Source organism: Thermobia domestica, chromosome 18 (genome assembly GCF_964235325.1).
Source record: "Thermobia domestica chromosome 18, izTheDome1.hap1.1, whole genome shotgun sequence".
Lineage (NCBI taxonomy): Eukaryota > Metazoa > Arthropoda > Insecta > Zygentoma > Lepismatidae > Thermobia > Thermobia domestica.
In genome coordinates this window covers 123233235-123377413 of record NC_137471.1, presented here as the reverse complement: position 1 = coordinate 123377413, position 144179 = coordinate 123233235, and the positions used below count along the sequence as shown (strand labels likewise).

The 144179-nt window shown below is 36.3% G+C and overlaps 2 protein-coding genes across 7 annotated transcripts; both read left to right on the top strand.

Annotated features, from left to right (window-relative positions):
• The first annotated feature begins 61406 nt into the window (after positions 1-61406).
• Positions 61407-114291, top strand: LOC145676086 (small integral membrane protein 13). 6 transcript variants are annotated; one of them, XR_014129280.1, is made up of 4 exons: positions 61409-62044; positions 79232-79539; positions 96898-97044; positions 114064-114288. XR_014129280.1 is itself a non-coding variant. In XM_081746962.1 (3 exons), exons 1-3 carry the CDS (start codon positions 61972-61974, stop codon positions 114096-114098), a joined length of 171 nt encoding a protein of 56 aa, XP_081603088.1. In that variant the 5' UTR covers positions 61407-61971; the 3' UTR covers positions 114099-114291. The 6 variants fall into 6 exon arrangements, 1 of the variants encoding a protein (XP_081603088.1); XR_014129281.1 differs by lacking the exon at positions 114064-114288 and adding an exon at positions 108015-108204; XM_081746962.1 differs by lacking the exon at positions 96898-97044 and having other exon boundaries at positions 61407-62044; positions 79232-79294; positions 114064-114291.
• A 2686-nt stretch (positions 114292-116977) lies between these two features.
• Positions 116978-117394, top strand: LOC145675230 (protein GVQW3-like). Its single transcript, XM_081745613.1, has one exon. The coding sequence runs from the start codon at positions 116978-116980 to the stop codon at positions 117392-117394; it is 417 nt and encodes a 138-aa protein (XP_081601739.1).
• Positions 117395-144179: the final 26785 nt, after the last annotated feature.

Here is a 144179-nt window from a genome sequence, read left to right as displayed (position 1 = left end):
TTTCCTTGGGCTTTACAGCACAAATAAAAATAAGCATAATAGCCACATACGGATGAACCAAGACTTTGCATTTGGCTATTATTATATTTATAGTACATACAATGGAGTTTTAAGAATGCAACATGGTGTGGTACATAAGGAGGAAGGCCATAGCTGTCAAAATATTCTCCAACACCGCGATTATCAATATAAATTGCAATCCAATGGCTTCCTAGTTTTGTAGATGGATCTGTATTTACAATGATTGCCAGAGGAAGAGAAATCCGTGAGGGCAACTCATCACTTGCAAATACCCCGGTAAAATGATTTCTGAATAATGGACTACTGTTTAAAGCACTAGCTAATTGTAATGTATTCAACATCGTGAATGAAAATGAGACATAACCTATACGTACCTTGTAATTTAAAAGTCCAGGATAATGTTGCGCTGGTGGTCGATCTCTAGGAGTGAGGAAAACTCTCCATACACAATACAGTTTGCAGGTGCTGCTAATTTCTCTTGGAAATGAACTTCCAATCGGATGGCTTCAAGTCGTTTTAAATTCCAATAGTGACAATCTCCAGCAGAAGAATCGGGAGTTAGGTCAAATACAAACAGTGTATATCCATTCTTGTAGTCGGCTCTTGAAATTGTATTTCCAGTATTGGTAAAATGTATGCCAGAGCCTGAGAACAATGTGTGGTACGATGAAATGTAGAGATTTTCTTCAAAGTTGGGTTGCAATGGTTTTGAAGGTACAGCTTTTCCATCCACGTACAATGTAAAGAAATTAATGTTTAGATGTTGAAATTCAAATGGATTGGTGGTAATAGTTCCATTGGATGCTTCATTCGATGTAAATCCTACAATAATACGATTTGGCAATGTTCCCATAAACAGGTTATCAATAGTTTTGGATTGTATATCCTTCGGGATGGTAAATGATTTCATTTGAACCCTTGTCAGAGGATACTTTGCCGGTGTAGATTGTAAAATTTTATTGTGTGCCAATTGACACTAGGGCTGATGCTGACTTTTTTCACCTGCAACGATGCATCTAGAATATTGATTTTTGCATTGACACCACTTTCACTGGCCATAAGACAAAAGTTTGGTTTTGCAGGAATAAGTTTCACACGTAATTCCACTCCATGAATTAAAAATTTATCTTGATTAAAAATGTCACAATGAAGATGTCCAATCATATCGAATTTCATACTTTGTTTTGTCAGTTCATAGCGTTGTTGAAATCCTTTGTTCTCACTTGTGGTTGCGTTCATATGACCAGCCGTATCTTGAAACCACATTGCTGTTTGTAAATGTGTATTTTTAGCTCCATCACTATAATTGAGCAGTTTTTCCAGGTACGAACGATATGGATGATTATGTGACGGAAATGAAATCAGTTTATTGTTCAAGTAGATTTGTACTTCACTAAACATAGCATTTAGAAAATCATTGACAGGTGCAATTGCTTTATCCGTTTCGGTGAAGGAGGAACCATCTGGTTTCACAATTTGTGCTTGGATGTATAATAAGGTTTGTGGCAAATCAATATATTCATCACTGCTACCACTCACTACAAATTCTATTGGTGAATTTTCAGCTATTGAACTAATTGGTTTGTAGCCAATAATACGATTGTCCAGAACACTGGTTTGCGTGGGTAACGTTGAAAAAATGTCCAATTCACTTTTTACACATTCACAGGATTGATGATGTAAGAAAGCCATCGTTGAATTAATCAAAAATATCTGGTGACGATGCCAATGATCTCTTCTTCTTCTTATGTGATAATTTACGTCTCTTCGTAGGATTGATGGTGTTGTTGATCGTTGGAAGGTCAACCTCAAACTGAGAGCAGTCATCCCATTTTCGTTTATGATATCCACTTCCCAGCATAGTTTTCAACTTATTTTTAGCTTTTTCTTGTAAATTTGTTTTTGCCTCTTGCATACGTTGATGAAACGATTCTTCCAGCGGTTGATTCGAGATCACAACATCATTAATCATATTGGCACCTGATTTTAATAATTCTTTTCCCACAGTTTTAGCGCCTTGCTTCACAAGTGGTAACATTGAACGAAATAAGCCACCAAGGAAACTTCCAATGCCATGTCCTGCTTGATAGGGACTTCCCACATAGACGTTGCCGATACCGGATAACGCTTGTTTTTGGTAGTATTGCAAATACGGATCAGTCATGACGACGACGACGGAAATGTAGTTTTGTACACACCGTTCCAAAGGTGAATGGCATACGATGACCTGTGCTATCCCTTATATCGATTTGTATTTGCTCAAAATTCATTTTTCCACCGGAACATAATGTGCAGGATTAAAGATTTGTACTGCATGACTTCCAAAAGTATGATTCACAGGATCCATGTTGGCAATTCGTAGCAAGGGTACCATTGTATCTCCAACAATGACAGATTCAATAATGTCACAGTAGACGTACATTTGTGATGGTAAGCCTAATCGTACATCCGGTGTATATTGTCCCTTTTCCATATCTTTTAAATCACTTTTCGGTTCAAATCCAAGCATTAAACAAACACTTGGTGAGAATTGTACAGAAGTATGGATTTCCTTTTTGGGATGTCTTATGAGGCATATATTATTAGTTGCGTCATGAGATATAAATAAATTGGTTTCTTTATGATGTATATTAATTGCATGAATAAGATCCCGTATATTGTTATAATAGCGTACAGGGATCGTTACAACCTTCCACGGTTCTTGATCACTACTACTTGATGATTTGTAATATATTTTATTTTCACTGTTAATGTTCAGCAAAGAATGTGGATAATGAATCTCTACAATTGCCACATCCCATTTCTGGCGAAACTCTACACGTCGTTGTAATTTCGTAATATATGAAGTCAATGTATTTTCTGGAAAATAATCCATGGAACTATTACAGGGAAGTGTAACGTAAAAATCTTGATCAGGTTCCATTCTTCTTCTTCTTCAATGAAGTTGCAGGGATCCACGAATTGAATGAGGAAGGATATCCTTTCCACTGGACGAGATACTCCTTTCTGCGACCTTTTGTTCTTGTACGTAATATGTTATCGATGAGGAACGTCGAAGGGAGCGGTACTGGTTGTAATTCTTCTCTGTAGAAAACACCATCGATGAGTTGATGATTTGAATCCTCTAGTCGATACACTGGTGGGTTTCTTGGTACAATGGCTTTTACTCTGAATATTTCCCAAGTCCAGTTCTCGAGGTAACCCTTGTCAAAGATACGTTTTGTTTTACTTATACGAACAGTATCACCAACAGATAAATCCGTATCTTGTTTTGAACGTTGTAGCTTTTTGTCGTATAAGTTATGCCACACCTCCAGTAAATTGTCCTGAGAAACGTTTGCAGGTGCCATTTTAATACTGGAATGCCGACTTTCATTGTATGCTTTTACAAGTAAAGGCAATACTTTGATGTAATTGTATGTTTGATATTTGGTAAAGTATTTCCACATACGATGTTTCAATGTCTGATTAAATCTTTCTGCGATGCTGGCTTTAATATCTGGATCCTTTGTTGTAACATGTTGCACGTTGTGTTTCCTGAGAAACTTTTGTACTGTCTTGTTGGTAAATTCAGTTCCTTGATCACTACGTAGCACAATTGGTTTCTTCTCCTGGAAAATCATTTCAAATGCATTCACTATATCCTCGGCACTTTTTGATTTTAGTGGTACAGCCCACCCGTACCGACTAAACACATCAATCACACTAAGAATATAGCGGTAATTGTCATTATAGTTTTGAAGTGATTGTAAATCATTTAAATCACATTCCCATTGATCATCAATATTGTTGACAAGATAAAAATCTCTTCGGAAACGACGACGTACAGGACGATGTAACGTGTAGGTAGGTTGTTTGTTTAACCAAAGTTTTATTTTGGCTAGAGGTATAGATTTTCCTGTGGCTTGCCATAATTTCTTTGCAGTAGAAAACGATGCAGGATGTGCTGGATTGTAATAAATGGATTTCAACTTTTTGTTCATGGTTTGTACGTTGACCATTGTGGAATGATACGTTTTCTTTTTGGTCGGACTTCTAAAACATCATCATCATCATCTTCTTCTTCTTCTTCTTCTCCGGAAGAAAATAATTCAGGTGCCGGTTTTGGTGGTGCAGATCCTTCAGATGCTGTTGTACTATTATGCTTGACAATATAGTTTAATCTCCGTGGATTACCAATCAATTCTTGAGGTGTGTTTGACGATGCAAGGTACTTGCAAAACAATTCCCAGCCTTGAGGATTAGAATGTTTCCTCGGTCGAGTCACATCACACATTAAATCTACAATATTGGATCCATGTAGTTTATTATCGTTGATGTACACTGTTCCTTTATGATCCCACGTAATTGCGTCATCTTGTTTTAAACGACGGAATAGTAGTTCGGCTTTCTTACGATACATTTGTGGGATTGCGGCTAAAATTTCTTGTTTCGTGCTATCGTCAACATTTGGGACGTCACCTTCAGGTTTCATTGATGTAATTGTGAGTGGTATTGGTTCTTCTTGTTTACGTATCACATAAAGATATTTCTGTAATATTCTATTGTACTGATTCCATTTTTCTTCATCACTTGGATACGATGTATTCAGTATAGATTGCATTTCACGATCGAGATTAGATTCTCGATTTTCACTCACACGGGATGATGATGCATGCATTCGTTGAAGCATTTCTGGTGGCACTAAAACCATCTTCTTGCTATGTTCCATGATGTTTATTGTTTAAACAAAATACTGGATAACACACTTCCTACAATAGGTGCAAGTAATGCAGGTAAGAATCCTCCTTGTTGTACGGCTAAATGTTTTTTCTTTTTATCCAATGATTTTGTATTGTCTACGAGATAGCGGAGCGTGTTTTTGTAACGCTTTAATCTTGACTTCTGCGCACTTGTCAGTGGAACATTGCCTTTTAAGACATTATAACAACATTCACAAATACTATGAATTAATGAAGCGTCTGCATTGGCAATAATAGCTTTACGCAATCTTGGTTTAGCTTTGTGCAGAGCACGTAGCAGATCAGCGTGTTTCACTGTAGGAGACATCGTGACAGACTAAGTCATTCTTTTCACATGCACAATAATTTAAACATGTTTTGTTGGTACGTAAACATAATGATGCAAATCGTCGGGAAAAATATTTGTACGAAATTGCATTTCATCGGGTGTATCTTGTTTAAGATCCATCAGTAAATAACCATGTGGATTTCTTGTTGCGTCTGCATAACTTTCTTGTAGAAACAGTGGATGTTCAGGCATGATTTGATAACTCATATGCTTGATTTGTGACTTGTCACGTGGATTTTTAAACAACACCAAATACGAACAATTTAAACTCATATTTCTATTTGCTTTACTTTGATGAAATACATTTTGTGTTATAAAAATAACACTAATATTTCGATGATGTGATCCTTTTGTGAACATATCAACAATATCACTATTCACTTCTCGCATATGGTCATCAATAATAATCAAATGTGGTCCATCTTGAGGCTGAAAATCTTTCATTCGTGGAATCCTTCGTGAAATTCTACTGGAACCGGCATTGTTGCATACACGTCTTGCCATTCTGCATAATACCAGAATATCTTACGAAATTTTGCATTGATCATGGTTGGGAGATGTGACAGTAATCGCTTCACAAAATACGTTTTTCCACACCCACTAGGCCCTGCGAGAATACAGGTAAATGGATGTTTCCACTGTGTATCCATGATGAACACTAACACCTTGTTTCAAAAATGATGCGTATTTAAAGCGAGTACAATTTTTTTTGTTTTAGTTTGTAAATTCTTGCACTCACTGACGTGAAAAGGAAAAACCGTTCATCTGTTTATCGAGTAGTTGAAAACCGTTTGTTTGTTAATCGAATAGTTGAAAACCGTTTATTTGTTAATCGAATAGTTACAAACCGGATAAAGTTTAACGGTTAACCGTGAAAGCTGATCACTGTTTGATTTAAATTCTATTTGAAAAATTTTTCGTTTCAAATATGTTTTGAAATTTTTGTTTCAAAAATTTTTTTTGAAAATTTTTGGTTTCAAATTTTTTTCAAATTTTTTGTTTGAAATTTTTGTTTGTAAATTTATTGTTTCAAAATTTTTTGTTTGAAAATTTTTCGTTTCAAATTTTTTTGTTGAAAATTTTACGTTTCAAAATTTTTGTTTCAAATTTTTTCGTTTCAAATTTTTGTTTTGAAAAATTTTTAGTTTCAAGATTTTTGTTTAAAAGTTTTCGTTTCAATTTTTGTTTTGATTTTTTTAGTTTAAAAAGTTAAAAAAAAGTTTTAAATGCCAAGAATCTTGTTCAAAGTTTCCACCTAATTCCTAGAGAACTTTGACCAGGGACTTCGTCGCGCATCAAAACCAAATCATCGATCACGTGACTGTACTACACCCGAAGGGTCCTACCAATTGAAAGGGGATACCCATCCATACCTTATCAAATAGGATAAATTGAGTCAGTAACCGAACACGTGATTGTACTTAAAATTTTGACAATAGGACCACCGAAACATATTGAGGTCCTGTACTATGCTTCAATTGGACAATTTCAGTGGACCCCCATTGCCAAAATTTAAGAAGGGTGCAACAATATACCCATGTCTTATGATAGGACATGGACTCCTGTAATCATAGAATCTCATCAAAGGGGATAAAATGGACCAAAAACCAAACACGTGGTACAATTTTGGCAATTTTGTAACCCCCATAAAAGGGAACGATGTGGACCATCCAAATTTATCATGATACATATTGAGGTCCTGTACTATAATACCAAATGTTTAAATTGGGCATTTTCCAAAAATGAAGGGGTGGGCCAAGGTACCCCTCCCGGGGTGCATCAATGTACCCATGTCTTATGATAGATAATGAACCCCTATACATGACCATATAACCATATAAGGTAATAGGACCTCATCAAAGGGGGGATAAAATGTACCAAATACCAAACACGTGGTACAACGTATTGCTTACGTTTATATTTTGGCAATTTTGTACCCCTAAAAGGGAATGAGGTGGACCACCCAAATTTATCATAATACATGTTATGGTCCAGTACTATAATACCAAATGTTGAAATTGGGCAATTTCCAAAATTTAAGGGGTGGGCCAAGGTACCCCTCCCGGGGTGCACAAATATACCCATATCTTATGAATGGGAATGGACCCCTATACATGACCATATAACTATATAGGATAATAACACCTCATCAAAGGGGATAAAATCGACCAAAAACCAAACACGTGGTATAACGTATTGCTTACGTTTATATTTTTGGCAATTTTGTACCCCTAAAAGGGAACGAGGTGGACCACCCAAATTTATTATAATACATATTAGGGTCCTATACTATAATACCCAATGTTTAAATTGGGGGTGGGCCATGGTACCCCTAGGTCATAGACCCCGGGCCAGGTCATTGACCTTTCACCCCGGTCATAAAAGAGAGTGAGGATGAGTCATTCGGGCGAACGGGGGCCACTACTACTTCTATGAACCATAAGGTAGAACCATATTAAAAATGGTGTTGATCAATTCAGTATTGTGTTTTTTGTGATGCGTGCACAGAAGTGACGTTGTAGCGCCAAAGTAAAATAATAAAAATCGTTCCAGGCCTGAACTTCATCTACGTTGAAAATTTGATCGAGATCGGTCGGGTGTTTCAAGAGTTATTAAGTTTTATTTATATAATATAAAACTCCCCTCCCCTCCTCCGCCCCTAGGATCTACCATCAAAGTGAAAGTCTAAAAATATGTCCCGAACCTCATACATGTTAAAAATTTGATTGAGATCGGTTGGGTGGTTCAAGAGTTATTAAGTCACAAACTTAGTCACTTTTGTTTTTATTTATATTGATTTTTGTTCATCTCCCCCTCCTCCTCCACCCCTACGTTTCTCCGTCAAAGTGAACTGACAGATAACATTCCAGGCTTGAATCTCATTTGTGTTTAAAATTTGATCGAGATTGGTCGTGTTTGGTTCAAGAGTTCTTAAGTTTTATTTATTATTTTATAACCCCCCTTCTTCCTTCCCCTAAGTTTTACCGTCAAAGTGAAATGATGAAAACACTCCCAGGTCCAAACCTCATCTATGTGGAAAATTTCATCGAGCTTGGTCGGGTGGTTCGAGAGATTAGGAGTCACAAACATAGTCACATTCAATTTTATAATATAGATTTATTGTTGTAGTATAATGTTATATCGCTCAATTCTCGATGTGCCGTATACCTAAGAAGGCTAAAAGTTATATTGATAAACAATTATTCAACGCATAAGCATCCGTCCATGAAATAAATCTTGCGGTCACATGCACTAAATTTTTTTGTCAATGTCATGAAAATGTTATTTCGATATTAAGTTTATGAGTACACATTAAAAATTTCCAACGGATGCTTGAGTCTCGGAGCCAAGGCTATACCCTGCAGTCGACACCTACGGTGTACGGAATTACCGATGTTCAATATTACATTTCTCTTTGGTTTTGGAAGAAGAACACCACTAATATACTTTGAAATGAAATGAAGTATCTAGTTTAACGCCCCATGATTATGCACCAAGGCTAAGGCATGATGAGAAATGACTGAAATGGTGGAATGAAGAAAGTAGGAGAAACGGAAAAGAGCCGAGAAAGTCCACGCACACGGTCTTTGTCTACCAAAACAGCTCACATGGCGCAAGATGACACCCGTGTGCCTTGAAAATAAGCAATATCTACAGAAAACGCGAACAACCAATTCAGAAAACGACACTGTAGCTATATGCTACAGGGGCAGATCGACTCACACGGATTGCATAAACTACTGGGACCACATTCACTCCTGCAGCATTTTTACTGAAGCCAAGAAATTCATCCCCTTCATTTTTACATTCTATAAAAAAATCAAGTAGTGCCGGTACTTGTGCAAGACTCTTGCGCAAGAGTCTTGGTCTTACATCGGGATTCCTGGTCTTGGTCTTGGTCTTGGTCTTGCATGCAAGACTCTTGCAAGAACTGCAAGACCAAAACTCTTGCGCTCATCACTACTTGAAAGGAGTGAAGACTTATGTATATGTATGTATGTAGATCGTTCGAGCTTATTGTAAGAATGTTCACCTCTGGTGATGGGAGTTCTTGGTTCGATCCCAGGTCACGCAAAGTGAGCTTTGTGATGGACAAACCGCGTGCTTGTGTTTTCTCGCGGTTCTCCCATTTCCTCCCACTTTCTTCATTCCACCATTTCATTCATTTCTCATTATCACCGTCTCCCTTGGCCTCGGTGCATAATCGTGGAACGTTAAACTAAATGTTTTTTTTTTCATTTTTTAGAACCAGATCTCTTGCCTATGATCTTCCACTTCTCTCGGAAATGAATGAATGAATAGGAAGATTAAAGGGACGTCAGCATTTAGGCTATATGTCCTCGTGACGATGAACATGGTTGCTCAGAACTGTAAGATTACCAAAGAACAGGCTAAAACGAATAGAGTTGAATGAACGAAAGCGCTGCTAAATGATAAGAAAGAAAAGCATAAGCAAAGGTAGAGAATAAAAAAATAATTAAGATCAAATATATAACAATAACAATATATTGAAAAACAATAAAAGGCGACAGAAATATAAAAATTTAGCAGCACTAAAATAGTAACAACAGACTAAAAGAGCTCGGAGAACTTGAGCAACCCCAGAATCACGAATGAACCCAAGTACCCGGTTAACTATATCACTGGCATCCTTCAAGGCACGGGTAAGATGAGAAATCAGTCCATAACGTTCTCTTAGATCTGATTATTCAGGACATTCAAGAAGAATGTGTTGAATACTCAGGGGGACAATCCACTCCTCACAATACGGACGCTCCGTACCACGCAGCAGATAACTATGCGTTAGATAAGATTGTCCGATACGCAAACGCGTTAGGAGCACTTCATCTCTACGACTGAGGCGTGAAGACGTTGGCCAATCCCTAGAATTGGCTTAACTACGTGTGAAGTTTATTGTCATTTTCCTGTCCTAAACTGCTTGCCAGTGAGTGCGCATCAAGCTGGAAAAATGGCGGCAAAGATCGGAGCTAAGAAGGCTATGCTCCAGTGCAACTTCGACTAAGGCGGCGTTCGTGGCAGCAGTGTCAGCACGTATGTTTCCCCGGATGCCGACATGACCCGGCACTCAGCAGACAACGACGACACTACCCTGTTGCTGTAATTGATGGTGACAAAGGCACCCAACAGAATCCTCATCCTTAGAACCGTCCGTAAAGAACATATTAAAATCGGGTTACTGTTCTAACAGTGCAGTAAACTCCTGCTGGTATATCTCTGAACCAGTGTGCTGTTTCGAATGTAAAGATAAACTTAAATCATGGCAAGGTAGACGTCTCTCGGAAATGAACTCAACGGAAAAATGAAATGAAATCGTTGAGTTTTACGTCCCACGGTTATGCCGGTTAGGCTAAAGGAGACGGTAATTATGAGAAATACATTCAATGGTGGAATTAAGAAAGTGGGAGGAAACGGGAGAACCCCGAGAAAACCCACGCACACGGTGTTTGTCCACCACAAAGTTCACTTGGCGAGAGCAGGGTTTGAATCTGGGACCCACGCACCAGAGGTGAACGCTCTACCACTGAGCCACCGCGGCCCCATGAACTCAACGGCACAATGACCCCAGCACAGTGACAAACTGACATACTCTGCCTCAACCCTCCATTGTTAGGAAAGTTATTTCCTCATTAGGAGCAATAACCGAAATCCACTTCGATTGCCACGTTGAATGCTAAATACTCCAGTTCATAGAACAATTTGGCCGATGAGATAGTGAATTTTATAGAATTTAGATAATTTTGATGACAACAGTTCTATGTTGACTTCATTTCCTACTGTTTACAATGAAAAAGGCATGAAATGACCAGTGGCGAAGCGTAATCCCACAAGTACGGTGGGCCTGATAAACTAATAACACAAATAACATTTAATATATCATAAAATGTTTAAAATTATAGTAAGAATTCTATTTTCCTGACTATAATTTATTACTATTGCTATTATATGATTATTATTATTCTATTATTAACTATTATATTTATTATTATTATTATTATTATTATTATTATTATTGAACAAATATTTACATGAGGAAAAAACATAATATGTCGCAATATGTATTAACCCTGCGTTACTCGCGCACGGTCTCAGATTCCGGGAGTAGGTTTTTCTTGTTATTACTTCGCTTTGAGTTGGCAACACTTGCAACCAGTCCGTATAGCTTCCGTTTCTACCCCTCCCTCCCCATCCGGCCTGTTTCGTTCAGTCTGAGGCGTGGCCTTGCGGTGGAAATGCGTGTTTTTGTCCAAACCCGATCTGTGATTCCGTGCGCGAGTTTTCCCATAACAAAAGTCCGGACTCTGATTCCGTGCGTGAGTAAACGTGTCTGTGCTTTGCGAACATTATGTTTTGAACTGTTATGTTAAAATATATTAATTCATAATCCAAATGAATCCTAATGAGCAGAATCGGATTCTTCGTCTACTAAGTGAAGTGCCGAGTGAACCTGATACAAAGGATGATTCGTCTAACTCAGGAGATGATGTCGTTGAAGAAAGTGAACATGATTCAAATACTGAGATATTAGCAGATGAAGCCGAAGCAACGAACATATCGCATCCTGGAATAGCACCTCAGCGGCCACAAAGACCCACACCGCCAGACCAGGAGACGGGGAAGGATCAATCAACTATATGGTATGTTCATCAAAATTCCAATCTCCATGTTAGAACGCAGCGACACAACATAGTCAACGATCTACCAGGTGTAAAAGGAATGGTTCGCAATGCAAAAACCCCAGTTGAAGCATGGATGCTTTTTTTTTTCTGTGGACATGGTGCAGTCTATCGTCAACAACACTAATGCTTGGATTGAAGCACATAAATCTAATTACAGTCGTGGGAGAGATGCTTGTTTGACAAATTTGGCAGAAATTAAAACCCTCTTGGCCTACTGTGCTTGAGTGGAGTTCTACGTTCGTCACATCAACATTTAGACAATCTATATGCAACGGATTGTACTGGTATAGAATTGTTTAGAACTGTTATGTCAAAAAAAAGATTTAGATTTCTACTTCAAGTGCTAAGGTTTGATGATCGGAACGCAAGACGAGAGCGAAAGGCTTATGACAACGTTGCGCCCATCAGAGATATTTTTCAGCAGTTCAATGACCTTTGTAAGGTCCATTATAGTATTAAGGAATATACAACAAAACGACGAAATGCTAGAGGCCTTTAGGGGAAGGTGTCCGTTCCGACGATATATTAAATCTAAGCCGGCGAAGTATGGTATTATGATTTTCGCCCTAACAGACGCTCGAGTTTGTTATGCATTAAATATGGAAATATACGCAGGAACTCAACCCCCAATTAAGTTTGCAGTGGATAACAGACCTCACCAAGTTGTACTCCGATTGATTTCACCGATATCTGGATCTGGTCGTAATATTACGATGGATAATTGGTTTATGTCGGTCCCCTTGGTAATAGAATTGAAAACTCATCATAACTTGACTGCAGTTGGTACGTTAAGGAAAAACAAACGAGAAATTCCAGAGGTATTCACACAAACAAGATCCAGGCCACTCCATAGCAGCCTTTTTGCGTTTTCCGAGCATGTAACTTTAGTATCGTATGTGCCTTAAAAGTACCGAAATGTGCTTCTTTTATCATCAGTGCACAATGATGACAAAATTGATGAAACATCAGGAGAGGCAATGAAGCCAGAGATACTCACCCTATATAATATCACAAAAGGTGGTGTCGACACTCTGAATAGTTTGAAAGGCACATATTCGGTAGCTAGAATGTCCCGAAGATGACCTTTAGTGATTTTCTTTTCTATGCTCAACATTAGTGGAATTAATAGTTTCATTGTCTACCAAGCAAACAACCAATCTGATTCAAATAGAAGGGATTTCCTGAAATCGCTCAGCAAAGAGGTGTGCACAGATCAGTTGCAAGTCCGAGCAGCGAAGACAAACCTTCCTCATAACCTGCAAATGAGTGTTCGGAGAGCCGCTGGAGTACCAGATCGTCACCAACCTTCAACTGTCGAAGGGAACCCTGGAAGATGTTCGTTTTGTTCATGGAAGCAGAACAGAAAAACTAGATTTACTTGTGCCAGATGCAAGAGATACATCTGTGGAGAGCACACTGGCCCAAAACTCTGCCAAGAATGCCTTATTGGCAACGTGGATCTTCATGAAGAATCAGATTCCGACTAAAAGTGTCCTTGTTTATAAGTTGACATTATGCCAACCAAACAGAATTCTTTACGTTCAAGTTTTCTAAGATGTGATTTTCAAAAGCAATGTTTGATAAATTTTTCCACTAAAAAAATCTTCTAGTTAGAGTTAGTTACAAGTTTTTAGTATTTTTTTTCATAAGTAGATCTACACCAGTTATTGCAGGCATGTAATCACCACTAGCATACTTGCTCTTTCATTTAATATTAAAGTTGCCAAAAATATCAATATTTGTTTTTCATTATCAGCCAATTTTAGCAATAGAAAGAAAACACGGTCTCTGAGTCCGTGCGCAGGCATTGGTGTAACATTTTGAGCGCGGGTAACGCAGGGTTAATGAAATATTCCCATTTAGCTCTACTACAAATATTTGAAGTGCAGTTCATATTTTCTTCTGTCTGGGATTTGCAGCGGGGTTGAGGGGAATTTCCTCTTCACTTCCTGTTTTCATTTCCTGCATATTTGAGAATGAAGGGAGATAAAAACGAAGTACATTTTTACAGTTAGCTGTGAAATTTCTTTGATAAGCCTTTGTTACTTGTATCTCCTACTTTAAAAAAGGTACAATACTGCATTTAATTAATGCATCACGTGATAATGACTTCATTAGAAATGTCAATGCTCAGAAGGAACTTCATTTGAATCAACACAAGATATTGAACATTGTATTGTATGCAGTGGCATATTTAACGGGGTGGCTTCCGGGGTTAAGCTTTCACCGAAATTTTATCGCAACTTCTTATTGTTTTATATGTATTACAGAATTTTCACATTTCCAGGAATACAGTTAGAAAAGTATCTCCAGAAAAAAAGCAAAGTCCCCGAAACAAAATCGTAAATACTCCACTGATTCTATGAAATGGAAAACTCACTAAAATTACACACAAATATTATTATTTTATTCTGTACGGTAGCTTTTGGTAAATTTATACATGTGTTTTATGTACCAGACTTACATTCTAGAAGCTATTATGAACCAGGCACCATGTAGGAAAAAAAAACAGCCACTATGAATTACTCCTGAGAGTATATACCTAAATTAACCCATTTGAACCCAAATTATTTTTTTATCGAATTGAATTTTGGTTCCCCTCAGATTGGTAGAAATAAAGGTAAATTACATATTTAAATACATTATGGTTCACGAAAATGTCATGGACCCCTAATTCGGTAATGTTCCATTTTTGGAACAACGGGCCTGAAAGGGTACAGGTTTCCGAAAGAAAATATTTCAATTTAGCCAGGTTAAAGTATTATTTCGTTAAAATTTTAGGATACAGATTTTACAATAATTAGCAATATTCATTAGATACAAAGTATACAAATATTGAAACATGTTAATATTATGCATATCCACATAATAACAGATTTTTTTCATTATAATTATTTTCCAATACATCACATTCTTACTACTGATGGAAGATAAAGAAACACTTCCTTGTTGTGTTACTTTGACACTGTCCACATCTTGATTGTCTTTCTGATTTTACAATGAAATGCCCTTCTTTGTCATTTCCCACTTCATTTATTGCTTCTTTGTTGACTGGTCGCAATATGTCTCCCAACAATTGCTGGTTGTTGGGATTACTTTTGTTATGCGACTTTGCAGAAGGCTGACTTTCATTACATGTACTAGTTTTCGGAGCTTCATCATCAAACAAACTCACCTATAAATTCATTTCTCAGCTGGCCGCTTTGCATTACTGTAAAAGAAGCTTCTCCCTTAACGGGCAACTAATTTTTAGATAGCCTCTCTATATCTGTTTTTCTTCTTCCGAGAACTCTTCATTTTCTGGTGGTGTAATGACAATATCTGCAGCAAGACTATCTTCTCCGTTAGCAAGTATATTGATAATTTCGTCAACAGTCAATCTGAAATAGAAAGGGAGGATTTACATTTCTGGGCATCTATGGCCATGTTAGCCCGTCACGTTTGACACTCGGCGAGAACACTCTCCAGGGAAAGGAAAGGAAGCAAGTGTTGGGGAAGGAAGGAAGCGGCCTGTGACATATATGTTAGGTACCACCCCGGCACTAGCTTGGTGTGAGCGAGGAAAACCCAGGAAAATCTCATTCAGGATGGCTGGTCTGAAAAGCTTCTTACATTTTTACGACCGAGAACCCGCACCGTGAATCGAACCCAGAACCGCTCGCACTCTATCTGAAATAAAACAGTATTTCTAGAAATAAATAAAATCCATATGAAGTTGTGAAATACACATTTAAAATATAAAACAACAAAATATTTATTTATTTACAAGCTACCAGATACAGCTCAAAGGCCATTTTACACTGGAGTGATCAACATAATGATAACATTGGGGAAAAAGTGAAAGGAAGGCGGCCACGGCCTGTAAAATTGTGTAGGCTCCTAATGATTCCCCTACAGTACCTATAAAATATAACTATATAATATGCCTTTATCTATGTCCAAAATTTACTGTTTTTATTTCACTGCAGTAAAGTGAAATCAATAATAAATGTTACAAAATGTAATCAGGCATTCCTAACAACTCCTACATATTGGTAAATAAATGTACGATCCAGTGAATGAGCGATCAAGACACCTGCAACTCTATTTGGCTGTCATGTTTCAACTGAAAAAGATCTGCTTCGTGGCTAATCGGTTAGCGTACACGCCTTTGGCATGGGAGACCGGGTTCGATCCCGGCGGAAGATCATGTGGTTCGGATTCCACTTTAATGAATAGGCCAATTCTCATATAGCCTCGCTGCTGAAAGGAACGTTAAATTCACAATCAACTCAACTCAACTGAAAAGCGTACTGCGTGGGTGTAACAATTAAATCAATTTTTGAGTATAAATTTCCCCTCCTGCATGGGACCAATAAATTCCGAATGTAAGCGCAAATTGCCCTCAAAAGCGGTACAAATAGCATCAAATAAAAATACGCTCATAAAATGTACGAAACAATTACTAATTCATGCAATAAAATTGCCATATTCCATAACTTTATGGATACATTTACGCCCGTTGTTCCAATAATGGAACAAACAAAACGCAAACTTCACGTACCCGTTCGAGCCCGCTGTTCCAATATTGGAACATTCAAAATTATAAAACGCTTTTGTTAATAACAATCATAATCAATTATTGCATTTCACATGCACTGAAAACTTGATACTTCTCCTACCCAAATAGTATTATATAGGTGGAAAATTCATAAACGAACATAAAATTCACTTACCTCCTTTGAGACGCCATAATTTGTTCTTATTCAACGCAACTAATGTGGACAGTACACATCGTTCCCGCCAATTCAAGACAAAGATACGCCATTCGCTAAACCATTGGTGTCAAATGAAGAGGTCCATACAAAAATTGTTACCTTTATTCACGTAATATGAAAAATAAAAGTAAAGTAAAAAATGTTCCAATTTTGGAACAACGGGTTCAAATGGGTTAAACAAGTTTTACTAATAGAAATACCAGGGGTGCCCACAAGGGGGGGCTATGACGCAAACTGCGTCATTGAAATATTTGGGGGGGGTTAAAAATCTATATAAATATGTTTGATGGGGGGGGTAAAATTAATCGAAAAGAAGATTTTTTCATGGAAGAACACCTACGGATAGACAATTGGGGGGGGGGGTGCGTCATGGACATAAGGGGGGGTGGGCACCACTGGAAATACAGAATTCTACACAGAAACTTTTTACTCTGTGTTAAGAAAATCATTTTATAACATATTAGCATTGAAAGATACCTTCAACGCTAGAACCAAACTCCCAGAGGTGAGCCTTCGCAGCTCCCTAACAGTGCGTGCAATTCCCTTAGCAGCATAACCCGTAAGCCTGTCTAGCGATCTGATGAGGGTCGGACGGAAGGGTTTTCAAGTGTTTGCAACCTACTATTTTGGTACTGAAACAAACGAAACGTTGAAGTATTGACTTTATTTTATACGAAACCAATGATAAAAAAAATATACCCTAGAAAACAGGGTAGGGGCCTCAGAGCCTCATAGTACGCTTCGCCACTGGAGATAACATAGAGAAAATCCCTAATTGGCTACTCTCTAACGTCACAATAAGAAGATGCTTTTAAATCTCGAAAGATGAACGAATACCAACCCAATGACAAAATATTAAGTAAATTTCGACCTAGCAGCGATTTGTAACTTCCAATTGAAACTCCAAACAAAGAGCAGTGGCGCAAATCTGTCTTCAACCTTCGGGGGGGGGGGGTTCCCATAATCTTTTTTTTTTTTTACGCGATGTTCAAAATATTTATCAAGTTGAAAAATAATGCAGTGGAGGATAAGGGGAGCAGAGTTGTCTTCAACATTGGGAGGCGGGTAGATTTGAGCCTTATTCTGGAGGGATATCAATTCCATCTCACTTTCATTTGTGGCAATCGGAAACAAAGCATCACATTTCTCATCAAAAATCACATTTCACATCGGATTATTTGGATGATGTTTTCCATGCTGTCTCCAAATATAATGTTTTCAATCTAAATTGAAAGTTTTTTTTTTTTTTTTTTTAATCGGATGAGTCGTTTGGGCTGTACATTCTTTATGGGTCCAATGCACAACATAAGTGAATGAAGTTTCTGTTTGAAATGGGGGCTGGCCATGAACACGTTAGCGTAAAAGGCAGTATCTTAATTCATTCATGTTGTGAGTCCAGGTAAATGGTGACGTTGCATTTTCGTTTAACATCAGGCGCATAAAGAGAGTACAGCCCAAACGGCTCATCCAATTTAAAAATTTATTTCACTTTAGATTGAAAACATATTTGGAGACGATTTTTCCTCTTACATTTTGTTATAACTCTGATAATAACAGTTACCCTATATCAAGGAACTTTTGAAACACTCTGTATATTATGAAATAGTGTTTCCATATGTGTTTTAATATTAAGAACTTAGGATAGGAAAAGGAACCTAATATATTCATTAGTAATTTTATGATCTTAGTTATGGAATATTTATTTATTTATAGATAGATTTATTAAGTTTCTTGTAATATTTGTTTTTTGCATGTTTAGAAACTAACTGGTATTATGATATATATATTTTTAAATAATTTCTAACGAACAATTGTTTTACACGTTTAAACAATACATGTATAAATGTTTCCAAGGTTAACACATTGCCAATATTAAAACAAATATTTTTTGAATTTTCACAGTGATGTTGACCTAATCAACTCAGTCATTTGATGCCTTTCTGAAACAATATAACTGAAGACTAGCGTATTGAGGATTATTTCAAGTTATGTCCGAAGACATTAAGAAATCATGTATCGGATAAAGTCATGTGTCCAGTTGACAAAATGGAGATCCGAAAGACAACTATCTGAAATATATGTTTCCTCCCCTCCCACATGCAATGGTGAAAAACTTTCAGAACAAACTTTTATCGCAAAATCAGCATCTGACAGCTTCCTGTGTTTACCAACTAAGAGGAATTTGGAGTTTCGGCAAACTTTTAAACGGGAGGCCGGCTGTGAACTGGAAAACAGTATGAAAGAAACACAACAACAGTTGTTGATTCACTCACATACTCTGAAGGTAGCCAAAGAAGAGGAAAATGTTTCCCAGAATCTAGCGTCAAAGCACAACATAACAGAACCTACTTACGAAAGCGAAATCAGTTCTGACATAAAAAGTTCTCTCTGCGAAGATGAAAAATCTAAGTCATCGGATACTTGTTTTGAAACAATGAATGAAGCACCAACTTGTAGGGATGCCAACAAAAGTTGTTTGAGTGCATCTAATTTATCCTCTACCCTTCGTTCCTGCACAGACGAAAAAAGTACGTTATTGAGTAATATTTTTACCAAAGCAACGCAAACAGAAGAACCTAAATTAAAAAACAGAAAGATCCAAAAAATACCAGACACAAACTCAAAGAACATTCAGAAGGGGAGGAGTTATGTAGATTATGATTATGATATTCATGTAAAAAAAAAAAAAGACAAAATATTCAAATTAAACCACAAACAAAGGATAAAAAGATCCAGAAAGGAAAAATAGGAAAACCTAAATCAACTGAAGTCGATATGAGTGATCTCTATGATGAGCCCATTGAAATAGAAGAGGAATTTAACTCACAGCGTAGAAGGAGTCCAATATTTTTAGTATCATAGAAAATTGAATTAAAATTAGAGAAGAAAGAAGAAAAGCTGAAGGAAGATCTAATGAAAATTATCGACAAGATGGATAGAAAATTCCAAAAACACAATTAAAATGAAGAACACTGTCTTTGTGTTAAGAAGTGAAGTCCTAAATATGTTTAGCAATGGAATTTATGAAATTAAAAGTTTAACAGCCCAGCTAGAAAAAAAAGGAATTCAAATTCGAATCTTGGAACTTATCGTAAAACAAAAACTACGGGATCCTCATATGGAACTTAAAAAATTACATCACTGCCCAGTTGGAAAACTTCAAAACTGACAATATTGAAAACTTTAGCAACCGTATGGACCGCATCTTGACGACGTGCTGGTGGTGCATCGTAAGTACAATCTCCGTCGCGGGGATTGTGCTAATTTTTGCATAATATTTTCGAGAAATGCTCCCTCTGTTAAAATAGAGGTTGAGCGCGGAATTGTTTCGTTTTGGACTACTACGCCCAATATTATTTCAGCTAAGAAATTTTTCCAGTGAAATCGTGTGAACTGTTAATTTGAGTAAGTGTTTGACAATGAACTCCAACTTACGGTCTCATGTGATATCTTATGTACATTAATTTTTGCTGGATAAACTTTTGGAATTAACTTCTTACAACAAGAAATATATGAATCAAAGAAGCTACAGAAAGTGTTAGAAGAAAGATGAAAATGAAATTGCATTTGAATTAGGACTAGCCACGACGACTTATTCAAATACTATCATTATGAATGGATTCAAATACATTTCAATGGATTTATTGTTTTCCTCTATCATTCTATTTTGGAGACGAGCAACAGAAATACTGTATTTGTGTTACGTCATTGGATTTCTTGCTTTTATCTGGAATATTCTATTTTGGAGACGAGCAACTAAAGTACTGCATTTATGTTACGTCAATGGATTTCTTGTTTTTACCTGGAACATTCTATTATGGAGACGAGCAACTGAAATACTGCATTTATGTTACGTCAATGGATTTCTTGTTTTTACCTGGAACATTCTATTATGGAGACGAGCAACTGAAATACTGCATTTATGTTACGTCAATGGATTTCTTGTTTTTACCTGGAACATTCTATTATGGAGACGAGCAACAGAAATACTGCATTTATGTTACGTCAATGGATTTCTTGTTTTTATCTAGAACACTCTATTTTGGAGACGAGCAACTGAAATACTGCATTTATGTTACGTCAATGGATTTCTTGTTTTTACCTGGAACATTCTATTTTGGAGACGAGCAACTGAAATACTGCATTTATGTTACGTCAATGGATTTCTTGTTTTTTATCTGAAACATTCTATTTTGGAGACGAGCAACTGAAATACTGCATTTATGTTACGTCAATGGATTTCTTGTTCTAATTTCATAAATTCCATTGCTAAACATATTTAGGACTTCACTTCTTAAGTCAACACAAAGACAGTGTTCTTCATTTTAATTGTGTTTTTGGAATTTTCTATCCATCTTGTCGATAATTTTCATTAGATCTTCCTTCAGCTTTTCTTCTTTCTTCTCTAATTTTAATTCAATTTTCTATGATACTAAAAATATTGGACTCCTTCTACGCTGTGAGTTAAATTCCTCTTCTATTTCAATCGGCTCATCATAGAGATCACTCATATCGACTTGAGTTGATTTGGGTTTTCCTATTTTTCCTTTCTGGATCTTTTTATCCTTTGTTTGTGGTTTAATTTGAATATTTTGTCTTTTTTTTTTACATGAATATCATAATCATAATCTACATAACTCCTCCCCTTCTGAATGTTCTTTGAGTTTGTGTCTGGTATTTTTTGGATCTTTCTGTTTTTTAATTTAGGTTCTTCTGTTTGCGTTGCTTTGGTAAAAATATTACTCAATAACGTACCTTTTTCGTCTGTGCAGGAACGAAGGGTAGAGGATAAATTAGATGCACTCAAACAACTTTTGTTGGCATCCCTACAAGTTGGTGCTTCATTCATTGTTTCAAAACAAGTATCCGATGACTTAGATTTTTCATCTTCGCAGAGAGAACTTTTTATGTCAGAACTGATTTCGCTTTCGTAAGTAGGTTCTGTTATGTTGTGCTTTGACGCTAGATTCTGGGAAACATTTTCCTCTTCTTTGGCTACCTTCAGAGTATGTGAGTGAATCAACAACTGTTGTTGTGTTTCTTTCATACTGTTTTCCAGTTCACAGCCGGCCTCCCGTTTAAAAGTTTGCCAAAACTCCAAATTCCTCTTAGTTGGTAAACACAGGAAGCTGTCAGATGCTGATTTTGCGATAAAAGTTTGTTCTGAAAGTTTTTCACCATTGCATGTGGGAGGGGAGGAAACATATATTTCAGATAGTTGTCTTTCGGATCTCCATTTTGTCAACTGGACACATGACTTTATCCGATACATGATTTCTTAATGTCTTCGGACACAACTTGAAATAATCCTCAATACGCTAGTCTTCAGTTATATTGTTTCAGAAAGGCATCAAATGTTCCAGATAAAAAACAAGAAATCCATTGACGTAAACTATATGCAGTATTTTAGTTGCTTGAGACGACTAATTGAAATATTGCTTTAACTTGAACACGTTCATTGGATCCCTTGTTCATTGCATAATTCGATATTCATGACGACTCATTGAAATATTGCGTTTATGGTTAGCAAGTTCACTTGAACTCTTGTCTTTATATAATTCTATTTTGAATTTCATAAGCTTGCCCAACATGTAAAAACATTATTTAATATACAATTTATTGTAAAACTGAAAATGAAAATATTTTACACTTTACTTTAAATACAGAAATAAATAAATATTAGCCCATGACTGATTTTTAAAATATACATATAATTTTAAATCAAATGTATTGTTAAGTTCGTCAACAATAGAATTCCCATAAATTCTTCATTTTATATTTAAGTATCTATATTAATATTTAAATTGTATTATTTTATGGCCAAATACTTAACAATAGTTGTGGAGCAATGGAAGATTTAGAACCATACAAATATTTCGAACCGATTGTTATGAAATTGTATTAATAAACGTACTCAACAAATTCAAGAGCAGTAGCCTGATAACTCTTGGCACGCGATTAATTGAAACTTCCCGTTTCTGCTTAAAAGAACTTTCAATGGTCTTAGCGTTCAATACAAGTTCAGATTTTTTTTTTAATGTAATATTTGGCGTAACTTCACACTTCTAATGGACGACTTAATTTGAAATTTTACTTTTAAAAAAAACTTGAATTCTTTCGTAATTTTTGAACATTATTAACAATAAAAGACCATAGTTTATTTATTTATGGGTGTTCTTTCATTTCATCTTATTTCATTTTTCACAATGCCTGTTTTACTTAATTTTTAAAGGATGTAACAACGCATCGCAGCCTCACCGAGCCTTGCAAAATTTATTAAACTAATAAACATATAAGTATGAAGTACTATTTTTATTTTGATAGGTCCGAAAGGGTTGGACGAACATAACTCTTTTCCTGATGCAGAAACGCACAAGAAGATTAGGAGAAATATGATAATCCTAGCGTAAGAAAATTGAAAATGCAAGATCAAAAGGATTTGTAAGCAGTGATAATTTAAATGGTGGTTTGAGGGAATTTTCCCGGGGTTTTTTTATATCGTGCTTAATATGGGTTGCTAGATTTATTGTAATACTGCTTACACACCCGCATATTGAAAGTCCCTTCAGGATAAATCTTCTGAAATCTCAATTCTTGTAAGTTGAATGTTTCAAATGCTCAGTGGACAGACGAGAGAAGTAATATGAATGTTTTTTGTACTGTACAATTGTTATCAATATGTTTGTTTAGCTTTGAAAACATATTGTATACAGGCTATTATATGATCGCATGGAAGAGAGTTTCATAAGAAAGTTAGACATAGCTAAAAATATGTGGAAAATATAAAACAATGAATTCAAGATTCCACTATTTTTAAGAGTTCCAAACTATGCTATGCATAAATTCGCAAATCTTATAAAATAGAATGCATATGTTCGTCCGTCGATTCATCCGTCAGTTAGTCTATCGACAGGTTAGAGAGCAAAACATGGTAAGATGTATCAAGAAGCGGCGTTTTGCAATCGATTCAGCGTCTCAACAAAAGGTTCCATTTCCTCCATTAATCCTCATTTGGGTAACTCTGTACTTTGGGCAAGGCAGTGATATTCTGTCACTGTTAATATTATTCGCAGGTTGTCACTAATTCTTTGCTGTTTCTTATTCACATAGATATTTTCTCACTAATGTCGTTGCCATTCCTATTGGTATTGGCGAGCGACCGTCAGCGAGTGAAGGCGGGTTAGAGCCCCGCAGGGCACGTTATTTTCTGTCTTTCGTGCTTGGGAACTGTAACTGTATTTGCGGGAACCGGTTCAGATGAATCGCTTATTGTCACTGCCTTGCCTAAAGTAAAGACTTGCCCTCATTTGAAACCGAAAGTGATTCGAATTATCAATTTTCCAGTTTCAATATTAATAGCCATTAAACAAAAATAGTAAGTGATTGCGAGTACATGATATCGATTTTAATATCGATTCAGCGTCCGAGAAATATGTTCTATTTATTATCTTTGCAATCAGTAGTTGTATAGTACTACTTCAAGCAGCGCCGAAACTTAGATTTATTTGTGGAGGGGCAAGCATTAATGTGCTATTTGGGCCCTCTAGAAACACTTGTTACTCTAATTCTTGAGCCCCATCTTTCCATCTTTCTCTTACTCTTTATGGACCCCCGGATTATATGGACCCTACCGCACAGCAAGGTGTGTGGGGCCGTTAGTTACTCCCCTGAGCCCGTTCCATACATAACAAGTTAATTAAGGGGACAATATTGACAAATCTCAAAGCTATACGACTAAATATTATTCCTAGCGCCTAATTAAGCCGGGATCTGAGGGGGGTTGAGCATGCATGGAAAGCCTAATGCAATTTTATTTTTGAATATTTTTATAGGCACTATAGTGATCGTGAAAACCGATGTCGTCGCCCCCCCCCCCCCAGCGTGGTCGACAACTTGGAGGAGGGGGGAAAGGGGTGGGGCATGAAAATCGTAGACCTTCATGTTGGCGGTCCTAGTATCCCTCCTAATTGTCACAGGGACATGAACCATACCTCGTTGGAAAGCATATGGAACGCAAATTCCGACGAAGTAACTTTTGTGCCCCCAGTGCCCAAAACGTAAAAGAAGATGAAGAAAATAAAAAGTAGGAAGAAAAACTAATTTTTATAAAATTTGTGGGACGCTGGCAACATTGTTGTTTGTCGTACGCAGGAAAAAAATAATCTCACAAGTACGCCATACATAGGCAACAATCATATAATAAAATAAAGGGCGTAGATACAATAGCAAGAGAGATAAAATTTCGGAACTTCCTACCTCCGATGGTCACTCTGTACATATTTTTCGATGGACTGTCGACACGTTGGAAGCCCTAGCTACGCCCTTAATTGTGACAGGGTCATGAACTATACCTCTTTCAAAAGCATAAGGAACACATATTTCAGGGAGGTAACTTTTGTGCTCACTCTGCGTGAGACAACCAACAGTGTTGCCAGAGTTCCACAAACTTAAAATTGTTTTTTCTTTCATTTTTAAATGTTCTTTTTCTTCTTCTTTTACCGGTTGGACATAGGGACACAAAAGTTACCTAGTTTGAATCTGTGTTCTATAAGCTTTCCAACGAGGTGTAGTTTAAGGTCCTGTAACTAATAGGGGCGTTGCTAGTTCTGCTAGACAACGCAACGTGAAGGTAGACGACAAATATACAAGGAGAGTAGAGAGTGGTACGAGCTTCAGAAATTTTATCCCCCTTGCTATTGAATCTACGTCGTTCATTGTTTTCATTTGACTGTTCCCAATGTCTGGCGTACATGTAAGATTTTTTCCTGCGTACGACAAATAGTGACCCCCAGTACCCAACCCTGTGTGTACATTTCTGTACAGATAGAATTTCACCAGATCTAATCGCGTACGAAGTCATTTTCTCGGTTTTCAGTTCGAGGAGAAGGTCAAAATTTATGCACTTTTAAGAGTTTTTTTAAAGAACGCTTCGAATATATGTAACCAACAATACATATTTGTTGTGCGGGCTTACATAACAAGATAATAAATATGTTATATATATAACAGACTCCCAAAAATCCCGCCTAATGTGGCCGAAGAGTACGTCGGATAACAAAAAGAGCCGGATAGGCCAGAGTTCTATAAGCTCATTAAGCATATCCCAAGAATAATTTACGAATACACTACTGTACGTACTGTAAAGTTATAATCAGGAACAGCGGCAAGCGTACTGCATTGAGGTACGTTAAACACTGATGAAACAATGAACAAGGAGCAGAACGCTGCTCTTTTCCTGTCACAATTTGTATTTTGTACACGACATATAGGAGGATAGTAACACACGCTAGAGGTCTGCACAGGCTCGGGCCGAGCCCGCGGGCTGAATTCGGGCCTACAAAGTATGTATCACTTCGGGCTCGGGCCGTAAATTTTTAAATATACAACCATATTTCTCGGGCTTTTTCGGGCCTAACTTTGTAAATATACTGTACAACAATAGTTATTGTACCGTTCTTTCTGGAGAACTTTTAAAGCACAACTGCAAAATCAAACTTCCAACTGTGTGAATAAAAATACAATTTTACGTTAATTATTAAGTTTCTGTAGTTTGGGCTAATTTGATTATCATATGTGCTCGGGCCTAAATGCTAAAACATGTTTCGAACACAGGTCGGGCCTTACATTATAAGTTCACGGGCCGGGCCGGGTGCGGGCTAAAAATTCCGGTCCGTGCAGACCTCTAGCACACGCCCGCTTTCAATGCCTTGACAATGAACGGAATTAAGCTAATACAAATTACTTTCCAGACCATTATGTCTATAGTTCATTTATCATATTAATTTGCATTGGTCGGATGTGATTTAATGTCTCTTTTCAGCATTAAGTCTATATGACCACATGACAAGTGGAATCTGTAGAGTTTTATTTGGTATCTGAACCACATGAACCCCCACCGGGAATCGAAGCGTGTCTGTTACTCAGAAAACTAAAGCGCTCACTATTTATCCAGAAGGAAGTTGACTAACGATACTCTTGTTCAAAGCAACTGGCTATCTACATTGAGAAAATTTGCAAAGTTAAATTAGCCAAAATTCGATTGTTAGTAAGCGAGTTGCTTTATCAATACCTAACACACCAAGCTTTCAGGTACTTGAACCGAATACTACTCAGTTAGTCAATCTTCGGACATTTAACCGCTTATATACTAACTCAGCCGAAGGGATTAGCTGATCGAGCACTTACAGATCATTAAGAAAAATAACAAAGAAAGTTCGAAACAGCGATCCACGGATCAAATAGGATAATGCCTTAATACGCTCAGCTAGCGAGACAGTTATCGTTATGCTTTGCGTAAAATGATGCCATTTCTTGCTTCTTTAACAAAGAATGTACTAATAATGGAAACACTTCGATCATTTCAACACAGCTAGAGGCCTCTCAAACGGACCAATTTGGCTGAATCTCGGTACGTAGTTGCCTTTCGTGTTACTTGAGAGCTTTTCACAGATTCGACCCAAAGCCCATCGTTTCAAAGGAGTTTAATTAACCCAGTGAATCTCTTAAAGTATTTTTGCCAATTTTCTCCGTAACTAGTAACCCAAAATTAGATTAAAAGAGCAAAGTATGGCTTAAGCCAGTACTGCTTGTTTACTGGTAACTTAGAGGATTTCTTCAAAGGGAATTTTTAACAGAAATTCGGCTACTAGCAACCAAGGGCGACCATGTTGTGGTTTCCAAAGAGGGGCAAGAAAAAGCGACATTTCAAATATACTTTCAAATTTTGCTGTAACGATTCTAAAAAATCTATTGGGTTTTCGATATTCCGAAGTACAATTTCCTCTAGGGGGAAGCGAGCGACCCATCTTGCCCCCCCCCTGATGGGCGCCCTTACTAGCAACTAAGGTTTCATTTAACCCTCATTTAGCAAGCGAACAATTTTCTCGGTGAATCTCGCCCTATACTCTAACCCATATTTGGAATTAAACATCTGTAGATTTTCTTTGGCCAATTAAGATCTTATTTAGAATCAAAGTATCAGGATTTCCTTTTAAAGGAAAATGGTTGGCCAAGATTTTTTTTGAAAAAGATTATACGTGCATTTATCATTCAATAATATTCGTCTCATGTGCAGTAGTATGCTAAATCACATGCACTTCATATTACCTAAGCGTGAATAGCCCGTTTACACGGTGAGTGTTAATTTAATTTGAATGTTGGTGCGTAATGTAAATGACACTAGAAGTATGCGCTTGTTACAATTAAACAACCAACGGCGTTAAATGTTTTGTTTCCTTTTACTTTTCAGTGGCCTCCAGACACAAGACGATAATTGAGCACAATATTTATCTCCTCAATGCACTGCCACTACACTTACTTCATTGTCTGTCGGAAGCGAAAAGTTTTATTTTTTTTTTTTTCTTATAATATATTGCATAGTGAGTTTCGTTTCTGTTATTTGTCAAAATTGGACTAGGTACTTCCCAATGTTGTTATAATTTGGTCTCCTGATGTTCATCACACATGCCAAGAATTCGTTCTGAAGTTGGTTTATATGCAGCATGACATTTCGACTATCTTGCTGCTTCAGAAAATGAAATTTAAAGCGATCTGCCAATTTGTTACAAGTAATTTCTGGGTTATTCATCAATACACCCTGGATCTGACATTTTTCCAAAGTCGAAAAAGCTACGATAGCTATCTGAACTAGAAAGCCTCGCTCAAAATCACCTGCGCCATTGTTATTTGCAAACTTGGATAGGTACTTTCCAATGTTATTGTAATTTGAGGGGTAAATTTGGACAAGGGCGTAACTAGCAATTCTTAAATTTTTCAGGAGAGCAGAAAAACAAACGCCCTTATCTAATTAATCAACGTATTCACACACTATTTTTGGAGACAGGCGTTCGCTACGGAACAGAGATATTACCTTAACACCACCTAGACACATGCAGACATGCTCAAATTTGCAGAAAATACGTATATCTCATTTTACCGGAAATAGGTCGATACGCCCTTATCCAAATTACCCCTTCATTTGATAATAGATTTCTTAAACTTAATCTATACCCTTAGCTGTTATATAAACTGCAGAGACTCAATCATCTATAAACATATAGTTAGGCCCAGGGACGTACGCAGGGGGTGGGTCCTGGGGGTCCGAACCCCTCCAAAATTTCGATTTTTGTGTAAATTTAGCCTAATTTTAGAGGCAATTTTAGGAATTTTAATATAAAATACCCTCATATTGAGTTTGGACCCCCCGAAATGAATTCCTGCGTACGCTACTGGTTAGGCCTAATACTAGGTTAAGGTACTCACTCGGTACTACTCATAGAATTAACTCCATTTTTACAGCTTTTATTTATTATATTATTTTGCATATAGAATAGACACCAATTCTATATCATAAATTTCAACTACTGTACTTGGGTATAATTCTTACAGCAAGACGAAGTTCCCTAAAGGTCATAGTGTATGTAAACTTCTAATTATGCAGCATGTGAATTACCAGTGATGGGAGAAAATTTTAATTAATTACTTGTAGGAATAAAAACATGAGTAGTATTATTAGTGTGAACGTGAAATAAAAGCAAGGATAGAAATAACAAAAGAAGCCTTTAGAAGGAAGAAAATACTATTTTGTTGGGACCTTGGGTAAAGAGTTGAGAAAAAGACTCATAAAGTGCTTCGTGTGGAGTATTGTGCTGTATGGGTCAGAAACATGGGCATTACACAAAAATTATAAACAACGACCGGAAGCTTTCGAAATGTAAGTGTGGAAAAGAATGGAGAGAATTAGCTGGGTCTAGCGGAAAACGAATCAGAGGGTGTTAGAAATAGTGAGGATAAAAAAAAATTTTTTAGATATTCTTAACAGGAGGAAGAGAAACTAGTTGAGCCATTGGCTAAGAAGGAACTGTATCTTGAGGAACATTTTACAGGGTATGGAGGCAGGAAAGAGAGGGAAGAGGCGAAGGAGACTCAGGGTGTCTACTAAAATTCCAAAATGAAGTTTCGTGACTTTTTCGTGACCTTTTCTTTACCAAATCATAAAATTTCCTAAGATTTTCAAGAGCGAATTAGGCCGAATTTTCATCCATGCGATACAAACGGACTTTGCTTGCGATTTGGTAGCGTCTAAAGCTGACCATAGACATTTTTGGTGTTGAATTCTGATGTTTTATAGAACAAAATTTTCCAATCTGTACTTACATTTGTACAATTAAAAAAAAATCGTGACCCAAAAGCTAAATTTCGTGACTTTGATGACCGTTTTCTGATTTCGTGACTTTTTCGTGACATTCGTGACTTTCGTGACCGATAGACACCCTGAGACTACATTTAATGGACGATAAGAAACAGAGAAATTGCATGCGAAAACAAAGACATTAGCGGAACACCGTGGAGCACGGAAGCTTTTCAGCTGCAGCAAGTGACCTGCCAATTATGGCAGAATACCTATGATGATGATGAGCAACTTTCAAATGTAACCAATCATGTTAAATGGACAATTATTACTCCAGATTCAGTATAAAATTATCAACAAACTTTTACACCAAACACTAATTCTTCTTAACAACGAAGTTATGTGTATGTATTTTGTAATCAATTTTACCAACCGATCGGTTTATATTCTGAAACTACAATAGAATTTCAAACTATAGAGGTACCATACAATCAGTTATGGTTCAAATAGGTCGGTATTAATTGTATATTTCCTGTATTAATGGTGTAATTCTTACAGCAAGACAAAGCTAATTAAAGGCAGAAGCAGATTTTGGGGTTGGCCAACGGGTAACTGCCCCAGACCCCGCGTTCTGAGCATGTTTTGCCCAATGTAGATCACAGTGTATGAACACTTCTAATTATGTAGCATGTAAGTTACCAGTGATAGGAGAAAATTATAATTAAATTATACTTGTAGACGTGAAAACCGATAGCTTCTAATTCAAGAAGCTTCCCATTTACTTCACGATTTTGACGTAAAATTAGTTGGAACCTAAAGGAATTCTTTGTTTTAGTCCCCCCCCCCCTTCAATTTTTGCATACCAGAGACATCCATGATCTCACAAACACGTCAAGTTAGGAACACGAAACTGTACTCTATATTAAAATTAAGGGGAAGCAGTAAAGTTTCATGTTCCTAACAGCATTTTTAAAAATTTCCATTTTAAGGGGTATTTCCTGTAAATAAAGATGAAAAGTAAGAACGTTTGATGGCTGACTCCTCGTAGACCACTGAACCGAATTTGATTATTTTTTATTCACTAATGGATCATGACCTAACATGTTTTTGTCTCATAATTGGCATAGAGATTAAGAAGTGGAGTGTGGGAAGGTGGTGACATGTAAAAGTAGTTGAAAGAGGCCATTATTAGTATCAAATCAATAGTTTTCGAGGTCAGATGAATAGTGACACTCTGGATGCTGTTTAACCAATATTCATCCTTCATTGTCATGGTGGGTAGGAAGTGGGTGATATGTAAAAATAATCGAGAATGCCCGATAGTAGTGTCTAATCCATAATTATCGCGGTCCCTATATTGATTGATGACTCTTCTCGCACACACAGAAAAAAATATTTATATTGTTTCAAGGTCGAGAAAATTCCGCAGTACATTTTCAAACCATTGTTTGCGCAAGCATTTAAGAAACGTATGAATATTTTTGAACTACATTTTAAATTGAATCATCTCAGAAATGTTACTGTGAACGCAAGTATATACAGATAACTGTTATATATAGATATATACAGAAAAGCTACATACAAATATATACAAATAACTGTTACATTAGTAATTCAAATTTTTAAAATAAATAAATAAAGAGTACAAATAAGTAAAGAATTATCCATTGTTAAGTCATGTAGGGTAGGTTTAAGACAGAGAACAAGATGACGGACTTCAAGATAACTGCAACGATGGTACTATGCAATATTAGATGCAGTTCTAAATCAATAACCCTTATCCAAGATTTGGTATCACTCCCTCTTAGCCGTTCCAAATTCACAAGATACCTTTGTCTAATTTTTGTACTGTAAATCCATTGAGAACTTGAGGTCGCCTGGACCACCGTTTAATGTTACTCAATTGAGCTAATTCTTCTCATGGGTTATTTTGGTCTGATATGGAATCACTTTCGGGATGAGACGCAATAAATTCGAAAGTTGAAAAATAAAGATCACCTTAACCACATGTGCTGAGATGTCCCTCTCACGGGAACACCAAAGACATCAATAATGAAGAGCACCGGTTTTGGCATTGCCCCTTTGAAAATAATTAAAATAATGAAATAAATAACAAAAAGTAGTGCCCTGAGCGTTGCCTCTATCGAAAATAATAATAATAAAAAAATGATCCGAATAAATAACAATGAGCAACGTCTTTCGCGTTACCCCTCGCGACTCCCAGGCTACATGACGTGCCCCTTCTTGTCTAAACCTGGTCTTAAACTTTATCGGGAACCACCAACCATCTCAGCGGCCCCGAAAACTATGGATTCGACATTAATATCAGTCGTTTTCGATTATTTTGTACGTACCTCCATTTCTACCCCATAAGAGCACTAGGGATTTCTTGCTTCAATGTGGGATTAAATGTCACTAGGAGTGTTACTAATCATCTCAGCGACCCCGAAAATTATGAATTCGACAATACATCGATTATTTTTACACTCATTTTTCATTTCAACCCCGCAGAAGGGGTCATGGTGACTCAGTGGTAGAGCGCTCATCTCTGGTGCTTAAAGTCCATGGTTGGATCCCCGGTCAAGTAAGTTTGTAGTATACAATATTATACAGTGAAACCTGTCTTTAGCGGAATCGAGCGGGACTTACAAAAATTTCCGTTAAAGTCAGGTTTCCGCTTAGTTTAGGTAGACCTTTCCTTTCTTAAAAAATACATGCTTATAAAGGGACATACTGAGAAAATATATTGCTGTACGTACATTGTTCGATTACAGTACTTCTTTCTTCTATGAATAAATACACACAAAAGAAACTAAAATGAATACAAAATATGATATGCACACGTTTTCTTTATTTTTCTAATAGCCAAGCAGGGTTTTCTGTGTACATTGCTGCTTGGCTGCTTGGCTGCTTGGCTGCTTGGCTGCTTGGCTGCTTGGCTGCTTGACTTTCTGCATACACTTTAGTCTGAGAAATTATACTAAGTGAATCAGAATAAATTTTTCGTAAGGCAAATTTTTGCAGTTCCTTGAAAGTTCTGAAAGAAACTTGATATGTATTTATTCTACACTCTTCTTGGAACTCGGTATCGTATTCCTCTATCTCGTTTACTTCTTTCCGACATTTCGTATGATTCTTGATTAAGTTGCGGAGATTAAAGACAATTTGTGGGGGTGAATATGAGTAGTGGTTGGGGAAGGTCAACACTGTCCAGAAATATTTAACAAAAGAACGAACATTTTATCGCAGACAGTGTAATATATATGTCTCACAAAATGTCAAAACATCTTCTAAACGCTGTAGTCCGGAACTCAGAATTTTCCGTTAAATGTTTATTTTTCTTTCCGTTGTGCGTGTAACACAGTTTCCGCTTAATGAAGGGAGTTTTACACGTTTTGTTCTCCAAAGTTCATGGGACCGTGAAATATTTCCGTTTAAGACAGTTTTCCGTTTAATAAAGGATCCCTTGAAGACAGGTTTTTCTGTATATATATTGTATTTTATTGCATTGAATTCACGTCTGCTGGCGAAGTATGCAGCTTAGGAGGCTAATTTATGCATGTACCACGGGTGGTACACGTGCCCCGCAAAAAGATATGTGTCCAACCAAGGTACATGCAGAAGGAGAGAGTTAAGATTGTCCCAAACGCAGATTTCTATAAAGGTAAGCATGAAAGTTCTGTCACTTTTTGTGGATATCTGTGTTCAATTGGCCCTCACACCGTGAGTTGAATGCGAATGGAGATAAGGCGAAGGACAGTTGTTGGTGTAGGTATATCGAACATACTACCTGCTTGTGGCAATTCAGTTACACCATGAACTTGCGTAAGGACAAAGTGAACATGGGACCTCGACAGAGCGTCATAAGGGCGTGTAGGTTATAAGAGTTCAAACTGGAGTCAAACGCCGCTGCAGCGGGACGGAAGATATACCAGGGTTTCAGTGAGGGTGTCGTGACTACGCGGACAGTGCAGCTGTGGTTTAAAAAGTGTACAGACGGTGGCGAAACACTCGAAGACGCACCACGTGCCGGAAGACCAACATATGTACAAAATACAGATCTTCATTCAGAAATGAAAGAGAACAGTGGCCAGACATGTGAGAAACTGACAAGGAAGGGACACGCAGTGGCTCCGCTGAGATCCGAACGAGACAATTGTGTTTGCATTTGATAGCATTTGCAACGTCATAACTAGATGAATCCCAAAGTTATACGTGCCACCGGGCGGAATATCGTGAGTCACAACATATTTTGTAATGTAAGAAAAAAAAAAAAAAAAAATACCTGGCAGAATAGTTTGAATCGAGTCATTTGTTCGGAAACGGTTGGGTAAGTGGAAAACCCGGCCAACACGTATCCCATCATTTTCAACGACAAACTTTTTGGGGTAAAAAACTTTGTCCCAGGGTCCCCCGCAGGGTCCCAGACGGGGTCCAACTCAAAATGTTTAAATCGAAAGGGGGTTAAGTGGCACATCATTTGAAAGATGTAAAATGAAAGAAAATGCAGCAAGCCTCGACTCTCTACAACAACCCTGTGCAAAATGGCAACTGGTCAAAGCGTAAACAAAAACTTAATTGAAAAGTCCATGGTCACCCCTATAAATCGGAAACGGTGAGACAAATGTGAAAACAGGAAAGGAAGTGTGGCATTATTTTCAAAGTACAACGATTTAAGTAAAAACATCTTGTCCTAGGGTCCCACATGGTGCCAGGTGGGGTCCAACTAAAACGTTTCAAATGGCAAGAGAGGTAGAACATCGTTTGAAAGCTCTTGTTAAGTGAAAGAAGATGGAGCACGTCTCGACTTTCTACGACAACCCTGTTCAAAATTGCGGTTGGTCAAAATGTAAACAAAAGCTTAATTGAAAAACTATGGCCACCTTGAATCCAAGATGGCCGCTTAAAACCTATATCGAAAGGATGAGCATACCAAACTGCTGAAGCTAGGAAAACAAATTTGGCATTATTGTTGATTAGTAAGTGACTAAAATAATGAAAATGTTCAAAGACGCGACATCTTGAGTTCAAACTGCCGCACTATGTATCGAACGGATATCCAGCTCACACCACTGGTGTTGGAGAAGCGAACGTTTATGGTTAGTAGCAGATATCCACAAAATATCAAAGAGTATAATCTGTAATCCAATATGGCTGCCAGCGTGAAAAATGAGTTTGTATATAAATATGTTATTTCTTGGAATACTGTGACCAAATCAACAAAGTTTGACGCAGCTGGATGTACTGAAATGACTTACACATGGTTGGTAGTACTCGCCAATCTTGCAATTTTATTTTATTTATTTATTGTATATTTGTATTGCTTGAAGTATTGCGATCAAACCAACGAATGGCTTACAAATGTAACCATCACGAATACGTTACAATAGAGCCTTCAACCTACTGGTGCAGCAAGTTCTTTCTGTATGAACTACATATGACAAAATTAGAAAAATACCCGAAGGTATTCAACTTTTGTTTAGCAGTATGAGTAGGAAGTCAGAGTTGTGTGTTCATCGCATATTCGTTATATTCAAGTAAAAATGTCGAGAGAACCGTGACGAACATGCATTAAGAAGAAAACATATCTGTGTTGTTACCAAATGAAATAATAGTTGAAGAGAACCTAAATTCAATTGTTCTTTAGTCTTCCTATTATTTCTAGATACGTTGAAGTGAATCGAAATTCAATTGTTCTTTAGTCTTCCTATTATTTCTAGATACGTTGAAGTGAATCGAAATTCAATTGTTCTTTAGTCTTCCTATTATTTCTAGATACGTAATAGAGAAAAATAGATTTAGATTTGTACTGTTATGAATGACATAGGTTTTAAGCGGCCATCTTGGATTCAAGGTGACCATAATTAAGCTTTCAATTAAGCTTTTGTTTACATTTTGACCAACCGCAATTTTGGACAGGGTTGTCGTAGAAAGTCAAAACTTGCTCCATCCACTTTCATTTAACAAGATCTTGCAAACGATGAGCTTCTTAACCTCTCTTGGCATTTGAAACTTTTTAGTTGGACCCCACCTGGGACACTGTGGGCACCCTGGGACAAGACGCTTTAACTTACATTGTTGTACTTTGAAAATAATGCCACACTTCCTTTCCTATTTTCATATTTGTCTCACCGTCTCCGATTTATAGGGGTGACCATGGACTTTTCAATTAAGTTTTTGTTTACATTTTGACCCTCCGCCACTTTGCACAGGGTTGTCGTAGAGAGTCGAGACTTGCTGCATTTTTTTTTTATTTTACAACAGCTTTCAAACGATGTGCTACTTAACCCCCTTGTCATTTAAAAAGTTTGAGTTGGACCCCGTCTGGGACCCTTCGAGTAACCTGGAGCAAACTTTTTTTTATCCGAAAAAGTGTGTCCTTGAAAATGATGGATACGTATTGTCCAAGTTTTCCATTTACCCAACCGTTTCTGAACAAATGACTCGGTTCAAACTATTCTGCCAGCTTTGTAGCTTTTATATTACAAAATATGTTGTAACTCACGACATTCCGCCCGGTGGCACATATAACTTTGGGATTCGTCTAGTTATAACATATCAAACGCAAACACAATTGTTTCGTTCGGATCTCAGTGGAGCCACTGCATGACCCTTCCTTGTGAGAAATAATATTCAGTGTAAGTAGAGAAACCAGTCGGCAGCACCTCCATCAACTTGGGAACACTACAAGTTGGGTCGATGGGTCCCACATGATTTGACTCCCGGCCAGAAGAGAACGCGAGCAGACACCTGTGATTCCTTGCTGTCTCGTCTGAGGAAGAAGCCATTTCTGGACAGGGTGTTGATATGTGATGAGAAGTGGGTTCTGTACGAAGCTCCACGACGCCGTCATCATTGGTTAGCATCCCATGAACCGGTTCCAAACCAGCACTGCACCAAAAAAGGGCCCTCCTGTGTATTTGGTGGACTGCTCGCGGGATCATGCATCAGGAACTGCTACCGGCTGGATAGACTATCAATGCAACTGTGTACTGTCAACAGTTGAGCCGTGTTCAAGAAAAACTCAAAACTCTGGAGCCAGCACTTCTGAATCGCCAAGTGGTCCTCCTGTTACAGGACAACGCTAAGACCCATGTGGCTAGGATGACGCGGGAGACAATTCTACGCCTTGGATGCGAAACACTATTGCATCCGCCATACTCCCCGGATTATCATCTGTTCCATTCATAGACCCGGGTTCGATTCCCGGCGGGAGCTCATGTGGTTCGGATTCCACGTTAATCAGTAGGTCCACGTCTCATATAGCCTCGCTGCTGAACGGGACGTAAAACTCAAAATCAATCAATCAATCTGTTCCATTCATTGGATAATCAACTTAGAGGACGCCAGTTCAAATCCCTAGTAGAGGTGCAAAATGCACTTTATACTTTCTTCGCTTCACGGCCCACCAAGTTCTACGCGTACCACGATGAAATCCTGAACGTTGGAAGAAGGTCGTCGATGCTGATGGAGACTATTTTTGATCTTTCAGGTACGTGTTAGGTGATATATCGATGTTCGAACTTCAAAAGTGATGGTAGAAACCGACAGAACTTTCTTGGTTACCTTTATAGTAGGAAAATTACCAAGTTGGTAGTACGGTATACATATATCAAGTAATTTTAGAGGATATCCATATTTTTTTAATTTTTAAAAAAAATCTCATTACTTATACGGCATAACACCAAAATGAAATGGAGATAAAAGGTCATTGAGAATGCAGAATAATCAACTTCGAATCCCACAGGACCAGTTGAAGTGTCCGTTCTAAGCACGAGAAGAACAATGTTTAGGGAAAATATTTTGAAATAAAAAAGTAGAATAAATAATGTCGGGCGTTGCCCCTGTGTGAAAAACCTCTTCTTCGCAGGAGGAGAATAGGCCTAAGTTTATAGAAAGTATTTGAACCCCTTCAATGATATGAATTAAAGTTAAAAATTTCCCCTATTGTGCAGGCAACCCATATTGTTTTCAGTTAGAGAGTGCTTCCTAACCTGCTAGGGGCTGCTGTTAAATATAACCTCTTACCTTCCCCAACCCAGAAAAAAATGAATCGACTTTAATGGGAACGGAAAAGAAAACTCCAACGGAATATAAATTTGCTCTTAAATATAATTTGTCAAACATTTTAAAAGGAAATTTGATTACGGTTTTGGTGTACTGTCCGTTATTTGTGCTAAAACAGCATAAATTATCTAGATACGATACATAGAGAAACAAGCTGCTATGGTATATAAGGGAGAAGTATGGACGTAAGTGACAACGTACTGTGTGAATGTGAATCCTAAGTAGGTTAGCGTACCGTTATGTATCCACGCATGTCTGCGGCTATCGCTTGGCTACTGGATATTTAAGGGAATGTGATGTTATTTCCCTTTCAACATAACTGAGATTCTTTCCGTTTATAATGAAGTGTTTAGATATATTTAGACTACGACTAACCTCTCTTCATATTTACTATGATTGATTTGTACTTAGGAAAGCACGGTGGCTCAGTGCTAGAGCGCTCGTCTCTTGTGTGAGAGATTTGTGGTTCGATCTCAACCTATATGAGTTTGTGGTAGACAACATTGTGGCCATTTATTTTTGAGAAGTTCTCCCACATTCTCATTTCATAAATTATTTCATATTCATACCCTTTCATTAATCATCTGTATGTTTAGACCAGGGTTTCTCAACCTTGGGGTCACGTATTAGAGAGGCTTTTATGGGGTCGCGAAGATAAATGTAATTAGAATCTAATACCGGAAAATATTTTGAAATATTATTTTTAATTTTGCTTTGATAGGCATATTTTATTATTTTTAAACATACTGTTAAGGACAACAAAAAATACTGTAGATCTACTAAACATTTTCAACAGGTGCAGAGTTGTTTAAAAAGCAAGTTAAATGAAAGAGGTACGATATGAAACTAATGAGAACTGCATATTGAAATACCGTAAAAATACAAAAGTAACGAAACCTGCATATTGAAATACAATTAGAATTGAAAACTAATGAGATACTACGTGTGTGTGTGAGCGAATAGTCTTTTTTCCAGCAAGCTGGCCACAACGAAGGTATATTTTTGGCGCGCAGTTTCATTTGTTTCCTAACAGGGACAAAAATTCATGAAAGAAATATAGTTATAATTTTTAGTCAAGTTGTTCTTTTGATAAAAATATAGTTGTATGTTGCTGGAATTATTATCATTATTATTATTATTATTATTATTATTATTATTATTATTATTATTATTATTATTATTATTATTATTATTATTATTATTATTATTATTATTATTATTATTAGAGAATTACTATTTTCTTATTTTTTCCGTAGGTTATTTTTAATCTACTAAGTTTTAATGTTGATTATGCTATACAAGCTTTATTTATTATTACATAGCTCTTATTTTTTTCTGTCGGTATCCCAAATAAAATTTCATATAACTGATGAAACCTTTTCTTAAAGTAAAGTTCAATGTTCAACTTAATTAAACTGTGCTTATTTCAAGTCATTATAAATGTATGTTGCTTATACTTAATAATGAAAGATCGTTGACAAATGTAACGTGAGTTACCGTAACGTGGGTTACCCGACTCTGTGCGTATTCCACTAAAATAAATAGTCATAAAATGTAAATAAAAATTTAATATTTTTGCCATAGTTAAATTATGTGTGTCCCTATCTTACATAGTAATTTCATGCACATAGCTATGCCAGCACAAAAGAAAATGTACTGAAAAATCACAGGTTCTGAATGTAGGGAAAAAATTTGTAACGTGAGTTACTATAGTATTTTCTTTTCTCCTAGGTTTGCTGTATCATATAAATTACGATATTTGGTAATTATCTGTATAAATATGACAGCTTCCTTTTTTTTTTTTTTTTAAAAAAAAAAAGCGGAGCTTTTAAGTTTATTTGTGGTTAGTATTCTTCAAAATATACGTCATTACGTAACGTGAGTTACCATGGACATGCCCAACAATATGAGGTAACTCAAAGTGGCGGCCTCTCGAAAATTAAAATACTCAATAACTTTTTAAACAACTGTCCAAGTTCTTTAAAACAAAAATTAGAAGTTACTTTATCTTTTTAATCATATGACCCAAAATTAAGGAAGTTATGAAGCTTAAACATTCATTTTGAAACAGCATGACGGATCGGATTCGATATTTGTACTATGAATAAGCTGAGGATGAATTAAAGCAAATTTGGTTTTAATTCATTCGCTTTTAGGGAAGTTACTGTATCCACTATATACAAGAAATGGATTCTACTATTATAGAAATAGATGGATATCGCGAGATCTCCGCAATACTAAAACTTCGACACAAGCTCGTTATTACAAACCAGAAATTATAAGGTCGGTGGCAAGAGGATGTGATAAAATAGGGTCGCGATGGGAATTAAGTTGAGAACCACTGCTTTAGGCTAAAGGGAGTTATTTCATTTTATTTTCATCTAAGCAGAATACCCGTTCTTCGCAGGAGAGAATACGTTTCATTTTGGATATAAAGGGCTAATTTGGATTTGAACGGTATCGGAAGTGTCATTGTTCGTCTCAACGACAACGAAAACTATGGATTCGTCACTAATACCAGTCATTTTCGATTGTTTGTATATCTCCCTCTCCCTGAAGTTGCACTGTCAAAGTGAAATGACAAAAATCATCCCATGTCCTAACCTCATCTTTGGTGAAAATTTGATCGAGATCGGTCGGGTGGTTTAAGGATTATTGTCACAAACATAGTCACTTTCATTTTTATTTATATAGATTTGTATTTTGTCTGTATCGGTTTAAAGCAATCGCTCGTGCTCTTCCACCGGAATTCGAACCCGAGACCTAGTGCACCATGAGGCACTAACTTTAGTAACTAGACGAGATTGGAAGGGGTTTCAGTTCTCTCCTCAGTTCTATTATTTCTCGCTCACACTACCTAACGAGTCGTTATTTGTAGTTGGAGTCATCCATAAGAGGGACAATCCTCTCAGGGGGAGGGGAACGACTAATCACCAATATCATTATAACGAGTACTGCAGGCTACGTAGAGACGTAAAACGTAAAATAGCTATAGCACATAGTGGCTTTATCTTCAATGGTGAAAATAATATAAGCCAAGACCCACAACATTTCTGGGCCTACATTAAAAATAAATACCGACATCTTTCTACTGAGCCCATGACCTATGACGGACAGAATCTGACTAAGAATGATGAAATTGCGAAAGCTTTTGCTCAACACTTCCAGTCCATTTACAATCAATCCTCCTCCTTAACTAAAAATTGTATTAACTCACATAACAAAAAAATATTAACATAAGGAATACCTTAACTTATTCCATATCACGGAGATTAGTATAAAGTACATTGAAAATGCAATAAAGAAACTGAAACCGAATAAAGCAACTGGGCTTGATAATATACACCTTATATTGTGAAGGGTTGTAGTAATATTTTAAAACAACGCCTATATATCTTATTTAATCTCTCAATAAGGGCAAATGTTTTTCCTGATATATAGAAAGAATCAATCATATGCCCAGTCCCGAAAACCGGAAATAAAAGTAATATAGAAAACTATCGTCCAGTAGCTATATTGCCAACAATTGCAAAGGCATTTGAAAGTGTCATTTATGATCAGGTGATGCATCATGTTAAACCTGCAATTTCAATGTATCAACATAGCTTCCTACAGAAAACATACACGGTAACTAACTTAACTATAAGTTCATAAGTTCCTCCTTGGTAATAATGGACAAGTAGACGTCATATATACGGATTTTAATAAAGCATTTGATACTGTGGATCATGGTTTATTAATTCAAAAACTTGCCACGTTCAATTTTAGTCCCCCAATGTAAATTTATAAAATCTTTCGTGAACGTAGAATATCCATTTTGTATAAAGAATATAAAACCACAAGCTGTTGCGTAAATTCTGGAGTCCCTCAGGGGTCTAAACTTGGGCCTCTTTTGTGTTTATTATTTATTAATCATCTGCCCCGTTATATTCAAGTCTCATAAAATACCCTTTGCAGATGATTTGAAAATATTCGTAGATGTGAAATTATAGATGACTGTCTACTCTTGAAACAAGATCTGACTAATATACTTAAATGCTGTACTAACAATAGACTTTTTTTTGACTTTTTCGCATCATGTGGCAAATATTACTAAGGATGCATATAGAAATCTTGGGTTTCTTATTAGAACAACCAAACAATTTACGAATGTTAACTCTTTTAAAACGCTTTACTTTTCTTACGTAAGATCGAAACTTAAATATGCCTCACTCATTTGAAACACTTCCGTGAAAACATACAGTCTAAAAATTGAGCACATACAAAACAAATTCATAGGTTTTCTCACATACAAAAGGACCGGATTGTATCCAAAATATGAATCATATGATAATTTACTTGACAATTTTACACTTCAGACACTTGAACAAAGACGGACGTTGAACGATCTCATTTTCTTACACAGTTTTGCACAACAAAATAGACTGTACAGACATAATTTCAAACATAATAATACAGTTTCCAACCCTCAAAACACGCAAGGGAAATAGTGGCCTGTTCTACTGCAGGATGGCACGTATAAATGCACTGCATATGTCACCTACATGGAGAATTTGTGCCACATACAATCGGTAAGGATTGTAAAGATGTAAATATATTTAATAGTTCTGAAATGTTGTTCAAAAGAGTAATACTGCGAATTAAAAAAAAAATCAAGGAAACTGTATTATTTCATATCGTCTTAATACGTATCATTGTAATTTAAAATTATATATTATATGTAGACACTGTAATTAGGCAGTAATGCATGTTGTGTCGATAAACAAATAAATGTCGAGGGACCTATGATTTAAAAAAAATCAATTCATTTATTCAATCAATCAATCATTTATTCATTCAATTACAGTTTTTTCAAGCTTAAAATACCCGACAGCGATAATAAATAATTATAGCTTTTCTAGAAATTAAATTAAATAAAATGGATTTTAAAATATGGATACTGCGATTTCTTGAACATCTTTTTGCTGAAAGTTAGTACATTGATAATACAAGGATTGTTGCTTAATTTCCAAATTTCAGACCAATGCTTTTGTTTCCTTAATATTTACTTTCATTCCATGCCAAATGGACTCCAAAAACAAACGAAGTATTTTTTTTTTTTTTTTTAACGAAATACCGTACGCATTTCTGCGAAGATAAAGGCATGAGTGTCATTAATTATCAATTAGACCCGAAACGTAGAAACTTTCGTCTATAATAATACGACTTTGTTATCAATGAGACATCTTTCAACTTTTGCATGCAAGTTGACAACACGTTCACTGGCACCGCGCAAGGAAAATACATAATTTGTGGTTTAACACGCATACACACATTCAAAGGGAAAGATTGAGACCGAAATCGATAACTACGAGCGAGGAAATAACGTGCGAAGTCGACTGGAAGATTCACTCCACGGCACATTAGCCTAATGATGATCACCAAGTTGTGCAGGTTCCTGAAGCCTAGTTCTAACTCTAACAACAGCAGGTTGTAGGAGGAAAATTTGAAACATGATTATATCCTGGAGAATCTTACCAAAAAATTTCAAAATTTGGTCTCGCTACATTGAACAGATGGTCTAGGACCTCTCTATAGGAAAGAAAACATGCAGATAATAATAATAATAATAATAATAATAATAATAATAATAATAATAATAATAATAATAATAATAATAATAATAATAATAATAATAATAATAATAATAATGAGAAACCGCATTTGAGTTCCTTAAAGATAGTGCAACGCGTAAACCACTGAATCGCAATTTCGATATTATTATTATTATTATTATTATTATTATTATTATTATTATTATTATTATTATTATTATTATTATTATTATTATTAGTAGTAGTAGTAGTAGTAGTAGTAGTAGTAGTAGTAATATTTCACAATCATAAGATTCTTCACTACTATTGTTGCTGTGAAATATGAGAACAATTGGCTGAAAAAATCACACGGGGCCAGGTCAGGGCTATACGGCGGATGAGTCATAAGTTTGACCTTCGTAGATTCTAAAAACTGAATTGTGATGTTGGACGTGTGTGTGGACGCGTTGTCATGATGAAGCAGGATCCCACGCAATCCAGTTCTCGGACGCCGTTCCCGAAGCTTCTGGAACACTTTTGTTAGGCAAACAGTGGTGTACCACTGTGCAGTAACAGTCCTTTATTCTTCAAGTGGAACAGTTGCAACATGGCCAGATTTGGAGAAGAAAGTTGTGACCATCTTCTTCCCCACACTTCGCGGTAGCTTCACTTTCGTGGGTGGATTTTCGTCTGGAAAGATCCAAACTGTAAACTGGCGTTTATTTTCAGGGTCAAATTGATAGATCCAAGTCTCATCACCAGTAACAATGTCAGAGACGCGTCGAGAATTGCCTCCATCAAATCTTGCAAGCATTTCTTCACACCATTCCACGCGCATGCGCTTCTGCTGTTCAGTCAAAGTGATAGGCACCCAACGAGATGAAACCTTCCTGAGGCGAAGATGATCATGGACAATTTTTGTTACTGCTGGCGATCCAATGTTCACTGTAGATTCAATGTCGTTGAAAGTTGTTCGAGGATTTTCTCGAATCATTTGTTCCACAGCGGCAATGTTTTCATCTGACACAGCTGTTGCCGGACGTCCAGCTCTCTCTTCATCTTTAAGCAATATCCGGCCTCTTCTGAATTCACCAAACCACCGAAAAATTGTAGCACGGGAAGGAGCAAGGTCCCCAAATGCCCCCTGCAAACGGTCAAGGCTTTGTGTCTCCTTCAAGCCACTTTTGAAATCGTAAAGGATCATTGCCCAAAAATGTTCCCTTTCGGGCTCCATTCTAGACAGCCGAATACTGCTCACATCAACAAAGAAGTGAAGGTGATACGGCCACGCCGATTAGCGAGGAGAGTTGAAACTTGCTTCGCTTCTTCGCTCTAGATATTACTACCGAACGCAATTGTTGGAATTCAAATACCGTGCCACAACAATGCGTATCTCAAAACTTTCGTAGTGACCCTCGTACTACGATAAATTTCAATTTAACTATCGTATATATAATTATTTCCTTGTTGAATTAAGATACCTTTCAGTGGAAAATGGTATGAAATTTGAAAGGCTCAAATCAAGGTATAGTAGAGCACGAAAAGGAGAAAAAAAGTGTAAAGTTTTCCATATAATTAAGCATACCGTAAAAACTTAAAACTTCCATGTAATTAAGCTTACAGTACAAATTTTGTCTATTTTTCTTACAACTTTATGGCTTGATTCCATTGTGCTCTGAACACTCCATATAATAAATATAAGCTTCAGCAGTTATCATCAGAAAACAGTGGATATAAATGCGAAGCACTGTAGTTTTTGTTTCTGACTTAATTCTATTTCAAATGAGGCTGACCCAGACTACCTACCGGCTACCATAGTTATCCACTTAATAGTTGAGATTAGCACACAAAATTGAAATTTTCGTCAATAAATTCTTAAAGTTCTGACCAATTTTTAGAGTGATACAAAAGTGTTCCAGAATTCAATTCAGGATGTTTGTTGCAAAACACTAAGGATAACTTACAATAGATACAAAAAAAAAAAAAAAAAAAAAACTACTTGGCTTTTACGCTTGCCTTTTGTTGTACCTGCAACCGATGCTTTAGATCCTTCGCAGACCGTCATAGCATCACTGGCCGTTCATTAGCTATTGACTTGACTTCACTTGTAAAACGCTTGCGTTAAGCTTGAGTGGAACACTGAATGTAAGGTAGCCTCCATGTAACTTCGTTACTGGAGTCCAGCTTGCGACATGCTTCCACGTTTTCGAATTAAGCTGGATGGAAGCTTGGCCAACTTGCAATTCAAGCTTACAGCAAGCGGTTTCCAAGTTGTCTCTGCTTCTAGGGTTGTTTTGGTAGACACTTCTGGAAACTCTTTGGCGAGTTCAGTTATATTGAACCGGCGAAGGGATCGCACTTTCTTGTTAACTCGTTCCAGCAGATCATGCGTTTGAAAACTTGGCTTTCCGCTACGCTCATCGTCATGAATATTTGAATGAAGACTTCCCGGAACTGTCGGTCCATAAATGGCACATAATTTCCGATTAATGGCAGGTGCAAGAGCGCCCATGTTGTGGTTTCCAAGGGGGGACAAGTATAATCGACGTTTCAAAAATAGTTTCAAATTTTGCTGTAACTAATGTAAAAATTCTATTGGATTTTCGATATTCTGAAGTACAATTTTCTCTAGGGGAGGCAAGCGCCCCACCTTGCCCCCCGTGATGGGCGCCCTTGGTCAGGTGCTTTCTATCTTTTCGCGCTCAAAAACCATATGGCCGATCTCGCTTCAGATTTGGCTGGATTTTGTATTACGGTAGCAATTTCACCTTACTGCTACTCATATGTATTCAACTCAACTCGGACGGTTCTATCTTTGTTGCAAGCACAGAATGCTAGAGCATGCTTCTGCGCATGCTCAACTACATCAATGTTGCCAATCCTGTATAACAATTAGCTTAATATACGAGTTCAAAATTTCTAATCCTACTATTTATGAACTTAGAGATGGCCATCGAAAGTGCTGAGACTCGTGAATTTTCTTCTTGACAAAAAGTTACAATATGCTAAGTGAAACTGTAGGACCTACTATTTTATTCCCCTAAGCAGGAGGACTCTAAAATTTAAAAATCCTACTCTATCCGCTTAGACACTAGGATCAGCAGTGGCTAGCCAATTCACAACGTTGGTCCTACGTTGTGATTCGACACTTTCACCGAGCATTTACTAACCAACTTAGGCCCATTTCTCCTAAATTCCTTCCCTAGATATTACTTAACCGGGGGACATGTAGAACTTCACTTATAAACGACATTAATTAACCGCGCATATCACACCCCTACTCCTTACCTTAGAAGATTACAGAATTGAGATGTGACAACACTTTTTTACTCGGTGTGAAGACTGACGAACGTAACAATATTTTCTGCTTAATGTTACAAAACTAATAAACAGTTTAGAAATGTTAAATAAAATTTTATTTAGTTCAGTGAGGTATTATAAGCTATGACAATCAATTACTGCATAATTTCCTTCACATACAAACAACTATTTGTATTCGCACATTTACACTAAAATTTTCAAATGTTGATACTGAAGAAATCATGACATATGAACTGCAGTTGTTTGTGGGCCCTTAGAGTCAGAGGCGGATCCAGGACCGACTTCTCGGAGGGGGCGGTGGGTTGGCATACTGCTAATTTGAAGGGCTCCAAACTTTGGGATGGCTTTTATTTATATATATAAAATAAGAAAGTTTCCTCTTCTGGGGGAGATCGCCCCCCTGGATCCGCCCCTGCTTAGAGTGCACGTCGTTTTGTACCCAAAGAGAATGAGGATTTCGGGGGATTGGCCCAGGCCCGTAGCCAGCCCCAAAATTCAAGGGGGGCTCGGTAGAAGTTAGGGGGGCCCGACCCAATCATATTATACTTCGTCACCATATTATAGTTCATTTGCAAGCCTACCGTGAAACGTTTAGGGTGCCAGCCAAAGTTTAGGGGGGGGCGGCCTTCCTAACCCCCCGTGGATATGGGCCTGAATTGGCCCGTACCTGTTTTCGTCTTCATTAGTGATATGGTATTACTAATAAAAAGATCGCACAAATTGTTCCCTTATTCTGCTGGGTGAGAATCTACATGCCCTCAGGTTTTGAATACATCTCGGGGGTTGCCACTGTGAAGATTAGATTACCTGTTATTCCATAGGGACTTCTTAAATGCCTCCTTTAACATTAAGGGATGTTTATAAATACGGACGTTAATAGCCAACGTAGCTAGAAAGAAATGAAATTAAATGGGAGTTTGAGATCGATACTTTTGGATAAATGACGGTAAATTATTGGCTGACCAACATACACTTCTGTACTCGGGGAAGGTATATCCTGTAAGAATCGAAACCTGGATACCGTGTGGTTGGTTTCTGTGCGTTAGCCACTTTTATTTACTCTTCCATTGCGTTATCTGTTTTCTTAATAAGCAAAGCTTTAACCGAGGGCTCATTTCGTAGCGGTTTGCGTCTATGCAACACAAAGTTTGAGTTTTATTTGTGACTAGCCTTTGGCTAGCTGGGGGCTCTGCCCCCAGACGCCCGAGTTTGCTCGGCCTACGGCCTCGCATTTCTTATCTATCGCCCTTTGCATGTACAGTGAATTTCGTGAACTTGTTCTTCATATTTCCTGAATGCCCATCCCGGGGCTTCCCCCCCCCCCACACACACACTGTCTTTGCTCGGCCTACGGCCTCTCATCTCTTGAACCCACAATTCTATTGTTTCTTTTCCTATTTCAACTATCTAAAAGATTAAGATTTTGTATCCCAACACAACGCCCATTTAAATAACATAGGAATTTCTTCATCTCCCTTTAGACCCCTAAAAAATTAAAAATATTCACTTTTGGCAATTTTCCTGTAGGTTAGTCCTGAAATGCTATAATTAGAGGTCTGAGCGGATGCGGATATCCGCATCAAAATGGGCATTTGCGGATACCTAAAAAAATGCTGTGAATTTTCTGATAATGGTGGAAAGAGCACTAGAACGTTCGTTTTGAATTAAAAGTTTTAAAGCTTGTTGAAAAATACTAAAATCAAAATACAAGTGCGTTTGAAGCTTGTGACTAAATGACAGCAAAGGGACAAAAAAAGACACGAGAGAGTTGTCCTTTTATTGCTGTTTTCAATATTTTTAGCAGCCGTTTTGTAGGTAAATGACATCTCTGACCTAAACAGGAAGAAACGACAGGCCCCATCGCTACTCCTCAAGAACCGCTATTTGCAGTAAAAAAGGAAAAATAATTGCCGCCAAAGCCCCTTTGATAAAGCTGAAAATTTTCAGACCATTCGCCTTGAAGAGGAAGAAATATCTTCAAATAAAGTTTTTCTAGCCTGAGAGGCCAGGAACCAAAACCCTAATTTAAAACTCCGCATCCCCTTCCATAAACTGTAAACTGGTCAGCAGAATTATCTTTGCCTTTTGTGACAAACTGGAGAAGCGCGTAGGTCACCGAAATAGTAAACAAATCACATCATACGCTCATCTTTCTCTCTCCCTCTCTCTTAAAAAAATCTTCACTTTTTCCTTTGAAGTACAGCAGATACTGAATGCACATTTGCGACCCCACAGATTTCTCTCTTCGGAGAGGTGCCACGGACCTCAATGAACATTCCGAGCGTTTGGAGTTTTATAACAGCAATTGTTTCTCTCTCTCTCTCTTTCTAAATGTGTGTATGTGTATATATGTGTGTATGTTCTGGGCCTCTGGTAAAGAAAGAAAGAACAACCAATGTGTTGTTTCTCCTACCCTAAATGTGTCCAACAATGAGTGGAAGCTGCAAAGAAAAGCAGTAAATTCTAAACTTCCTCTATTGCCTCTTCCCAAAATGAAATGAAATTTTGAGTTTTACGTCCCACGGTTATGCCGGTTAGGCTAAAGGAGACGGTGATAGTGAGTAATGAATGAACATGGTGGAATGAAGAAAGTGGGAGGAAACGGTAGAACCCCGAGAAAACCCACGCACACGGTGTTTGTCCACAACGGTACAGACTTCCTATTTGTATTCGAAGTTATTTTCACTTCTAGTTTCAGTAAAAGTGTAGTCGTGAAAGCTTGAGTTGATTTTGAGTTTGTCCCGTTCAACAGTGAGGCTATATGAGACGTGGACCTACTGATTAACGTGGAATCCGAACCACATGCGCTCCCGCCGGGAATTGAATCCGGGTCTCCCACGATAAAGGCGCGTACGCTAACCCTTTGCCACGAAGGAGCTTGGTCGTGAAAGCATGCATTGTATTGCGTTGTTAGTTTCGTCATTTATTTTTTTTAATTTAGTGCAATTACTCGTGCTAGTGTCAGTTCGGGATATGTGGATGTGTTTGCGGTCCCGTGATTAATTATTTATTTCTTAATAACGATTATTTCCATTTCGCTTTTGTGTTTAGAACAAATGCCCCTTTTTTATGAGTAATGATGAAGTTTAAAAACTTAGTGACGTGCTCTAAAATTAGTCGATTGAGGGGATATTACCTACGTGGGACTATTTTGGTCCGATATCTGGATTTGAAGATCTTGGGTAAGTATATAAATCGTTCATTAATTTCTAATTTGTATCTGCACGGTTTATATTGCATTTTATTTATCGTAGTTGGTATTTGATCACGAGGAAACTGATATAATATATTGTTTCGTTTGACTCAGAAAACTAAGTGTATTATAGAATATGTAAGTTGTATATATTTGCTACTTCATTATCTGCGGATGCGGATAGAATGTTGCGGATGCGGATGCTATATATTGTATCCACGCAGACCTCTAGCTATAATCATGCGAAATTTCATCATTCTAATCATGCCGGAAGTGCCTAAACATTTTGGGGTGTAGAAGACGTCCCATATAAATAACATGGGAAAGATTTTTCAGTTTCCCATAAAACCACCCTAAGATTGGAAATTTTTATTTCTGATAATTTACTTAAATAACGCTTACGAAAACGTACAAGCATACTCGAATTTCAAGGTTTTATTCCAATTCTAAGTACCTAAAACATGAGATTATATAAGTCCAAAAAAAAAAAAAAAAAAAAAAAAAAGCCCATTTAAAGAACATGGGGAAATTCTTCATCCAATCTTTAGATCTCCTCAAAATTAAAAATATTCAATTTTGGTAATTTTCCTGTGGGTTTGTCCCGAAAAGCTACTGTCATGTCAAATTTAACCATTGTATCCCTACAGGAAGTGCTCAATAATTTGGGGGTGTAAAAGGTGTCCCATATAAATAACATGGGAAAAAATTTTTCAGTTCCCTATAAAACCACTCTAAAGTTGGATTTTTAAATTTTCATTGATTTTCTTAGGTACTGCTAAGAAAACGTACAAGCATACCGAATTTGAAGTTTTTATTCCAATTCTAAGTATCTAAAACTGATATTATAGGTCCGAAAAAAGTCTCTTTTAAATAACATGGGGAAATTTTTCATCCCCTCTTTAGACCCCCTAAAAATTAAAAATATTAACTTTTGGCAATTTTCCTATCGGTTAGATCCAGAAACCTACAATCAGTGGCGTAGCAGCTGCCCCCGCAACCCCCGCAGTGCGGGGGGCCCTGAGGTATAGAGGGCCCTCGAAGTCTTGTGATGAATAAAGATTTAAAGAAGTAGAACTCCAACCTTACTTCTATCGGCTTTACAACTAGGGCCCCTTCTCTATACTTTGCGGGGGGGGGGACGCAAAAGTGTGCTACGCCACTGCCTACAATCATGCCAAATTTAATCATTGTAGCCCTACAGGAAGTGCTCAATAATTTATGTCAGTTAAGATAATAGTCATAGCGGCTATAATTGCTTGTTACATTAAAAAAGGAAAAATGCATCGAGTTGCAATCCACAAATTTTCAGAAAATCGATATAGAATGAAGTTTCTGTTCCTAACAATCTTATTTAAGCGGTTAAAACATCTTTAGAAGAAGATTATACAAAATATCCAATTACTATTTGTAGGTCCCTCGTACTTTTCCGCATCAAAGCTATATGACACGTGGATCCGAACTGCATCAGATCTTTGTTGATTCACCAATCATATAAATATTCGCAGAAAGCATCTTTTGGAACCTTATTTCGTACCAGTCATCGCAAGTATTGTGAATTTCAACCTACAATATTTATTTATTTAGACCTTACAGATCTTTTCTTCTGATAATGAGAATAATGTAGTATTTATATTTGAAAGTACTTCAACTTTCCAATGGGGCTTCGCGTAAAATATTTACACAGTTTACTTGATACTCTTGATCTTTGTGCAATCTCAGTGGTATTTAATTCTTTATCTTCAGTAACTATAAGATAATCAGAGACAAGTCTGCAATATCAATGCGGATGCTATACTCAGACATGACGTAATTATTTCGTCAAGCATGTTTTAAGTATATGCCATTTACATATACCCTCTTAACAATACACATCTAAATAAGAAACAACTGGTCAAGGTTGGTTACCCTGTTGGTCACTCTTTTCCCCTTCAAATTTTCTTCGTATCCATATTTCGTGGCCGGCCTCGACACTGTTGCCAATCAATATATCTTCTTGCTAAGATTCAACGTGAAATTCTTGAGAAATCTATGCTGTAAATAACAAAATATTTTCAGTTTTTAGTCCTATGATTATGACCTTTTGGCTAAAGGGGAATAATGACTAATTAAGGGGAATGATTATGATTGAATTAGAGGCATAATAATTTGGGAGAAAATGTGATACTGCAGGCAAAATCAACAGATACGATATTGTTCATCACCGGGATTCGAATCAAGCTCTTTATGTGGAGGAAAGAGGACTTGTCCAGTTTACACAGTGATATATACCAGGTGTTTCAAAATGATCTTTCCATCTTTGTTTGCGTGTAAGTCAGACACGAGGATAGATAGAAATGTGAGGTTTGCGGCATAATGTTCACACACATCCAAAGTTTTGCTCTATACTAACACTTCCAACAAATCACTCTTCTGTAATTTCTTTTGTGTTTGTTTTTGCAGGTGAGGCATTGACAAAAATGGCCACTCCAGGAGAAGGCACAGTGTGTGGTCCAGCGGAACTTCCAGAAGCGTTACACATAGTGCCGGGAAGATATTTTTCTGGAATATTCCCAAAATGGGAATTTTTCCGGGAATTTATGTACAATCACAAAGAAAATTGCATTCTGTTACTATATTATGATTTCAAAGTTAAATTCGTTTTTTTTAAATCTCAGTACCTAGGTATATCATTACAGTTGTCTCCAGAGCAGTGGCGGCGTAAGGAAAACTGGGGCCCGGGGCCAGTGAAGTAGATTAGGGCCCCTTTTCTAACAATCATCATTTATACACTGCTATTTCTGACATTCATTTCCATAACCATTCTTTCTGTTTACTCCTCCTCCCCCCTTTCCTGGTGGTGTGTGTGTTTAAACCATTTTAATTTGGGGTATATTAAATAAATAGGGGTGACATTCAACATCCATGTCTATTTTTTTAATGCTCAAACCCGCCTTGAGGCTGGTATCTGAAAATTAAACCGGACGAGGGCTACTATTGCATATTTTTTCTTTTTTTTTTTTCATTTTTAAACAAGGGGCATGATAGAAAAAAGGATTAGGGATACAAGTGTAAAGGAAACTACAACTCACGACAAAAATACATAATCTAAAGAACAAACATAACATAACAACAACAAAGAATCCAGAATTTATCCTACACCTAAGTTATACTATCCTAATTTGAACGCGTACTCGCCGTACTGTAATTAGATGGAATAGTGGAAGAGCTCCTAATAACATATTTAGAGTCAAATTTACACACAAAGTGTAACAATGAGCTGATATTAAAATAATTGCAAATAATAATATAACCGATGCAATTTCAAATGTAAGCTCTAAGTTTTCTAATTTTTTTCTCGTTCGGTTCTCGCCTTTGGTGTTTCTCCGGTGCAATTTCTCATGTGGTTAAGTTTATTCATGGTTTCTTACCTGTCTGAATTTACGTTACATGGGTTTTATTTGATTATTTTTTTCTCCTACAATTAGTCGTATTTACTTTAACGTTCGGTCTGACTCCTCTGATCATACACGATATTTAAACACTTTTTTAAACCGAAATATCAGTAAATAATGGCCAGAATATATTTCTCTCCTGCGTGTCATCTTCATTTATATCTTACTAGATTTATCTTCAGTGATAATATATGATCTATTTAGTCCCACTTTTTTTTTCCCCGAAATATCACTGAATAGTTAAGCACTAGAAGGTATTTCTCCTGCTTTTCTTTTTTGTTATTGTTTCAAGATTTCACACTTATTTTATGATTACATTTTGTATTCAATAATTTAGTCATATTTATATTCTGTCACTTATGACTGTATCCATTACCCCTTACTAATAACACACTTAGTATTAGAATATAACAAAAAATCCTGAATGTATTAAATGACTGGAGATATATCATAGATTAAATATGTGAGCACAGAATTCTACTACGTTTTGCACCATCCTATGTTTCATTACCACCCATCATCGGTCAGTTGACGGATCTTGACGGCTTTTAATTACTCTTTTGATAATTTTGTATTTTTATTTTCTAAAGTTGAAAGCCTGTGTTCCACCAGCCAGGGGTGGATCCAGGACCGACTTCTTGGGGGGAGGTTGTCATACTGCTACTTAGAACTATTTTTAAGAGCTTCAAACTCTGGGATGGGTTATATATATATATAATAAGAAAGCTTCCTCTTCTTCCTCCCCTGGATCCGCCACTGCAACCAGCATCCAGAATGCTACCTTCCTTGCTTTGGTAGCTGCGAAAGCCTCAACTATATTATCAAAATCCAAAGTAGATGCTATTTCATTTTCGATAGAAAGATTCTCCAGATTCGTGATGAGTCTTTATTGACTAATTGTGGAGTGCAAGTATGATTTTATCCGCTTCATGTTACTAAAAGATCTTTCATACGACGCGACAGATATGGTTAGTGTTATCAAAATCTGAAGAGCGATTGCCAAAATTTTGTAAGCTTCAATCCCCATTAAAGATAACTATTTCAGTATGCCTTGTGGGAAAAGTCAAGTTGCTCTTTAGCTTTCTGAGCACACCTTAGTGAACGGATTATATCCTTATAATCCTGAATTAATTCTACGCCATCCAGGTCATTCGGGTAGAACAAAGCCAAATCACAGCAACATGCCTTTCCTCGCTCTCATCATCTAGATTCTGCACAAATTTGGCAAAGTAAAAAGATAGTTCGATTTTATTTCCACCTAAATTTAGAAGGAAGCAATAAACATATAATTCATGTAAATCATTTTTTCTTTTGAATATTTGAAGTTTTTTTTTTTTGAACATTTTCATCACTAAATTTGTGGGCTGAGGTGTAAATTCATACGAAAAAGAAAAAAAAAGAGTAAAACAGGGGAAACTAGCTAAGCAAAAGGGTTTAGCTCACTGAAAATTCGACTTGTAAAGAACAAAAGGAAAAAGACAGAAGGAGAACAACTAAATCAGCGCACCAAAGAGTTTTTAGTTAACAACAGAATGTTAGTACCGTAATAATGCAATATGTACGTTGATCCCTTCTTTGTACCCTTTCCTTAAACTGATAAATAAATAAACAGTGATAGTTTAGGAATTAGGCTAGCAGACGGAGTCCCATTATTTGCATCACAAGATGCATCATCATGTAATGTAAACAACACAATATACTTAGACTTTTCTTTCACTATATTTTAATCTACACTCAGCTTTTTCCTTTAAATTTCTCTGAGATTATTGAACAGAGTGATTTTTTAAACTTATTCTTATTTTAGTCCACATACACTTTTCCCTTTAAATTTTTTGGGGATTCCAAGAGGTGAAACTTTTATTTTATTTATATTCACCTACATTCAGCATTTTTTCTTTAATTTTTGGGTCCCCCGACGAGAGTGAAATGTTTGTATTATTTTTTCACCTATATTCAACATTTTCCTTTAAATTTCTTTGGGGCCCTCAAGATAATAAAACTGTTATTTTATTTAATTTTAATCTACATTCAGTTTTTCTATAAATTTCTTTGCAGGTCTCCAATACAGTGAGGCCCTAAACCATAGCTTGTTTAGCTTATACGAAAATCCGGCACTGATTAGTTTTATTAGACATATTTTTGTTGTTTCATCTGTTATTTGGTTTATAATTGATTGACTTAATTGCGTTTACTTTTAGGGAAGATGTGAATTATAAACTTGACGGTCCTTGTACGGCTCATGCTAACAAGGTTCTTTAGTAATTATTATTTTTACCTACTGTGGGGCCCCCACTAAACGGGGCCCGGGGCGAAGGCACCGCTCGCCCCGCCCTTACGCCGCCACTGCTCCAGAGAATTCTTTAAAATCTATGTTCTGAATGGTACTATGCTACTTTATTAATATTTTATTATATGTAAAGAATACACATAAATATATATTTACTTACAATATGTTCTATGAAAGTAAATATGTGGAAAAATGGTATAGTAAGTCCACATATTTTTACACCGCTAAACAGTTTAAGGATATAGTACACATGAAGCTGCATCAGTTCCCGAAGGAGCAGGACGCTCATATTGTATTGTATTGTATTGTATTTATTTCGTCCTTTTTTCATACATTTAGCACTGTAGTACATGCATATGAAGCGGACACGTCATTTATATATGAATACAAAAGTAAAAGAAACAATAATAGTGAAAATTACATACACTAGGTTAGTAATTAAGCCTTACTTCTTACATTTTATTACACTATACATTTTACATGACATCATTGTTAAAAATAAACTTAGCAATTATTACTTGCAGTGTATTTAGAAACCCTCCAACAAATATGTAATGCTAAAAGCAAGTAATGACATTGATTTGCTGTACATCCTGTAACGTTTCTATTTACTTAGCAGTTCATGTATTCCTCTACCGAGTAAAGCAATGTTGTAATAAATATTTCTGGAGTTCTTTTTTAAATTTAGCAACAGAGTCCTGAGTTTTTATTTCTTTCGGAAGTTTATTGTAAAGCATGATACCCGCGTATTTACATCCTTTTTCATATAATACTATTCTGTGTTCTACAATAGAAAAGTTTTCTTTGTTTCTTGTGTCATGATCATGTTGCTGTTCTACTCGCGTAAGGATACTTTGTAGGTGTTTCTTTACAAATATCAATAGATTTAAAATATACAAACAGGGTACTGGAAGTATACGAAGTTTTTTAAATATTGGTTTGCAATGATCTTGTGGTTTAGCAGTTGCCATCAATCTTATTATTCGTTTCTGTATCGTAAAGATGACTTTGGCCTTGTGTGTATTTCCCCAAAATATAAAACCATATATTTTTAAGTATTAGGGATACTCATACTTTTAGGGATTATTCATTGAGTATGTACGAACTTACAAAAGGGGGTAACAAAGCGACTTTTATTTACTTTTCGACTGATACGAAAATAAATAAGAACGTACCTGTACTTTATATTTGCATGTGTAGTGCCCTTGTACTTTATCTATGACTATGTGTGTGTGTGGGGGGGGGGTTGCAATTTAACGCATATCGCATGTCTTGAGCACGTGGATACTTCTTACTATTGCACTACGTAAAAAAATTATGGTATTTCATGTAGAAGTGGCAATAGAACACAGAAGAAACGCAGATCAGGGGTTCTTATGTATACTATTACCCAGTTTAAATTTATAAGTAAGTGGATTTTCTAAAATTGACTTTACTACTGATATCTATATATATAAAAGAGAACGTACAAATCCTTTGTCCGCTCATCACGCTAATACGGCTGAACCAATTTCTTTTATTTTTGGGGGGTTATTAGGATTTGGACCCTCGATGGTTTTTATCATATCACTTTAATTTTCAATTACCAGTGTCTTGAGATAATTGACCATTCAGGTGTCCATTACGTACAAATCCTTTGTTAGTTCATCATAGGTATAAAAATAAACGTATGTATATGCAACCCGCATGACCGTGTCACTCGGCGGGTTAACATAAATGACAGGCGTTATAATGGTTTTTATCATATCACTTGAAAGCGAAAAAGTAAAAATTATCTAAGTAACAAAGTTTATTGCGTTCGGGGGTGACCGCAGCGAAGCGGGGCGGGTTAACATAAATGACAGGCGATATAATGTTAACATTTACTGCAATCTTCTATGGTTTTTATCATATCACTTGAAAGCGAAAAAGTAAAAATTATCTAAGTAACAAAGTTTATTGCGTTCCGGGGTGACCGCAGCGAAGCGGGGTGAACGCTGCTAGTTATAAACATATTAAATTTTTAAATGACACTAGTTACACATATAAACCCACATCACGTCCTACCATCCGTCGGTGATACCCGAAGTTCAAGGAAACCAGCAGTGTCATGAAGAGGATGAGTTCTGGACGTCCAAGCACGAGAGAAGCACATGTGGAACGGGTGCACCAGGCACTTCTCCGGAGTTCAACCAAATCAGTCCGTCAAGCGTTTTGATAGTTGCAGCTACTATAGATCACGGTGCACAGAGTGCAACAGTTGCATGCCTACTACTGCATGCGTTTCAACCTGATGACAGGTCAAAGTGCAAAACATTTGCAATTGGGATTCTGAATTGCATCGGGAGCACTCAAACTTCCTGACAAAGGCGATATTCTCGGACGAAGTGTGCTTTCATGTGTCCGGGATGATAATCCAATAAATGTGCGGATATGGGCTCAGAGAGCCCTTACGTAAGCCGGGAAATTGTGCACGATAGTCCAAAGGTAAACGTATAATGTGGTCTGGTTCATGACCCTGTTGTGGGACCCTTTTTATTTGCAGAGGCGTCAATCACCGCGAATGTTTATCTGGGTATGTTGGAACAGTTTGTATTTCCACAGGTCGAACACCTGCAACCTGACATCCTGTCGCAGCAGGACTGTTCCCTCCTCACTGAGCCGTGATCGTTAATAGGGCTTGGAACTCTTGGATTAGTCGAGGAGGACCCATTGCCTAGCTCCGAAGGTCTCCGGACATCACCGCACTAGATTTTCTTCTTTGAGGCTTTGTGAAATATGTGGTCTACAAGATTTCAATGCAGGAAGTGCGACCTCGTATCGTCGCAGCACTTGAAAACGTTATGGAAGACATGCTAGGCCGAGCGTGGGGGGGAATTGGAATATCGCTTAAATATCCTGCATGCTACAGATAAAGCACACACTAAACTCTGTAAAACGACTAGTGAAACTTTACGTGTGTGTGAATATTATGCCGCAAACAGGTATCTTTTTTAGCTATCCCCATTCCTGACTTATACGCGATCAAAGTTGGAAAGATCAGTGTCGAACACCCTGTACACGAAATGAAGGAAATATTTCCCTGACAAGGAAGTATTTTGACGAACTGTTTATTCGAACTCTTTCCACCACAAATTCACATGTTCAACGATCGAACCACGATTACTTATATCAGATACGTACATCAGGGACATATACTTTGACTCTTTATTATTTGCAATTACTGTGACGTAGTTAGACGTTTGCCGTTTATAAATAGAATATTTGAGATTTTATTTCAGTTTAACATCTCATGATTACGTCCTTGTAGGCTAAGGGATACGATGATTAAGCCAGGTAAATGATGATTGAAGAATTGGTGGAATGAGAAAGTGGAAGGAAGTACCCCGAGAAAACCCACGGACACGATGTTGTCCATCACAAGCTTACTTGGTGGGGATTGAACCAGGAGTAAGCGCTCTACTACTGAGCCGCCGTGCCCCCCTCCCCCCAGAATATTTGAGAAGATGCACAAAAGTTATTGCACATTAATTACTTCCAAAATATAAGAAAAGTATTTAGCTTGGAATGTTTTCTTTTTGTTTACTTCGAAATTCTTCAAACGTTGCAACATCTCACGTTACTAAAACTAAAATATTTGCATGATCTTTTTAAAAGGAGAAAGTCTAGCCTTGTGAAGTGTTGTTATTGAAAGGGATGATTTCACAATTACTGAAAGGAGCTACGTGAAGAACAAAATGAAAGATTGACATTTATAACAACAATGTTCAAAATAGCAGTCTGGACATTTTTTGCATTTCCTCCTATTTTCCCATTTATCTAGTTTCCCGCTTAGACGCCAGTAGCGGCTCTTGAGGGTAGTCACAGCAGTAAAATTAAAACTTTTATCACTTCAAACACAGAGAAGAAAACTTATCTAAAGGCGCATTCATGGACGGATTTCAATGAAAATTTTTCTCAAAATCGTTCTTGAAAATCGAATTTCCGTTTCATAATTCCACTCGGGAAAGATTTTGAGATATAAGTTTTTTACTGTGGTCTCCCTGAAAACATTTTGACTTTATTCATAATCATTTCTCAAGACGAGTTTTTAATCTTGCTTATTCATAGTCAAACAAAGTTGAGAGCAGGAATGGTCCTATATTTTCTACAACACATGAAATGAAATATTTAAGTTTTGTTTCCCGCGGTTATGCCAGCTAGGCTAGAGGAGACGGTGACGATGAGAAATGAATGAAATGATGGAATTAAAGTGGGAGGAAACGGGAGAGTCCTGAGGAAACCCACGCACACGGTGTGTGTCCACAACAAAATTTACATGGCGTGAGCTGGAATGGAACCAGGGACTCCATGCACCAGAGGTGAACGCTCTACCACTGAGCCATCGCGGCCCCTTCTACAAGACATGAATAGCACTTTTCACCAAGATGCGTTTTCGCTAAGAAATTCTCAAAACATGTTTATGAATATGAATTGTCTGAAGACGGAAATTTTATCAAAGATTGTTTTACTCAAGACAGGATTTTGAGTTTGTGTCATCTATAAAGATGACTCTAATGAATTAACTCCCGTATACTATAATCTGAATATTAGGTACGTTTCTTCCGTTAGTTTAAGGCGATTAAACTTTAATATTAACCGATGTGATTTCTCTCTAGAGCCGCCACTGATTGTCCAAAGACAATAAATGACATGCTTCATATGCAAAAAATACACAAATACTATTTTCTTTCGCCATAGATTATATATTATTATTCTGAAGCATCATTTGCTTTGTACTACATTTTAACTTTTGTAAAAATTAAATCTCTTCTAGCCCTATAAAATTCTTCCAAAATTGTGCGAGCAATGAAGTTCTTTCGTAAACTTGCACAACAGATAGCCTATCGAGCTGCAACAAAGAAACTGAAAATTTAAACTGGGACCTATTTACGTATTTATTTAGGTATAGATCTAGAAATGGGGCCACTATTTGAAAAATTTAGGATCAAATATTGTAAATTACGAAGAAAGAGTAACCTTTAGTTACGAAGATGCCGCACTTTTTTTTGTTGTAAATTTAGTCTAATGTTGGAGGTGTTTACACATTTTGATATAATTAACCCTCACATTGAATTTAGACCCTTCCCCAATGCTTTGGACTCTTTCCGAAATAAATTCCTGCATACGTGCCTGAATGTAGGGAATGTATAACTTAACGACAATGTGATCCCTCACCAATCCTGGAGAGGCCCGGACCCCAATGCTCATGTGGGCCTCATGAATGTTTATGAATATGCATTTTATACATATTTTTTTATTATCTGTATTTTTTATGAATACACGATATTTGGCATAACTTGAATTCAATTTGTCTTAAAATCCTCATATATACTTTCTTAGACCCTTGTCTAAAATCAAACACACATCTGAATGCCTCCTTCCAAGTTACAGAGAAATCGGCGCCCCTGTCTAAATCTGGTGGGTACGAAAATAATTCCTCATAATTACAAGGATGTGTAGTAAAAATAATGTACAATAGAATACTAGATTTTAAGCCATTAAGAGTCGTTCTTTTTTATAACAAAGTCATTATTTGCCAGTATACAACATGCTTAATCATTATGCACCGCTATTTTTGTTTTCCATATGGGAGAAAAATTCCAAATCCGGCGACCGAATGCAACTTCTGAATGCTTTAATAGATATTAGAAAGACAAATAAACAAACAAAAGGATACTAACGTCATTATAAAGTACCTACCATATTTTTGTACTTTTATTTATACTTTCGAGATATACCTCCCAGCGAAAAGAAAAGGAAATATTAAGGAAGGGACCACAAAGTCCTGAGCCAGAGAAAAAAATGACCAGGATATGGCTACTCTGATTTGTATTTATATTCATTTTTACGGGCCCGAGACAGACGAAACAACGAAGGGGAAGGGTGATAAAATTGATAGTAAGCATGATTGAGGAAATGTATGGACTTTTGGAAGATTAGATTAATAGTCTCATTAAATTATAAAGAACATATAAACAGCGATTGCTGTGAACATATGGTGCAAGTGTTAAATGTTAGAACGTTTGTATTTGATGGTTGTGTCAAATACTGTGTTTATGCTTAACAATGATCCAGGTTAAAGGATACAGCTGATGCAGTTCCCTGGACCTTCTCAGCAAGTGATTCATGGTCAAAACGCATGCGTGCATGAAAGTGAAAACATTTGAATTTGTTGGGAAAATTATAGAAGTACTAACTTGTGGCTTGTGCGAAAATATGCTCGAAAGTGAACACTTGATAGATAAGCAGTGGTGGTTTCTATTTGTTGTTTATTTACTAGGTACTTTCTATGCAATAGATAAAAGGAGAGAAAGTAACGAGGTTCTCATGTTCTACTAGATCGCATAATCCTTTGTGACGTCTTCTTTCTCAAGGAAGAATATAACAAATATTTAGCAAGACAATGATGGAGTTACTACTTGCAGCATTTTCCATAATTTCTTCATTTGTGCTTGTTCTTATTTTAGTTGGCTTCGGTAAGTGTAGTAATTAGAAAATAAATGGAACTGGAAAACAGAAGTGCAAGGATGATTGTTCAAAATTTCTGTAAGGATAAAACATTACGTTCAATCTTTATGGCTACATTGAAAAATATTCAGCAGATACAATACAGCTTATTTGGGCATTACTCGAGCAGACGATTCTACCAAAGTTAGACAGTTTTCTTACATTTTTGGGTTAGGTTCGGATCGTCAAGACATTACTCGAGCAGACAGGCGTTTACATTTTCTGTTTGGTAGAACTGGCTGCATTACTGCTGTATCGCCGGACCACACGAAAATCGAGAAAAATGGGGAATATTATTTAGTTTCTTTCCCAAAATACTAGGTTCTGACCCTGGCACACTAGGTAGTGATTATTGTTCTAAATACAGTGTGCATGTACGACATAAAAACAGTGCATAAAACACGAACGAAATTGTGCTAGGCGGCCACTAAAAAGCACGAATGCTATCTAATCTAGTCAGGGCAGAAGCGCAGCAGGGGCCCGAGAGCTAGCGAGCGGGTGCGTCCGTAGGGAGCAGGCGCGTCAGTGGCGGTGGGAATACGTATAAACAAGGATAATGGAAAAACACTTTATATATCATAAAGTGTATGGCTTACATGATGCACAGCTTTTTGGGAGATACTAAGTGCTATTCAAACAAGTATCAAAATGTACAAAATTACGTTAGATTAGATTAGGTTTGGCTACATAGTCCTTTGTTTGGGTTAAGTGCCGTAAGAAAATTTCCTTAGGAAATCAGTTATTTGCGAATGGACAAAATATTAGAGGTTACTGTAACCTATTACTATGGATTTCGTGCGAAGTTTTCCTGCTCTCTTTAATTCCACATAGTCCATTCATGGTTAACAACTTTGTGATTATGCAGTTTGAAAAGGTAAAATAAGACGTCTGGGGATCAAACGCGTTCTTCAGCCTTTAATCTAATGTTACATAGTCTAGTGTAGTAACTGACATAATGCACCGAACACCCGGTTTCAACACACATCTGGTTGCATGTAATAGGAAAAAAAAAAAAAAAAAAAAAAAAACTAGAGGTACTCAATTTGTGCAGGTCAAGTTTAGGCACACCACTCGAAATAATGGTGAAAAATTATAATTCGGGTTACGACTTACTATCTAAATCTTAATTCAATTTGTTTTTGGGCAAAGTTTCGACGTGAATCACTTGATTTTGACTGATTTGTTGCAAATATAGTTTCTGCTTACCAAGTTACATTGGAAAGAAAGGAAAATGTGGTACCATCTGTTGGTGACTAGCATCCTTTTAAACTTTTCTTAGTAGTAGAGTTGTATGTTCAAGTGTAATTTTGTAACGAATAGACCGAATTATATAAAAATAAGTCCTGACTGACTGATCAACGCTCAGGCCAAACAGCTTAAGCTAGAAACTTGAAATTTGGACAGCGCATAGGATTTGTGACGTAAAGTCCCATTGAGGAAAAGTTTGTGCAATTCTACGGGATATGGGGGAAGAGAGGTGACAATTATTATCTTAAAATCTCTGAAATTTAGTGACATGAAATTTGATATTTAAATTTTTGAATAAAATAATTAGAGACATATTTCGGCGTTGTTTGATATTTCTCCTATAGGGAAAGAAAAAGGCGGGTAGAAAAGAAAAGAGTCAGGGCTGCATTGTTAAAATGAGATGACCATATCTCGAAATTTGCTAAGGTTAGAGGCTTGAATGCTGGTATTTAAACTTCTCATTAAAAATAATTAAAAATGTGTTTCAGCCTTCTATTCTTTTGTATTTTTCCTAGAAGTGAAGAAAAAATATTCGGGGTTCCGGTTATTAAAATAAGATAGCCATATGAAAATCTCTTAAGCTTAGAAGCATGACAATCGGTATTTAGGCTTTTAATTTAAAATAATTAAAGACGTGTTCCAGGGTTTCTTTTAGAAGGGAAGAAAAAGGGCGGAGGTTGTAACTGTTAAAATAACATACCCATATCTCGAATTCCTTCGAGAGTAGAGACGTTTTTGATGTTTCCTGTAGGATGGAAGAGAGGACGTTGACAATTGCAATTGTTATAATAAGATAGCCCTGTCTCGAAATTTCTTAAGATAGACATATGTTAGGGACATAAAAAGTGCGAGGCCGGAGGGAGAACAAACGCGGGAGTCTGGCGGCGAAGTTCTAAGCTAGCCAAAAGCTAGTATACATCTTTGGTTTAAAGGCCGATCCATATTATACGAAATTAGTGTGTGTGTGAACTATTGGAGTAGCAAGATAAATAGAAAAAGGAGAAAAATTGGTTGATTCCGCTGATGCCCTCCCTCTCCCTAATCGCAGGAACATGAACTCGTTTTGAACGTTATTTTCCTGATTACTTATGGTTATGTTTTACTCTACTAACAATTACTCCTGTTTCATTTCCCAGCTTCAGTTGTAATTGTTATTCTGACATTTTTGTTAATTTCGTACTTTCTTTATTCTTCATTAAATAAGTATGCCTTTATATTGTGTTTCCGAGTAAGGTTCTAAAACATAGGTTTCCCTTACCATTTAGCTGTAATATAGACAGAAAACAATGTGCCCTGCGGAGCTCTAACCAGCCTTCACTCGCTGACGCTCGCTCGGCAGTACTATGTGAATTAAATATTAAACTTTAGTACAGAAAAGAACCAACCTAGTTACTAATCTATTTTTTGGGTAGCTACGTTCTAGAACTCTCCCGTGTTTCTGCGCTAAAGTAGTGCCTTGCAACTGGATCACTATTGCGAACTCCGAACATATTCCATAAAAATTAATGTGCAAAATAAACAAATCAATTTGTGCTAGGTTGCCACTAGAAAATAGGAGTATAACTAATTTGTTGCAGTGGAGGGGCCGCAGTGGCTGAATGTTATAGTGTTCTCCTCTGGTGCATGCGGTCCTGGGTTCGATCCTAGCCCGCGCCAAGTGAGCTTTGTGGTGGACAAACGCTGTGTGTGTGTGTTTTCTCAGGATTCTCCTGTTTCCTCCCACTTTCTTGATTCCACTATTTCTTTCATTTCTCATCTTTAGTCTCGCTGGCATAACCGTGTGACGTGGAACTTCAAGATTTCATTTCATTTTCGTTTCGTTACAGTGGAGCATCGAAGGCAGCAATACCTTATTATACCTCTATAACTATTACATCATACACTTCCTAGATTAATGACTAAGACAATAGATTTGAAACACTAACACATTATGCTCTATTGTCGGTTTACGCAATATGGCCTCACTATACGCCTTTACATATTCCAATAATGAACTTAATTTTTCTCCTACAGTGATGAGTTTCATTACTTTTTTTTTTCCATCTCTCGGCTAAATTTCGTTTAATTCACTAAGTTATTCGTAGATTTTTGTAATTTATGAGATCCATCTCTGGAACTTAACTTGAAAAATTAACCAAACTTAAAACAAAAATTAACCGATTTCAATAAAGGAATATAAGGCATTAACCGACCCTTAAAAAGCAAAAGTCTATTAATATATATATATATATGAAAGAAGAGCTTTATTAAAACTGAAATACAAAGAAAATTTTGGCTTACTACACCTCTCATGTTGCAGTTCGTCTTCATGGGAATCGGAAAGTTTGGTGGTTTAAAAGTATTATGCGGCAAATGGCGCTGTACCTTTACAGATAAAGTATGTTGGCTGCAGTTATATGAGAGACACCCATCACCTGCCAGGTAGTTACAACAACCTTACGTCAGGGCAGGGCGAAGAAGGAGAACTCGGGTGGGTGTGCGTCCGAAGAGGGAAGGCCGTTAAGGTAAACTCAGTATGCGCACAAAGAAAGCTTTGTTTTCTTCTTTTTCTAATACAATTTCTTTTATGGTTAAAATAGTGCCTTTCTTTTGTGTTTGCATAAGAATACTGATTGGACGGAAAATGCGAAGGTTACAAAATTTCTAACTATGATAATAAATAATAATAATAATAAGTAGACGTGAGTAGAGATGCAAAGAAGGCGGCTTTTTGAATCGATGGTTTTTTGCACATAAAAAGCCGGCTTTTTTTTAAAAAAAAAAAAGAATTCTGGAAATTTTGGCTTTTTTCATTTTCATGATTTTTCTGTTTAAATAGCTTTCTTATAGTATACTTTAGAGTTCAATAAGATTTCATGACCTAAATACCATATTTCGTTCTGGAATTCACCATCATGATGGATGGAGCACATGGTTTATGAATTAAAGTAAACATAAAGTACGTAGTATTTGAGGGCAATTTTAGAAGCTATTTAACTTTATTTTAACTTCTGAATTAATTCTTGTAGCTTAGTGCTCTAGCTTCTAGCACATAATCAAACTTATATTTTTCAATATATCCATCAGAGCGTACGTTTTTCAATATATCTGTCAGAGCGTACTCCGTTATACTGTAGCTGTGCAATGATTTAACAATAATCTTCCGGACACAACCTTAAATACCATTTGATAGAAATAATCAGTATCGGATTTAGAAAAATATTTGGGAGGGGTTTTTCTGAATAATGTTTGGACTTTCTAAAAATTCCTAACTTTTATTTTTTTGTTCTCTAGGTGATGTCTCCCGAATAAGTTTCATTAAAACAGGTTTTATTGGAACTGGCTGAGGCACACTATTTCCATGATTTATCATGTACTGAATTATTTTTTTCTTTTGGCCACTGCATATTAGGAATTGGGTTGAGAATTCGCGAGTGGTATCTGGCATTGTCCATCACTATAACTGATGGCTCTTCCAATCGGTGTAACACAGAATTAACAAACCATTCCTCGAAAACCTTGGAGGCCATCGTGCCATGGTAGTCGGCTGGGACATTTAACATGTTTTGATATGTTACTAGAAGAGCGTCTTGAACAAACCCATTTCGCCCACCACAGTGCACAATTACAATTCTTTCTCTTTTTAACGCAGGAGTTGCAACTGTGCAATTGTCTGTGTCATCACTCCAGTTTTTCATTTTGCACGTGTTCGTATCGAACCACGACTCGTCCAAATATACATCACTAGATCGTTCTCCACGCAGTCTATTTATTTCTTCTAAATAACTGAAATCTCCACGCAACTATTTCCACAGACTCGGATCTAGCCGTTTCACGGAGAACTCTTTTATGTGAGAAACTCATACTTCGCCGTAGTCTTCGCAAAGTCCCGTCAGAATATGGGAATTCATAGTCCGTTTCGGCAGTGTTTTCTTTCATCGCTTTCCCTAAACGGCGTATTGTTGGTGATTCCCCTTTCATATAGAATTCGTACACCGTTCGTCGGACTAAGTCTCTCGTAAAATCATCTATTTTATCGAAGGACGACTTAATTTTATTGATATTTTGTTTAGTTGGTGTTTTATATGATGACACATCCTGAATCGCGTAAATTTTCCTCACTGTGGTTATATTAACACCAGTTGCGTCTGATGTAATTTTATTTATGTTTTTACTTGGCAAAATACCCCCACTTTTTACTATATCACGCACATGCTCGCATACATTTCTCACAATACACACACTCTGTTTTCTCATTTTCGAACCGCTCCCGATCGAATATTCTTTCTTGGTCGGTGTTCGTTCATTCTGATGGCTGCGACCTGGAAGATTATTTTCTTGTTCTGGCAAGGAATGCTCCTGCAACCACGGACGAAAAAAATTCAGACATATTGACAGATCACACTACACTCACTTTGTGCATCCAAAACTAGCTAAACACAGACAAACATCGTCACCTAAAGAGAGCCAAAGTAGGGACACGCCTCGGGGGTTCTCAGATATCCCCACGAGACGACATACGTAAATTGACATCTGTGTTTCTGTGTAGTCTTTGAAGAGGCGGGAAAACTATAGTACTATGTGCATATTCCCAACTCCATTCTCTAAAACATCAAGTTAAAAGTATTTTAAGTTTCTAACTGGAATACTTGATTATACTGAAGTCACATTTAATCATTATATATATATATATATCCATGAAAACAAAACTTTCACAATTACGTTGATATTAGTTTAATTAGTTTAACTAATTAAACCAGAGACGTATTCTGGGTCATCTTATTATTATTATTCAACAGGCCCGTGAATAATACTATAATGACAATTTAAAGTTTTTTTTTTTTTTAAAAAAAAAAGAAAGAAATGATGTAAAAAAGCATAACATGTGAGTAATAAAGCTATCATTACTAATTTCCTGTGTGTACTGTCCTACTTCGCAGTTTGTCCAGTTTTTATACACGTAATGCATCACATTAGAATGAAACTGATCAATTGTTGACCTGCCTAACTATATCATAAAGTGAGAAATAATGTACTTATGAGCAGAACAAACAAACAATCAGAATCTTTATTAAGCCTACTCCTAATATTATTATTATTATTAGCAATAATAATAATAATAACTGAATTCCTGGCGCAACAGCCCTTGTAGGCCTGGACTTATGGCACTGATTCCTGTGGGATGATGTATTGTCAGCACATCGGCTATCGTCGCCGTTAATGCTGGCTTCATAGACTGCAGTTCGCTACTTTTTTTTCTTTCAAGTGGCTTCCTAATTCAGGGGATAGAAGCAAAATCTGCTAAATCCATTTTCCAATTTTGTCAGGAAACGAAGAAAAAGTGATACCCTTATGTTTCAGAATTGTTGATTTTGTTTTTAATAGTCACAGATGAGTCAAATCTACCACTTAAAAGAAAAAAATGTTCAACAGTTCTGAAACATAAGGGCGTCACTTTGTTTTTGTTCCCTGACAAAATTGAAAAAAAATGGATTTAACAGGGTTTGCTTCTATTCCTCTGAATTGTACTCACGACGCTGGGTGAACGCTGCAACGGTAACACCACCTGGTGACTACGAATGGTCACACCTATCTTTCCTCTGACCAGACCCGACACTACTTAACTTCGCTGGTCTCACGGGTAGTGATATTCCAGTGTAGCTAGGGCGTTGGTAATAAAATAATAAATGCATATTGAAATAGTGAGGAACTTTGCAAGGAAATATAAGGAAGTGCTAAACTTACTCCCTAGAGCTACGTCCATGACGGATTGTGCGTAACCAATGGCGCAATACAACAACCATCGGCTACACACTGAAAATATTCGAGATAGGAAGATCTCGGCTTTTAAACTGGGGTGCTATTGCTTTACGTAGTGCTCGAAGTGGGAGATCTAAAGAAGTATATCATGCATACTCCCCCTCTTCTATTTAGAGCATTGCCTCTACGTCACTTATGGAGGAAACATAATGCAAAGGCTTGGATCGGGAGTAGAGAAGTTTTGCTCTATTCGGTAGTATTTACATGCAAGTAATTTACATACATAATTTACATCCAAGTAATTTGTATTTTAAGCTGAACAAGTAGAATAACATAGATTTATTCTATTTCACATGACGTGGGCTGATTGCAAAGCCTAACAACCGAAATATACGTTCTTCAATCACGCTAATATTAGCCTATATTAGTGTAAAAGCTACGGATGCCAGACGGAGGAACCGCAGAACAATGCTACTATGATAACCGTAGTGGGGTTAGCCATACTGACAGCTGAAAAAAGTTCTATGTGAGTTCGAGCGGCAACGCTGGATTCTAGTTACAAAGAAGGATTTATGGTAGGGACAAGTGAACCCTTAGATCTTGACCTTCGAGGAAAAAATTGGTTATGTTCTGTCGCATAGTATACTAGATCTGTGATGAAAAAAAAAAAAAAAAAAAAAACACCTGGTCTTCACCGTTCAGTACGAAAACTCCGGAAAACGTAGACAGAGTGAAAAGGGCAGTTGTTGCTCTGGGTATATCATGTCATTCGTTTCATTGCATCTTATATGATAATCTCAAATTTCAGCCGTACAAAATAACGATTATCCAGCAGCTAAGTGAAACGGATTTTTTGCAGCGCAGAGAATTTTGTGCCATAATGGACGCTATTCTCACGGAAGATGCAGATATCCCAGTATTCATGAGTGATGAAGCCCATGAAAGTTTCAAATACAGTTTGGTATTTCAAATACAGCATAAATATATTGTAAAAAGTTAATGTGAGAGTGTCTTTTATGAGGAAATGAACACTAACAGCATTGTTACTTCTAAAAATGTACATACTCTGTGCGTTTTCTCTCGATTTTTTTTTTTCAGTTTATTTCATTAATTCTTCCATTATTGTCTCGTTTCATCGTCATACTACAGGAAATATTTGTAATATGTTCGACTAAAACTTTCATATCAAAATGGTAGGCTAAGTAACATGAAGTTCAGCGATATACTAAGAAAGAAAAAGTGTATACTGGACTATTATTTAAATTCAATCTCCAGCTTAACCACTATGCTACCCCGTCCTCACCCTACATTCTTTCACTTGATGTCAATGCTTAGCCACTCAAACCACGTGGAATGTTCTACGACTCCACTTGTGCTTGCACAGCCTAGTGTCTTCATTGAACACCCCTGACAGTTTAATTATATACGAGGGTCGTACTATAATTATGTACATATATTATTTTAGACATTCATACAGGTTACACAGCAATTGATGCGTCCACCTTCTCAATATAATCTCCCGTTATCTTTATGCACTTTTACCAACGGTGTGTCAGCTACAAAGGACTCTCCTGGAACTAATTGTTTGGGACTTCCACGCACCTGTGTTTTGACATATTGATCAAGTTCGTGAACATCTGCAAGCCCATGGCCATGCAGAGACTTTTTGCATTGTCCCCGAACAGGTGGTAATTTCTGGGAGGCGAGTGTGGAGAGTAGGAAGGATGTGGCAACACTGTAAACTCGAGTTGATCAATGGCAGCAATGGTTTCTCGGTTGGTGTGAGAATGTGCATTATCATGTTGCAGAAGTACTTCTTTCGCTAATTTTCCTTGCCGCTTCCAGAAAATGTCATGACGTAAGCGTCTGAGGGTCTCCACATACACTGCACTGTTAATCGTGATTCCTCCACCTTCCAGTAAGTCGATGAGGATAATATCTTTCGTGTCCCAGAACGCTATAACCTTACGCTTACTACTGAAGGTGTTCGAAATTTCTTTGAAGGTGGAGTAGCGTGATGTTTCCGTTCCATTGATTGTTGCTTCGTCGTCGGCACACGGTAATGGAGCCAGATCTCATCACCAGTCACAAAGGTAGACATAAAATCTTCGGAATCATGATCATGGCGTTGCAAAAGTTCCCTGCACACGTCCATACGACATTGGTTTTGCTCTGAGACAAGGGTTTTGAAATCCCTCACGCACTGACCTTACTAACTGTAAGTGGTTTGGACGATATACTACAGGGTGTTTTTGGTTAGTTCTGTAGCAGCTTCCATGAAAAAGAATGTAATGCATTTGTTCTCTTGAATGGTCCTTTCTACAATGGCGATTACTGCTAGTATTGTCACTGTCACTTCGCAGAACTGCTTCTCTTTCTCGTCGGGGAGCTACCCACATTCCAACCTTCTATCTAGTTGTAAACTGTTTCCCGCGACAGTGCATGTTGTTCACATACTGCCACAAATCGCGTAAGGATTTTAACTTCGGCCAGGCCCTCTTTCCACAGGAACCACAACCACAGTGTCCTCTGTAATCACTTCCCATGTTGTCATATGGGTTCAAGAAATGGACTGCACAGGGCGCTGCTGTCGTCCCCGTTGCGATGACGCTCTCAATTAGTAGATGGACGATCCTAGGTGCCTATGACTACCATCCCAACTTCAGTGGTCCACTACACCTGGAACAAGAAAGGAGTGTAAATCATCATAGTATACCCTTCGTATTATATTAATAAATGGAGAAAATAAACATTTTTTTTTTTTTTTTACTATATGTGTGTATCAATGTATTCGCACCTATAGAGGTACTGCTGTATAAAATCGGCAGGTTCCTTGATTTATCAAATGTAAGAGGGGTCATTTTATTTTTACTAATTTTTGAGACATTTCACCCTTGCTGTGGGCTCGTTGGTGTCCATAATTTATTTCCATACCCTTGCTTTCGGTAGGTAAGGACAAGGAAGAGAAGCATTTTTCACCGAAATAAGTAAGAGTTTTATGTTTTTGATTAGTATTATTATTGTACTATTGATTTGATACACACACACACACAGCCCACCGGCTAAAAACCCAATTTAATTTTCCAAAGTAGGACAAAAGCCCAAGACATTTCACGAGTAAACATTAAACATGTAAAGCATAACTTATCTGCTTCCAGTATCCCCCTGAAATGTAGAAAAGCATCTCATCAGTTTTAAAATTTACTTTGTTGATCCACTAAATAAGTCAGATATTCTGCTCAGTTTGAATGTGACTCTTCGTATTTAGGTCAAACTAAACGCAACATTAACACGTGAATTAACACATTGGACAATAAAAAAAAAGTCACAAGAAGAGGGTATGTCGTACTTCACTTAAAACATGCACATAATATAAAACAAGTTAATGTGATAGGTTCAGGAAAGAGAAAGAAAGAGAAATAACAATGGGAGATTAAAGACTCAATTCTTTACTCATAAATATAAACCAGCTTTAAATCTAGATTGTGGTAACATTAATAAAATCGGGTACCTAGCTTTGATGTGTATTTTGGATCTGACAAGAGTGACGTAGCATAGACAACACGCTTCTTCCAACTCAGCTCTTTCTTTCTTTCGTTCACTGTACTCTGCTCACTGTTTTTAGTACCTTCTGTTACGCTATATTTATTTGGTGGTATGTATTCCTTTTCCTATACCATATTTCTTTCATCCATTTTTATCCCTGTTACTTATCACTGAAGCCGAAACTAGCATGTTGTTCCAATACGTCTGGAGAACATTTACTTTTCCCACGGGAGGATATATTGGTAAGTAACGTATTTTTTGTTAATCTGGATCATCCTCTCATGCGATTACGTAATTTTAATAGTTGGTACCTACCTCAAACTGCGTTGTATCATGTCATATTAATTAATATGCGTATCCTAAGGAGGATCAAAATTTATATCAAAAGTAGTGTCACAGGAGCCTTGCTATATCAAAAGTAGTGTCTCAGAAGCCTTGCAAGTTAGGAAAAGTAAAAATAACAGGGCACGTGTACCAGCGTTTTCATTAATTCTGCTTCTAAGGGAAAGAAGAGAAATTTCTATAATTTTCCCACGATACGGAAATCGGTATTGTTTGGCTCATCATCGCTTAAAAACGGATAAACTATTTAGAATGAATTTTTGAACATAGCACTTGGATGCAGCGAACTTTTATGTTACATTCATTGAAATGCATATACTAAAGCGGATTCAAGAGGAGGCTTAAAATGAGTTCCAAAAATAAGGGAATCTTCTAAGACTCTCATGTTCAGAAAGGGAAACTTCATCTATAACCTTTTTATTATAAATAAATGGCCATGTGGGCCGTTGTTTTAGAAAATTTTGGTTTAATGCAGGGAGGCAATTTCCATGTTATTCTCAATATATAAAAATAAGAAGACGTTATCTTTTGATGACGGAAAAACGGGTGAACCATTTCGAACCTTTTTTTTTTTTTTTTTTAAGAATAATTAGCACTTAACTTGAGCCTAAGTTTTATCTTATCACTTTGAGCACCAGAATTCATATTGTAAAGAAGAAGGGGCTCAAACTTATGACAAAATATGTATCTCACTAGCCCTTCAACTTAGGCGGATGAAACTCGAGATATAAAATAAATTGAAAAGTGTTCCAGAGTTTTCGAAAATTCTGTCTCTACAAAATGAACATGTCTGTAATATTTTAATTTTCAATTTATTTTCATAAAATGGTGAAAGTAAGAATACGATTGAATTGTTTAAGAGGAATTTTTGAACATAATTTTGGTTAGTAAGTATTTATCATTAGATTGAAATGCATATCCTAGAACGAGATATTTTTTTTTTTTTTTTCACAAACAGTAATGACCACATCGCTTGAAAGTATTTTTTAAATATAGGTCATAATACTTGGGTCGAGTTGGATTTCTATCTTTTCATTTTGGTTGAAATACGCATCCTAATAGAATAGAATATTTTTATTGTCTTTAAGTCTGTATACAGGCAAAAGTACGATTGAAATACTAGTACCTTTTATATATTTGTCATAAATCTATTCTTCCCGCGTTAAGAACGATCATTGCTGCTAGTTAATATAAATAGGGACAAAAATACTTTTAAAAGAGAAAGGTATTTTTGATTACAAAACACCACACCACTAAAAGTTCGTACATATTATGGTATTGTTTTTGTCAAAGAGTACAGACGGGAGTTCGACAGGGATGCTGTCTCTCCTACATTATTGAATATCTATCTAGAAGATATACTGAAAAAGATCCTACAAAATAAAGACGGCATTTCAGTAGAAGGTAGAATGATTAGATGTATACAGTTTGAAGATGATATGGCGCTTGTTGCAGAATATGAAAAGGAACATCAATAAGATGTTAGAAAACTTGAGGAAGGCTTGTGAGGAATATGGGATGAAGATAAATGTTAGAAAGACAAAAGCCATGGTGATTGGAACGAAGGGGTCGGTGTCAAATATAGAAGTAGGACGGGAGAAAATAGAACAGGTGACTAGTTTTCGATATCTGGATAGTATTATTAGTATTGAAATGAAGTGTGAACGTGAAGTAAAAGCAAGGATAGGAATGGCGAAATAAACCTTTAGGAGGAAGAAAACACTATTTTGTGGGATCTTGAATAAAGAATTGAGAAAAAGACCTATAAAATGATTCGTGTGGAATATTGTACTCTGTGGTTCAGAAACATGGACATTGCGTAAAAGTGTTGAAACACGATAAGAAGCTTTTGATATGTTGGTGTGGTGAAGAATGGAGAGAATTAACTGGGTCGATCGAAAAGATATTACAACTGATAGACGATATCAAAACAGAGAAAGCGTACGTAAAGACGAAGAGGTTAGCGGCAGACCGTGGAGCATGGAAGCTTCTCAGTTGCAGCAAGTGACCTGCCAATAATGGCACAATACCTACGATGATAAGTATGATGATGAGTGCAGATAACTTGAAATGAAATATTTATATTCATAAATGATTCATGCTGATATGAAAGTTTATCTTGAATAGTTTTGCAATTTTAAAACATGAGAAAATTATGGTGAAAAATTTATTAATTTATATATTAAAAAGGACATTCACAATTTTCTTTTGTTCTTTACTCATTAAGATCCTTAAAAAGAAATACAATGGATACTATAATTATTTTTCTTTCGTCCAATTATTGTGAGTTGAATTTTGAAGATCATTGGACCGCCCAGTCTTATACAGAGGGTAGACAAAAAAATCTAAAAACACTTCATACAGGACACGTAAGTTTGGCTCTCCACTGTACAACGCGTGGTGCGGTTGCCGATCGTCTTTTGTTTTCAATATGTCGTGTGGACCTTCCTCTTCTGACAGCAGTAACCAGTTCACCTGTGAGTGTCGTGGTGTGAAAGTGGTGCGGTAAAATGGGCGACCTGACAGACTTCCAAAGAGGCATGATCGTTGGTGCCCGTCTGGTTGGCGTCAGTGGCAACAGTGGCGAACATTGTCGGGGTATCGAAAGGCACTGTGTCCAATGTCACGAGGGCATACACAATTCATGGGCAAACGAATGTCATGTCTGCAAAGCACAACAGTGGCCGAAAGACAATCCTGTCAGATAGGGACCGGAGGGCATTATAACGGATTGTAGCAGCTAAAAAGAAGACCACTGCAATGAAAATTACGTCTGAACTCAATCCGACCTACAAAACCCGGTTTCATCGAAAACAGTGCGACGGGAACTTTATAAAATGAAATTTCATGGCAGGGCCGCTATCGCCAAAACCCTGGTCACAGCAGTAAATGCGAAGAGGCGTATCCAGTGGTGCAAGGACCACAAAGTGTGCACTCATGAGCACTGGAAACACGTATTGTGGTCTGGTGAATCAACCTTTACCTTGTTTCCAACAACCGGTCGTGTTTACGTATGGAGAACACCGTCGCAGGTCTATGATACAGACTATCTGCTTCCAACTGTAAAGCATGTGGATGGTTCTGTTACAGTATGGGCAGTGATATCGTGGATTTCTGCAGGTCCCATCATAGCCCTGCATGGAATGCTAATGCGTATGAGGCCATTTTGGGGACCAGGTTCTACCCCATGGCCCAAATATTGTTCCCTGATGGTGATGGCATCTACCAAGATGATTTGGCACTCTGTCACGCTGAAAAAGGTGTGAAATCATGGTTTGAGGAGCATGACCAGGAGCTATCACACCTCTCCTGGGTCCCACAATCACCAGATCTGAACATCATTGAGCCATTGTGGTCTGAGTTAGAAAGGCGTGTTCCGTCTCATTACCCTCCACCAGCATTCTTTAAGGAACTGGAGCATGTTTTGGAGGAACAATGGTACAAAATTACACACACCACGATTCAGGAGGTGTATACGTTCATTCCACGTCGGATCCATGCAGTTTTGGACGCAAAAGGAGGCCCCACACATACTAGGTATGATTTTCACACTTTTGCAAACGTTTTAGATTTTTTTGTCCAACCCCTGATGTTAGGAAAACAATAGTGTATTGCAACTGAGTAACTATGATCTGTGGGAAACAGCTTGGAAAAGACATAATATAAATATGAGGAAACCCCTAATAGTTTACTAGTTAAGAACGGAATATCGTAAGTTGTATTTTGTTTTTAAAACGAATCAAGTTCAAGTGATGTAAATAAAAAAAAAAAAAAAAAAAAAAAAAAAAAGTTGATTGAAATAAAATAACAAAAATGATTTTTAACTTGTATGTTCGTTCTTATAAGATTCTCGTTATATAATAAAGTTTTTCTAATGACCTTAATTTCCTTAATGCCACGTGTGGTTGAACATCCTTAGAAGTTTGGAAGTGCCTGAAGCCACAGAATCCTGATCTTTAGAGTCTCTTATTACTTCCTTTTGGTGACACTAATGTAAGAGTTTTTTACGTTCACTTACCACATTATTGACATTGACATGTAATTTAAGAAAAAAGAAATTCAACTTTTTTTTTTTACCACGTTTATTCATAACCTTATTATTGAACATCTTGCAAATGTCCAAAGCTCGTTTTCTCAGTTTTGAAAAGAAAAATAATTTTTACTTGATTTGTAATTTATTCCTCTGTAGATACCAGTCTATTAACTTTTAAGAAAGAAGTTCATCCATTAGAAAATAAATAATTGTAGGTATCTTTGCGTAGACTTATTTATTTTAATTCTAAGATTTTGTTCACTTTTCCTTATGTGAGCTGCTTTAGAGAATTTCATCTTTTGAAACTTAAATCTAACTGAAATACACATACTGCTTTATTTAATCTTTCCTTCACAGATATTTTGCTGTATTAACTTCTCAAAATTTCCAAAGAACTTCAACGATCACTTATAAAAAATGCATTTATAGACTCATCAAGAGAAGTAACAATTAATATACTCGCATTGTAGTTCACAGCCAGGTCTATACTTACAGTTACAAAAAAATTGCCGAAAAAAATCTTTTGTTTGTTATATGGAAAATTTAGTGTAGTTCTTAAACTTACTTTTTATTAAACAATGTTTGTGGTGTTTCTTAGGTTAAAGTAATATAGTTCCAACTTCAGTTTAAGAAAGAGTAACATTAAGATGTACATACAATTTTTCCTTACAACGACAGATTTTTAAAGCAATTTTTAATAAGTGGAACAATGAATTAACCATAGGGATTGGCTGCTATGAACTACAATGGCGAATGGATAAATCATGTTTTCTTCATTTAATCTATAAAATCATTTTTATAACCGATCATTGAAATTCTTTACTTTTTTCAGACTTTAAGAAGTTAGAATTATGTAGGTGCGTGAGAGGATGATTCAGATTTTTTTTTAAAGTTACCAATAAATCCTCCGGTGGGATAATTAAGATTCTAAAATTAAAATTAAAAATCTCTCATCCATTTTTATCCTTGTTACCTTGCCATTGAAGACGGAACTAGCCTGTTCTTCCAATACGTTTGGAGAATATTTAGTTTTCCCATGGGAGGATTTATTGGTAAGTAACCAATTTTTTGTTAATTAACTTTAAGAAGTTATTTCCAGTGGAATATCCATGAGAAGATGATTAAATAAGCAATATGTAAATTCCAACTTAATTGAAGTTTGAAAAGGTGAAATTCTCCAAAGAAGCTCACAGAAGCAAAAGTAAGCGAAATCTCTTAGAATTAAAATAAATAAAACTACATGAAGGTAATTTAAATAATTTATTTTCTTTATTATATATAATTTGCCTAAGTAATATGAAAACTTGGCTATTTGGAGTTTAACTTTTCTTCCTTACAAGAAGTCTAAAACTCAGAAAAGCCTAATCCAATGTTGCTTAAGACCTGAGGAAAGATATGAGTGAAATTCCGTTGAAAATTCAGCAGTTTGATTAGGAATATAACATTTAAAAAAACGTTAAAGTAACATATTAAAAATAATATAAAATTTTCCATTTTTCATGTGCTAGTTTTTCATAAGTGAAAGGAGATAATGAAATGCAACTTAATACAATCATAGATAATGTTATTCTACAACAGAAAATAAGAACCTGAAAAAATTTTCAGTGTTACCATCCATAGAAATTACAGTGCTGCTAGAATAACATTTTCCTCAAAATCTAAGTTAAGGCAGCAACTAGAGAAACGAACTCAACTGCATTTGATTACGTATCATGTTGTTTTGGAATCCTGTGAACTACTTTTTTAATAACATTATTATTTAATTTTAATTACTGTATGTTAAAACTATTTTGTTTATTACAAACTAAATACAACTATTATTTAAAAAGTAATTAACACGATTCCAAGACAACATGATACGTAATCAAATACAGTTGAGTTCGTTCCTCTAGTCTCTGCCTTAACTTAGATTTTAGGGAAAATGTTATTCTAGCAAAACTGTAATTTCTATGGATGGTAACACTGAAAATTCTTCAGGTTCTTATTTTCTGTTGTAGAATAGCATTATCTATGATTGTGTTAAGGTGCATTTCATTATCTCCGTTTACTTAGAAAAAACAAGCAAAGGAAAAATTGTAAAATTTGTATTATTTTTAGTATGTCAGGCTCTTAATGAAAGCATATGATCATATCGTCTTAGCTCAGTAAATATGAGGCGAACTTAACGTATTTTACTGTTAATTTTGTTTGCGTATTATACAGTACATTCCATTTGTACTAATATAGTAAATCTTTCCTTTCGTTGCAGGCTGGTACCTGGTGTGGAGATTTTTCTTGTCAAGATTCCGTTTTGTGCGGGAACTGCTTGGAGGTATGTCTGAATCTCCATCAGTTCATGATCTGAAGAGCGGGAGAGCTCGTAGTAAGAGAGCACGGCTGGATTAGCAACTGGGATTAGAAAACTAAGGTCCATGACAAGCATGTTACGTGATCCGAACGTATACGGGTTTTCTAAACCTAATTGCAAGTACAAAAGTAGCCTGGTAGAGCGCTTTTGTAATTTATTTTAAGTTAAAACTTTCCTAAGTCTTGTTTGACGTAGCGCACAAGATGAAAGTGAGTTGTTAATGCAAGTTTAAGTTAGTCAACATCCAACGTTAATTTTTTTTGTTGGAAATAATATTAATTGTTTTCTTATTTATTTGTTTCGATTTTTAGTGTTTATTGTGCAGTTGATTTGTTATAAGATTCCGTGCTTAATTTTCCGTAGCGAAGTAAAGTACACTGTAGTGTATTCTGTCTTGAGTACGAAAAGAGATGGATGGACCATCAGAACATGACACAAGTAACTTGCATCCGTCCCAGGTATGCACTCAAGTCTTTAGTCCATCAGACTTGTTAATTCTATGAATATGTGGTGTAATATCAATTGAAGAGAGTCTCTGCCTGTTGAATCTTTCTGTTTCAGGGACGATATTATATTTTAGTTGTACAGGGTGTCCGATAAAGTTTGGTCTTGTCATGAAACTTTTTTTAATGCTTTCTTGAAGTCCATTTATACATAATTCAATAAGTGCATCCTTTACAACATAACACATGAACTTTGTGGCTAAGGTCATTGCTGTGAAAGAGCGCCTTTTAGAGATTCTGCTTTGTTCTTTGGTGGGTGATTGTATCGGACGTAGCCAGGAAATATGATAGCGCTGGTACTTGCACACACATGCGAACTCTTGGGACGCTGCGTAACACACTGAAAATTGCGTATGGATTGCTTACAACCTTACATGGAATTGGAGTTCTCCTGGTGACATCTAGAGAAATTTGTTCTTGATGACATACCGTATTGACACGATAATAAGCCATATTTGTACAATTCAAACGGAGAAAAAAGAAAAATACATATTGGAATATAAGTAGCTTTATTTAAATTAGATTAAAAAAAGAAGTTAATTAGATTATTAGATTCAGAGAAAAAATAATGATTATTAAAGTAGATGAAAAGGGTGGCGTATTTCGTAGTTAATACGGAGATATGCTAAAGACTGATATATTTTTCTAGATATATAAAATGTTTTACACTAGGCCAGAGTGAAAAATTTAAATTTAGTTGATTTTGAGTTTAACGTCCTCTTCAGCAGCGAGGCTATATGAGACGCGACCTACTGATTAACGTGAAGTAAATGAGGACTGCACATGGGCAAACCATTCTTTGTTCCTGTGTTGAATTTCTAAAAAATGGTCGTTGGACGTAATCTGATAATTCTCTGATTTTTGTTGCACAGTACTTAATAAGACATTTTACATTTCCGAGGATGTTAATGCCATTTATGATTGCCATCTGTACCACACTTCCAACTGAAATGCTTTTGGATAGACATTAGGTGTTTATTTCTACAGCATGGTATGTCTGTCTGTATTACATGCGATGGCGACATTTGGAGTAAAATTTGTGTATTATTGTTGCTTTACGAATTATGGTTGAAATATCAGCGTCTTGTAATTGTCGAAATAGGAAATACGCTTTCTTTCTATAAGTTACTCCGAGTTACTTTCGGACACCCTGTACAGTACTGTCGTGCAGCTAATATAAGAATATTTATTTTCCTATTTTGTTCATATTGTCGGAAGTGATCATTCTTTACTTATAAGGAAAGAACTATGTTTTTATGACTCTATATTTCATGTACATAAGCTGGCAGAGAGTCGGGAGTTCCCAAAATTTGTTCTATGTAAATTCAGACTTTTTAACCTTATGCACGTGGAAACAGAAGCGGTATAAGAAAACTCTTAACTAAATTCATTTTTTACTTCATTGAATCTAAAGTACATTTTTCAACGCATGTAGAACATTGTTTTCTAACCACTTTACAGTTACATGCAGTGTTCAGCGCAATACAATCTCATCAGTTAGTGTAAAAGGACGTAAGAATAATAATGATAATATATAGGTAAAAATCAAACAAACAAATCTCTGCTCCGGATCATTTTCTTTTTTCACCAGTCTAAGCATTAAATTTTTAGATAGGACGTGACAAATGTGATGTCGATTATCTATGAACAATACAGTGTATTCTTCTAGTATACACCATTTCATATGCAAATGAAATTAATTTCTTACTTTATCCCATTTGCATAATGTTTCCTTCGTTCGGTCATATCTTTTGTCAGTCTGTGAAAGCGAAAGAGTTTATAATAGCTGCTCCAGAAAAGTGTACTTTATAGCATATCATTGATAAAATGGGTAGGAACATTTTTCGATTTGTTAAGAAACAAAAATACAATTAAAACCTTGTTTGCGTTTCTGTTGCAGTTATTGTTTGGCGCAGAATCGTTAAAGCACAACGCATATTTTTACACTATGAACTGAAATACGTTCGATAGCACGACTTTGCTCATTCTGAGAAACAAAGCTTTAAATTTATCCTTTGGACAAAAAGTGGCAAAATAAGACCGCAGTTAATTCTCGTTGAAAAGATCATACAGTTTTATACTCCAAATAGCTGACGTCTCAGCAATGTCATCCGTAAGATACTTCTGGCAGCTACTTCAATAACTCTTCATTATCCATGTCATTAGGCTTTTTTTTATTGGGAGGTAGAGGGGTAATGAATAATAAATATTGTGCGAAAAATAATTGCAGTCTTTATACGTTTAACTAGTCGTAAAATTTCGTTTTAAAGCATATCAACTGTATTTTTTTTTTTTTTTTTTTTTTAATACAGATTGTTCATTGAAACTAGAATTGTTTCTGAAATGTGAGAGATGCAGTTCTTTTCTGTGTAAAATCAAATGCCAATATAATACTGCTGACATATTGTAATAGAAAAGATGGTTCGTAATTGAAATAGAATCGCGATTTACGTATAATTAAAATATTACATTTATGTAAAAGCTACGTATAATATAAGCTTCAGTTACGTAGTTTTTTAAAATAAATTTATCTGCATTTTGGTAGCAAACACAAATCTATGCAAATGTTCGTTTACATCGTGTTTCGATTGTCGTAGTGATCATTAATTATTGTACTGAAATGTTAGTTTGTAAGTCTGTTATGTGTTTTGTTGTCTTTACACTATTAATAACAGCAATTTTGCAGTACTTCGTAAACGCTCAGCGTATTCCATTATTTGTAGAAAATTAAAACAGTACAGAGTGGAACATGCAATAGTGCAGTGCAATTCTGAATAACACTTCTGCTTTAAGTGCGCGTAGTTAGTAGCAAGTTGATTTTCGGATGGATACACTTTCTTCAGGTAAAAGCCAGAGTAATGGTTCGGATCCTATTTTAAAGAGTAAGTCCCTCTTATAAAAGCTCGGTGGTTAAGCTCCAATGAATCTAACAAAAAATATCACGTTTTAATTGTTTTTTTTTTAATCTAAAAAAATCATATTTAAAAGACGATAATTATGTTATCTATGATTTTCTACACTGTGTGAACTTTCGAAAGCCAATATTTCTCTCGTAAGAGAACTCTGCTTTCATGGAAGTACCTAGACAAGAAACAGGGTAAATCAAATTCAATTCGCTTTTCTTATAATTACGAGATTGAATGGTTCAAAATATTAAGTTACATAGGTACAAATTAAGTTTTTAACCGTACATATTGTGCTTTGATCGTGGCTTACAACATTTACCGCGCTGTATGTCTTCGTTGTTTAGTTGGTTTGGAGTCTAGCCTTCCGTTTAAGCACGAGGCTATATGAGACGAAACCTAGAGCTTAACATAGAATCTAAACCACATAAGCTCCCATGGTATCGAATCCTTGTTTCTTATCCTTACAGTAAATTCTTACGTGCAAAATCATTATGCCCATTTCCTTATCAGTAGAAAAGAGGGTTCATAACATAGCGTGGTACCCTCCCCGCAGGTCTAGCACGTTTGGTCGATTCCCACTGGGTGAATACAAAAATTTTATTTCACTTTACGTTTTTAGCCTAAAAGGAATAAACATGGAACGTTAAAATAATAAAAAATAAGGCTTGGATTATTTGTGTAGAGTAGAAGAGTAGATTTATCATTATTATAGAGCTTTAGCATTACTAAAGAGCAATAGCTTATAAATGCACTATTGGGGGACATGGTGTCTCAGTAGAGCGCTTACTTCTGGTGCATAGGGTCCTGCTTCGATCCCAAACAAAGTAAGTTTCTGGTGGGCAACATCGTATCCGTGGGTTTTCTCGGGATACTCCGGTTTCCTCCCACTTTCTCAAATCGCCAATTCTTCCATAATCATTCACTTGCCTTAATCATCCGTCTCCCTTAGCTTAAAGGGCATAATCGTGGGACGTTAAACTGAAAGATTTCATTTCATTTTCATGAATGCACTATGATCGTTTTTCAAGATATGTCGGTTAGCTACCTTTCTCCGCCGCAAAGAAAGAAGTAGCTGTGACCTTGCACTATACAGAGTTAATTAATGTAGGTAAAAAGGCTTTTTTACGATCTATTACCACTTCACTGTTTTAAGACTTCAGCATGTTTACGGATACACAATCTCTCTCTGCCTTGATATATATATGTATATGATCGTGTCGTTAATATTTTTCCCGAATACAGCCCTCACGAAATCCTGGGTTCTATTCTCAATGGGAGAACCATGCAATTTGAACACATTATGATAGTTCGGTAGATCTATTTCATATACCTTGGTGCTGAAAAGAACGCTAAAATACAATCTAACCAACCAATCTGCCTGAATACAGATTCTATTTTGTTTATCTAATGTAGCTAGGCGGGGCCAGTAAGTTATTGGAGCAGGCGTAGGGTGTCGGTTTCTTTCTCCTCATGTTCAAAAGGGTATATGAAGAACTGGAAATTAAGGAGTTGAGGTAAAGGGTAGTTTGAAAAGTAGAGTTAAAGATAACATTTGTATAAGAAATGGGGTTCGATCTTGATCGAGGTACATGTCCTCGGATATATACTTACAGTAGTTCCAATCCCACTTTGAACAATATGACAAATTCCGTCTCTATAGCCGCAGAAATGAAAGGAATGTTAAATTTTACTAATTTGATCGATACAACAAAAATCGTTCTTATTGTATTCCACAGATAATCAGTTGCCCACATCATTTAATATTCCTTCAGCAGAAGGCCGTCTAATATCTATAGTATTAAAGCAACAAACTTCTTGACAAAAGCACTGTAACAGTTGTTTCATAAAATATTAAATAAGCACATCTTGAATGTAGTGTTTGCTTTGCTTTCGGTTTCCAAGAAAGAAAATGTCTTTCTAAGTAGTCTATGATTTTCTAATGATTTCTTTTGAGTACTCACCAAAATTATTCCTCATTTAAGAATATAGGATTCGACAGAAAATTTGTCGTGTTTTCAAATTGAAATCATGACTAAACTGGTCATTTCACAAATAATATCGTATTTTTGAGTTCAACTGTAACTCAAAGCATTTTGCTTATAACAATAACGTCTGATACATACCGCTCCTACCTTTTGAAAATTACATTTTCAAATTCCCCCCCCCCTCCCTGTTTGTCAACATATTGTTTGCCATGTTCGAACGGTACACGGTTCTTATAACGGTTTCTTCTTTAAAGACACAGACTGTTTCTTTAAAGTTTCTAATCCACAATGGGAATGATATTGCGGCTTGGAAGACTGTGATTGCAGTGAACATTGAGTTGCCGGTGAAATACTCGCTGAGTAGCAGTGACTTACTTTTTAAAAATAAATAAATTAACATCTTTAAGATGAATGTTTGATGTTCTGCTGACTGGCGCTCCATGCGACTGAAATAAATCGAGCTGGCAGCGTCAACAACCACGTCTGCGCAGAATTGATTAAAAACATACAAACAAACATACTCCAGAAAAATAAAAACAAACAAACAAACACAGATTCGCCTGTCTTGAATACAACTCTCAGACACGTTAAAAATATTTTTAATGAAATATAATTTCAAAACGATAGGTGCGGTATATTTCATACCTAATTGTTGTAAGCAAAAAGTTTTGGGTTATAGTTCAGGATTTAGATTTCTAGACTTTCGGCAGTTATGGCCATTTAGCCCGGCACGTTTGAGGGATGACGTCCCTCGGCGAGCACACTATCCGGGGAAAGGGAAGGAATAAACGATTGGGGAAGATCGGTAATGAAATACCATATATGAATTACCATCAATCTGGTCACAATTTCAATTTGAAAACCAGCAGATTTGTCTGCTGAACCCTATATAACTTTATCGCTGTATTTTGTGTTGTTGTAGAGGGTTTTCATGGTCACAAAAAATGAAATGAAATCTTTGAGGTTTACGTCCCACGGTTATGCCGGTTAGGCTAAAGGAGACGGTGGTGATGAGTAATGAATGAAACAATATGTGATAATGCATTACTGAAATGCATGATAATATTGGTCACTTATTTGTGAAAAAGGTAACCATTTACGATCTTGTAATGGTTTGGTCTTTCTGTGAGAGAGACATGATTAAACAAGCCGTAGAACAATATGTCCCTGGTTATGCTTGGGATATAATAAAACTGAAAATTACCTAGTAGTTTATTTGATAACGTTGTCATTTCTGAACGATTCCCCTTTGCTAGATTTTCGTAAATATTTTTAGTTACCAATACGTCTTCTTTGCCAACATGATCTTCATATTCTTTCTCGTTCTACGAAAATGGGTCTCTTTCGTTTTATTGTTTTTTGCACAAATCTTTGCTTTAGCAGGTTTTGATTTAAAAAATAAAAAAATAAAGAAAAAGGAAGAAAAAGAAGAAATCGTATCGTCATGCAACATACGATTTAATCTTCTCTCTGAAAAAGAAAATCTATATAATAGAGTATTACGTTTATATGTTTGTGACCAATTCCTTTCTGACGATGAGATCTCAAAAAGCACAAGCTCTAGAAACGTGCTATTTTCGCTGGCCGATTCCAAATTTGTATATGTTTGCCATTTTAATTGAAATTTTTAAGCAACATGCGGTTATTTTTCTATGCAATGTTTTAGAGGGTCGTTTTGGACCATAAGATTAACATTATCGCTAAGCGTTGCTAAGGTAAGAGAAATACTGAGGCGGAAAATTATTATTATTATTTTTTAAATGATCGTTTCTCCTGGTTGAAAACGCTAATTTTAGCCACCCTTGGTTTAGGTACTTTTAGAAATAATTTATTTTGTTTCTGATCACGAAAAATATACGGATTTCTCGAAAACGTATTGTTAAATACGTAAAATCAATACGGCCTTGGAGCACATCTGTAGTAACTTAATCTCTACCGTGGCGGATTTTTATCTCTTTGTTTAAGAAAAAACTGTCAGGTTTTAGTCAGAATATTAAACATCCTTAAAGGGAAAATAAATCTTTGATATCTTTCGTAGTTTAGGAGTTATTTGCCTTGAATCTGAAGCGAGCGTCGGGAGCGGAAAGGTAAATATGCAATTCGTTTTATCCATAAAACAACGAGGAGAAAAAATCACGAAACATATTGTTTCGTGTTCTCTTATCTTTAACATCACTTGTAAAGTGGGAAGAATATTCATGTTCAAAATGATGTACTCTGTTGACAGCGCAGGTTCAACTACTAGTAATAAAAGCCTTATCTGTTTTAGTTCTTGAAACTGATTCGATAAGTATTCTTTGCGTACAAGTTTCCTTGTTTAGCAATAATGGAAACAGAATAGATTTGATAGTAAGATTGAGGGACTACAGTTATCAAGAAATCGCTTGAAATGCTTGAAGAAAGAAGGACGAGTTTGTAGATAAGGTTATTATCGTTTTCAAATGACTCTCTTTTAGTGCTATCTTTATTTAGAATGTGTCTTGTCAATTCTTCGTATAAATGTCAATTTCCTGATTGGTTTACTGTCAGTCTTAGTTCATTTGAACTTAGACATATACATTCGTTATAGTGTGGTCACTTACGGAAGCTGAGGGATGCATGACTAGTATTCCACCTCCCCCCCCCCCCAAAAAAAAAAAAACTTCTCTGGTCTCTTTCTCAATGTTCGGCTCGGCTATACTGCCCATTAAAGCATGGACATAGATGGTATTCAATCGAAATTTATGCATCAATGTAAAATATTTGTAAAAGAGGACATAAGTTAGTTTAATCTACAATCTCTTGCTTCTGTATACACATTATAAATTTATATACATATACGTATATAGATTTATATTAAAGTACTTGTTGTCATTATCATTATGACAAATATAATGTTCCTGAAAACTCACATACTTCTATGGATAGCTTGTCACTTGTTTATTTTTTTAGATCAAAATTTCTTAAAGTGTGTAGAAGCAGCGATTTACCATGTCTCTGTCTTTGTCTCTTTTTTTAATGTTTCAGGATGCAAAACTAGATTCTCTTTTATTTGCAACATTGTAAACTTAACTTCAGCTGACTGTGGTATAGTTGGGATGTTTTCCTCATTTACATTTTCAGGAACTCAAAGGTCGTGTCTCCCTTCCTTCCTTCCACAAAACACACCCAAATGATGCGAACAGCTAACTCTTTGACCGGAACAACTTATGTGTCAATGTGTCGTTCTGTGTTGCTTCATGTCCAAAAATTTCCGAAGCTCACTCTCTTTCTTTTAATAATAAATAAATAAATAAATAAAAAAAAAATCAAATTTTCAGAGCTCGTTTTGACCTAACACAGATGGGGGAATCCCTTGTCAAATTTCCTTCTTTTATGTTATTAAACTTTCAATCTGCGAAGTTAGGAACATCTTTATCTTTAGTGAGTCTGCAAAAATTAAACAAGTGACTGAATGGAGGTCTGCGATCTTCACACACACTGAAACACTCAAAGCAGAAATGGTCCAAAACGTGGCAACACAGAAAACTGTCAGCCTCGTTCACTATCGTGGGACCAGCTATACATAAGTTTGGGGACATTCTAAGCCACATAAGGTACCACAGCACTGGGGAGGACTGTATTCGAAGATAACATACAGATTTTATACTGTGGATACAAAATGGCACTGCAACGAATAGAATATGTGGATCCTTATTTAGGTGTTTCCTTCAGTTTACCTTGTTCCTCAGACTTATTTTACAGTAGTGAGAAAATAATTCTTATGTTGATAGCATTTTCATATCCCCTGCAGCCTTATTATCTGGTGGACTCTCTAGGATTTAGTGAACTGGATGAGTGGGGAATTACTTAAATTAAACTCCACCTAGAAAGTCAGAAATAACAGTGATGGAAACCGGTATGGTGACCATCCATCACCCAACTAAAAGCCGTCTATCCACCCGCAGCCCTTCAGTGTCCATAGTGCCAGGATGCTCGTTGGTTTTCTGATGCAACAGTTGGTTTTCTGATGCAACATATTTTCTGTTCTATCGTAACCTGCAGTTTTCGTTTTATTATTATTGAGTTTGTTTTTCCTTGCCAAAGCTTCTAGTGTCGCTGCTGCAATTTTTCAAATCATTGACTAATTTTCATCGTTCATAGGCAATTTATATTTCAATATAAAAATGTACCTGGTCATTCGAATTAATAAATAATTTTTTTTTTTTTTTTTTTTTTTTTTTTTACAGTACCATCTCAGTCTTTTTGATCGACAAGTTTATCCCTGACAAGCGCTCAAGTATTACGTTTGGTGTAGAATCACTGAATAATTTCTCACAAGTAAACCTTACGTTTGGGTGAATCGAGTTGCTGACTGAGACACATATGAGAAAGTAGTACTAAATGTGGTCAGTATTTCAGTGAAGTTTTAGGTGCGAAGCTCCAGGGGTTTAGGAGATACAGCTACCAGAACATCACATAGAAGTACAGAATAGTCTTCATACAGTTGGAGGTAAAAGCTCTGTAAGACCTCTTGTAACGACAAAAGGTGAATAACAAATATATGGGTACATATTAGGACTAGGGGGAAGTCATATAGTAAGGGTATACCTGACGGCGGCCATCTTGAAATCCGCCATTTTGAATTAAGGTTAAGTTTTTAAAATAGGAATAGGGTCATGTGATACATGATTTAAGGCGAAAATTTAATCAGAAGAACAATGGTGACGTTAATTTTGATTTACGCGCAATTGGTAAAAAGTTACAGGGAAATTAAATATTGTTGCAGCATATGTATTATTCCTTTACCTCACCTTGTAAATTTTGTGTTAATGATAATAATTAAATAAAAAGCAGGTGGATAAATATTAGGTCTATGGTAAGAGTTGCCTTGATGGCGGCCATGTTCAAATCCGCCATTTTGAATCAGACAAAAGTTTTAAACAAAACGCATAACAGGGACACCTTATTAATAGCAAATTTTACCATAACTCCAACGGTATAAACATTTTTGCTTTATCATTAACCAGCACAAAATTAAATGGATCGCTCCTTACGACTACTGCTTTGACGGAATTGGTAACGACAAATGTGTCAAATGTAACTGGATTGCCTTTGTCAGGTGTGCTCACTATGAGCAGAGCATTTGTGCAAGTCATGCACTCTTTTTTGAACTACATACTGATTGTACTAATTGAGGACTTTTCTGGAAGAAAGACCCAAGTTCACTTATGACTCAATTCCACTTTGATCATTTTTCCTTAAATTAGCAACTTGTATTTGCGATAACAAATGCTGGTTAATGATAAAGCAAAAATGGTTATATCGTTGGATTTATGGTAAAATTTGCTATTAATAAGGTGTCACTGTTATGCGTTTTGTTTAAAACTTTTGTCTGATTCAAAATGGCGGATTTGAACATGGCCGCCATCAAGGCAACTCTTACCATAGACCTAATATTTATCCACCTGCTTTTTATTTAATTATTATCATTAACACAAAATTTACAAGGTGAGGTAAAGGAATAATACATATGCTGCAACAATATTTAATTTCCCTGTAACTTTTTACCAATTGCGCGTAAATCAAAATTAACGTCACCATTGTTCTTTTGATTAAATTTGCGCCTTAAATCATGTATCACATGACCCTATTCCTATTTTAAAAACTTAACCTTAATTCAAAATGGCGGATTTCAAGATGGCCGCCGTCAGGTATACCCTTACTATATGACTTCCCCCTAGTCCTAATATGTACCCATATATTTGTTATTCACCTTTTGTCGTTACAAGAGGTCTTACAGAGCTTTTACCTCCAACTGTATGAAGACTATTCTGTACTTCTATGTGATGTTCTGGTAGCTGTATCTCCTAAACCCCTGGAGCTTCGCACCTAAAACTTCACTGAAATACTGACCACATTTAGTACTACTTTCTCATATGTGTCTCAGTCAGCAACTCGATTCACCCAAACGTAAGGTTTACTTGTCAGCAGTATAATTAGGTTTTACGGATCATTTCTATCAACGCTCTAGAAGTATCACTAAAATGAACTGGTTGAAAATAATTTCTAACGTGGATTTCGTACATCATGAAGAACCCTGCCGTAAACCATAAGTTTTGTTACTTAGACTTGAAAATCTAGAAAATTTTCAAATTTCTAGAAAATTGCACACCTTAAACTAACAAACCCTTGATAGAATAAGGTATATTAATACTAATTATAAAGAAAGAAAAGACTTATAAAGGAAATTTTAATTTTTTAGCGTTTGTCCCGTTTCGTGTATGTATTGACATCGTAAGGTTGAACGAGGGCAAGTTTAATTATTACACTGCAACGTAACGACTATCGCGCCACGCCTTGAGTCGTGCCCACGTTTCGGCCCCGCACCGGACATTTTTATTGTTAGTAAAAGTTATTTTTGTAAACTTTCCGACCGTAAAATTGACAAATATCGGAACTTGAAAACTGTGAAAAAGCCATGGATTCGATTATTTAGTTTGAGTGAGAGTCCTGGCTGAAGCATAGAATTTTACTCTTCTAATATCAAATTAGATACTTCGAATGTTGTATCGAGTCTGATATTTGGCGGATCTCGTAAATAGTCTAACAACGAATTAGAATATAAAATTTTGGTACTATATAGTATTTCCGTAAAAATCGATTTTTTTTTTATTTTTTATTTTTTTTTTTTGTTGTTGAAACGGTTACTTTCGAAGAAGGTCTTTGAAGATAAAAGAGTAAAACTTACAGCTAATTATAATTAAGGAAATTAGAAAATTTAGTTAATATGTATCTTTTAACTTTGCAAATTTCTCTATCGTAGGAACATTGTTGTTAAAATCGAAATATGTATTTATATATATATATTTATAAAATGAATATCATGCGATATTATATGAATATCGTTATACATATGTATAATTTCTATTTAGTTCTGTATTCATATGGATACTCAGCGCTATTGTAATCAAATCCTTATTTATGAGTTTCCGTTTTAGTAAGGTAATTTATTCTGGATAAGTATAAAGGAAAGCTTAAATTGGAGGTATGAATGAATATAGGAAGGAAAGAAAGAAATATGTATATGGTAATATTTTTCCCTGTATTATACTAAATAGTCCACTGTGTTCTACATTCTTACTATGGAATCTACATAGTTATTTTAGTCTTTATTCAGCACATACATATTCAGAGCATTTTACCTTGCTTATTATAGTGATGTGTATTTGAGTGGAGATGTGATATGCGAATGCTTTCGGTGAGCCTATCGACAATTGTATGATGTATGTTTGCATATTTATTAGTTGAGCAGACCCTATACAATGCATGTTGGTATGTGCTGAAATGCAGTGTTGTCGAAGGATTTTTATTTTGTGCCTAAGTTAAAGCTTGTTTAGTTCTATTAGGAATATGTTAAGCATTCCGAATACGCAAAGATGTAGGTATAGATACTGTTCAAAATGCTACCTAGTTCCAGATACTAAGTTTATTCGAACGAGTTAATCAATCCCATCTTGAGACATTAGTTACTTCCATCTTCAAATTGCAACATGTAACATGTATATATATAAAGCTTAATAGTAATTTACAAGAATATACATGTATTTGCCAAGGGAACATGTACAAATAAGAAAGTACTTATATGTGCAAAGATCAAAGTCATTTAAGCTTCGCATTTATTGCTTACCAATTGTATAAGTGTTGGTTTTAAGACATTGTAAAATGATTTTATTGTTTTATTTTCTCATAAGAGTAGATTTTAAACTGCTAAAAGCAGTAAAAAAGGACCACGTGATTTCATATCCTTCTATTATAGGCAACCGCAATTTCTTTGCTACGGTGTAGGTTGCATAGAAGCTAGGAAACATTAAATTTTAAACGGGATATGGATAGCCACCGTTACTGATGAAAATGTTAACGGGTTGACTCAATTAACGAACTCGGCCGAGGTAATCACTCTATCTATAGCAAATAAATAAATAAAATAAAATAAAATAAAAAATCTCTTTCGTCCGAGTTATTGTGTGGAGTAACGGACGTAAATATTAACGGACGGAGTACCATCTTGTAAGTCCTACCGCGTGATCCAAAAAAAAAAAAAGTAAAGTTTCCCTCTCCTTTCTTTCGGGACAATCCATGGAGACGTAAAGATTGTGTATGGTGATAAAAATCTTCATACTTTCTTGACTTAAGCGCTCGTGAAAGTTATGGAATCGGCACCACGCTCCAGCCTGTTTAATTCCCCAGGGCGCCCCATGTATCCAGTTTAAAGAGTCTGGACGAATCTGAGCTGCATTACAAGAAGGATATAACGAGAAAAAAATTTCGCCGCCACTGGAGATCGAACTCGGGGCGCCCGCTTGGAAGGTGAATGCCCTACCGAATACGCTAAAGAATAATGTATTGTTAAAAAAGAGTTCGTATGTTAGGAATCAAGAATGTTATGAGAAAGGACTAATTCACTATCCCGTTCTTTCTTTTGATGATTGAACGTAAGTTTAGTTCATGCGGGACATGGTAGCTTACGTCCAGTACGCGGATCCATGGTTCGATCCCCCGTCAAGTAAATTTGTGGTGGAGAACTTTGTGTCAGTGGGTTTTCTCGGGGTACTCCCGTTTCCTCCCACTTACTCATTCCATCATCATTCACTCGCTTCAATCGTCGCCTCCCTTAGCCTAAAGAGCATAATCGTGGGACGTTAAAGTCAAAGATTTAAGTTTGGTTCACAATAGGACCTCACTCATATGATCTATATCGTACTGCAGATCCACGTTTCCTACGTCATTGTTACTTTGTATATAAGTAAAAATACATTAAAACCATGTTGAGGCTTTCCAGTGATAAAAGGGGAACTTAGGGGTTTATTATAAATTGAAGATATCAGTTTTTAAATATGCTTTTCCATGCACACTGAAGTTTAGTTCTACTTTCAATTTTTATATAGTTATTTCAATTTTAAATATTAAGATCGACAAGATTCATTGAATCGCGTATGGGACATGACATAATATTGAAATATTTGTGCAGTTCAAAGAATACTTACTTTTGAATTCCAGAATTGATCATAACGCGCCGTAAGTTAATGCTAAATTTGGATAAATTCCTCTCGACAATGTTCGCGAAAATAGTGGCGATTTGACCTACATTTTAATGTTACTTACATTTTTATAACATTATCTCTTTCTCAATTTTTCGGTTAAGTTCTGCATATGCACTGTACTTTCTGATTCCTAAAATCGTATTTTCCACAAATCTAAGTACAAGAATGAAACCGTGAAAGAAATTGTAAGGTTACAGCTGGCATTTAAAAAATAATAATAATGATGACATGAAATAATCATCAGGATGGGCAAGTCTGCAAATTTATTTGAAACACTAAAGGAAGCGTGCAATAATCTATAAGCAGAATTACTTACATCATTAAAATTCCATTCTCATAAATTTTAAATAAATAAATCAAATCTTATGAGATAATTAAGTTTTTACGAGAAAATATTATATGGTATCGTATTTAGTACAGTACTTACTAAAAAAAATCTGGACTAGAAAAAAAAAACTTGCAAAGTATCTACCTACAGGTACAAGTGTGAAGTATACCAGGGTTGTACCTAATGTTCGGCAACACTGCCAAAGTGAGTGTATTTTTCTGTTGAATAAACTGTGCAATACTTCTAAATAGTGCAAAAGTCAATATATATTGTACCGTTTGTGTGTTCACTTTTGTATTTCTTACAAATCAAAAAAGGTAAAGGCAGTGAATATTTTGTTCCTTCTCTCTCATTACATATCCTCATGTATGGAATGTCTAGAAAATACTGCTTATATTTTTCTTAGGTAGGGTGGCGAGATTTTGACAATTACAAAAAGAGTTAATTTTTACTTTCTTTATTAAAACTAGAAAGAAAATAGATTATAAGCAAATAATATTTTTTAAGCTCTGTTATAAGCATAATAGTCTAATTTCGTATCGTAATCGAAGATGAAAATAAATGTATATTATAGATAATATCGAGTCTTGAGAGCATTTCAGGAAACTATTTCGAAATGATAAGTGCGCCCTAGCAAAGCTGAGCTTTGCGACAGCTGTTCATTACCAAGGAGATATTTACAGTGAACATATGATGTTTGTGCACCTGCCATAGCAGGTGTCAAGCTATTGAAATAACTGACAAAGTCAATATTGAGAAAAATTGGACACATGACATTTGTGCTATCAAGACTCGATATTACTATACAATTAATTTTCGTGTGAACTGAGTTCTTGTAAATTGTGAAGCCTTAAGCCTCGACATTTGTCACAGAATGCCAGTCAATAAACAATGCCTTTTCGGAGCTCTATCGTACTTAATTAGTGTTCACGCCGCTGGTGTTTGGTACTCGGGTTCCGTTTGAAGCATAATCATTTGGATTGATAGGCAACTTTCGGAAGAGAAGGGATAGGCTTTTTCTACAAGGTATAAATCCAGGGAAATAGCTCCCCCTCGATAATATTACTGAAGGGACATAACTGTACCATTAATTTGGAGAATAGCTTTCTAAAATTATTTCCAAATAGTTGAGTTTGTCGGGAGAAATATGGATACCATTTCAAATTCCCAAAGAACTATCAATTCATGAGCCCTCAACAACGAATTTATTAGTAGCTGAGGTGCAACGTTTTTGCCAAAAGAGAAAATACGACACAAATATATCGTGATAGATTGATAGTTCATTAAATTAATCAATCATCACTCCCAATAATGTATTGCTGGAAGTTTTGATAGATATATGCTCGACTGCTTTCAAAAATACGGTGTATACCCACCTTTATGACGATCAAGATGTCGTCTGATGAATGTAGGAGACCACGTCAAGAGGAGTTTCAACAAGGAATTATTACTCTAAATACTTGTAAGATAAAAATAAATATAGTGGCCCTGCGTGGCGCAGTCGCTAACGCTCTCGCCTTTGGTACGAGCAGTCCCAGGTTTGATTCTCGGTGGGAATACTTGGTCGAAAAAGTGTAACAGCTTTTCCAGGCCAGCCTTCTTGAGTGAGATTTTTCCTGAGTTTTCCTCATTCCCACCAGGCAAATGCCGGGAAGGTACCTAACGTAAGGGTCCCAGGCCGCTTCCTTTCTTCCCCAATCCTTTCGTTCTTCCCTTTCATCTGATAGTGTGCTCGCCAAGGGACATCATCCTTCACACGTAACGGGCTAAATGGCTTTAGATGCCAACTGCCCAGAACTTTAATTCCTAATCCTAATCCTAAAAATAAATACAAAACTGTGTAATAATTAATTGTTAAGTGCACTTATGTACCATACTTTAATAATTTTGTGGGAGAACGTACGGAAGTGTGATTGCCCTCGATATAATATTCTACGTTACTTCGTAATAATACGTTACGTCGTATGTTAATTGAAAAATTTCCATTGATGCTAAAGCACACATTCGATTCCCGGCGGGAGCTCATGTGGTTCGGATTCCACACACAGCGGTGGGTCCACGTCTCATACAGCCTCACTGCTGAACGGAACGGTAAACTCCAAATCAAATCAAATCAAGGATGTGAATATCGTAGTGCATATGATTGAATTGACTGTGGTTGTTCAAAATGGATACTCGCCAAAAATTTCCGAAATATAGGGATTTTTGTCAGTCGGTTAGGGATACAAAAAAAAAAGTTCGGTACAATTTTTACCATAGATAGAATTCACTTAAAAGTGGACATGTCTTGGGATCCCTGTTATCTTATCCAAAGGAACGTTGATTCTTTTGAGATACGTTAAGTATGCTGCGAGTTTACATAACTACCAACATTACTGTAAAAGATACGACAGAAAGTATTAGTATCTATTATCTGAACTTAAAAATGACAAGTTTTCCCGCAACGTTATTTAATCTCAAAGAATGAGGGAACTTTTTTAATTCGAAGGGACTTAAGTTTCAGAAAGGAGACAAATTTTAACTCATTAAATTTTTATTGGATAGCGGGACCACATACTAAAATAAGTATCAAGAGAAGATAAATCTCGTCACCCTACGCTGCAAACGTGGTTATCACATTTACCAAATTACAGGCAGTAATGATGGCAAACAATAGAGAAATGTAATGATTTTAATAATGATTATTATTTTTCGTATACATATATCTATATATTTAATAAGGAGTGTTTATATATGCATATTTCTTGTACTTACCATCATACTGTTGTTTTTCTTGTTCAAAGAGGACGATTGAAGAATTTGTAAATATTAAGTGAGTGTGTCGTTTCGTTTGAGGAAATGTCAGCCCTCCCTCGTGTTCTGTACATATTGTCTGCTTTAAAACGAAGACGACGAAAACAGAGGAAGATGGCTGCAGGATGAAATGAAAGGTGTGTACACAAGTATCTGATGCAATGTAGTTATTATATATATGTATATGGCGTAATATGTTATAGATAAGTGAGTCGTGTTCAGATGATTGATACCGAATTAATTTGTTCAAAATCTTTTCATATAATAGTTGTAATGTTTTAAGTGCATAATTTTGATAATAAATTATTTCTTTAAAGTTGTTGAAAATTCTAGCAATTATTGGGATGGGTATGAAATTGGGGGCTAAATATACGAAAATTATTTCACTATCCTGTATACCTTATGTACTGGGAATATAGTTTCCTCATTCTGTCAAGTATATACATACGATGACTTCATTGGCATATTTAAAAAAATAAGAAAACATTATTTGCATACACTTGTAGCAGCTTAACATTAAAATTGATTCGATCCGATTGGTCTTTGTCAGGTGGGTAAAATCTCTGTGACAACTTAACTTTACAGTCACGTCATCAGTAGGGTGACCATAAAATTTTCAGCTGAGAACGGGATAGGTTCTGGCTTTTTAAAAGTCATGAGAAATGAGAAACAGGTCAGTGCGTAAATTAGTTCCTGTCTACCTTAGCAATACCTAACACATTTATATTGTAATATAACATAATATATATAAAAGCTAAAACAACATTTAACTTACAATGTAGTAGGGCATGATGGATGCTGTGCCTGCATTTGCTTCTTTGCTCTACCTCGAAACCTTGATATTACATTGGGTGAGAAGTTGACTCCTGAACTGAAGAATGCCAGAAGTACTTCTCAGAAGAATCTATCTTCTTGAGAATAGCTTTATTCTTCACTAGTCTTTCATAAAATTCACTGCAGTTATCTGTGAAGTTTATCCGTACCAGTAACATAGATTTCATTGTTGCAACATGTAAGAAAGATTTTTCACTTGTCCGTATGTTATTCATGATTGAAGAAAACACGCTAGACAGGAGTTGATGTACCAGGCAGGCACAACACCATTTCCATGTTTAATGTGGGGAATTTCATTTCAGTTCTTGCCTCTTTGTTATTATTAATTATTAATACCTTTACAAGGAGTAAAGATACTGGGTTTTGTTAATACACTTCTTTCACTTGCATAAAACGGGGCAAATATACTTTCTTTCCACCTACTGACGAGACGGCCGGGACACACCCCTAAAACGGGACTGTCTCGGTCAAAACGGGACGTATGGTCGCCCTAGTCATCAGGAATCTGCTGATTGAATTTGAATGTACTGCTTTATATACATATCTACCGTACATTCTGTTGTGTTTTCATGAAAGTGTTATTCGTTAAGATTGAAGTATTTGAAATGTTCTTAATATTACATTAAAATAGAAATCAGGCATGCTAGCGACCTGAAAGACCTGGAAATGTCAGGGGAATTGATTTGTGTCAGGGAAATCCTGGGAAGCATGGAAATGTCAGGGAATTTCGTATACTGATGACGTTAATTTAAAAAAAAAACTTCAAAAATTATTGAAAAATGCCCATTAAAACACAAAATACTGCGAAATCCGTCATGTCTTACTCTAAATAAAATTTGTACTAACCAAAGTGTAAGCGAAGGGAACACGTATAATGTTCTTGAGTAACTCCATAACAAGAATATAGTTGTAGCTGCCAAAGCTGAGAAAGTAAAACATCAATTTTCCAAATTATGTGTTTCAGCCATAAAAGAGAAGAAGGAATTCGAATCATTTGATGTAAACACAGATAGGTTAAATGTCTTTTATTGCAGTCTACTTGATAATTGTGAATTCGTTAATTTGTGGGACATAATTATAATGTTGCTTGTTCTTTCCCATGGAAATACTTCCGTTGAGAAAGATTTCTCAGTTAACAATGACATACAGGTGGAAAATAAGCATGAAGAATCTTTGTTCATGATACTGTACAATGTGCTGGAGGGCCCCTTGGTATTTATATAGACAAAAATGCTTCAGTACGTACGTGGATCATCTGCACTTTATGAAGAAGCCATACAAAGGAAAAGGACGAAAACTATTGCAGACGAATTAAAGAAAAAGGAAAAAAAGCACATAGCGGATCAGATTACCATTTTAGAAAAAAAATAGGAATCAGAACTTTGATTAGAGACTTCCATTGAATGCAAAACTTGGAGTTCTTGAAAGCATCTCTAAGGTAGAGAACTGTGGAAACTAAGGAAACATGCAGTAGTAATTTGTTTTAGTGTGAAGTTCCATAACAGAAATGTAGACTGCAATCATAAGTACGATACTTTAATTTTATTATAATGAAAGAGATCAAAGATTTAAATCTTGTAAATTGTGTATTTACAAAAAGAAGAAAAGAAGTGAATGGAGGGCAGTAAATGGATATTGTGGAGAGCTTTCCATTCATTCATTCTTTGGAGGAAGGAACTATGTCTGGAAAATAATAGATCTTGCCTGGAAAACCTGGAATTGTCAATAAAAATTGATTTGAAAAATCCCTGACAACCCTGCAAATTAAACAATGCACTTAGGATAACCATTATTAGAATTAGAGATGCAAGGTCGTTTATATTTTTGTGGTTTTTGCCTTAAAGATATTGGGCTGTTTTAACGTTTTAACTTTAACGAAGAGTTAATAGTGCGTTCCACCTTTCTTTCATCATTATAATACGAAATAGCAACTTATTACTGCATTCTGAAGAAAAACATATGGGAAGTTCAGTGGTGAAGGATAATCGATCATTCGGTAGGTAAGGAAAGGGCAATTCGGTGGATGCAATGGGTTTTCTAGTTCGAACAAATTGTAGAGCTATTAGAACAATGTTCTACGACAAAAATTTAATAGTGTTTCCATTTCTAATAACTGTTCTAAAAGTGCAGTAGTTATTAGATCAAAATTATCATGTAGAATTTGTGCATAAACTAAACCTTCAGTTAAAATTTCAGCTTTTTGGAAGCTAAAGACACCTTTTATAAGTAATTAATACTCTTCTGACCAGAGTATATACTTATTTATTGAAATTAAAATAAGACGTAACAGTTTCAATAACTTTACATCTTCTTCATACGTTAAAAAAAGGCCCATGTAAATAACATGGGGAAATTCTTCATCCCCTCTTTAGACCATCTAAAAGTTAAAAATATTCAATTTTGGCAATGTTCCTGTGGGTTTGTCCCGAAAAGCTACAATCATGATAAATTTAATCATTGTATCCCTACAGGAAGTGCTCAATAATTTGGGGGTGTAAAAGGTGTTCCATATAAATAACATGGGAAAGATTTTTCACTTCCTCATAAAACTACTCTAAAGATGGAATTTTCTATGTTTACTGATTTATTTATGTAGTGCTAACGAAAACGTACAAGCATACCGAATTTCAAGTTTTTATTCCAATTCTAAGTACTTAAAACATAAGATTATAGGTCCGAAAAAAGTCTCTTTTAAATAACATAGGGAAATTTTTCATCCCCTCTTTAGACCCCCTAAAAATTAAAAATATTCACTTTTGGCAATTTTCCTGTCGGTTAGTTCCGGAAAGCTACAATCATGCCAAATTTAATCATTGGTGCCCTACAGGAAGTGCTCAATAATTTATGTCAGCTCATATAGTTTTATATATAGTTAAGATATTTTAATCTTTAAGTGAATGCGTCTTAATAATCATATGACATTGTAGTTGTAGATCGCTTCAGTAACTTTGGAACAACAACAAAATAATTTCATTATCACTAAATATGAGAAAGTTAGGCTAATTTTTGAAATTAAATCTGTGGTTATTTAATGCCTACAGTCACTCTTTCCATTCTTACGACAGATCTGACCTCAACAGTTTCCATTATTCTTCAGTCTTATTTTAATCTTTGAAAGCAATAATCTTGTTTTCTATTAAAGATACAGCAAGGAATGAAATGTAATATATTGCCATAAAGAAAACCAACACTTCAAAAATAGTGGAGGTAAAAAGTTCAATTACGTTTAGATCAAACACAGCAGTTAATGTTGAAATATTTTCTAAAATGACCCCAGCGACCTGCTCATCAAGTGAGAAAAAGACCCGAAGAATTTTCGACGGCTTCATTAGACGCCGTGGCCGCCATTTCGAAATTTGTAAATTTGGTGTTACTTATCCGATCTGTTGTTGTAGAATGCTCTTATACTACTTTTACATAATTATGTAAATATATAATTAAATTAATTACATAATTAATTAAAGAAACGCAAATCTTCGGGTGTAGACGAAACTTCGGCTGAGTTAATTTTAAGGAAGGGATAAAAATATGGAACAAGATACACAAACTTATTCTCCTTTTCTGGGACAAGGAGGAATTGCCACGAGAATAGAAGGAATCAATCATTGTTCCAATCCACAAGAAAAGTGACAGAACTGATTATAATAATTATCGAGGCAACTATCTTCTGTCAACATCTTATAACATCCTATCAAACATTTTGTTATCAAGATTAACTCCCATACGTAGATGAAATTTTGAATGTTATCAATGCGAATTTAGGCGAAATTGATCAGCTATCGACCAGATATTTACCATTCGACAAATATTCGAAATCGGAATACAATACTTCGGTACATCAATTATTTATTGATTTTAGAAAGGCCTACGACTCGTTTAGGAGAAAAACACTGTACAACATTTTTATTGGAGAGCTTTTGTGAACGCGGCATAGAACGTCCGGATTCCAAAGGCCATAGAGTTAGGTAGTTATTAAGACTCTTTTCAGTATCGTTCAGACCACTTTTCGGTGGGCTGTAACTGAAATAATACATTTGTGTACCTATGTTAATCTATAATTTTTTTCATGTTTTAATGTGGGAATTCATTTTCTAAAGATGTTCGGTGCTGTTTCCGAACATCCTGTATGTAGAAGATGGTTAAAAAGGTCCTTTTCGAGAAGATGACTTTGGACTATAATAGTGTATTCAGTATGTAATATTTATAAAACAATTGTTACTCTTTATTTTTACCAGTGTTCTGATTATTCTGTCAAGGTGTAGAAGAACGACTCATCCTAGTAGTCTAAACGACATAACTTGGATGAAGAATGGCCTCTGCGCATTCAAAATGATCGGTGTATGACAAGATAACATGAATTTTGAAAGGGCCTATTTGGTTTGCAAAAAGCACCAGACTGTGTCATGTGATCAGGTCAAAAGTTACGTTGCGTGTTAAATTGAGTCTGAGATTCCAAATCAAGATGTGAGATATTTCAAGCACGTAACCTCCACGTGAGGCGCCCTGGGTAATTCGAAGAAGGTGCATATACTTTATTATTATTGATTTTACTCAAGTTGACTTTTGACAGTGTTCTATCCATATTTACCATAAGTGCTATACATCGTTTTTAAATTCTTTATTATGTCTTTTCAATAAGCTTTCAATTGGCCATCTCCTTATTATAGTTTTTGAGATATGTGGACGACTCCATTTTTTTTTTCACTGATTTTTCATGACTCTAACATTCATGTTTTGTGATTTTTTGACTATGTTCCATCCATTTTAGGACAATTTCTTGTGTGAATGTAAAAGCTACATAATCTGTTCTATATTTAAGCTGAATTTCAGCCATCTTCCTCTTTTGGTTTTTTGAGATAAGTGGAGGATTTTTTTTTTTTTTTTTTTTTTTTTTTATATATCGATTTTACGACAATTTGCTTTTGGAATATAGAACCTACGTAGTCTCTTCTACATTTAGCTGAATTTCAGTCATTTCCCTGTTTTGGTTTTTGAGATAAGTGGAGGAATTATTTGTTTTTCATTGATTTTCCATTGACTTTAATATTCATGTTTCGTGATTTTTGACTATGTTCCATCCATTTTAGGACAATTTGTTTTTCGAATATAGAATCTTCATACTCTCCTCCTATTTCGTCTACGTTTAAGCTGAATTTCAATCTGTTCACATCATTGCAACAGGATAGGCCCTTGGCTTTAATCAGTGTTACCAGGTATCTAGAAAACCTGCAAAGTTAGGAAACTTAATTTTGATCAGGAAAAACTTGCAAAAGTAGGGGGAATACGCAGTAGTCGAATTAGGCCGGTATGGCATATCGGTAATTGATTAAAATGCCAGAAATCATACGAGCTATAAAAATGTAAACTAAGATAAATATACTAATATTGAAGTAATGTGTAAGTGCAGACCTGTTCATTTAACATTTCTTTCTGTCACAGACACATTCTTCTTTATTTCTAGCTCGTTTGATTGCAATGGATGAGTCCAATTTTAGTAAAATTCTCAGAATGTTTACCTACTGATTGGAGCTATAGGACACAGAAGAAACGTAACTTACCTTGTACCTCAGTTTTGTTCGTTTAATTGAATACTTTCATCCGCATGAAGATCATCTTCAGCACCATTTTTTTTTTTTCGTCACCGGATCCTTTTCTCTAAATCTCTGATAGTGGTTTTAGCTAGGGCCGCGGTGGCTCAGTGGTAGAGCGTTCACCTCCGGTTCATGGGGTACTGGATTCGATCCCAGCTTGTGCCGAGTGACCTTTGTGGTGGACAAATACCGTGTGCGTGAGTTTTCTCAGGGTTCTTCCGTTTCCTCCCACTTTCTTCATTCCACCATTTCATTCATTTCGTATTATCACCGTCTTCTTTAGCCTAGCCGGCATAACTGTGGGACGTAAAACTTAAAGATTTCATCTTTTTTACATTTCATGTGCTTCTAGCTTTCTTATGAACTGTAATTGCCAGAGTATTCTGTAGCTTGTGCTGTTTATAAAATAATTTGGTTCGACTTAACAGTGGAATTCCAGGAACTTTAAGTTCATTTTATGTGGATGTTATGAATACTATATATTACTACGCAGATTTATTGTGAATTTATAAATTATGCGGGTGAACACAAAGTCTATAATTGTTTTTGGTTATATATAGAGATTAGTGTCTTTAATATTGTTTTTATTCAAACTAAGTGTTCTAATTTTGTTAGTTTCAGATATGATGCCACAAAAATAACACTTTGACTGTAACCATATCTGTTGACTGTTATGACCTGTGCGCCACGAGCAACATTCCTCCAGTAATACTTTGTTTTCGTCTTTATTTAGCCCCATAAATGTATAATTTTGTTAGTGTATGATTTTGCATATACGCGGCATGGACATTAAATTTTGATTTCTGTTCCATATGTATGTAATTGTATACACACCTATAGAACGAATGCGACAAAAGTGCAATATATTGTTTGTGTATGGAAAGTCATACATGCGGCGGTGCACGGGAGAGCCGTGTGTATGGAATTCCATACACATGGCAGTCAATGTGTTAAATTTGACTGAAAACAATTACACATTGCCTTCACTTAAAGTTGTATATAATGTTCACAACAGCCACAAAAAGTGAATTTTTAGTGACAACATTAGTAGCACCAAAATTAAAAGACAGTTGTGTAATTCCTTGAAACAACTAATCCTTTCATAAAACAGTGAGTGAACTATTAAAATTACAGTGGCAATCAATAAATGATAGTTGAGAAGCGAAATGAAGATGTGGAATACTCCCGTCTAAAATTGTATTTTATGCGAAAGTTAAAACTACAATTGCAGATGTAAAGAAAAGAATCCAGTGACGAGAAAGAAACTGGTATTGAAGATGATCCACGCGCAGATGGATATGTCCAATTAAAGGAACAAAACCGGAGTACAGGGAAGTCATATTCTTCTTGGGGTGTTTTTTTTTATTTATCATTTTCCTCTTTATAAAAATGTAATCTTCGAGACATCAGGACTGCTATGCACTTGTACTAGATAATGACACACAGTTTTGTGCATAGGAATATAAATAGAAAGAGACGGTGATAATTTTCATAACACGGGGACAATGAAAAGCGATAACTTTTCAACAGCTTCTCAAAAATGTACCTAAGACAGGTCTATGGGTAGTAATATTCTGGTAGTAATTTATTTCCTGTTTGACTGGAAATATGTTGAAAATAATAAAATAATAATAAAATAAGCAATTGTTTATTTATTCAACTTCTCATCATTTTTCATTTCTTCTTTTGTTCTGGAATGTAAAAAATATCATTACTATTAAATTAACGTACAACAGGGGAGGATAGAGATGAATTTGGAAACAAAACCCAATGCTATTAACTATCACGTTGAAAAAATTACTTTTACACAATAAGAGCTAATTTACGTACTACTGTACTGTCCGTTGGTTGCAGCAATATTGAATGAATTCTATATTGTAAGTTAGTTGCAGTTTAGTATTATCAAAATATCGCTAAACCCTAATCCAATCCAATTAGTTGCTTTCTATGTTTATATTTCATCAATAAATACACAAAAAAAGGCAAAAGAGGTGTGTCATGGTAAGTCTTTCTCTTTTTTTTTTCTTTCTTTGTGTTGTAAATTTTAGTTAAATACGCGAAGATTTTGTTTCTTGGGAATTTTGAGAAAAAAATAAGAAGACAACCCAGCCGTTCTTGCTGTCGTCCAGGTTTGTCCTTTCAGATCTTTGATATTTTTTTGTATTAAACTTATTCTTCCTATAGAAAGAACGGGCTTGTCAGTTGGCCTGATATGCTTCAAACATTTCTTTACTTCTAGAGTTTTCATAATCATTATTCTTCCCATGTGAAAAACGGGCAATTCTGTTAGTACTATAATAAAAGGACATCGTATAAATGATCGTTACTTCTTTGTTCGTATCTGAATATTTTTCATACATTTTCATACTACCAGCTTCCTACGAGAGTATTTCTAAAAGTTGGTGGTCTGACACTAAAATATCGCGTCACTTATCGAATTACCAAATTCTGATATTTGTCAAAGTTACGGTGTTACATCATGGCTGTAGAGTGAGTATTAAATCTCCTCGAAGCCTTAGTCTTTTCTTACAAAATGAACTCATTCAGTTTAATGTCTCACGATTACGCCCTTTAGGCTAAGGGAGACGGATATTACAGCAAGTGAATGATGATTGGTGGAATGAAAATGCGGAAAGAAAGGGAAGAAAACCCACGGACACAATATACTTCGTTGCAGCTTTGGCAACAAGCAGTGTGGACTGGAGCATTATCAGGCAGGCAGTATGAGAGCTCAACGCACAACGACTGATTCAGATGACCCTCTAACGAACAGTTGACGCAGTTAGACAGTTGAAATTAACACATTATTTCTTCCATAGAGGGCGCTATACGACGGACAGTCAAAACGTTCTCAGAATATTGTTGTAGTTTTGACTTTTATGATGCAATTACAATGAATATTGTAGAGTACAGTCCTTAGGTATCCTAATTATGAATTTGACAAGTGTGAACAAGTCATGACAGGCAGTGTACGACAAATGTAGCTGAACGGAGGAGTCATGAAGTTCATGTACAAATTCAAAGTTTTTGATAGCTTTAAAATCAATGTAGCACCATCGGATTTTTGGCTCTTCCCGAAGCTAAAATTGGGTCTGGAAAGTACCCGTTTCGCCACCGTAGAAGAGATCAAAACCAACGCGACGGCTGAGCTTCGGGAGATATCAAAAGAGGACTTTCGTCGCTGTTTTCAGCAATGGCAGGAACGTTGCAGCAAGTATGTGTCTTACGAGTAAGTTAATGTAGATTTATATTGTGGTAATAAAGAGCTACAACAAAATACCGGGAATTTTTTTTGACTGCTCTTCGTATGGCATAAACGGCTTATTATCAGTGGGTGGAACATTTCAGTGTCAGGACAGATCTTTTGGAAATACCTTCGTACAGTTGTTACATACGGACACTATCTCGAGTAACACACTTCAGAATACTCGAGATACTTCGTAATTCACATACTTGTACTGCAGGCCAAATCTTGACCAAACTGTAGTTAGTATTAGCTGTAACTTTATTAATAAACAAGACATCATCGTTCCGATATATGACATGTATCCGTTTATCTATTTCCATCCAACATCTAATGGATTCCAGTCTTACTCCCAACAAAGATAAGTTGTACATTTTTAATTTACTATTTAAAGTATTGCAATATTTTGAAAACTGTGAGCACATGTGCTATCATTCAACAAATACCTTGAAAACTGGAAAACGTTAGCAAAAGAGAAACCGAAAATGATTAATTTTTAATACTGTGTTCAACTAATTTTCGTTGATAATAAAATAATTTTCTATAAAATTTTATACTAATGATATACAAGTTCAGCACGTAGGTCAGATAATATTATTCAAGACTGTTGAAGGAAAAATTAGAACATTAAAATTTTTTTAGTAATTTTTCATTGAAGAAACATGGAACATCACGTAAATACTGTGTATTTGTAATCTACAGGGCTTGCAAAATCTTGCTTGTAAGTACTCGTCAGCCAAAAAAAATCTATTAGCTAGACCATTTTGTAGTCAGTGTTTATACAAATAAATAAAAATCACTTTGCGACGCAGTAAACATATCAATACATTTTTTTAAAATTTTGTTTATTGTTGTTTATTGGCATATCTCTCACAAATAAAAAACGGAGTAATGTGTAATAAAACACGTTTTTGATTGATCGGACTTTACTCGCCACTGGCGAGCAGACGAGTTGATTTTTCAAGCCCTTCTAATCTAATATGTACACTCATGTCCAAAATTATTGTCGCATATCTATAACTATCTTCTTGTAAAAATATAGTTTGATAATGATTTTGCAGGATACTTTTAATACTGATACTATGTGTATAATCGGGAAATGTATATTTGTGCTAAATTTCATAGGAAAAGAATTATAAATGCGAAAATTAGAATGAGTAAAACAAAATGTTGCTAAATGGACAAAAAGAAGTTTTATTTCCGTTTTATTGTTGTTATTTACTGCTCTTTTGACATGAAATTAGCCACATAGATGTCTTTGCCGATCATACACATACTAACATTATAAGAAATGCCGGGCGAATTCTTTATCAAATTGTATTCATACAACAACATATTTATAGACATGCGACAATAATTTTGGACATGAGTGTACCTAATCGTGGATGTTATACAAAGAACGTTGTAACTATCTTTACATGACTGTAATTCATTTCAGCTTTACATTTCCCGGAGGCTGCGGTAGTTCAGTGGTAAATGCTAAGAGAAACGGTGATGATGAGACAGAAGATAATGGTTGAATGACGGAAATGGGAGAACCCCGAGAAAAACTACACACACGGTGTTTGTCCACCACAAAGTTCACTTGGCGGGAGCTGGGATCGAACAAAGGATCTCATGCACCAGAGGTGAGCCACTGCTGCCTCAGCTTTGAATTTTGAATGAAATGAAATAGAAACGTATACGACACAAAGTTCTGGAATGTGTTATAGAAAGTCTAAGGTTGATTTTAAACTTGAGGAAGGCAGTGTATATACATTTGGTATTTATACATACTGCCTTGGAGCAGTTCTGATAAATAACTCGAATATGACTCTTCCTAGAGCTTGCTTCTCTCGACCTTAATGTCTGCAGCTGACTTCAACTTTCAGGAATAAGCCCTCATTCTTTTAGTTCTGAAGAAACAACCCATCACAGACAACTATTGTTTACTGTCAAAGGTGAATCTAAAATGCGTTCTCATCTCATCTCATAGTTAATGACGAAAGGTCAAACCGGTAGGAATTTAAATTTGTAGCATGTTGTGGAAGTTAAGGTTTGTCTTATATTGCTAATGAAATGTAAGGAACACATGTTAACTTACAATACTAACCTGAAAGTATTCCATAGGCTACCAAAATTCTTCAAATGATCATCAATGTTTCATTCACGTTTCGAGTGCTCATCCTGAAGATGGTACCTTACCACAGAGCTAATAACTATATATGTATATATATATACAGGGTGTTTCAAAACAACACCGACAACGTTTGGGAGATGATTCCTGACGCCAAGATAAGACAAAAAGTATAGACCAAACTGGGTGCACAAATGCTTCCTTTCGAAGTTATAGGCTGCCGAAAACATGAAAAAATGAACTTTAAAAGTCTATAACTTCAAAACTATGGGACTTACCCTAGGCGGGTCAAGACTTCACTTATGAATTAGTATGTGCCCTATCCAAACATCCATGTTTCAGAATCCTAAGGTACTCACGCAACAATTTTTATAGAGAGAGTTTTGGCTACTGGCATATGATATGAAGTACTCATCAACTACCTCCATAAAAATTGTTGCATGAGTTTTATCTACTTATTGGCATTCGTAGATTGTTATAATATTTTATTACCGCCAAAGTACAACAAAATAGCGTGTGATTAGCTAACTCCATAATGTGTTGTAAGTTTTAAGCCATCTGGAGGATGAGCACTCAAAACACGAGCTTGAAATAGTGATCATTGAAGAATTTTGGTCGCCACAGGAAAATTTCAAGATCAATATTATGACTCATTCTAATTGTTTTCTCGGGATTTTAGAAAATAATCATTAAATTTTAATAATAACTTACTAAGGTTCCCAAAATGTGAAGAAAGGCATGGGTACCAATAGATAAATTCTATTATTATGCGATAGACACTTAAATATATACGTCGTTAATGTAAAATTTTGTAGAAAGTAATCTGATGATGAATTTTTAAACCCCGTGATGAAAGTTAACCATTGTTTGTTGGATTTTGTCCAAGCTTTTTGCTGGCTGTTAATATAACTAATTATGAAATCAGTGAAACTTTTTTAAAATGCACATCTCCACAGTACAATTATTATTATTTCTGTTTTCAAGGAAATAGCTTTGAGTGGTCCCTGTGAATCTGAAGAATGGGTGTTTTAATATATAGCATTAGTTTTAAATGATACGAGGCAGATATCATAAGCGTTTCATTGATACCTTGTAAACAGAAAATAGGACTCACACATGCGTCTATAACAGTAAACAACTGAATAAAGCAAAGATATGGAGAAATCGCACATTGCGTAACATGGAGAGAGTGGTGATCTCTTGAGATGCATCATCAACATTATAACCATTTTGGGGCTTCATTTGTATGGATGGACATATTCACAGCGAAAAGAAAATACGGTTTCGATATCCCGATTGAATGACTTACAGTTTGTTTTGAAGCTAACACGTGACTTTCAAGTACAGGAGTTGCCACATTAAACATGTAAGAAATAACGCTCTAACGGCAATCCCACAAGTCATATGCATACACCTAATATTTAAGGGCGATTTAAAAAAAAATCATTTTGAAGAAAGATAAAAATTGTGGGTAACAATTTCTACGAAACGGGATAAATCTTGCGAAGAGTGCAAAAAATTTATTTAATTTGATCTCAACTAGATAAAACTTCTGTAGAACTTTGAAAAAAATATTTTTAAAAAATGATGACGATGTGCTAAAGAATTTGCATGACAGTTTGCGTAGATTGAGGTGAATTCATAGCTTTAGGCTACGAGAAAAGATTTGACTCGATCTTGACGTTGAAAAAAAGTTTTTTGTTTTAGGAGCGACTGTGTGACCATTTAAATAATTCCAATAAAATCAAACCTGCGAAATTTTTTGAAAGCAGAATTGTGCATATCTTCCAAATATTTTTCATAATAAAACTTATTCTTCGTGCGAAGAACGGGCATTCTGCGTAACAAAGCAATACTTTTCTTGGTCTAGGATGCTCTCGAAATTTTAAAAAATAAAAGTATTTAATTCAGAAGGTAAAGTATCTTTAATGTACTTATTGTAAGCATAGAAAAGATTTTCAAACTTTTTTACTTAATTCAGAATAAATGTCTAATTTAATACCAGGGCGTTCTTCGTGTGTGAAAATCATTGTTGAGAAACAACACTTAAGAATGCTGTGAAAAAAAAATCATTACTTGCCTGATTTTTTTCTGTGGCTCGAGATATGACACAATTATCTGCCAAATAATAATAATAATAATAATAATAATAATAGAAAGGATGGTCGTGATATTGACATGATGTAACAGATTGCTATTTTCATCATGTTTTAGAACATTTCAGTTAACACTTGCCCTAGATGATGTCCTTATATATTCTGTTTACCTGGTCCAATAAAAAGCCAGTGATATCTATCTTGTTTCTCTCGGTTCTAAAGTCTATCTATTAATATGACCAAATTCTGGATTCAGAGGAGTCCATCGATACCGTTTTCTTGTTAGTATTTCACTTGGGTAATGGTTTCTGCATGTATGGTAGACGTCACTTGAATTGTGAATTCCTTGTTTGTTGGGGTTTACTGGACTTGCCACTAACATTGCACTGATTTTGTAAGGTGTTTGTTTTTGCAACACTATTACTTTTATTTAGCAAATGTTGTTTTGTTAAATCACGACATTTTCTATGTAAATGTGTTGAGCTTAGTTTTTGTAAAAAGCCTGAAGATCACGTTGCATACATTTTGACGAAATGAAGGAAATGCCGAGTTCTTTTAACCTAGTTTCCAGAAGGTAATATCTCTATATACTGTATGTTCATAGTTAATATCCCCCATAATCTGTCAGTTGATTTTGAATGATTTTCTTAAAACGTAGACGTTTCAGCTAATCTTAAAGTATTTATTTTCTCCTTTATTCCACAGAAATTTACTTAAATATTACAATAAGTCCACGAGTAATGAGGAAAGAAAGAAAGTAAAAAAAGCAATTTTCTTTGTACTGATATTGTGCATCTAGGTAAACAAGGAGGAATAAAATATGTGAAAATCTCTTGTAAACAGATACTAATTCACCTCTCATTTTCGTCTGCAAATTTTTATTCAGAATTCTGTGTTCGATCTTTTCGAACTTTTATCCATCTGTCATCTGTTATGCTGGGAACAGTGTAATATGATACGATCTGCTGTGATTCCCGATTTTATGTCCCATTTTTCCAGATTAAAAAGATCGATATCTAGTTACTTCGAGTGTGAATAACGAAAGCCACACCATTATTAAGGATATTTAGAACTGCTGAACTGTATGCAGAGTCATTACTCTGTAGTATGGCTCTAGTCACGCGTCAGAACGACTCTGAATACAACCGACTGTATCTAACGTTATGACAACATAGCATTAGTGGAGAAGATGTCTTAGGCGAAAAAAAGTCGTGACAGCAAACAGAATAACTTATTGAGACAGGACAATATGGAAAGAGAATTTAACTTCTGTATTACCAATTTGACGAAAGTGGTTGAGAAGCTTCATCAATTTTCATAGAATCTGCGAAAATAATGCGGAGCAAAGCACAGTAGGAGTCTAACTTGAACACATTTCTGCACTACAGACATACTCTGGAATCAGATTCACTGTTATCTATTCGTGTTTTGGACACTCATTTGTAAGGATTTTTTTTTTTTTTTTTTTATACTGCTTTTACAAAAATATAAGAGAGGTGTCTTGGACATTATAGAAAACCTGTGCTCAAGTGGTTTATGAAAATACTGTGCTTGAATTTCAGATAAGTAACTTTCGTCATATTTTTACAGGAAAGCTTTATGAATAAATAAATAAATAAAAAAGTCACAACTTAGCTAGTTTTCCGCATAAGTAAGTTCCTTAAACATCCCACGCCGTCGCATAGTAACCAGCTTTGCCCTGTCTTGAACCGAAGTAGACGTAAATATTGTTTATAATAACCACTTAGACCAGTTAGATACGCATTTCGACCGACTAATCGTTATGACGTATGTTTACTGACATAATTCTACACACAAGTAACGGCATGCATCAAGAAAAAGATCAAATGCTGGGAAATAGGTCTACAGATATGAAAAATACATAAAATTTACGGGGAAAAAATGGTGAATCGGAGATTTTTAGTGTAATTCGTAGGCCAAACTAACTTAGTAACAGAGGAATAGAACGTAAACTATCTAACCTAATGAACTCAGTAATAGAGGAAATGACAGAATTTTAACGTTTTCAAGCCTTAATATTGTGGGCATAATCTGTGACACAAAGGCCCAAGAAATAAAAGTCCTAAAAGCACTTTCTTCATCTGCACGTATTATATTTACAAATTTGCTGCTTGCATAGTTGGGTTGTCTTTCCTCCTTGTTCTTTAAGAAGCAATAGAATTTATTTAGAGAATTTTTATTTTAATGCTGGCCTATTGTAATTTCAACCCTATAGCATTTCCACGAAACGTTTCATTTCCGGGAATGTAATAATGGTAAAATAGTATACAAAGCACGATATGTGAATGATACAGGACAAAAGGATGTAATTAATGGTATGGAATAGATGTTCATTAATAGTGGGATGGCGTATTTTACAGTTCTTTTTAGTACTTGATTGACATTTCTTTCATTCAAATATATAATCCTTTTAATATTTCCTTCTCAAAGTTCATTCTCTTACCCAGATATTTTCTTTTGTTATTGCTACCGTATTTTAATTTCATCGTGCTATTATTTTACTATAACATACCATTACAGTAGCTTTCCACTTGGGTGTATCTTTGAATTGAAACTGCTTGTCGATTTCGAATCGATCAAAGAAGAACAAGTCGATCAAGTAGCCTTCAAATCTGGTTGAACAATTGAACAGAATCCAAAGAACGGGTTCATTGTAGTGGCTTCGATTTAGTAGCAAATGGAGAGAGTGGATTAGCGTTGCAACAAAGTCGAACAAGTGAATACAGGGCTTAAGCTGTAAACATGGGCGTCCAGGATGCTTTTGCTGAAATTTACAGTTTCCAAAATGTTCTTTCTTCTGTGACTTACGTGTAATTCTATCCTAAAATCTCATTAAGATTATTCTGTAATTAAGCAAGCAGAAGTTACATACACCATTAACAATACTTGATCAACAAGCGCAAAACTAGGAATTCTATGGAATGGAGTTCCCAGTTATAACATTTAGAAAACGGGAAGAGACGTTTTTGAGGAAATTCAGAAACAACAAGGACTAAATTACTATACGAGTATAAAATATAATACGAGAATTATTTCAGGAAACAACGGCGTCTAGTAACTTAAATATGGAATTATCAATTGAACGGTAGTTTGAAAGTTTTTTTTTTTTTTTACTTCGATGAACGTTGTATTTTATTCGTTTGTATGAGAATTCGTTCATTTTGATCAATTTGTATGCAGCCTGACCTTTAGGCATTGTGCTATGTTGAAACATTCCATTCTTTTTCCTAAATTAGCATGCCTTTTATTTTCAGTTATGGTGTTGGAAGCACTTTGGAAGTGCAAGTAGAGCCATGCTTACAATAGAAGAATTTTCTTATGTGTGAGTGGTTTCGGTTTGGAAACGAAAAGAAGACTATCCGTGTTAATTGTAATGGTTGACCATTCCAACTTAAGTAATAACTGTTTGCTGTGATACATGCTGATGCTTTTAAAGTCTGTTAAGAGAAAAAAAATATTTATAGAATTTTTACTGTTAAATAACATTAAAGTCATATAATTTTGAAAGTGTCTTTGTTTCGTTTGTATATGTAAATTTTTTCTTTTGCACTTAAAATACTCGGTTGCAAATGTATGTACAAATTCTTTTAATAATTTTGGAGCGATAACCAATTTTGGTTCAGTTATCTTTGACACAAAACAAAGCATGATTCTTTTAAACTTAACAGAAAACAATATTTAATTTATTTATTCGTTCAGAAAATATTGGCACAGATACACACAAGAATGTATCAAAAAGTTTTCAAACTCTCTTGGTAAGAAAGTTCATTAAGTACCTAAGGTAGAAAAATATCTGCTTCAAAGCTGTTGCATTGTGCAGTAATGCACCGGTCCCAATGTTCCTGGGACTGCTGGAATGAATGAAGCCTGGAAGTCAGCTTGCACAAGCGAATCCATAACTTGGTGTGATTCACGCTGGAATTCGGCAGCAGCGTGAAATCCGAGACTTTTCAGCCAAATCTTCGGAAGAAGGAAGAAATCGATAGAAACTAAATGATAAGTTGGGTAGGTACGAAAACATGGTTGACAAACTCACGAATGTGGAGTGTTCTCTGAGAGGATACGTCGTCGTTGTGGTTAAATTCAATTATTCCGGATCCACATTTGGTTGCTTCTGCCAATTGTTCTCTCTTAAACACAACTAATCCTCATAGTAATCGTGTATATTGACAGTCTGGCTCTGGGATGAATTCACAATGAACAATGCTGCGAATGTCAGGTAAAACAACGACCATTGTCTTCGTTCAGCTATTTCTTTCTCATCTTTGCTGATAAAAATGGACTTTTTCATTGCGACGATTGCCACTTTGTCTCAAGATCGCACCCGTAGACCTAACTCGTAACTTGTGGTAATCCTGGACATGAAATGTGGCCTGTGTGGGCACACTTACAGAGAGAGATCTTGCTACATTTCGATATGATGTTTCCCCTGCTCAGAATCAGGAGTCAAACTTGCCCACATGTTAAATTAAGACTTCAGGATTATGAGTACTGACCGTCATGACACACTAACGATGTCCCTAATTCATTCCACATTTTAAGTTGATGCTTATGAAACGTCTAGATAGGTATTCATTTTCAAGGGACGTTTTTTACCTATACCGCTTTAAACATTGCTTACAACTCAACTCATCCGCAGCATGTAGGCGATTTGGCCAGCGTAACAAATTTTCACGTTAGCTTATTCCTGCTATTTATCAATGATGTAATCACAGAGTATCACAAACACACCACGAGAACAATTCTCGATCCAACATCATTTCAGATTTTGCTTGGGGAAAGCAAGATACTCCACTGACGTACGAGTTTGACGCTTATTAGTATACAATTGATTAAAAAGTATGTATTTCTCAAACTCCGGGGTAATCAGTCCTGCCTTCCACAAATAACGCATTTGTATCGATTTTAACACAGCGATGGTTCTTAGACTTGTGTGCTTCGAAACACCCAAAAACCACATCGTGAAGAGCACAAAACTCCCACATTGCGACGTTCATAAATATACTTGGATCTCACCAGCCGGAAACACAAATTGATCACGTTTTAATAGAAGAAGACAGTCAAGGATAATTGATGTTCGGTCGTTTAGAGGAGTTGACTATGACATTGATTAATACCCAGTAGCATCATCGTTAAGGAAATATTCAATATCTGAAAACGGAAAGGTTTAATTTAAGGAACTAAGAGAAGAAGTGGTCGAGAAGGAAATATCAGATTGTAGTGTGGAACAGATTCTCGGTTTTAAAAGGTATGAGATGGACTAGTGTTGAGCATGCTTAGGTTCAAATTAGGATTAGCATTAAAATTTCAGCAAAAGAAATATTGGGGCATGCGGAAATACATAGGAACACACCATGGTTTGAACAGAAATGAACTAAACTAGCAGAGAAGAGAAAACAGATAAAACTGCTACAAAACCCGAAGGATATTACTATGTAAAACTTTGTTGTTGACAGGCGGAAAACTCCGAAAACTTTTAGATTTTTACTATTTTCTGAACACACAGCCAAAACGCAAATGTTCGTGCAGAAAGTAAAATGCACACAAAAGAACCGTATATTCCAGAGCCTAACCGAACAAAAATAGAAATTGCTATAAAGAAATTAAAGAAACAAATCTCTCGGTGTAGACGAAACTTCGGCTGATTTAATTTTAGATGGAGGGAGAAATCCTGTAACAAAATGCACAAACTCAATTTTCTTATCTGGAACAAGGAGAATTCCTGGAAGAATGGAAAGAATCATTCATTGTTCCAAATCACAAGAAAGGCGACGAAACTGATTGTAATATGTATCGAGACATGTTCTCTTCTGTCAACATGTTATAAAATCCTGTGAAACATTCCGTCAGCAAGATTGACCCTACGTGGTATGTTAGAAAAGTATCCGACCTTATTTTTGCAAAAACCTCATGGAGTTGAAGCAAACACGCTTGCATGAGCCGACCTTGAACCTTCGTGCGCATACGTGGATTTTTTCCCCTGTCGATAGCGTCAGTTGCTGGCAAGCAGCATTTCAGTTAGGTAGTGTGTGGTACTCGTCGGTTTTTCAGTGCAAGTGAAACGACGGAACGACTGGAGCAGCGCTGGTGCGTCAAATTTTCGAAAAACTGGGCGACAGCCACGTGGAAACCATTGAGAAGACTCAGACGGCTTTCGGGGACGATGCTATGGGCGCCACACAGATTAAGGAGTGGTACAACTGGTTTAAAGAAGGCCGAACGTTGGTGGAGAACGAGCCACGCTCCGGTTGCCCATCAACATGCCGAAATGACCAGGTCATTGCCAACGTGAACGCTGTGGTGATGCGGGACCGTCGTGTGACTATCCGAGAAATAGCGGAAGTGGTGGACATAAGCACTTTTTCAGCATATTCAATTTTGACACTACATTTGGCCATGAAGAGAGTGGCGGCGAAATTCACGCTGAAGTTGCTAACGGCGGAGCAAAAGCACCTTCGTGTTGAAGTCGCACAGGACATGCTGGACTCTGCAAACAATGACCTCGACTTCATGAGCACCATAATCACTGTTGTCGAGTCTTGGGTGTATGGGTACGACCCGGAAACCAAATCCCAGTCGTCATAGTCCAAGCATTCCTCGTCACCAAGACCAAAGAAGGCCCGCCAAGTGCACAGGAACGTCAAAGTGAGGCTGACTGCTTTCTTTGACTCTCGTGGTATGGTACACCTCGAGCACGCACCATAGAGTCAAACCATCAGCAAAGAGCACTACAGGGATGTCCTCTGTCGCCTACGTGATGCTGTGCGGCGCAAGAGACCGGACTTACGGTCAACAGGTGTTTGGCGCCTCCATGACGACAATGCTCCAGCACATTCCTCGCACTTGAATCAGAATTTTTGCAGAAACACCGGACTCTTATGCTTCGACAGGCTTCTTACTCTCCTGATATGGCCCCTTGCGACTTAGTTCCCTAAACTTAAGGAATGCCATTGAAAGGAACGCGATTTCATACCAGAGAAGACATTCTGGCAGCAACGACAGCCAGGCTCAAGTCCATTCCGAAAGAGGCCTTTTCCGCTTCCAACAATGGTGGCACCGCTAGGAGAAGTGTGTCGAATCCTATACGGTGGCCAATCCATACACGAACCAATCCCTATACACTGTACGATCGTAGTCCTTTACCTATTAGAAATCGACCATGTTTCTGTAAAACTTTCCATCCCTTTCTGGCACTCAAGTCCCAATTAATAACTATTTTTTATTCGCATCACTCCTCGCTTCTACAAAGATGACTGTATCTGTTGTCATTTCAACTCCGCAAAACTTGCTGACGTTCCACCTCCGACTACCTCCGAAATTGAACTCTACACTACTCTCGACACTCATCAACATAATTCACGTAACGTCGCAAATAGTGCTCTCAACGGGTCGGGTCGGGTTGAAGACCGACCCGACCCGTTTGAGAGCACTACGTCACGACAGTGAGTGAACGCGAAAATGCACTCCCATTGGAAATTAAATACGGACCACGTGTACCGAAGTCTTACACGTTAACCACCAGCTAGATCAAGCGGGGATTTGTTTATGTATCTTAGGGAATATTTGGCGCTTTTGAGGTTTGGTTATTTCTTTTCATAACTGATACCAATGTCCGACGTGGGAGAATTTATTTTTTTCTTGCTTTAGTTCAATATGACGAAATTTTTCTTCAAGGTCAGTGTTCTCACCTGCTCGGAAAGCAGGGGGAAGGGAGGGGGCAACAAATGAAATTCAAACAATTCGCATCCTGGGTCTTGGTCATCAATACTGCGTCTTATTCTTTGTCTTGCACAGTCAAGTTTTGGTCCTGCATTTCGAAGTCTTGGTGGTCTTTCATGCTATACAAGAGCCAAGAATGCTAGCTAGCCTCATCGGTACAAATGAAGACCAAGTGTGATTTTGTTTATGGTCTTTCATACTATACGGAAAGCAAGAAAATATGCTCATCACTACTTGGTGATCACCAAAACAAGGCCAAGAGCAAGATTACTATGCATTTCGTCTTGCATATCCAATCTTTATCTTGTTCTTGTATCGATGTTCTTGGGCTTAGTGAAATGAAATGAAATATTCAGTTTAAGGTCCCTCGATTCTGCATCGAGGTTAAGGGAGATGCTGACCATGAGAAATGAATGAAATGGTAGAATGAAGAAAGTGGGAGGAAACAGGAGAACCCCGAGAAAACCCACTACACGGCGTTTCTCCACCACAAAACCCACTTAGCACAAGCTGGGATCGAACCATGGACACCACTCACCAAAGGTGAATTCTCTACCACTGAGCCACCGCGACCCTGCTTGAGCTTGGTCGTCCATATCCAATCTTTCTTTTAGCCTTGCTTAAACAACTTCTAGTTTTGTTCTAAATTCAGACTCCATATTGGCGTAGATATTAATATTACAATCGATTGATAAAATCAATCTTCTACATTTAAAAATTAAAGTACGCACAACTACAAAAATAAGCATTTACCATAAAAACACTAGCTGCAAGTGTTCAAAATAGATTTATGGTTTCTATAAAATCAATTGAAAATTGCTATTTTTAATCAGGCAGCTAGTGAAAAACAGCAGCTTTTGACTCCAGCTGAGTTTAAGCTGACCCGAGTGACCCGACCCGACCCGTTTGAGAGCACTAGTCGCAAAATACTTAATTCTATAATCCAATCATACAAAAGAAACTAGCATTCTTACCCCAACATCTTTCGATAGTCACGCGTTCTCACCAACTATATCGAGTTTTCACCCGCACAGGAAATGCCGAATCACTTCGACTTTATCGCCAATACCATCCATAATTATCTCTTGACTTACAAACGGCGAAACTGGATCAAAACGTGCAACACACTTGTTGACACATCCCACCCCACAAAATTCTGGAAGTGTTTCCATCGATTTACAGGCAAATGTACACATACTCCCTAGCCATTTATCAATGTCAATCACCCTCTTCCCGTTGATACCATCAAAGCTAGCGCCTTCGCAAGATACCTTCAGGATATCTTCACCCAGCTGCCCCTGATCCTACTATTTGTCACCACCCTACTGAGATCTTGGTCGCTAAACCTACAACCTCACCCCTATCGTGACTTACATCCCAACAACTCACGCTCCGTCGCCATCACTGTCACGGAAATGCATCAAGCTATCTCGGAAGAACATAGCACCCGACGTAGGTAAAATCACCTATCGTGATATGAAGAAAAGTCCCTGTATCTGACATTACCTCATTTCCCTAATTTGCCCCTCATCCTTCACACTAGCTTTTACCTCATACCTTGAAAAACCTACACTTTAATGTTTCTCAACCCCAACAAACCAGCGTACCTTAATTCCTCTTACCGTCTCATACAACTCATCCAAGTTTGACGTATCTTTGTCAACCGCCTCGACATACATCTAGCCGCGTATAGTTTATTCCCTATTCGTCTTTCACTTTTTCTTTTTTAGCATTTCCGATCAACTTTTTCACCTCACTACTTTCAGTTTAACACTTCTATATCATTCTGTCATTTGTTACTTGATCTAAAAAAAGCTTTTGACAAAGTGTGGTATGTGAGTCTTCTTTATAAACTCTTCTTCAATCTATCCCACTGTTACCTTCGACTTTTCTATCATTTTTTCTATCCTGCAGATTTAGCTACGTATCCGTTAATCTCTCTTACCCCATTTTTCTTGACTGGTATTCCTCAAGGCTCAGCTCTATGACTACTGCTCGTCAGATTTCCCCCTCTTTCTCCGAATGTTACTCTTTTCCACTATACTGATGACACTAGCTTTCTTACCACAGGAAATACGGTACCTTGCCTTAATAACACATTCCAATCTGCCATCCATTCCTTTCTTTCTTAGTGTTAGACGTGGCGACTTACCAAGAATGCCACCACAACTCAGGCGATCATCTTACTACCTGGTAAACAGAAGCATGTATAACCCCAACAATCTCCACATTCACATTTTTCCACACCCCTCTTGCGCTCAGTAAAACAGTCACCTGCTTAGGTGTTATTTTCGACCGATATCTCAAATGAACTTTCTGCCTCAAATACATCTATCAAATAGAGTTGCCAACTGCCCGGTATTTTACCAGAAGACTGGCATTTTTGTCAGACTCAATAATATGTTTCAAGATTTAAAATATAATTATTCTTTATCTGTTTTGGGGATTATGAGCGGTGCCGGTAATTTTATTTTTCAGAGTTGGCAACCCTACTGATAAAAGTTACTCTCGCATTAATCTTCTTCTTCATCTGACCGGCACTACATGATCTTTCTTCTACCAAACTTCTGAATACTTACATTACTTTCATACGACCGATCCTTACATACGGCTGTAAAGCTTGGGTCAACGATTCTTCTTCCTTCTACAAACATCTTCAAATTCAGGAACATCTTGCATTTCGCGACCTTTCCGTGTCCATCTTCCTAGACCAACTCGTCATTTATACGACCGTACGGCATTTACACATCTTGTCTGTCATCTTGAAACTCCGCTGAAGGAGATACATTTCTCAACGCTTCCAGAACCTCTATTCTCTATTCTTTGACACCATGCACTATGACGCCACCTTCCGTAAAACAAGTGTCCTTCACCTTACAGCACTGTCTTTCGTTTTCACTCTGTAGTAGTACTTCCTACTTACTCTGAGGGAAGAACGTAGACTGAAAGTATTTGAGAACAAGATCCTGAGACGAATATTCGGACCCAAGAGGAACGGGAATGGGGAATGGCGGAAACTTCATAACGAGGAACTAATAATTTATACGGTTTACCCAACATTGTTAGGGTCGTCTAGGAGGCTTAGGTGGGCGGGTCATGTAGCTAGAATGGAATAAAGTAGAAACGCTTTCAAAGTCTTGACTGGAAGACCAATCGGAAAACGAGCATTAGGAAAACCTAGGCGCAGATGGGAGGACAATATTAAGATGGATCTAGCAGAGATTAGAATACAAAGTAGAAACTGGATGCAGTTAGCTAAGGATAGAAGTCAGTGGAGAGCTTTTGTGAATGCGGCATTGAACCTCCGGGTTCCATAGGCCATAGAGTTAGTCTTAGTTTTAGTAGTACTTCCTATTCCTTAATAGCTTTGAAATTCCTCTATTGGACAATTTGATCACTTATCTCGATTCACCTTTCATCTTGCACAGTAATCCTGTTTTCAGTAGACCTCTCATTGTCTTAATCACGATCCAGAGTAGTCCAAGGTCAGAATTAATCTTTATATGTCAAATTTAACCATCCTTGGTGTTGTGATGTCTGCTGCTCCACTTTCTCATTCTGTATCACTCTATTTAAATTATTATAGTTAAAGATCATAATGTCCTTGCAGCTACAGAAAGTCCCAGTACTACGAATTGATGCTTCCCTCCATAATGTTAGTGAGTTTATGTGAGAATAAAGGTATAATGAATAAACATAATTTGGTTGCCATTATCCATATTTTCTTCCTTTGGCGTATAAGATTTCCCTTTCTCCCTCGTCCGTCATTAAATGGCATGACCTTTGGGCAGGTGCTAGTCGTGCGCAGCTAACAGCAACAACAACAACAAAAATATTTACCCCGTGTTTCCTGCTTTTTACAGCAAGAAAAAATTGAGGCAATGTATACGGGCCTGAACTAGTGATGGGTAAATTCCCGGGAAGATATTTTTTGGGAATATTCCCGGGAAGATTCCCAAAATGGGAATTTTCCCGCGAATGTATGTACAACCACAAAAAATTGCATTCTAATATTATGATTTCAAAGTTAAATTCATTTTTTTTTATCACAGTATATTATTACAATTGTCTCTAGAGGATTCTTTAAAATGTATATTCTGAACGGTACTATGCTACTTTATTAATATTTTATATTTAGAGAGTACGCATAAATGTGTATTTACTTACAATATGTTCTATGGAAGTAAATATGTGGAAAAAATGTTATAGTAAGTCCACATATTTTTACACCGCTAAACAGTTTAAATTTATCGGTAAGTGGATTTTCTAAACTTCACTCTACTACTGATATTTCAAACATATTAAATTTTTACATGTTATAAACAAATTAGATTGGGTAACTGCCAGAAAATACGTCTCACCAATTTATCAACATTTGTACATACATATTTATGTTCGCAAAATTTGCAAAATACTGAATTATCTTTGTAATTTACCACATAACATTGCTACACACGACCTTTCTTCCTAGCTGTTTCTCGAAATTTCATGCGTTAATTCACATGTAAGAGAAGTCCGAATACCTCTTCAGAAATTCAGTCAACCGCAAGAGAAAGACCGGCGTCTATTACTAGCGATGGTTTGGGGTGTATTAATTGTACTTCATCTCTATTTCTACATAATTTCTACATTACTTTACAAATTGGTTCCTTTTCATAATTTGTAAATTATGACTTTGCTACTTTTTAGTGCAAATGGAAATGGAACTAATGAGAGAGAGATGTTCCCATATACCTCTCTCTCAACATATGATTAGTTATATAATGTACTGTCAAAGTATTAAAAATTTTTTAACCTCCAATTTTTTTAAAATCTAGAAGTAAGTCATAATGGGCCGTATGCAGAGTCATTTTGACGCGTGATTAGTGCCATACTAAAGAGTTCGACTAACATAAGGTTCCTGTAGTAGTCAGGTCTTTAGTATGACGTTAATCATACTTCAAAAGGACTCTGCATAAGGCGGATTATGTTAAACTAAAGTAATTAGTCATATAGTTCTTATAATTAGGAAGATAAAGTAAAGAAATGGAAATAAATTCCTTCCCGGGAATTTATAGGCCAGGGAAAAAACCCGGGAATATTCCCATTCTTTAAATTCCTTCCCACCGGGAATATTCCCACTGCCCATCACTAGCCTGAGCTCCAGTGCTACCTTTCTGTATTGTTGCGTTAGCCACCTAAGCACATATCAAAAAAGTGCTTTCTATCTTTAACCTATACCTGATCTGCCAAACACAAAATCATTTGGGTTTCCATGCCTCGAGCCCCTCCCCCCCCCAAAAGTCTCAAGCCTCCATAAGAGGATTCTACAATTCCTACAGCAGAACGTCCTCGCACATAATTTTGAATTACTTCTGAATATCCAAGTTTAAAATTACCGCTTATCTCCTGGGAACATTCATAGTTATTATTGATGACAGTCATCTTGATTTGTATCAAAAGGAAGTGAGTACATTTGTCCCTTCGAAACGAGTTTGATGCAGCTGTATCTTCGAGGACTGTTTTGAATGAAATTTGTACCTTCGAGGACTGTTTTTGATGTAATTACCCTTTCGAGGATGTATTAGTGGAATTCATCCTTCGAAGACAGGTTTGGGTGCAATTATCCCTTCGAATATGTTCAGAGGCAATAAATTGCATCATATTAATTGGGAGCAACTATTTAAATGATTTAGCAGTTATCTGTAAAGTGAACAACGTGAAGCCAAGATACCATGGTTTGGGGACTGTCAGAGAGGTTCATGTTTTGATTACATTTTTATTTGTTCGGACAAGACATAATTGAAAATTATCATGCGTTCCATTTGAGTATTTACCAGCTTAGTCCCATATAATGAACACATCACTAGTTTAAAACATATGGGGCCTTATGCAGAGTCATTCTGACGCGTGATTAGTGCCATACTAAAGAGTTCGACTAACATGTTTCCTGGAGTAGTCAGTCCTTTAGTATGACTCTAATTATACGTCAGAACGACTCTTCATAAGACGGATGTTTAACTTAACGTTTTGAACCACATTCCAAATTGTTTTACGTAATCTTTAATCAACTTAAATTATAAGTGACTTTCTTGAACCAGGGCATTTTTGACAGTAACATATGTATCAAGAATCTGGGGCCATAGGCCAGCTCCATTATGACTATGGATATGGAAAAATGAAAAGAAACTAAGTTGTTGGAAATATTTCAAATCCTTGGGTTTTCTATCTCAAATGGTGGATTTTTTCAGTCACGCCAACCCTTTGGGCTCCACACTGGTAAGGCGCCCTATGTCAATTGGGAAAGCAAGTTGCCAGTTCAGCACAGTGATACCAACCTGGAATTTTATAAAATCTCATCTTGAAAGGCAGAAATTCCCATTTTGCTCCTAAAATTCCCAGTGATATACTAAATATATATATATATATATATATATATATATATATATATATATATATATATATATATATATATATATTTTTTTTAAAAAAAGCGAAAACTGAAACTATTGTATGCCACTTTTTCCATATTTGGGTGAATTACTCGTAAATTCCGATCTTCTACGTTCCTAATAAGTATTTTCTTTAATTAACCCTTAAGGGATCCGGGGTTTTTGGAGTATTTTTTAGACTTTCAGTCAAGCAGCTACTGCATCGTCACTATTTATCCTAGGACCATGGTTCATACCTCATTCTCTTCAGAATGGAGCTGGCTTTCAAATGGTACCACTTGCATGCTCATACCATATACCAGGAGAGGGAAAAATGATGTCAAAGGGAAAATTTCGCGGGAAAATTTTCACATTTTGGGCCCCTATGGAGCTGCCCTGTGTGAACGTAGAGATCTCAAAAAAAGCTGATAAATATTACTTGGTATACTGAATGTGTGTGCCAAATTTCAAGTTTCTATCTTGAATACTAAGGGCGGGAGAAATTATAACAAGAATTCGCACAATGCCCCAAATTACCGCAAAACACCATGATCTCAGGTAAAAAAAAATCCTGACACATCTCTATTTACCCTAGGACTATAATCCGCCAATCATTCCCTTCAGAGCAGAACTGCCTTTCAGGTGGTACCATTCACATGTCTCCATCATGTATCTAAGGCGGGAAAATCCCGAAGAATGGGATTTTTTGGTAAAAATATCCCTTTTTTCAACTTTTTGCCCCTCTGGATCCCCCCTGTTTTAACTGAGAAATCTGAAAAAAAATCTGGTAAATACTACTCGGTGGACTGAATGTTTGTGCAAAATGTCAATCTTCTACGTGCAAAAATAAGCCCGGCAAAAAATAATGAACATAGGCTTAATAAAGGCTTAATAAAAACAATATATATTTTAGAATTATGACGTCATCACCTCCTATGTCTCGACGCAGGAAGGTGTGAAACCATACGTAAGGTCTTCTACAATGCCTCTGGACTTAAAAAAAAAAACGGACGAAAAAGCTCAAATAGGAGAGATATAACGCAATGTACCATGAAATACCCGTATGGTACAAATTGTACCATCGGATCCCCAAAGGGTTAAAAGAGACTTGAAATCATTGATGAATATAGACACATTTTGTTGTTAGAATTTAGCATTTTCATCATGCTGCTGTGCCATAACGTACTAATAATAGTATTGAAACTAGACAAATTTAATTCTCCGATTATTCCATGTGGGAAGTTTTAGAAGTTGTCTGTTTCAGTTTGGTAATTTACTTTCTTCCGTTTATGACTTCAAAAACCTCGTAAGTTTCTTGTTGCTTAAGTTTGGATATTAACAATTTTCTGCATAAATCAATTTTACACTAACATACAATTTCCAATAGCAAAATTTGACAATTAGCATTGAAATAAATATATGAAAAATCCCATATGCGCTGCCAAGTTTAATGAAAATTCCCTTTATCCCTTTTAGAAAAATTAATGTTAAAAAATCTCACAAAATGGAATTTTTCTCACGGGATGGCATCACTGGTTCAGCAGGCCGTTTCCTTTGGCCCTCACCACACTAACAATACAACATTGTTGAGAAACGAATTCGAGTTACTTTAGGTTCCCTCACAGAGCAATTTGCACGTTCCTCGTGGCCTGAGGCTATATTTGAACAGCCTGCTGAACTAGGGCTGTTCCGATAATCGAGTAATCGATAACAATTCGATAAAATTTCAAAACCGTTTCGTCGATAAAGAATTTTGATTTTATCGAATTATCGACCTTTCGAGATTCTCGAAATGTTTGAGATTCTCGAGGTGTTCGAGACACACGAAGTGATCGAGACTCTCGAAATATTCGAGAAACTCAAAACTTTCATTGCACTCGAAGTATTCGAGACATTCGAAATGTTAGAAACATTAGACGAGTTTGAGACAGTCGAACTGTTCGTGTATCTCGAATTGTTTGAAAGCAGCAAATACTGAAAGATCCCAGTATGATCGCAGTTTATCGAGTTGTTTGAATATTTTGAAAAGTTCAGTATTATCGAAGTGTTTAGAAGAAACAATGCAATCGAGGTTATCATAGATGTACATGTACTACATATATGCAGGGTGTTTATTTTAAAAGATGTCTCTCTTGAAATGAAGTGAAAGAAAAGTTTCTTCCCACAAATTCGATATCCGAATTTTCGATAATACTCGAAACTTCGATAATATTCGAACTTTCGATAATACCCGAAACTTCAATAATACTCGAAATTTCGATAATACCCGAAACTTCGATAGTACTCGAAATTTTGATAATACCCGAAACTTCGATAATTTCAAATACTCGAAAGCTTTCGAGTAACCGATGACAATTCGATAAATTTTCACTCCCGAAGTTCGATAGGTCATCAGCCATATCGAACACCCCTATGCTGAACTGGAAACATTACTTTTTCATTTAACATAGGGCACCTTATCAGTGGAGCCCAAATGGTTGGTGTGATTGAAAAATCCATCATTTTAGATAGAAAACCACATACTTCCATCAACCTCCCTCTCCTTCCATTTTTTACGTATACAGGGTTTGTCCGGAAAGTAAAAGGAATGAGTCGATTTAAAAAAAAATATTGAGCCAATCGTTACAATTCTTTAAAAACTTTCAAAGTAGGCTCCTTCTGCGTCGATGCAGCGCTGCCAGCGCGATTTCCAAGCATTGAAGGCGTCACGGAAGTCATTCTCCGGAATAGCATTGAGAGCCGCAGTGCAAGCTGCTTGGATCCCCACTGTCGTCTGAAAATGCTTGCCTTTCATCGGGCGTTTCAGGTGAGGAAACAAAAAGAAGTCCGGGGGGGCACGTCTGGGCTGTAGGGCGGCTGCGGAAGCGTTGGGATCCCGGCCATGGTCAGGTAGCTGTTCACAAGAAAGGCGGTGTGAGCCGGGGCGTTGTCGTGGTGCAGCTTCCAGTCGGCTCTCATCTCTGGTCGGACCCGATTGACCTTTCGTTTGAGTCTCTTGAGCACTTCCACGTAAAACTTGGCGTTGACGGTTTGTCCAGAAGGAACAAATTCATGGTGGACGATGCCTTTGATGTCAAAAAAGACAATGAGCATCGTTTTCACTTTGGATTTGCTCATTCTTCCCTTTTTTGGGCGAGGAGACGCCGGCGTGTGCCACTCGGAAGATTGCCTCTTTGTCTCGGGATCATACTCAAAGATCCATGATTCGTCACCTGTGATTACGTTATTCAAAAATTGGGGGTCACTTTCACACACGTTCAAATTTTCTTGGCACAATTCCACCCGCCGCAATTTCTGGTCGTCAGTGAGCAATTTTGGGACAATCTTAGCGCACACCTTGCGCATGTTCAAATGCTCCGTCACAATTTCATGAATCAGTTTTTAGTAAATTTAACATCTGGGCAATTAAACGAATACTTAGTCGACGGTCTGAGTTCAAAACTTCGCGCACACGAGTCACATTGTCGGTGTTTGTCGAAGTCGAAGGTCTTCCAGCACGGTCTTCATCGGCGACCTCTTCCCGGCCCTCCGAAAAGGCCTTGTGCCACCGAAACACACCACTTCTTGCTAAAGCATCATCTGGGTAAGCCTGCTTGATCATATCAAACGTCTCTGTCGCAGATTTACCGAGTTTAACACAGAATTTAATCGCGTACCTCTGCTCTAACGAACGCTGCATTTTCGGCTTGCACCACTCACAGAAACACGTCGCGCGAAAAAGCCTGTCATGACTCTCCGTGTGCTCGGAGACAACTGACCAGCCGCTCGTTCGTTAGCTAGGAGCGCCCTCTACCGGATCCAGTCGGTGCACGCACGCTCCGAAGTACAGTCATGGCGGAATAAAATCAGTCCTATTACTTCCCGGACAAACCCTGTATTTTACTCGCAACGGATTTTGGTCTATGGGCCGAGACTTTTGATACATCCGTTATAGTGTTTGATATATTTAATGTGTGTAATTTTGCTTGAACTCTACTCAGTGGTGGCTCGTACCGAAATGCTCAGGGTAGACAAAATAATAATAAAGTGTATAGCCCAGTACACAATCAAAACAAATGTACTCGTCTATGTTAGTGGCCTAATATTACAAAAAAGTGTCGTGCCGTGGAAAATCAGTGCCCGGGGCGAGAGTATATGACGGCGCCCCCTACATATGACTGGGTGAGGTCGACAGACCAGCCGCGAAGAACCACAATGGTGCGAAACGTAAGAAAATTTTGAAAACTAAACCCTGCTTTTCCTTGATTTTGACACTTCTTATTACTTTTTCTTTACATTTTATATAGTGCACTACATTTTTCTAACATGAGTAACATTACAGGACCACTTCCTAAAACAGGAAGAGGATTTAAGTTCATATTAGTAATATTGCAAGCAGAGGTAAATGTGGATCTGAAAAGATAGGGGGACGATAGTAGCGTCATGACGTCACACCGTCCCCCTGCCTATCTTTGCCCATTGTAATTTTTTTAAGAACTGGGGGGACGACGTACATATTTTTTGGAGCTGGGGCGATGAGGTTCCCCTGCGTTCCCCTCACTTTTACCCCCCTGATTCCAAGTAATTTCTCTCTTTTTCTTTCCTTCTTTTCTTTCGACCCCCGAATTTTGCGCCCCCTTACTTCGGCGCCCGGGGTCGTCACCCCGGTAGCCCCGGCACTGTTACAGGAATAGATGATAGGTTTGTTTCAAGCCACCATTATATAATGTTTTATGTAAACAAATCCGAATTCATAATTGTTTGTATTTACATTATTAATTATTGAATCGATGGGTCTTTATAAAAGCCAGTGTCAAATCGTATTTAGGCTCGTTGGTCATTTGTAGGCCACTGAAAGCGCGAGGCCCTGAGTTATCTCCCACTGCTTGCAATGCTACTAACACAACAAATGCATCATAACTAATAAGTACACCAATAATAATAATAATAATAATAATAATAATAATAATAATAATAATAATAATAATAATAATAATAATAATAATAAATATTTTCAAATGCTCATGCTGCCTTGTTTATGATGAAAGCTCAAGTTTTTATTATTTCTGAAATAATCACTCTTTCTGTTGTTCGTATGCCGATCGTTTAAGAAAGATAAGATACCGAGCACTAACAACATGTATTATCTGTTATCGATATTGCCTCTCCCTCTCGATTACATTCTGGTTTTGTCGCTAGCACGTTTTAGTAGAGGCAATATACGGTTTGACCCGGAAATAATTGCAACACAAATGGTTTCTTCGTCTATCACTTCTAAATAGCGTTGCTAATAATATATTCAAAATCCGCTTTCGTAATGCTTGGGGAAAGTCCGCCATCTTGGATTCAATATGGCGGCCACACCAAGACATCGACTCACACTTAAATGACAATATCTACTCACAGATTTAAGCTGAAAACTTCGTTCCTGCGCCATTTTCAAGATAATAGCATACCTTAAGGGATGCAAGTTTGGATGCCTCTATGTACCACCGCCATATTGAAAAATGGCGGCGATTATTAAAAATATAGTTTCTTTTTAAATTGGCAATAATGTTTTATTGGCAGATAACTCAGAAACTAACAGAGATATGCAGAAATTTCCTGAAATAAACGTAAAAGCCCATGATCTTAGCTTTCCAACGAGGGTACTTATGTTCGTTTATCTTACAAAGTAACGGAGCTAGTCGAATTTATGTAGCACTGGGTGTGCGATTTTCGATAATATGATTTTTCTCTCAGGTTCCTGCTAGAAGCTAAGTAGACGCAGTATACGGATTGACCAGTAAATAATTGCAACACAAATAATTTTTGAACCAGGATGTGTAACAAGGTGTATTTAGCTACATATTAAAAATCTTCTACTCACCTCCTTGGGGAAAGTCCTCCGAAATTTCGTTGAAATATGACTTCTGAGATTTCGTTCAGATGTCGCTACAGACTGAGATAATGCATCATTGAAATGAAAGAAGATGTGAAAAATTGCTCAAATAAGCAAATGTCATGGCAAATAAAGTAAATGGCAAATAAGTAAATGGCAAATAAGCAGCACACCAACCAGCATAGAGATATTTCATTGAAGAGGATGAGTAGGGCTAAAAAAAAAAAAAAATACTTGATTTCTTAACATTATGTCAGCCGTTCCGAACTGAAGAGGAACTTATTAATATTACGAACGGTTTAACTGCCCAAGATCGTGTCAATGTTGATAAAGCAAAATGTGTTGGACAAAATATTTTACTGAAAATGAAGGAAAATTCGTCAGACTCATTCATATTTTCGAAGAAGGATAAAACCATTACAATGGCAGAGAAGAAATCCATACATACGATTACCGGATCAATCAGTATGGAACATAACAAGCTTTTCCAAAGATTAGCAATTGTTGCTATGATAGGAAACATGAATCTAGAAGACGTTTTCTCCTATGAGCTTTGATCTGTTCCAAGAACTTTATTTGAAGATTATGAGAATCTACGACCAGCAAATAAATCAGCACTGGTTAATGCTTTATGGAAAATGACAAGTTCACCTTCAAATACACCAACGTCTTGTAAATATGTGATTGACGGTGGGTGGTTGCTCTACCAGGTCAATTGGCCAGTAAATCAGACATTCAAAACAGTATTTGAGTCCTACGTTTCTTACATGAAGACACACTTCAGTGACGCTTCAGTTATTTTCGATGGTTACATTAGTGGTCCATCGATAAAGGATTGCACACACCTAAGGAGAACTAGAGGTTTGAGCGCTCCTGAAGTGCTCCTTTCTCCAGAAATGAAACTTTCTATGAATAGGGAGAGACTAATTCGAAAATTGGGTTTGGAGCTTTCTGCTGTTGGATTTCAAGTTTTGTATTCAGACAGGGATGCTGACACACTGATAGTCAACACAGCTATTCAAGAATCACGAAACCAAGATACTTGTGTTGTTGGAAATTATACTGATCTGCTCATTCTTCTCCTAAGTCTATCACCGTCAAACACGAATGCTTTGTTTTATAAAACAGAAACTAGGCTTTGGGACATTAAATCTACGAAAACAGACCTTGGCGAACTCTGTAACAATCTTCTATGTATCCATGTATTTCTTGGTTGTGATACAACATCACGATTTTTCGGAAAAGGAAAACAAGTGGCATTACAACTAGCTAATTCCGATGAGGCCTTTCAGAAATCCATCTCTATTTTTAATTCTAACAATGTCTTTAAAGAAGAAATTATTCGTGCTGGAGAACAGGTAATAACAAGGCTGTACGAATGCAAGGAAGATGAATCTCTTGTTGCTTTAAGAATAAGAATGTTTTCTAGCAAAATCAGTAGAGCAACCGATTTTGTACGACCAGAAAACCTTCCCCCTACTTCTGATGCACTTAAATATCATTCTCTGCGTGTTTACTACCAAATCATGGAAAGGAAGAGTCTATCCTCCCAAATGCGACCAGAAGATTGGGGATGGCGACTACATAAGGGAATGTATTTTCCAGTGATGATGGACAGGAAACCTGCTCCTGAGAATATGATGGAAATCATTCATTGTAATTGTCATAGAAATTGTATAAGCATGAAGTGTTCTTGCAAGAAGTATGGTCTGTTTTGTACATCATTTTGTGGACAGTGTCTGGGACAAACTTGTGATAATGTAGAAAGGGAATCAGAACATTCTGACAATGAAGACGACTTGTTTTAGTAATCAGGTTGGTATGCTGCTTATTTGCCATTTACTAAATATACATATCCGCAGGAAACTATGTCAGTATGGTGTGTTGATGCAAGGAGTATGGACAGTTTTGTACATCAATTTGTGACCAGTTTCTGGTTAAATATTTTCATAATGTGAGACAAAACTGAAGTTTTTGAAAATGAAAATTATTAGTTTTAGTTATTAATGTAGTTTTTATGTATTGAATATGCATATAAGGTATGAACATACACGTATGCGGTGCAAAGTAGATATAGTTTGTACATTGAATGTGGGCATTATGTGAGAGAAACTTGTGCAATGTGTAAAGAAATTCTAGAATTTTATGAAGATGATCATTCATTTTAATGATTAGATAGCTACAGTGTTTTAATTGTTATCCATTATATATACACATACATGAAAACAATAGAGACATGAAGTATTCATGCCAGAAACGTGATCTATTACTAATATAAATTAGTGACAATTGCCTGGAAGAAACTTATGATAATGTGGAAAACGGTGTAAACTTTGTAAAGACGAGGACAATTTTTTCAGTGAAGAGGTTGCTACACTGTTTTAATTCTTGCCTTTCAAATAGACATGTAGCGTTAACCATAACAAGGACTGAAGAAACATCGTAATCTTGAGCAATTTTTCACATCTTCTTTCATTTCAATGATGCATTATCTCAGTCTGTAGCGACATCTGAACGAAATCTCAGAAGTCATATTTCAACGAAATTTCGGAGGACTTTCCCCAAGGAGGTGAGTAGAAGATTTTTAATATGTAGCTAAATACACCTTGTTACACATCTTGGTTCAAAAATTATTTGTGTTGCAATTATTTACTGGTCAATCCGTATACTGCGTCTACTTAGCTTCTAGCAGGAACCTGAGAAAAAAGTCATATTATCGAAAATCGCACACCCAGTGCCACATAAATTCGACTAGCTCCGTTACTTTGTAAGATAAACGAACATAAGTACCCTCGTTGGAAAGCCAAATTCATGAGCTTTTACGTTTATTTCAGGAAATTTCTGCATATCTCTGTTAGTTTCTGAGTTATCTGCCAATAAAACATTATTGCCAATTTAAAAAGAAACTATATTTTTAATAATCGCCGCCATTTTTCAATATGGCGGTAGTACATAGAGGCATGCAAACTTGCATCCCTTAAGGTATGCTATTATCTTGAAAATGGCGCAGGAACGAAGTTTTCAGCTTAAATCTGTGAGTAGATATTGTCATTTAAGTGTGAGTCGATGTCTCGGTGTGGCCGCCATATTGAATCCAAGATGGCGGACTTTCCCCAAGCATTACGAAAGCGGATTTTGAATATATTATTAGCAACGCTATTTGGAAGTGATAGACGAAAAAAACATTTGTGTTGCAATTATTTCCGGGTTAAGCCGTTTTTTCTCGTTTGTTTCTTCTAGGTATTGAAGCGATACTAGCGACCTCACGAAAAGGGAGCCAGCGTTTGGTGCGGCGTGCTGTATCTGTTGGGTAGGGAGAGTCTGCAAGAGCTGGCCAAAGCTTTATACGCATGCGCTGTGTATGCTTCGGAACATGTGTTGGATATTATGCTTATTCATGGGCTAAAACTTGCAATGCACACTGAAAATATCTGGCAGAGCAGGCAGATTAAAATTTCCCGGCCTTAGCTATTTCAGAGCTACTTGCGGGTTCTTCAGCAACATTTAATTCGTAAATTATCCAAGTAAACCAGGGTAGGCTTAGCGCTGTTATCCGACTGTCTTGACTGTTACGGGGCCGCGATGGCACAGTGGAAGAGCGTTTATGTCTGGTCTATGGGGTCTTGGGTTCAATCCCAGCTCCCGCCAGTGAACTTTGTGATGAACAAACACCGTGTGCGTGGGTTTCCTCGGGGTTCTGCCGTTTCCTCCCACTTTCTTCATTCCTCCATTTCATTCATTTCTCATCTTCACCGTCTCCTTTAGCCTAGTCGGCATAACCGTGGGACGTAAAACTCGATTTCATTTCATTTTTGTCTTGACTGTGCGATAAATTCAGCACGTAAATGCTGGCTCCTAAAGCTTACACCCTGGCAACACTGAAATGTGTTGGAGCGAATATGTATGTGTTCGTCAAAGTAGCACTTTCTTTTTTCTTGAGTACACAGATGATACGTGTACTTCAAGGTTAGGATCGGATTAAAATCCTCAGAGGCTCTGAACACTTATAAAGATTTTGGTGTCCCCATATATACTTCATATAATTCAAAATATAAACAATAATAAATCATAAAATAAAATTTTAGTTATCAAAATTAAACAGAATTGGATGATAGAAAATAATGTTTATTTTGTATATTTCCACTTCAATTGATCAGGTTGTCTAAAAGATATTACACCTTTGGAGGTCAAAATTAAGAATTCATTCATCATGGTTTGAAAATAACATTATGAAACCCATATACAGTATTTTGTTCGATTTCTTTCTGTCATTTCGCCGGGAGCAATATAATCTTGTCGATGTAGAATTCTATAATTTCTGGTCAAAATGTTGTGACAGGTGCTTCTCACATGCCTCTTTTGAAACTACCTTATCATCATTCAGATAATTCTATAGATATGGAAATAACTAATAGTCTGACTTCCAGGTCGAGGCTATACGATGGATGCATTAAAACTTTCTAAACAAGCGTTTTCAATTTATCATGGACTATCAAATATGTAAGTTCTAGCGTTTTCAGCGTGGTATATACGATACCCTTTCTGTCGATTTGTTCGGAAAGTTTCTTTTGACTTGTTAGATAATCTACACTCATCCTAATTGCCGAAAGTAAAGATACGAGTTTATCGCTCTTCTCGTCAGCAGCAACTCGGGATGCATAATGCCTGTTCATTTCCACCACATACACTGCATAGTCTTCCTGGACGTCAGTGCGGGCTTTGCCACATATGATGGATGGAGTTTCTCCTTGTTTGACCATGATCTTTTCCCACACATTGTTGTTGAGTTGATTTTGAGTTTAAGGTCCCGTTCAGCAGTGAGGCTATATGAGACGTGGAATCCAAACCACATGAGCTCCTGCCGCGACACACATTGTTGTCGTAGGTTATCCACTTTTCATCACTCGTGATCAAGTGCTTCAGAAATAGCTCGAATCGAGTCGACTTAGATATAGAAATTTCATCTAGTAGTTTTTTTAAAATAGACTATGTAGCACCCAAGCGTCGAGTAACCATTTGTAGGCGGCTTTTTACAGATGGTTTAATACTGTTTTGTGATAGATATTTAGGTAATTAGTGATGCCATTATTGTTTACAAGCCGACCTTGCTCGATTTTTGGCAGAATATCGTGAACTTTTACTTTGATTGGTCGCCCACTGTAAGGACCACCCTCGATATTGAAACTTCCAGAACAAAAGCGAGTAAACTAACTTTTTGCTGTTGCTTTTGATAACGTATTTTGCTCATAAACAGCGCATCTTTCACACGAGTCTGCGCAATGTTTGCCCTTTTATTGAAGTAAAATTTAACGTAGTTTCGCAGAAAGTTCAATCATCTTCACGGTGCAATATCTTATGTTTGATTGTAAAAAATCCAACATTATTCACACATCTACTTGTTTCTTATCAGCTCTCGTTAAGCCTGTCCCGCAGGCATTTTAGCTGATCCCAAACGTTTCAGTATTCGCGCGCTACCCTAGCCAGGTGTTTAAAGTTGGTTATGTAAAATGTACTGAAAAAATTGGACAAGTCTTTAATTTGCCCATTTGATGTCAAGAGCAGAACCCAACCGATCCCTGCCATGCATATAACCCGTTCCTACTACTACTTTTCTACTACTACTACTACTACTTATACTATTGATCCTTATAGAAAAAACTGCACGCTTGTTTTAATGAAAAACTGTTATGAAAATTAAAAAGAACTCGGGCCGGGTTTGAACTAACGCCAAAAGCCACTTTCATTACTAGGCTGCTCGGTAAATCACTTTTTTGAATATTATTTTCGATCTTATTTTAATGAAAAAAAGGTAGGAAAATTTAAAAAATAAAAAAAAAATCCTTGGGCCGTCTTTGAACCCACGCCAAAAGTGAATTCCATTATTAGCCCGCACACTCCGCTATGAGTGCCAACAGCAGCTGACGTTTGCTTTCTGCTCTATGTATGTCATGACTCTTGATGTCCTATTTTTATCGGCCAATAAGATCAGAGAATACCTGAAGCATTTGGGATTCGCAAATACGCGTCCCGCTGCGACTCATATACCTATCTATAGCGCTGAAGTCTCAATACTTTTTAGACTACCAGATATTTGAAATGTTTTTTCTTTCTATTTTTTTAAACTGCAAAATCTCCGATTACATCTTCAATCGTTACTATTGTAATCGACCAATTATAAATTTTTATTTTTTATTGTACTTTGATTTCAAATTAGAGATGCTTTCTTGAATCGATGGTTTTTTGCACATAAAAAGCCGGCTTTTTTGGAAAAAAAGGAGAATTTTGGAAATTTTGGCTTTTTTTCATTTTCATGATTTTTCTACTTAAATAGCTTTCTTATAGTATACTCTAAAGTTAAGTAAGATTTCATGACCTAAATACTATATTTCGCTCTGGAATTCACCATCATGATGGATGGAACACATGTTTTATGAATTAAACATAAAGTACGTAGCATTTGGGAACAACTGTAGAAGATATTTAACTTTAACTTCTGAGTTATGGACATTTTTTTCTTTCCTACATCATTTCTTTTTAGTCATCCGTGTTTCATTTCCTAGAGATTAGTAACCCTACTCTAGCTTCTAGCACCTAAGTTAAACTTTTGTTTTTCAATATATCCGTCAGAGCGTACATCTGTCAGTATATCTGTCAAAGCGTACTTCCACATTCTTGTTATACTGTAGCTGTGCAATGATTTAGGAATAATCTTCCGGATACAAACTTGAATACCATTTTATACAAATAATCAGTAGCGGATTCAGAAAAGTATTTTGAGAGGTGTTTCTCTGCTTAATGTTTGTTTTTTCTAAAATTTCCTAATTTTTATTTTTGTATATTCAGCAGTAGCCTTCCGGATACAACCTTAAAGACCATTTTATACTGATAATCAGTGGCGGATTTAGAAAAGTATTTTGGGAGGGGTTTTTCTTATTAATGTTTAGTTTTTCTAAAAATACCTAATTTTTATTTGAGAAGAGCTTGAAGTTTATGAGTAAAGACATAACAATATTTCGATTGTTTTAGAAATTATGTAATTCCGGGGTACAAGCTTTACCTGTAAAACATCCCCACCCTAACCCCCTTCGCAAATCCATCACTGCTTACCAGCAGTGATAACAACGATTTAAAAACGATAAGAAAGGAAGTCGACCAGAACTCAGTACACGCATTATCTCTACATTCACAGATACAATTAAGAAAAACTTTTGTCGAAATGGTCGAATGCGGGGTTGAATCCCAGACTTTCTGATAGAAGCGCAAAAGCTAACCACTCACTCATGGTTGTTGTGCAGTTGTGCTTAACTTAAATATATTCTCTCTCTCTATGGCCTATGGAATCCAAAGGTTCAATGCCGCGTTCACAAAAGCTCTCCACTGACTTCAATCCTTAGCCAACTGGATCCAGTTTTTACTTTGTATTCCTATTTCTGCGACATCCATTTTAATATTGTCCTCCCATCTGCGCCTAAGTCTTCCTAATGGACGTTTTCCGATTTGATTTCCAGTTAAAACTTTGATAGCGTTCCTACCCTTTTCCATTCTGGCTGTATGACCTGCCTACCTGAGCCTCCTAGACTTGATGACCATAACGATGTTTGGTAAACCGTATAAATTATGCAGTTCTTCGTTATAAAGTTTCCCTCATTCCCGTTCCTCTTGGGTCCGAATATTCGTCTCAGGATTTTATTTTCAAATACTTTTAGTCTGCGTTCTTCCCTCAAGCGACCATGTTTCACAACCATAAAACACAACAGGCATGATTATCGTTTTATATATTTTAAGCTTTAAATTCCTCGACAGAATTCGCGACGACAAAATACTTTGAACTGAATAATAACACGAATTTCCTTATTTCGGTCGACATTTAATTTCTTTGTGAATATGATTTTGGTCTGGTGATATTGATCCAGATATTTTAAAGTATCCATTTTGTCGAAAGTATTATTTGATATTTTAACGTATTCATAATTTGACATATTACGATCCCGGTGAACTTCCATGTATTTAGTTTTCTCTAAATTTACTTCTAAACCAATGTCGCTGCAAGCGTTTAATAAGGACGCTGCATTTCTTTCTATTGTTCTCCTATCATCCCCTATTAAATTTACATCATTATCATACGCCGTAACCTGGTGAATACAATTCAGCTCTAGGGCCTGGTTGCTATCTTTAATTTTCCTTATAGCATACTCCGGAACAAAGCTGAACAATAATGGCGATAACGCATCTCCTTGTTTCAGGCCATTCTCGACGTGGAAGCTCATGGACAAGAATTTTTCTGCTCGGACTTTACTTTGGGATTCATTTAAACACATTTTAATTTGCCTTTTCCTTATTCCAAAACCTGTAAGAATGTTGTACAATGTTTCCCTCCTATGCGAGTCGTAAGCCTTTTTAAATAAATAGCTGATGTACTGGGTAGGGCTGTTTCGATAATCGAGTAATCGATAACAATTTGATAAAATTTCAAAACCGTTTCATCGATAAAGAATTTTAATTTTATCGAATTATTGAACTTTTGAGACTCCCGAAATGTTTGAGACTCTCGAAATGTTCGAAACTCCCGAAATGTTCTAGACTCTCGAAAGGATCGAGACTCCCGAAATGTTCGGGACTCTCGAAGTGTTCGAGGCACTCGAAATGTAAGAAACATTGGATAACTTCGAGACACTCGAACTGTTCGAGAATCTCGAATTGTTTGAAAGCAGCAAATACAGAAATATATTAATATGATCGCATTTGTCGAGTCGCTTGAATATTCAGAAAAGTTCGGGATTATCGGAGTTTTCGAAAGAAATGATGTATTCGTGATTATCATAGTTGTATGTAATATGTATTACATACTGTATATGCAGAGTGTTCATTTTAAAACTTCGTTCCTTAGCAATGTAGTGAAGGAAAAGTTTTTTCCCCCACAGATCTGTACAAGTTTTAAGCAGTCTGTCAGAAGAGAGAAAGAGAAAACATGCATCACCCGAAAGGAATTGGAATCCAAGACAACATTAGTCTACTAATAGTCACTTTGCCGATTGCGCCAATAACGGGGCAGGCAGAAAAATAATTTTACATATGATTTCGACAAATACAACTTTGCAATAACTTATCAGATGAAAAAAGTTGTTTGACTAGTTTGGCTGCAAGAAGAAATCATTGGAGAGGTGAAGGAACCGAACTGTTCATCACTACTTTTGATAATACCCGAAACTTCGATAATACTCGAAATGTCGATAATACCCGAAACTTCGATAATACTCGAAATGTTGATAATACCCGAAACTTCGATAATACTCGAAATTTCGATAATACCCGAAACATCGATAATTTAAAATACTCGAACGGTTTCGAGTAACCGAAGACAACTCGATAAATTTTCACTCCCGAAGTTCGATAGGTCTTCAGCCTTATCGAACACCCCTAGTACTGGGTAATATATTCCCATTTCTTTTCGAGTATTTATCGAATAGTAAATTTCTGGTCGATAGTTGATCGATTTCTCTAAATCCACACTGATAATCTCCAATAATTTCATCTGCGTATGGAATCAGTCTTGTTAATAGAATGTTAAGAGAAATGCCTCAATAATTATTACATTCAACTTTATCGTCTTTCTTGTGAATTGGAACAGCGATTGATTCTTTCTACTCTTCTTAAATGTATTCCATGGTTTTTCTCTTTTTATTAAAAAAAAGTTCCGTAATGATATGTTGAATTCCTGTCGTTAAAAGTTCAGAAACCTTCAGGGCTGGGTAAACAGTGATGGTGGTTATAAGTCTAGGAAACTGCACGATCAGATGAACAGTCTATTACGCATGTGATCCATTAACAGAAAATTTGGTACTTTCCCGATTCTGAACAAGCTTAAGGAACAGTCAGTGCATTATAGAATTCGGAATTTTACTGATTTTGCAGATTCCAAGCACTTGATAGGTGGTAGCATTATTACGTATGTGATCAATGAATGAAAAACTTGTTCGAATATTCATATAATGTATATGAAACTTAAAAATTTAAAGAATGTACAGAACTACCCGAAACCAAGTTCTTGATGTGCAGCTTTTAAGATGCATTTCTCTCATGTTTTATTTTTTGTTTCAAAAGAGGGTGTGTGATAATTTGAAGTAAAAATACTACATATAATTTTGCTAGTTATTTGTGTATCTTCTTTTTAAAAAAGTTCTTATATTTGTGTATAAGAAGTTAAAAAAGTATTATATATATATTGGTTAATCCTTTGGAATTCATAATGTAAATATGTTAAGAATTTTTTAAAAATCTTTTCGAAATTCATGGTTTATTTTAGACGTTCTATATTATTATTTACATCAACCACTAATCAAATGAGTTCTTGTGCTGTACAGAAGCGAAACAAAGTCTGATTTATCAATTTAAAGCAAAATTTCGAAAAAAGCCCAAAATTTCCCAAGCAAAAAAGCGAAGCAGAAAAAACCGAGTTTTTTTCCGAGCCCTTGCATCTCTATTTCAAATTTAATATCACTTGTCAAAAAGAAGATGAACAAACAAGAAAAATATTAGATGAGACCGGGACTAATTGGCGAACTTTACATTCTTTATTTTCTTTTATGAGCAGATGGTGCACTGTATTGCAATGTAATGGATGTGTACGGACCGACCAATTTTTCCTCTAATAAATTCAACTTTTGTTTTTGTTTTGTTGCTTATAGTTTTCGAGAAATAAAATTTTCTTTCTTTTAAAATGGAGTATGCCAACCGACCCCTAGTAAGGGGCTGGTTGGCATACTTTTTAAATATAGCAAAACATAAACAAAAATTGGATTTATTAGAAATAAATGTTATTTTTCTAAGTTCTATTATATATATTGCAATGAGGTATGCTATTTGAAGTTTAAAATGACTTTTATTCACACCATTTAAAAGAATCAACATTATGAAATATGAAAACTTCTTTCTTTCATTCTAGCTTGGTTGTCATGACATTGAAAGCTACAAGATTATTAAACCACATCAGTTTTAATAGGATTTGGTGTAGGTTAATTCTTCATATTATTTCAAAATGTAATTAAAATAACTGAACTATCAAGAAAGGTAGTTTATTTTCCGCTGTTAACAAAGTAAGAAACTAAGATAATATGTTTTAGCTGAATTATCGAGAAATGCAGTTTATTTCCTAATTTCCACAAAGAAAGAAAAAGCAATAGCTAGGCCTCTATTTTTTTTAACAAAAGAGCACATACAAAATATTCTTGATCCTGAGAATTAGGCCTATTCAGAAAATTCAGAGTCCAGCATACAGTATTATCTCGATTTCTAAATTTTGACAGTAATCAAATACGTGCATGCTATTCTATAACATTGAAGTAAAAGATTGGTAGAACTGTAAACTACATAACAATAAAACAAACAATGTAACAATAAAAGTAAAATGAAATAAAATTTCACACGGGGTTGGTTGGTGCACTTGCCAACCAACTCCAAATGCTATATGCCAACTAACCCCATGCCCATGTTGTGCAACGAAGTCGTAATTACTCAGCAATTGTTTGGCATTTACGTTTTATTGTTTATATATCCATAAAAAACAAAGTTCGGATCTAACTAATGCTATATTACTTACCTCTGTACTCCAAGTAGTGACGATTCCATGATGTAACGGAGAACTATAAAAAAAAAAAAAAAAACACTGGCAAAAACACTCTTTACCTAATAGACGCCATAATCCGCAAGTTACAAATTACATATGACGGTGGCAGCTGCATCCATAGGTCACTCTTTTGTGACAGCAGCAACAGCTCATTATGTTAATTAATGAAGGAGTTATATGCAGTTCGTCAGCCAGCCCCGGTCTCCCCTACTATACATAATTTCATGATAGAAAATCCATTGTAAAATGTTAAGAATTTTTATATAATCTCGAGGCCTGTGAATTCGCTTTATGCGTTGAAGACAGCTTAACTTACATAATTAACTTTCTCATTATGTAAATTTTGCATCGAGACATTTCATCGTCTGAACGAATTTCCGATTTGCACATGAACCCGGATTTCTGGGTTAGTGTTTCGAGCGAGTGGCTCTGCGTCACAACCACGGACACTTTGGGTAACAACCAGGGACGTACGCAGGGGGTGGGTCCTGGGGGTCCGGACCCCCAGAAATTTCGACTTTTGTGTAAATTTAGCCTAATTTTAGGGACAATCTTAGGAATTTTAATATAAAATACCCTCATATTGAGTTTGAACCCCTCCCGAAATAAATTCCTGCGTACGCTACTGGTAACAACATTAGCAAAAGTAATAGTATAAAACTTCAAGATACTTCCGGGATGGTATGGTATATAGCCAGATTTTATATCGTGCGTCGTCTGTTTGTCGCTCTGAGAATGGAACTGTATATCTCAACCTTAAACTCCGAACATCTTCGTGGAAGAGTGGTAGTTACTATCAAAGCGCAGCCATTTCTGTAAAGTTCTGATATATCAAATACTTATGCTGTAAGTGAACAAGTTACAGGACGATCACTTCAATCGGAAATATGCAGGTATGTGCTTAATTGAGATCTATCAGCTGCCATACATGTCACATAACAAGCAATCACAATCATTAAACTAATTATACATTGAGGCTTGTATCTTTTATTCATGCCTAGAATTATCAGGTTTTAATTCATGTGATTAAACTCTACTATGAGGCGTATAGTAGCGAGTTTGGTTCTGTTTAGGCTACTAAAAACCTCTTGTAACGCACCCAATAAGATTTCATGGATACACCGAAAGCAACCACACTATTATCAATTATTGCTTGTATTATTTTTATTGTTGTTGTTACTTCCATCAGGAAGTTATATTTTTGACGAAATATGTATGTACTTATTTCCATTGACGTTTTAGAGAAAGTATACAAATTTCACAGACTGCATACAAAAATTCCCCTTTTTATTTAGACTACGTGGGGGATTTATTCCCCTTTCGATTTCATTACTTTTGACCGAGGCCTGCACTAACTGAGTGCTATTGTTATTATATATATAAGTACAGGGTACGCCAGAAATGTCCGACGATTTTTAGTTGGAGTAACTTTCGTATTCCTCCCCCCCCCAAAAAAAGTGTACATTTCTTCAGTAAATCCAGCATTTTTACAATGTATTTTTGACTCCAGAAAGAATATTTAACAAATATACAATCTTCCGAAAGTTATAGAAAATATCATCATCCGTTTTCGAATTTAGTCACACATTACTGAAGTCTTGCTCTGAAATTTCTCATGACACCACGAGCACGTCCATCGATACTTTCCTAATTTTACGTGTGGTGGCAACGTTCAGTTCTTCCAAAGTGAGTAGTTTACCAATGAAAACTTTAGACATCCGATCACCCCACAAAAAAAGTAATTCATTTCATTTCATT

Excerpts from the sequence above, each read along its gene's own strand:
- LOC145676086 (XM_081746962.1), top strand. The coding sequence starts at position 61,972 with ATGATGGAGTTACTACTTGCAGCATTTTCCATAATTTCTTCATTTGTG. Across the intron at positions 62,045-79,231 it reads TCTTATTTTAGTTGGCTTCG|GCTGGTACCTGGTGTGGAGA; the intron begins GTAAGTGTAGTA and ends CTTTCGTTGCAG. Across the intron at positions 79,295-114,063 it reads TGTGCGGGAACTGCTTGGAG|TTATGGTGTTGGAAGCACTT; the intron begins GTATGTCTGAAT and ends TTTTATTTTCAG.
- LOC145675230 (XM_081745613.1), top strand. The coding sequence starts at position 116,978 with ATGGGCGCCACACAGATTAAGGAGTGGTACAACTGGTTTAAAGAAGGC.